Raw genomic sequence first — 144,179 nt, 5'->3', positions numbered from 1 at the left:
AGCCGTTGGTTACCAAGGATAAGCCATGGACGGTGTTTCCCTTCTCAACACGAAGCTGTTTCACTTTGATGGGCTTTCTGGGAGCTCAGGCGTCAGATGCAAAACAGGGCCAATTAATCTTAAACCACTCATGACTTGTACCAGGAACCCATGACTCGACAACAGGATTCAAGTCAAATCAAGAAGACGGGCCTATTTAATTATGCAGGGCTACGATAGGATCTCACGTGTGGATTTGTAAAAGAAATTAGGTCAATTCTTCATGTTAGGGGGTGACAAGACCTTCCCAGACATTTTTAATCCAGAGTTGTGAGGAGCATTCAGTGGCCAAAACACAGGATAAATTTGCCATCCTGGTTTCAAATCCCTAATCTAAAGCAGTGGGGGTTGTTTTGTATGTAGGTTAATCTCTTGACCATATTTGCAACAGAGATAAAAGTCAAAGCTACTGGTGTCCCACCGGTTTCATAGTGCCATCGACCAACTTTCGCATTTCAGTATTTAAAGACTGTTTAGCATGCCTTTGTGTTCACACCAAACCTCACTCGCTGTTCTGAATCGTCCTCATTCCAGAATTTTCTCACGTTTTCAGTGAAGATCTCTAGACAAATGCTTGATGGATTTGACAGCGGTGACTTCTCTCTGAAATTTCAGCTTCAAGCTAACAACATGCAGGCACATTTACTAAAAAACACATCATGCTGATATTTAATATATTTGACTCTTGTAGATTAGTCTAATTCAATTTATTTTAAAGAATCATTGCTCTGATAAAATTCTGTTGCTTTGACAAACGTTTGACATACAAATGACATACTTCAACTGATACCATACAATGCATATTATATTTGACATTGACTCATCTTACACATTACAAGCCGATTGATGTCAAGGTTTCAACAACAACCTGTCCTGTGACAAATTTCCACCAACTACCGTAACATAATCGTACAGAGAGAGAGAAGAGACAAACGGAGAGAGATATAAAGAACCAACACAAATCTTATTGAAGCATGGCTAACCATTAAACTCCACATTTCAACAAAGACCCTTATGTCCACTGGTACAGTCAGCACTGAAAACTCACAGACAGTAAAGTCTTATCTGTTATTCTCGGTGTCACCCTGCCCCACGCTCAGCTCTCCTACACGGCTCTAATCTCTACTCCATGCCCACCTCCTAATGTGCTCCATGACTGATAAGCTATGAAGTCTTTAAGAAAAAAGCAAACCCCAAGACAAATAATTTACCAAATACCGATTTCATAAATACTTCATTAATAATTGTTTCAGAATTGAGAAAAAAAGGAATGAACAATAGTTTGAAAACAATACGTAACTATTCTAGCCAATCCACCATTGCGACGCACCGTTCTAAGAACGTTCTGATACGGTTACAGTTATGTTTCCACGTCAGCCCGGTTCGACACGGCACCATTACAAACTGTTCACGGCTCAGAATCTTCGGCACGGATATCGATTCTGATGTTGCGGTTCGATTCCGATTCACACGTGCTCGATTCGTTTCGAGTCAATGAATATAGATGTAATACAGATCCTATAGATATTACAAAAAAGATCATAAATATCACATTACAATGGTGAATTAAAAAACGAAATGAAGAGCCACAAACCTGTATATTAAACTTTAAACGCACTTATGTATATTGAAACAGAACAGGTTATTTTACATTTAAGATACAGTATAACAAACTTAATTGCACAAAATTAAAGGGTAAAGAGGGGCTGCAATCATATGAACCGCCGCCTTTCATGTGAAGGTGATGTTAAATTCGACGACAAACCAACATCTGCTATGTTAATGAAGCGATATGACCCCTGTGGTAACATCCGCCTGTTGTAAAAAGTGATGAATCGATTTTAAAACCTTGTACTTACCTTACACCAATTCACAATGGTAAGATTATAGTAATGATTTGTAATTTGAGTGGTCGAGTGTCATTTGACTTCAACCCAAGTTTATAAAATAACTCTCTAAGTAACCTGCAACTTGATGGTTCAAACAGAGACGGCGATAGAGAAGCAAAATGATGAATTGAAGAATTATTCATTCTTCTCATGGTTACATCCATGTCTGTGTTTGGTAGACACGTTCATTCAAAGCACCTTACAGAAGATTAAAGCTATACAGTACAGTTTAACAATGTTTGTGACGATCGCATGAACTGATTCTAAAATAATCCAGAAAATTATTGAATTGTTTCAATAAAAAAGAAAAAAAACATTACTGCTCCATCTGAATCAGTTCAAGAACAGAGACATTCCACAATCATAAACATAAGTTAAAAAGTTTCATTAGTTTTCTGAATACAAACAGGTTCTACTAATGAAACAAGAAAGAGTAACCGGACCTTCAAAGACAGTCGGAACTGAGCTCATTTAAAGCCCCATCCTCAAAGCGACCATGAAAAGAACTCTTTATTAAAATAACCAACTGATGACAACACTGAGCATCTCATATCTAAAGAGATCTGGAGTACAGCTGTACCTCACATGCATTAAAATGCCTGAAAAAGCCACAAAAACGACACAGAATGGCTAAACATAGACTGGAATTTCACAATGAACGATTTCAAACGCAAATCTCTGTAACGGCATTTTGGTTTTCTCAGAGGGCCTCGTGCACAACTATTTTCCCATACAACACTAATGGAACAAAATCAAGTTTTCATTGTCAAATAATAAACTCATATCATAACAGACAGTACACCATATAAAATAGACCCTATTATCCTAAACACTCCCAGATTGACATGAAGTATGACTCCGTGTGATGAGAGTCGGTGACACATTCTTAACAGCTAATAAGTTAAATATATAACCTCAAAGCTGCTCGGAAATGCTGTGAAAAGGTTTGACAAACTCATTCTCACCTTCTACTGCTCAACCGAGAATACGGTGATTCATTGAGAGTGAAAGATTTATGAAACAGAACACTGGAAATGCAGACGTGACTTAAACGGAAAACGCTTCCATGACTCATTTTTAGGAAACATAAAATCAGCTATGCTGACACTAATTTGCATCACCTTCATACAAATACAGCAGCAATGCTGAGAATTCTCAGAAACACGGCATGAATGAACACTGTGCTTCCCAGAACTAATTGGACACATCTGAAACCTTCTCGGGATCATGCGGGTCGTCATTCCGTTGTTTGAAGGTTGACGTTCACAGGGCAAACGGCGTGGGTCACCGGCCTCCGAAATCGCCTCACAATGGGGGCCAGAAAATCACTTTTAGCCGATCAGAAGAAGCCCCCCCATGCACGGCAGGTCGGAGCACAATGTGGTGCCGCTGGAGTTGAAGGGGGTTCTAATCCCACTGATAGACTCTGGCCGCACCCCACGGCGAGGGCAGCCTGGACCCTCCACAAACTCCACAGTTTTCAGAGTCCGTCTCATTTGATTGGAAATTAATTTTGGTTTATAATTTTATTATTATTTATATTAATAAATGTATGTGTAATAAATGTTTTGATAGCATATTACATTTAAAAACATGGTTAACCCATTTACATATTATGGTGAAAATGTGAATGGTGCTTGCCTAAGCAAAACGGCCATGAGGCTAGGGCATCCGCAAGTGGAATCCTTGGGGTTAAATGAGCATTACATCAAACAATAGTAAAAGTGATACTTGCCATTCTAGTATGCACTACCAATTATGTAATTCCTCCAATGCAAAGCACACAAACATCCTATTCTCACAGATTCTGTAACCATAGCATGTGTTAAACATATATATATATATGACTAACATGTCCAGTCATATTGGACCACTGTACCAGGACAGTAGAAATGACAATGGTTTCTCTTGGTCTTTTTGTCCAAAGTGTCCAACATCCAGCAACTGTTGATCTAAGGCACTAAAGCAACAAGTGAGCGTTTGTTCTGGAGGAATGCAGGGTATGTGGGGGGGGATGGGAGAGGAGAGAACTGCTTTTCCCACCCCATCAAAATGATGAGCAGAGACTGAGCAGAGCCAGAAAGGGTCAATATTGATTTAATAGTTAAAAATACACCCAGGTCGGTCTGCTCAAGGCTGCTCGATGCTTGTAACAATCAGGAAACTGGAAAAAGAATCCGAGTGTTATTGGGGTTATGATATATAACAAGGGGCATCCAAAACAGGTGCCATTTGTGTCCACGAATATGAATGTGTGACTTCTGTATTCAGCAAGTTAGAAAATGCAATGCATTAACCATCTCGTGTGATGGACAGGACCACCCAGACAATTTGAAATATGAGGGAAATGTTACAAATGACGATGTGATTATTTACCCATCCTGCACTTTACTGTCCCACAGGAAATCTCCACTCGCCCAGAGTTCACACAGACTTTGGGGATGACCGAAGCAGTAAGCGGACCGATAAACACAAACGCGGCTGTGAACTTCAGAAACGGCAGCAGGTTTTACCAGTCAGCTGATAGGAGTTCGAGTTTTGATTCGGGTGTTTGAGAGGGCGGTTATGTCAATTTCTCAATACGCCTGACATTTGTGTATGATTTCAACAAAGGTGACGTGTGCTTTGAACCGGTGAGTGGCTAACATGAATGCAGCGTCTCCAAAACATCATAAAGAGAGCAGTGAAGCTTGCACACTTTATTTCCCTCGGTGAATAGGGCCAGTATTCATTACAGGCCGTTTTGTTTTTCATTTTCGAAATGGCTGACACATGCCAACCATCCTGTTGCTTCAACACCTGACCAGCTTGACAAATCAAAGACATAGTGGGGACCGAGCGCCTTAAACTACTTTGTAAATCTGAAGATCTTTTTCATTGGACTTGAAATAAAACTTTGAAAAAGTAATTGAGGAAGTTATACGAAATGATAAGTGATCAAATACAAAATCATTTTAAACATGGATAGCTTTCCTGTAGATTAGTGGTTAGAGAATGGCGCTAGCAACGCCAAGGTCATGGGTTCGATCTCAGGGATTGCACATACTCAAATACAAATTTATAGTATCATGCAATGTAAATGTAATATCGCTTTGGATAAAAGCGTCTGCCAAATGCATAAATGTAAATAGATTTCCATTTTCATTTGAGTACACAAGATGCTCAGGATGTGTGGCATTGTGAGGTCATAAAATCCCAAGAAATATATAATTGCAAAAGTATTTTGTTTTAACTTTTCTCTCAATTAGTAATAAAAAGGATAATAAAAATAACATAGAAAGTAGAAGGGGCTTAACAAAAGCTTTTGGCTAAACTTTTTTCACTTAAATTAATATACAATATGCAAATACATTTTAATACATTCTCACACTTTTGGACCACATTCCAAGTCAAGGTAAAGTTAAACCTAACAACAGAAGCTCTGTAATGACACCTGTCATGCCGGCATGATGAACACAGAACACAGAGTTGTTTTAAAGCCAAGTAAAAACCTCATATGGTCACAAAAAACATCCAACAGTAAACATGTACAGTCCAGTTTGCTTTGTTATTTAACAAGATAAAGAATATGTAACTCTCTACCCCAAAACTGAAATACATACTGACCTCAGAGTTCAGGGCCCAAATTGTCAGTTACATCCCAAGCCGGCAGAGACCCCAAAATAATCCAATCCAATTACCAACATGTCCATCAAGTGCGGCCCCTGGGTGAGGTCACGACCTTTAAAGATATTCAAAAATCCCTCTCATTGTGAAGACATCTTTATGGCAGCCGTCTGACTTCACAACTGTGAACCGAGTAAAAAAGCTCTTTTTGTGTAATTAAATCTTTAAAAACTGGATAATGAAATACAATGGTCCACCTCAACATCTCAAGCGGTCTATCTATGCCGTCTAATAATTGCCATTTAAGGTGACATGCTTGACTTCTGCTTTAAAAGAAGAAAACACTAAATTCCTACTATAGCAGACCGCTATTCTCTAAGGACGAGTCTCAAGGTCCCTGCTATTCTTGCATGGGAAAGTCAACTTATGGCCAGAAGCAACCAGCTTGCTCTAAGAACAAATCGAGAAAGAGACAAGACAAAAATAAAGTCACTATCGCATCGGCGCATGTGAATGAACCAGCTGTTTCTAACAAAGCAAAGTAAACTCTCAGCCTGCAGCTGTAAAACAGCGCCTGAGGTTTTCCCGAAGCAAAGGGTTGTTCACTTCCGCGACTTACTACCGACACAACACAGCCATAAACCAAAGGGGTTTAAATACTTTGAATCACGGCAGGGCCGCCGATTCCTAACAACCTCTTTTATGCTTGGGTTCAGCAACGCCCAGTTCGCTACTAACAACTTTGAACTTTGAAGATGTGCACCGATCCAAAACACTTATCGCCAAGATGCTGGCCACATAATGTTCATTTCCTACACAATCTGAAATAAACAGCGTACATGAGCCCTGCAAAAATAAACTGAAGAGTTTTTCTTAATTTAAATGGAAATGTTTATCTAAGGCACAAAAATGACAAATCATGATCTGATTTGCAAGTAATGGTAAATTCATTTAGTCTAATCCGATGCTTTGTCATCAAAGAAAATCGGGCTGGGCAATATACAGAATATTTACAGTATAACAAATATGATTTAGTTGGTGATATTAAATGCATCAACATTGTGATTGTTCTTTAATAGCAAATACACAGTTATATAGATTGGTTTTATGAAGTTATTTATTTTATTATATTTTGTATCTATCAATATTTTATATTTTTGGACCTATCTGAACACAAATCTGAAATTACTACTTAAACTTTATCTGCCCTTCCATTCTCTCCAATCCAGCTTCCTAGAGACCAATTAGCCATCGTTTCTAAAATGACCCTTTCCTGCATTTAGCTAACTTCCAACAGATTCCAGAAAAGCCCTTCGCTGTGAATCAAATGTCCGCGTGTTACTCTGCCTTTCCTCATAATTCCTGCTAATACATGCCACCAAGGCAGAGACACAAAGAGATCTTTTCAAAAATATTTAACCTTTCCTCTTCAAAAGTGCAACCGTTTTGGCATCCTTCTTTCAGATATTTAATAAGGTCACTCTGCGGAAACATTCCACGCCAAAGACTGCCCACCACACTTTGAAAATCACGCCAACAATGTAAGATTGACACAAAGTTTGGAAGGGATCTAAGACAATGCAACACCGGGTCAGCTCTGGTATTCTTACTGTTCACCATCCGTAGCTGCATGCGGAGAAGAGCTGGAAGCCAAAACCAGCGGTCACACACTGCTGGCTCTCAGAGTTACTCTACTACCCAGTTGGGGTCAAGGACCCTCCATCACCCAGGCAAACAAAAGGAGATTCCTACAGACCCTGGACGACACGCCACAGACACAATAGGAGGCTGGAAACACCCCACATCACAAACGCACCCCCTGTCCTTATTAAGGAATACTGAAGTTAGTGCCTGGATCCCATCCAAACGGCGCAGCCTTTAGAATGCGCTAATCGAGCATGCAAGAGCGATCATCCTGTTAATCTGCATTCACTCTTCTCTTATAAAAACATTTCTCGCCGTTATAAATACGCTTCTCTTAGGATTACAGAGTGCTGAGGACAGGTCCTTTAATTACTGTGGAGTTAACAAACGATTAAGGATTTCACATTTCGATTTCTGGATCGGGTGGTTTCGTATCGCTTCGCACAGGCGGCTGTATAAAGTGCCACTGGATAACGGATGAACTCCAGGGTCGATAGAAAACGTTTTCCTATCTCAGCTAAAATAAAGAGATAAGCAAGACGTACGCCATAAACACTGACACTGATCTGCTGTTGCTCTGTCAGCAACATTGGCTCACCCAATGAGTGAGCGATTCCATACGGACAACACTTTATCTCCAAAATGCATGTTAAAAATGCAGACTAGCAACAAACTTTGTTTTGCATTTTGGAGTTGCTGAACGAATATGGTTTATACCCGAAAAAACTTTCCCCAGTTGTTTTCCAAACTGATAAGACATGGAGGTTAATGACCGTGTAACCAAGGACAAACGCTGCACTCCAACAGCAACTCTTACCTTTGGCGTTGAAAGCTTCCTTCAGGTGAAGCAGCACATCTGCAAACCTCCGCACGTCACTGACCAGCTGCATTATGTAGTCAGGATCGGCACCTGCCGTCTCCACACTTTCCGAGCCGGAACTGATGGAGCTCAACGATCCGCTCTTCGCCGTTCGCCCCAAACCCCATGAGCTTGAACCAGTGGACAGGGGGGAAAATTGGGAGTTGGGCAGGCGTGCGATTCCCGGCGGGCGTTTGTTCAATCCTCCACTGCTTTGCTGCAGCATCCCGGCACCGAACATCTCAAATGCATTTATTTTGAAAGGAACCCTGTGCACCGTTCCCTGGAGATTCTCAAATTCCCAGAGCTTCCTCACCACGGACAGCAGGGCCTGTATGCACAACGGTGTAAGGGTATATTTAAACCTCTAATGTTTAAAGACAAGGCCACTTTTGCCCGATTATGCCGAACCTCTTCTATTCACTGGAATGTATTCACATACACAGGGGAGAAATCTAAGCTGCACTTTACAAGCCAAATTTATTTATCCTTCAACGAGCCACAAAAATGATTTACAAAATAAATAATAAAGGAAAATTATAAAGGTCTAACACCGGGCACACTAGTACATGACAATGGTAAATCTTATAAAGAAAACAGATGCAGTACATGCAAACTGTACTGTACTTCAAACTATAAAGAGCATATTAAATAATGACAAAGAAAAAACAACGTTGGAGCGTTTTACAGCTGTAAAAAAGGACATTTATAATAGTCATTTTAATTGCTCTATGGGGATTCCTATAGTCATGGTTTTAATGGAAACTATAATGGTCTCTGGCGGTAATGTGTTCCATTATGTACTGGATGGGAACCAACAGGACATCATAACATCCTACTGGAATAAAACACAATGCATAAAAACTAATGGTTTTAATGGTATTTGTAATGAAAACCATCAGAATATTGCTTTCTCAGCAGTTATGCTCTTGTCTCCTTTGGGATGTGGTGCTGTGTAGATGTAATCCAAAAATAAAACCCCATGTATTTAATACTATTATAATACTAAATGTATTATACAATAAAAACACTCAAATACGTAAATAATACCAACAACACCTGCGGCATGTTAGAAGAGAAAGTTTATCAAACTAACTAAACTCAAGTTGAAAATCTAATGCTGACATCGCACACCGAGACAAGTTGCGTAACCGCATAGCGTCCACGTTATTTAGCGAAGTCTCGGAATTCACTCACGAAATCACAAGAAACGTACAATTACAATGCACACTTACCAAGGAGGCATATGTTGATCATTGCACAGAAATGTATGTACATTAGAAACCCAAACATGTAAAACACCATCACATCCCCGTCCGTCTACCGTAACAGTCCCGTAAACCAAAGTACTGCATTCCAGTCGCGTCTAACGTTCCGCTTGCCATGGCCCCGCCCTCTCGCTTCTGATTGGTTGATTTAAGTGATTGGGAGGGGCCTTTGTCTCCACCCTGTAGCGACAGGTGCCTGCGAGTTCCTCTGATGCACAAAAACTTTGGAAAACTTTGAGTTGATCCGCGAAGAGATTTGATCCATCTAGTGGCTGCTTCTGTCATTTTCTGGGAAGGGGACCTGCAATTATTTTCTTTCCACTTCGTCTTGAAAGTCCCACTTTAACATAAATGACCTTATGCCTGCGTGTTAAATGATTTGCTGATTTTAGAACAATATGAGACTTTTCAATGTTCGGTGATGATGCGGGATATATTGTGCATGTGTCACAGTAATATTGAGGCATATCAAAAAACTACTTAAAACCCAGTGAATACTTGACAGACAAATGAGAGACATGTCTCTCTCTCTCTCTCTCTCTCTCTCTCTCTCTCTCTCTCTCTCTCTCTCTCTCTCTCTCTCTCTCTGTCTCTCTCTTTCTCTCTCTCTGGAGTAAGACTTTTAACATGAAAGAAATGTATTATTGTTATCTGAAATTGAATTTGAATGGAAGTCTATTGTGAGTGATTGAGTAATTGTTGATTGAATTCTTGATATCAATAATTATAACTGTTACCAGTAAAAATGTAATTGTTGATATAAAAAATTCATATCCTGAGAATGATTAAAAGCTAATTCGCCATACTTGTATGACATATCGCTTATTGCTCCTTGAACTCTCTATAAAGCGTCTGCTAAATGACTAACTGTAAATGTACAGTTGCACATTGCATAAGTATTCATACCCTTAACCCTGTAGTTGGTTAATGCACCTTTACAGACTCAAATCTTTTTGGGTGTGATGTGACAAGCTTTACACATCCGCATGTGGCAATTTTCTGCCATTCTTCCCCCAGATCCTCTCAAACTCAGGTTAAATTGGAGATCATCAGTAGACTTTCAGGTTTCTACACGGATGTTCAGTTGAGTTCAAGCCCAAGCACTAGCTGGGCCACTCAAGGACCTTGAGACAGTTGTCCATAAGACACTCCAGTGCTCGAATTGAATCGAGTCTTATGGGGGTCTCCACCATAACGCCGGGTCCACACAAACTCTGTAGTCAGTCACATGCGGTGTAGTCAGTCCGTAGCAGATGCGGTGCGTTGCATCAGTGCACTGATTGTTTACTTATCGAGTTTAACTTTGATGTACAGCATGGACTGTTTTAAATTGACACGTACCATTCTCAAAATAAACACGAATTGACACAGAAATGCAGTAATTTTCCTATAATAAATGCATATAAATGAATTTTGCTGCCTTTTTTATTGATGTTATTTGTTTAATTAAGCAATATTAAAAAGGTTGTGTTGTACAGTGTTTATATTGCGTGAGGAAGGTGCTTGGTGAACAGAAATGACTTTAGTAACAGTAACAGAATAATTCTAGCATTTTTAACCAATGTATTATTTATTATTTTCCCTAAAAACAACTGGATGATTGAAACTTTGTGATAATAATGTTTGTTCCAAAATACTTTTAAATGCAAGAAACTAGTCTATCATATATCAAAAATATAAATTTGGAAAAGACCGGCTGTCTGTGTGCGGCAAGGGACTGAGTGAGTCTATCAGTCAGCAGACTTTTCAACCATTTCAGTCCAAAAGTCTGCTTTATTCAGGAACTAACTATGGATATGTCAATCATAGCTATTTCAAGAGCGAATCCCGCATTTATATGCTGATGTAATTCCTGTGCCAATAGGGCCGTTGGTCTTTAGCAGCACGGAAAACAAGTTTTATCACATTCTGAATGGATTGTATATAATGTAGGCACAGAAACCACACAACGAGCACTCCTTTTATAATAACTATAAAGTTGTAACTCATCTTCATCGAGATCTCTGGCACCCCACAACCCGGCCTAACATGGAGATGATAAATATAGTGGAAAGAGAGAGAAAAAGGTCTTCCCCAGATCTGTGTCTTGATACAGTTCTGTCTCAGAGCTCTACTGGCAGTTCTTGACCTCATGTCTTGGTTTTTACTGTGATATGAATTTTGAGCTGTTGCCGCTCCAAATTAAACTCCAAAATTTAAACTAAATTATCCACAAGTGAACTCCTTGAAGTGTAGAAACATCAACAAGCAAAACCAATGCTCCTGAGCTCAAGTGTCTAAGTGTCCTAGATAAGGGTATGAATACTCAGTTTTACATTTTTAATACATTTGCAAAGTTGTCACAAACCTATTTTTTCATTATTGTGTGTAGATTAATGTCATTTGTATTGATTTAAAGTAGTTAAAGATAAGGCAGCGACATAACAAAATGTGAATCAAATGAAGGGGGATGAACATTTTTGCAAGGCATAATACGTTGCTCAAATAAGTTTGCTTCAAACCCCCTCAATACCCCCCTCTGCCCGGTTTGAAATATCTAGTATTGCTGAAAATAAATGTAATTGTATATTGTTAAACGTTATTAAATAATAACTCAATATTATGTAGGCTAACTAGTCCAACATAACACTCCAGGTTTAATAATAATTGATAATATTAATAATCAATACCAGAGCACTTAGTAGGGAACTCCAGCTACCGTTCTTTTAAGAAACAGATCGAAGGCTTTTTACATAATCCACAAATATAAACCAATAGAAAGAGAAATTAAACACTTTATTATTTTTTCGTCTTTTGGTTAATATTTAATGCTTTGCCAATATTGTAAGTACACACAATCATGCCAATAAAGTCCTTTGAAAACCGAGAAAGGACATTATCTTTGGTTCCCCCTAGCGGCTTTCCTTGAAACAGCTCGCTCCCTCCGCCTTGCATACGTAATACGTCAACTGCGAGGTCCTTAAAGACGCGTAAACCATAAAAACGATACAGTAGCGTATTTACCCTTCACAAGGTATTATCGACGATGCGTGTATAACTGTGATTTATACATACAACGCTTTAAATAGACGACGGTTTTAAACTCGTACACTTTCACAAAATAGCTCAAATCGCGTTCGGTTAATACGTTCCGTACAGGATCTTTACGATAGTCACATAGCTTAGATTTGAGCCATTTGGCCGCAACTGCAATAACACGGCGAAATGCGTCAGCCGAACGCGCTTTACCGGGTCTCGGCGGGGTTCTGACCCGTTTCGATTTCCATGGTGTCGAATCCGGCCGTGCGTTTTTAAAAACGGTTGGTTAAGCGGAGGAGTTTGACATGTCTGGCGCGGCCGGTGGAGGGGTGCAGTCTGCAGGGCTGGGCGCTGCCGCCGCCGCGAGCTCCTGCTCCTCATCGTCGGGATCCGGTTCTTTCGCATTACTAGGCGGGTTGGGCATCGCGGGCCGGTTACCCAGCCGGGTACTCGAGCATATATTCTCCTATCTGGAACTGCCGGATCTGATGCAGTGCTCGCTGGTGTGCTGGCATTGGTATAGCTGCCTGTCGGATGAAAACAGTGAGGTGTGGCGGAGTCTGTGCTCCCGGGTGCTCAGTGATGAAGCGATGCGCACGGATATACTCTGCAACATTTCCAATTATAAAAGCAAAGTAAGAGTAATGTCGTGATATTAATGTTGTGCTCTTAGTGGAGCGTGAACCATAACCGCGACGCGAAACGACACGCTTGGCTTTTTCAAATCGAATTGTCGCGCCGCATCCAGTGTGGACACAATTTGAAATGATTTGTATTACATGTAGTGTTTTATTGTGTACTGTGTGGATATTCAACATTGCATTACGTTAGGTTTGTATTATTTAGTTATATGCATGAATATTTAATTGAACATCTAGGTAGACTAGTGGGCGACTGAGGATGGTTTGGATGACGTCATTTGTAAATATTGGACAAGTGTACTTGGTCAATTAGGTTGACTGCAGTGGACGCTGCTTCTAATGCAAGATCTTTTATATGGTTTCGTTATTTCCGTATCGTGAATGCAATTTTACGTATTTAAGCATATTGAGGTCAGTGGGCTATTCGACAATCTAATTGTGATGCAATAGTCACAGTACAAATACAATCAATAAAAAACTTGTCATTTTGTGTGTGTATGAACACAGTTATTAAATACAGATTGTCCTTTTTGTCCGTCCTCAGCTAAAGTCCTTTCAGCACGCCTTGAGTACTCACGACTGCTCCAGGAACGTATACATCAAGAAAAACGGGTTCACCTTGCATCGTAATCCTATCGCCCAAAGCACCGATGGTGCCCGTGGGAAGATCGGCTTTTCGGAGGGCCGGCATGCCTGGGAGATATGGTGGGAAGGACCTCTTGGCACGGTGGCGGTGATTGGCATTGCGACCAAGAGGGCTCCTTTGCAGTGCCAGGGTTATGTGGCACTTCTAGGCAGCGATGACCAGAGCTGGGGGTGGAATTTAGTAGACAATAATCTGCTTCATAACGGAGAGGTCAATGGTAACTTCCCCCAATGCAACAACGCACCAAAGTACCAGGTAACAGCTTGAGTTGTGTGACTTTAGAGTCGAGCTGTTCTCACGTAATTCACCTGAAATCTGTACGTGTCTGTGGAACACAAAAGATGATATTTAGAGGAATGTCTCCGTGGTTTTGTGTCTGTACAGTGGTCAACGGGACCGATGTTGTGTGGTTACCAACGTCTTTCTCCTGAGACTAGAAATTAGAATAAGAATAACTGAATCTAATTTTGAATTTGTAAAACGGTGAAAGATTATTGTCATTAATTTGTGTCATATTTCGATATTTTTGTTTTACAGATCGGCGAGAGAATACGTGTGATCTTAGACATGGATGATAAGACACTAGCTTTCGAGCGAGGTTTCGAGTTCCTCGGCGTGGCGTTCCGAGGGTTGCCCAAAGCCTGTCTCTTTCCTGCTGTCTCAGCCGTGTATGGAAACACTGAAGTGACAATGGTGTATCTAGGAAGACCCCTAGATGGATAAAGTGGATCCTAGTGCCACTCTTCAAACCAGAGGGGAGCGCTGCTTGGCACAGATATGACTCTTTTTTTTCACATCTGGACTAAGAAATGAGTCGTCCTGGGAGAATTCAGTAGTTGTTGGGCAGGGCTTGTTGAAGGTGAGGATCTCAAACATACATCTGCGGAATTCAGTCTATTTACGTTAAGTCCTTTCGATGACCGGGGACGGATTTTTAACCTGATTTTAATCTCATTTAAGAACTGCACAGGGGGCAGCTGTTCTATTTTATGAAATAGGTTGAGACGCCAAATTAGAGCTGGAAACTGGCAACGTTTTATATTACTTGATATTTTACACATGCGTGGGTCAAGAACCTACCGTGAAGAGGACTGCGTTAGCTACAGACCAGGAGGGGTCAGACTTCCACAACAGTACAAACTTACATGTAGGTAAATGACACAGAGTACACATGCCAAAACGCTGTACCAATATCTTACTGTTTTTTTTTCCTCCGAGCAGTTATCTGCATGCAGTATAAGCGTCTCTTCCTCTTGTTTTAATTTTTTAAGGAAAAGCAAAGGTAGTATGTTGTTCTATTTGTTACTGTACATCTTACCTGTGATGTAGAAGTGTATAGTATTTATTTATTAAGGTCTATCTTTGCTATATCTGAGGTTATGGAGACTACAAATAAACTCTAAATTGTGCCAGTCTGTGAATGTATCTTGGCGTGTTCTATTGCTTTCTTGGATGTGTCTGTGGATTCGTTTTACTGGGTGCATTAATAGTCTCTTGATCATGTTTTGAATAAAACGTGGCTGTACGCCTCTTAACCACAAGGGGGTGTCCGTCTACAAGAACCAATGACATAGTTGTATTTTGCTTATTATTCAGTTAACAAGGATTAATTTATGATTTATTTATTATATACAGTATTCACATTACTACAATACAATACAACATTCTTTTTTAAATCCTTTTTTATTCTGTTATTTAAATAACTTTTGTGAAGCATCCCATGCACAGAAGGACAACACGAGCATCTAACAATAATTCTCTTCAACATTATTTGGAGTGAACGGAGATTTAAGTTTAAAATATCAAAGTTTGAGACCAATCGTGCTCTCCTCTCTGGTATTCGCAATTTAAGCATAAATGTGCAATTCACTCATGCAACTTTCTGTTATTGCTTTATATTTCATAAACGAGATATGAATATGTGTGAAAGTCGTGTTCTGAAATAAATACGAGGAGCACAAGTCTTCACAGCTCTACATCCGATCTAAGAACAACTTTAAAAAGCAAAAACTATGGACGAGCATCTCTCTGACAGGAAGGGTGTGAGCTCTCTGTGGTTTCCTCTTCACTGGTATCTGATAAGTGAAACCAACAGTGGGTGCTTTGGGCGTGTTCTCTTGGTAGGGTTTGTGGTCTACTGAACAAGACTGAAATACAATTACAAAGTTTGTGCATTATCGTTTTGATGGCGTGGTTTTCATCTCGCGGCCCGCGATGATACATGTTGATATTGAACAGATAATCCGCGGAGCGCTCCTAACGCGCGCATGTGTTGCGCCGCGCACGCTGATCTCCTTATACAAATATACGTTTGCTGTCGTGGGATGTTTTTTTCGTCAGATATAACGTGCATATATTTCTGACCCTGCAGTGGGTGTGTGAAAATATGGCTTCATGTGACTGCGTTTCCGTTGCATGCTTGCTTCCGCAATTACTAAAGACAAGTGCAGAGATGCAGATGTGAGGCACTTGCAGCTCCGAAGAGACCGAGCCAGAAGAACCTTCCCACAAACCGATGTAATGATCTAATGTGAACTTCAGGAGCGGAGGGCGATCCTGGCTGCTGGGGTAAGAGCGCGCGCGTAATACGCACGTGTGTGTGTGTGTGTGTGTGTGTGCATGGTCTAAAACAACATATTTTATATACTAAAATATATGCGAATTACTTTAATTCAAAGCTTTGATGTCGAGCGCACAAGAGTGTATGCACGTTTTAAATGCACAAATCTTTAACCACATGCAGGTTTTGGAAAATATTCATTGAAATGCTACTGGCGCATTGTATTCTGATTCTGAAATTCTTATTTAGACATTCGAGCAATGCTTAATATGTCTAAAGTCACAATGGGTTGGATAAGCTAATAAAATATCAAACCATGTGATATGCGTTAACTATTATTGCCCATTCAGATGCCCATTTAGACAAGTTTCAACTGGTTTTCATAAAGTATGGTAATGCAGGTATTTGTCATTATCTAAATGGACGCACTTGACTCATTCTTATATCTAGAAAGTGAAGAAAGAACTCTCAGTACTCTATAGTTTGGGTAAAAAGACGTTCTTGTGCTTTTTTACTGTATAATAAAAGGAGCTTGTTTTTTAAGTAGGCCTACGTTTTTATATTCCACATTCACCTAGCATTCAGGATCACTGTACATATTTATCTATGACGACTGTGATGCTTTGCCTCAATCTGATTTAGCACCTCAAATTCTAAAATCAAAAGGATCACCTTTGGCTTTTTGTCGATGACATTGCAGCCACAAGTTGACGCTGCTTGTGCCACACGTAGACCGCTACTGTAGGTGTCAAAGTTCGTTCTTTGTTTAATAGTGTGGAATGTAAAAGCTCATAGTTTTTGTAAAGATTCGACATGACAACTTTTAGCAATCTCAAGCATCTACGGAAGAATGATACCGTACACGCTTATTGTTCGTGGTAGTAATAATAATTTGTGTATTATCACTACAATGTTGACCACACACGTGTATACATTTGACATTCTTGGGGACACATCGCTCTAATGCTCTCATCCACTTTCATTGCAGCGATCATGTTAAGATGCTGGTCTTTGGTGGTCCGTCCGTTCTGCTCTGTCACGCTGTGGTGTCGATACTGGTGGTCCTGCTTTTAGTTTCTGGACATCCACAGGCCTTTTCCTGCAGACTCGTATGTAATCAGTTATCAGTCTTGTTTTATTTTTAACTAACGGTATATTTACTCCCTTTAGTGAAAACCAACATTTGGAATTTATTACAAAACTGTGATGTCATTTAAAAATAAACCAGTGGAAGTGAATATGCATCCAGAATAACTTTTTTTGCCGTTTCATAGTCTGCTCGACTGTCATTTAGGTTTCAGATAAACGTCTGTATTAATGTGTTATGAGAAATAAAAAGGAAACACATTCTGAAATAAATAGCTTAATAAAAATATATTTGATTACTGATATTTTGGCAAATTATAGGAAAATGTTGAGCAGCTTTTTCTACAATACATTATAAAATGTATGTGCCGAGGTTGATTTAAAACGAATAACATTTTTTACCTCAATTATCCTTAACTTACAGGATCCCTTTTTTTGCCTTGACCGAATAAAACATTTCATGTATATTAACTCGAGCAATTGTTGTATATGTAAGTGTTGTAAATCTATTTTTTTGTCCGCTACACATAAACAGTTTCCTTTTGAAAATGAACCCTGGTTTAAGCACAAACAAAACGAAGCAACTATTGTTATCAATATTTACCACAAATTTACCATGGACTTGTTATAGTAACCACAGTTAAAACCACAGGGTTCAAAAACGTGGTTTTACAAAAGTAATCAATGTGGGGAAAACATGGTTACTAATTTTACTATAATAAAATCCACGGTAAATTTTTGTAAGAGCCTGGCAGCAAGTTAATAAAATTAGCCGACTGAACTCTTTTGGAAATGATCTGTCATCACGATACTATTTAAATCTCTATTTTCATAATGTGTAGAAATACGCTCTTCTTGTCTTAAATATCCTCTTTTCTCTCTTTCTTTCTATCTAGATTCAAAGCACAGCTTTGTGCAACAACGGTCAGCTCTCCACAGTACCAACCCATTTACCACAGCAAACCAAGGAGATCTTTTTAGACAAGAACCTTCTTTTAATTTTACAGGATGGTTGCCTCTCGAGGTATCCTACTCTTCGGACCTTCAGTTGCGCAAAGAATCATATCAGAACAGTTGAGGAGAACGTATTCTCAGAAACGCCTCTTATAGAAAACCTCAACTTTGCAGACAATGAGCTTCAATATGAACACACGCAGGTGGCCCAGTCTTTATGTTCTCTGACCCAACTAAAGACTCTTGATCTTTCCGGAAATGGCCTCACAGAGGACATGGTGTGCTTGCTCGTACAGAATCTGTCCTCTCTTGAGACACTTTACTTGTCGAGGAATGCCATGTTGAGATTGGACGAGTCGACGTTTAAAGGCCTTCATCAGCTTAAAGAGCTGAGTTTAGAGAGGAACTTGCTGTTTGAGATCGATGGTGCTTTTGATCACATGAGAAAACTCGAGAGGTTGAACTTGGCGTTTAACTGCTTGCCATGTTTGGTCAATTTTGAGATGACTCGGTTACAGGTCTTAAACGCAAGCCACAATTCCATTGAATGGTTCATAACCAATCAGAATATAAATGAGACATTTCAACTGGAGACGCTGGATTTGTCCGATAACCATTTGCTCTTCTTTCCGTTCCTCCCGACACGAAACCACATCCGGACTTTGATTTTGTCCAATAATTTAATAGACTTCTACCAAGGCTTATCAAATGACTCCTCTTTAAACTGGACCACCAGTGTTGAATACTACAATCTTGGACAGAATGTGGGCAACGTAACGGCGGATCTCTGGAGCGAAAGCCTCCACGGAGATCTCTCCCACGTGAAGCTCCTGGACTTGAGCGAGAACAAGGTGAACTACTTTCCTGAGGGATTTATTCACCAGATGCCACATCTGTACTGGCTGAAGCTGAGAAGCAACTGCTTACAGTCATTCAGTCTGACATCTGAAGATCTACCGGTCACCATATATGAACTAGACGTTAGCAAAAACAGGCTTACCGAGCTCAGAACAAGCAAACACTCCGTCAGCGAGTTAAACAACCTCACACATCTGAATCTGAGTGCCAATGACCTACAAACCCTTGTACCCGGGATATTTTCCAGTCTACCAAAACTGACCACAGTTGACCTCAGTCATAACCCGGTGGGCCTATGTTATTCTGAGGGATCAGAATACACAAGCTCTTCAGAATGTGTTGTGTGGTCCAACATGGTTTCATTGAAACATCTCTACCTTTCAGACTGTAGCATTGAAAAGATCTCATCTTCAGCATTTAAGGGTTCGGCCCTCACGCACCTTGAACTCTCCAATAATCCTTATCTCCAGATAAAACAGGAATTTTTGGCATGTCTCAGTAGCACTTTACAGCATTTGGGACTTGGCAACACAGGTCTCCGAGACTTTGACTTCTCTCCGTACAGCCATTTGAAGTCTTTAAACATCTCCAAAAACTCAATATCAGAGCTTCCTGCATCTCTGATGTCATTAAACCTAAATCTTCTGGACCTGAGGGATAACAGGTTGACTACTATTCCGGAAGAACACGCTGCCATGTTGGCTCAGAGACTGCAAGCCGTTTATATGAACGGAAATGCCTTTAATTGCTGCCATTTGGACTGGTTTAAGACGTTCAATGAGTATAAAGACATCAGTGTTGTTGATCTCTCCGAAGTTACATGTTTGGATTTAAACCACATGTGGCATAAAGTCGTGCTCTTTGACGCAGTTCAGTGTGGGAACTTTAACTATGAGGAATCAATCGTGTGGTACATTCTCCTCTTCGCATCAGTCAGCCTTTCCATTGTGGGCATCTCTGTTATTTACCTGCTTACTTTCAAGCCTAAAATTTTGCCTCGTGTTATTAAGAAGAGGTGCTGGAGGCCCACTTCCTATTGAGAAACATGCAGTTGTAAAGCTAATGTAATATGACTGTTTAAATTTGCTACTTATAAACTCACGGAACAGGAATTAAACGCTGTATTGACCTCAGAATTAGGCCACATTGGTCTGTGAATGTGTATATAATTTTATGCTCATTAAAGTTTGTGTTTATTAGTCGTTACATTTTTCTGCAAATGTTCATTTGTTTCCTTGTTTTAAAACAAAATTCTTAAAGTCAAGGTTGAACTTTTAATCATTTACATTTATTTGTTTGGCAAGTGGTTTAATACAAAGCACCCTACAGTGCATTTGGGGTATACGTTTTATCAGTTTGTTATCAGTTATTTTTGTTCGAAACCATAACCTTGTCATTGGTTGGTTGAAAGTTTATTTTTAGCAAAAACACTTTTTGACAAACAAGCTCGGAAATGATACTATATTTAAAATACATATGCAATAACATTTCCCTTAAATAGGGCCTTTAAATAAAACATCTGCTGATATGAAGCAGATTCTCTAAATACTCACATATTTGCGTTGCAAAGCAGATTTTTTTAGAACAAACTATGATGAAAAGACATAAGAAAAAACTATAAAAAGGGAGGAAAGAAATCAAACGACTCGAAAAATATAGAAAACATGGAATTAGATTTTTTTCATGATTTGTTCTAACTGAAAATGTACTGTTTCATTCATAGTGCCTTTTAGAGAGTATCATTAATAAAAAGCTATTTAGGTCACCCGATATTACAAATTCTGTCATAATGTATGCACCGTCATTCATGTTGTTAAGAACCTATAGGACTGTTTCTTTTTAATATTTTTGTAGTTTTGAATCCATACAATGGAAGTCAATGGGAACCAATAATATTTAGGTAATATAGTAATTTGGTTCAAACATTCTTCGAAATGTCTTATACTGTGTTCTGCAGAAGAAAACGTCATTTGAGATACACTGTAAAGAATTTTCACTTTTATGTGAACTATACCTTTTTGGTTATTTACTTACTTTTCTGTTTAGCAGTACTGTGATTGAATTATCTCTGGAAACACAATGAAGGATATTGTATAAGAAAACATACAATATAAGATACAAAGCAAAAATATAAGATAATTAATACACATATTCACATATACTTCCGTCCATTCATAAGCAAAAAATACATGAATCTGTCATTTTCAATTTACTTTCAATTTGTTTGCGTCACGCAGTAAAAAAGTGGTCTTAGATTTGTGCATTTCTGCATTTTTGCAGGTTCGCAGAAGTTGTGCGTTACGAGCAGATGCTAAAAGTAACAAAGGAAACACGAAATTTCCTGTTTTGCTTAGACCTGTAGAAACTGCCCAGCTCTCGTTCTCATAGGGGGTGGTGTGGTTTTGCTCCATGCTGAGGTCTCGGAGGCAGTTGAAGCAGGACGTAAGGGATCTCATTGCGCAAACTGTGCATATTCGTTTACATTTTGTTTTTTGAAGATCGAAAGAGAGATAAGCTTCTAATGCAGCTGAGGTTAACATTCATGACCAATGGTATTACGTAGCTTGTGCAAGTCAAGTGCAAACAACATTGGATACGTACAGCAATATAGTATAAAACAGGAACACACAATGTCCCAACTGTGTGTCTTACAAGAAAATCATGTGGCCAAAGTGAGTATCCACACTGACCAAAGCATGGGTTTATATTTTTATCTCATTCATCATAGAGAGCATCAAAGTTGGACCACTAAACCTTAGTCTGCCTCAGACCTACACGTCAGCCTACAAGGAACCTTCTTCACATGATTTTGTGGGCGAAGTCGAGCGGTAAACGTGAAAGTTAGGGCAAATGTCAGTGAGCATGGGAACCTGGTAGCGCGTGGCTGTGTGTATACGTGTATTCAGTGCACCGAGAGCAATGTGTGCATGTAAAACCAGAGTGTAACCAGAATACCGCTGTGGTGATTCACTAGGTCATGGCGGTTTGAACAGAGAAAAAGAGAAACTAGGGAGTGTGTTCACAGACGTGGGCTCACAGCGGATGCCCTGCTTTGGATTTAGTCAATTTCAACTTTTTTAAGAATAAAACAGGATTTTCGAATAAGAAATACTTGATGATTTTTCATTGGATTGTGAAGAAATTGTAGCTGAGGGTGGGGGGATGTAAAAACATTGGATTTATGAAGTTGTTACAAGTTACAGATGAGAACTTTGTGTCTTATGCAGTGTGCAGTGATGTTAATACCAAGAATCACCAAGTCATTTTTTGTGAAATGCATGCATAACTTTGTTATGACATGAGAGGAAAACTTTAGTCATGTTTTATGTAGTATAGGCTAATTTCTTACATTTTGTCAGCATACTGGCAAGGTTTTTCCGTTACATATTAATCAAATCATTATATTAAAATTAGAGATGCACAGATATATCGGCCAGGTATTGGTTGATAAAATGTATCACACTATAGGCCGATTATCAGGGCCCATATATCCTGTCAATCAAAAGAGGACAGGACAATGCAAAGGATTTGTGCCCTAGAACTTTACGAGTTTGCAGTTTAACATATATCGTTACATGAATTAATAACAATTAGAAAGTTAAGAAATATTAATATAATCTTCAGAATTTAGTTAATACGGGGTAATATAACCACCAAATTATCGGCATCGCCAGATTGTACTCGGAATAATCGGCTGATGGTATCGCTGGATAAATATAGTATTGGTGCATCTCTAATTGACCCTTCATAAGCAGTTTGATTGACAGGTGATCTTAACGCCGATATTATGTCGGACAATAAAACCAGTCCTACAAAAGACTGGCGTAGTAGAGCTTTGGTGATAAATATGAAATAAAATATTTTAATAATTGTAACAGAAAGAGAGATATATACCCAGCTTTAATGGACGTTCACTCCATAATGATAAACGATAACTAAGCTATAACTTTAAAAATCATTCTAAATGATGGAGAATAGTGGATCCACATCACAACTGTACATATATGAGACACAATATTGTCGGAATTACTAATGTACAAATTACAGACGGAAGCGTTCAGGAAGTTGTGTTAACAGGCAGAACATAATACTTTAGGATGGGACTTGCATAGCCTATTATTACATGTATGAGCAAGCTGCCAAGTTATACGTTTTGCGAAGGGTCAATTGAAATCCATTGGCGTTGTGTCATATTAAAGGAAGTCTACAATCTCTTGCGATATTTGATATAGTCATGTGAGAAGATGAGAGAAGTTTAGGAGCAAACAAAAACTATTTTGTTTTGTCACCAAGATGAACAGATAGTCTCACTGTCAGCAAAAGTACTTCTGTTTAGATTTACCAACCAAAACGTGCTGTGGTTTGGCATCACTATCATATGATAACAAGTCAGACATGCAGGTGTTATTACAAGATCAGGTCGCAAGTGGGCAGCTGATTCGTCTGTTGCACAAGCTGTGAGCACGCTGAAGCTACGTGATGTCATTGGATCACCATGCACAGGAAGACAGGGTCTTGGGACTTCACATTTCCAACAGTGGAGAAAGGCAGGAACCAGTGAAAGAAGAGCCATGATTCAAGAGGAGGTACGGAACCTGGAAGAGGAAGGACGTAGATCAAGGGCTTCACAAGGGGCCTGGACCAGATGTGATCTTCCTACGAGGAAGCTGCAATTCCCACAATTTGTCCAGACAACCCTGAGGCCGGATGTGGTACTGTGGTCTGAAGAGGGAAAAAAGATCATTCTCATAGAACTTACAGTCCCATGGGAAGAGGGGTGTGAACAGGCCTTTGAAAGAAAGAGCGCCAAATACCAAGAACTGCTGCATGACTGTAGGGGGGAAAGGATGGCAGGCTTGGCTGTTCCCGGTCGAGGTCGGCTGTAGAGGATTCCACGCTCAGTCAGTGTGGAGATTGCTCACAGCAATTGGGATAACAGGGAAGGAGAGGAAGGCAGCGGCTCGCAGGATGGGGGAGGCAGCAGAAAGAGCCTCTTGCTGGTTATGGAGCAGGAGTTGAGCTGGAAGCCAGGGGGGGGGAAGATGGGCAGTGACTTGGCCACCACTGCCGACCCACCATCGGGAGGGTGTTGCGGACAAGGGTCGAAACACCCAATGAACGATGGGTACCGCCTGATGACATCAACCCCCCCTGGCCAAGGCTACATTCACTTAAGGTGAATGAAGGGGAGAAGCATTTTCGGATGTATTTGTAATTAAAAAAATATATATATATGTCTTACTGGATATTCCCATTGTAATTAAGTCTGTTACTGTTTTTAGCAGGCCCTGGATTTGAGGAGGACATGAAGCTAAAGTCCCCCTGCCAGTTATTAGGCATAACACAAGTTTAATGTAGAAGCAGAAAGAAGCATTTCTCACAAGGAACTGACCGTGCCCTCTTGGCTTGTGAGGCTGGGTAACGGACGGCAACGTGAACACGCATGAAGAAAATCAGCACAGGAAGTCAACAGCCCGATGGCCAATCGCTTCCCCTTCACCCTTCCGGCACGGAGCATGTATTTACACAAGAGTTAACAAGAATAGGCCACTAATCCACCACGACCTGCCATCTTATAACTGTGCCTTAAGAAATTAACGTGATATAATAACGAGATATGAGTAGCTAAAGTACACTTATGGCAAGCCATTTTGTCATTTAATCCTTTACGTTTACTAGTATCTGTTTTTAGGCTTCTAGTACTTAATTTTAAGTTACTAGTTACTTTAGAACTTATTCATTATTATTAGATACTAGTAATTAATCATCACTAGTATAAAATGAGCAAAAACCCAGTAATAATAAGTTCTAGCATTTAATGAATACATTCTAGTAGTATTAAAAAGATACTAGTCATTATTGTAATACGTTCTATTCAGAAATTAGTAACTGATATCAGAAACAGAATAACTACTAGTACCTATTCATTTGAAGATATCTTCCGCCTCAAAAGGAACTAGTAAGAATGTGTTTGGAGATATCTTGAGTCAAACGCATTATTGCATAAACATGAGTACCCCTCAGTCATACAATCAGAGTTTACATATACTAATGAAACATATCCTTGGGTACAGAAGACGTGACTTCCACCATGCTTGTCGCCATATTTATGTCCGACATGGCAGTAAACAACACATCTAAACGAGACTAAAATAAATCGATATTTGGGTAAAACATATATTAGGTAACATTAGTAACTGTTACTCTTGTCTACATCGAAGCTAACCAACGTTAGACTTAATGTAAGTTGAGTTTAATTGTTTTAGAACCAGGTGTGTGACGTTTCATATCGATTGTGTTTATATTCAACCAGGGGCCTAATATAAGTATAGGAATGATTTAAAACTAGGACTTGCACTCCAAAATATTTAAAATAAAATGTCTATCTTTTGTGTTGTTTTAATCAGATGGGGTCTAAAAAATTAGGACACTGCCAGAGGGTCATACCTGAGGGTACTGCATGAGTCTGTTTCTTTGCACATTAAACTCTTGAAAGTAAAGGTGTAGGAATATAGAATATTGATGTTTAATAAATCATAACATCACCTTATCTTACATTAAGACATTTATTAAAGGGACAGTTCACCCCCAAACAATCTGTCATCATTTACTCACCCTAGAGTTGGTCCAGATCTATATAGGCTACATATATTTTGTATTATTTTATTTCATTTATACACAGACTAAGATATTTGTTAGAATGCTTGTAAGCAAACAGTTCTTGACTTAAGAGATTGTAAATTATGACAGAATAAAGTTTCTTTTAGACCATCAATGATCGAGTGAAAAGTCTGACCCCTACTGTCTGCTGAGAGGACAGTTAGGAATGGTTAAAGGGATGTTTAGTGTGCACTTTGCAGTGTCAAATGACACGCTGTTTGCAAAATTGGTATTATTTTTAACCCAGTTTGTGTAAAAATGCATTTAAAACAAATGCGTACACTGTCATATACAAGTATGAAGTCGTATATAAGTATGGTGGCTAAAATGAAACAACAATTCAGCAACTGATAAAAGTACAGTGTATAAAGTCAACACCTTGTCTTTATTATTGGTTGAAAACATTACTTAAAGTAATATATTATGTAGTTCAAATAGAAAGATACAGTACTTGTACTTTTGCCGTTTTAAACCGAGTAGACTACCAAGTAGGGTGGAACACCGACATGATGTGTAAAAGCGGCACTCTTAACATGACTGTAAGGCACATAATGTGGGTGAAAAATGTATAGTTCCCAAACACATTTAGATTTGATCACGAAACAAACACAAAGCTGTATTTTAAACAACTGTCTATTCTTAATTATATAGAAAACATCAAACTTATCAATATGCTTTTTAAAGGTAACATCACTGTTTTTAACAATATAAAAAAAGAAACTGTTTTATAATGTTTTATAACAAGAAAGGCTGTGGTTGTGCAAAAAAGCATTTTCTTTTTGTGCTCAAACAAAGAATAGAAAAAAAGTAAACTGCAGAGATTTCAATATAAAAATTGAGGCACATTTTAGTTACAATGGGTCTGTATGACCCTGATATAAATAATGGCATATTCGGTTTCCATACCACTCTGTTAAGTCATTCCTTTGAAATATTCCAAAAGTTAATATACATAACGGAAACCACTTTAAAATTCACAAAACTGTGCTAATGATATCTTAATACTTCTTTTTGTAAACATGTAAATACTCAAATTAGTCACTCCTGCAGTTTTTGTATAAAAAGCAAAGTTGGCAGTTATTGCGTCACATAATAAATTGCATTATTTCATCTGTAAACAGTCTTCTGGTTACAACCTCATGGTCAAATCCAATGAAATACTGTTGCATGTGATTGCATATATGGCATGTCTTAAATATGTACACAGCACAGCTGGGTTACACGTTTCTGTATATTTAGATTCGCATCCAATGCTGCTTATTTCTATTAATTTAGCAGCTCCAGATAGGTACTAGGCACTTTTCCTTTCTGAGTCCCACGCTCTCCCATCAACCAATCAGAATCCATGCCGGGAACGCAACTCACCATGATCACCTAACAAAAACCCCACAAATAAAATTTAAGACATTGATAACTATTTTCGAGAATGTTTTAACATGTATGCAAAATTAGAAATTACTAAGAAAAGGAACGGCCACCTCATCAGCCAATAAGGAGAGTTCACTACTGCTCGCGGCGTCGTAATCATAGAGCACCCGGGCTTTACGGCTCCCGCTGAAGTTCTCCAGCTCTGTGAACCCTGAAGAGGCATTGCATACATTGGAAGGAAGAGGGCCTGATAGAGGCAGGATGGGGACTAAGACACTCGCCGACCCGCTGGCTGCTGATTGGTTGTTGTTGGAAGAGAAAGCCGAAGGAAAGCTGGAGGTGGTAAAAAATTTTATGAATATGGAATTATTGAATAACGTTGGTGAAGGACAGACTTTTGAATCTAAAAACACACATTTTAAACATTATAAATGTAGTTATTTTGTTATCTAATTCAAATTTATATGAACATTTTATTCAATTTGGAATAGCTGTTGTGAGCAGATTGAAAATGAGTGCACTGACCTAATTCGATCATTTTATTTCCTAACCAAACAAACGCAAGTCTTATTTGTGTACAGGATAGAAACTGAGTTAAAAGGAAATCCGTCCAATGATCTAGTTCTCGAGGTTAATTCACTGCTGACTCAGTGATTTAGTCACGGTTGTTTCTGGTACAGCATTTCTTTAATCATACAACAAATCCATATGGCATACTTTCCCAACTGCTTCTGGAGATCTACCATGTACTGGTAACACTGTGCGTAATATGTCATCTGCGCCTCCACAAAGTCATGCAGACAGCGAAGATGATGTGCCTGGATAGACAAAACAATGAAATAAGTAACATGGTTTGTGCTGACGGAGTGAAACTGAAATGAGATCTGGATTGGCAAGTTGGTGTTCAAACACGTGCTCACATGTGTACTGCTGATCCCATCTAGAAGAAGCCTGGTGATCTCTGCCTGTCTGTCAAACTCACTCTGTGTCATCTTTAGATCTTGTTCTGCCTGAGAGAGAGCCAGCACTGGGTTCAGTAAGTGGGTTTTTAAATAAATCGAATTCAGTTTAATGACAAGCAATCTTCCTTTTCTAAAGGGAACAAACTCTTGGTAATAGAACAAATAAACCACTGGATTTGGTATCAATGTTATTTTGTTTCCATAAAAAACAAAAAAATCTTCACAAGCATCAGAAGCAGAAACACCAGAAGACAGTAGCTATTTACAGTGTTTTTATGTTGTCTGTGAAACAGACGCCAGATTGGAGATTTTACAATTCGCACTAAATGCAGAATGTTCTTTTTACCTTTGACAGTTCCTCTGCGCTCATCTGAACAGCATTTAAAAATAGTGATAATTTATTTAGTGAGAGAGAGGGCTGTCTGGACACACCAAAACATTAAGACAACGCTCATAATAGACTATAAACACAAAACTAGCTGCTAAAATACAACCCGAATTCCGGAAAAGTTGGGAAGTTTGAATAAAATGAAAACTAAAGGAATTTCAAATCACATGAGCCAATATTTTATTCATATATTTATTCATACAGATAACATAGCAAATGTTTAAACTGAGAAATTTTACACTTTTATCCACCCAATCCGGCAATTTGGGTTGTACCTACAATTTACCATGGTATGCACTTTTTTTAATGAAATGCATGCATTCAAGTACACTGAAGATGATCATTAGATGTAAATTACCTGGGAAACGCACCCATGAACATTTTACTCTTCCATAGTCACTACAGTTCTAGTTACTACAGTAACATAGTAAATGAATATTCAATTTGAGTAGAACCCATGATAACCATGTACATTTTCAGAATGTATGAATCTCCGCTGCTATGGAAAACACAGACTATTTAAAACAATTCACTTAGGAATTACTTGCTCACTGGAAATCAAACTAAAACAAGCACTTCCCGTTTTGGTGTAGGCAGCTGTTTGTGTGTGTATTATTGTGTATGTATGTTGAGCTTAGGTCATGAGGAGATCATCTTTAAGCATTGCTCTACTTCTCTTGTGAAACCGGGCACAAGGACAGTTTTGAAATGCCATCATGAGGTTGAGCAAACGTGGAGATCCTCTTTACAAGCTCTATATGTACGCCAAAGAAGGAACATGGGAACACATGCGCTGCTAATATCCGCAACAAAAAGCTTAATCAACAGCTTAAAGAGGAACTTGAAAAGTTGGCTCGCCCAAAGCAAAAGAGTCCACGTATTGCGTTCACTTGTAAGCACAAATGTTGCGAGATCTGTTAGTGATTAGAACTATTAATAATTGAATAACTAAAAAGTATATGCTACATTTTGCTCGCAATGCTGTTACTACACCAATTCCCTACGGTGCAAAATGTTCTTTCTTAAAATAGAAAACAGATTCATAAAAATAAGCAAAAAACTGCATCTTTTACCTATTATAGTTTATGTTTTTGTTTCATTTTTATAGTTGTGGGTCCTATTTTATATGCAATTTGGAGAAACCGCATGTGGACCAGTGAGGCATGACCAACCTTCAACCACTTCACATGAAGAAAGTTCAACATGTAAGAGAAATTAGCAACATAGCCAGCGTCCCCTGGTGGAGGGACCGTTCTCAGCAGCTGCCATGTGCCAGCACAAGGACAAAGAGACAGCAGTGTCATGGAACAAATCTTTGCTTAAGGAAGTTTGTGTCATTTTTGCATACATTGATTACATTTAAGGTGTTTAGGCTGTAATGTATGTGAAAAACTTCCTGTTGGAGAAATCATCATGTGATATGACATACTGAAAAACCTTACAATTCTAAATTAGAAATAGAAACGATGCAAGCTTACCAGAGCTCTGGCATCAGTCATTTTGGCTTTTTTTAGCTTGGTCTTGGCAGCATCAAGATCCAGCCGTTTGTTTTGAAGAAGTTTGCGTTCTTTCTGTAGATGAGAAAGAAATTGTGAAATAAGTTGTTAAATATAAAATTACTATATTATTGAAAAATGTATTGTTAACGTTACATCAAATCAGTACTTTGCTTAGGATAAGCAAGAAATGAACTAAAAGTTGGAAGACATACAAAATTGGCCATCTGTGTAAATCAGTGCTAAGAATTTCCAGAAGTGATGTGGTTTGGTGGCCATTGTGGCAATGTCTTGGTTTGGTTAGGGTTGCCTGATCTCACCAATATAGTCTTGAAGTCGCCCTCTAGAAAGTTGCGGAAAGGCGTGAGGAAATTTATAGCAGAGCTGTGAATAAACTCTCGCTCGGCTCCTCCGATCTGCTTCTCTGTTTCGCCGCACTTCATCAGAGCGTTTCCTGTGAACAGAGAAAAAAAAACAGAGGAATCAACACAATTTTTTAAATCCTTACAAAAAGCGTTTTCTACCATCTTCAGTCTGTTGCTTACCATAGGCTGTTGCAGGTCCAAATTCATTCCCAGAGTCCATCATGGATTGACCCAGAAGTTCATGATTGTTCATTCGTGTCGGGGCTTTCTTCTCCAGTTTTTCATAAAAGAACTCTTCTATTCGGACATCTGCAGATTATAAATTAAATCATAATATGCTAAAACCTCGGTTACACACTAGCTTTATAATACTACAAAACAAAGCCCCATTTGTTTTATTGTTTTTCGACAAATAAAAATAACTGAATTTTAAGGCAAAGAATTCATGACATGAAGTAACACTGTGATTTTTGTTTAAGCAGACATCTTTGTGTTTTAATCAGCTGTTCATTCCATTCAGTTGTGTGAGTTTTTCTCTCGTCTTCTGATAATGGAAGTAGTGTGGCTTCGTGGGTGAGACTCTCAACAGGGTAAACAGCTGTGCTGACATCTTCATAGACTTCTTGACATTTGTGCCATGAAATAACAATAAACACAAACAGTTTCAAAGGATGTGGATCTTAAAAGAATGTACCAATTCAATTGTGTAGGAGGATGTATAGGTCCGAGCTTAAGTTAAAAAGAGGAAACGCATCCTCCAACAGGCTTCAGTATAATAACAAGGATTCTCCAGCATCCATATTTGGCTACAACAGGTTTATGGAGGTATATATATCAAATTTCCATCAAGGAGATACTGTCCTGATGAAATGCTGGATGCTCTTACTTGGGTTTGGCTGCAGTAACACTTCAGTCTGCCTTAAAATCTTCTCCGTCCAATGTTTGGTGCATTCGGCTCTGGTGAGAAGATTCTCAAAATGTGCATCTAACTCGGTCTTCTCAGCTTGGCCAAGTTTTTCTTCTGTAAACTGTTTGTAAGGACAAAAGAGAATTTGTATGAATACGATCAGCAAAGTGGTAAGAGCATTGCATTAACAACGCAAGGTTGTGGGTTGGATCCCAGGGTGTTGCAGATACCTGTGTAAAAATGTATAGGATCATGCAATGTAAGTCGCTTTGGATAAAAGCGTCTGCCAAATGCTTAAATGTAAATGCAACTTTTTAACATTCTGATCTAATTTAACCCTTACAGGCATTTAAAGGAAAAGTTACGCGCTTAAATGACACGTTTTATGCTTAAATCCACGGCTTTATTATAGTAAAAGTATAGTAGGTAACCACGTCTGTTGGTTACCATTTGAATGACCTTAGTGTATAATATGGATTTAATTCAAATGCCATTGTTAAAACAGCATGGTGAACTTTTAGCAAATGAAAGTTGTCACTCTAATGTAATGTCATTTATATATTTTCAATATTGTATATCAGAGAACGGCAGCATACTACATCAAAAAATACTGTAGCATATAGTATCTAGTACCCAATGTCAAGCATGTTCATATTAAAACAGGTAGATTCTATAAGGTTTTTCAACCTAAACATATTCAACCCTATTTACAGTATTGACAACAATTATCGGAACAATCAATTCACTTTTGATAATATACTACAGAGTACAGTAGTATATAAAGAAGAGTAGTAATTATTATTGTACACTAAAGTATAATACAATTTACTCTCGTTTACTGTGGACAATGGCAGCAGGGTGGGTTAAGGGGAGATACATATTCTTATTGATGCTGACATTTCTGATGTGTTATAAACCAGTTTTTTAAATACTTTTTGAACAGAGTTTATGTGGTGAGTTCCACTCCTGTGCTGCTCTGACTGAAAAAGCACTCGGACCAAATGTGACCCTGGACAACAAAACCAGTCTTATGGGTCGATTTTTCGAAATTGAGATTTTTACATCAACTGAAAGCTGAATAGTTCAGCTTTTTATTGATATATGGGTTGTTAAGATGGGACAAAAGCTGGTGGAGATACAAGAGTGTAAAACTCTGGAAGTAAAGGGTGCCAAAAATCTAAATATTGAGAAAAATGCCTTTGAAGTTGTTAGTCCGAGGCACTGTAGCAGGCCATCCACTCACAAAAATAAAGTTTTTATATATTTTGGGTTGAAAACTTACAAAATATCTTCATGAAACATGATCTTTACTTAACATCCTAATGATTTTTGGCATAAAAGAAAAATCTATAATTTTGACCCACACAATGTATTTTTGGCTTTTACTACAAATGTTCCCGAGCTACTTAAGACTGGTTTTGTGGTCCAGGGTCACAAATGTGCATTTCCTCGGAGGAACAACACAGTCTCATCGGGTCGACCCTCGTGTGGAGGAGATGACAGATGATGATTTTGTCAAACAGACAGAGGTTTGAATACTTAATGACATTTTCCCAATTTAGAAGCTTATGCGTTTGTAAAATGGCACAATGATGATATATTAATGTTTTTTATCCACAATTTGAATCGTCTGTTTATAAACTGACCCTAAAGAGAGTGTCGATTTATTTGCCTGTGACCAAGTTGTAAGACAATAAGTGATGTGGGACAGAACCATACTGTACATGAACATTTTAGCTGCCTGAAGTGACAAGTTTGATCTTATGAACCGGAAATTGGCAATATTGAATTTGACTCTTTTTTTATCCGTGATTTTAAAGTTAGTTTAGAGTCTATTATAAAGTATTTGAATTCTCATACAACTTTAATTTTTTTCCCTGTCACATAAACATCTGCCCGTTTGATTTAGAAGAACATTGAAACGGTTGTATGTACATTAAGTTTTTAGCACGATTGATTTAGCCATTCGGAGACATTGGCCATAGACTGTGTACATTTTTGAGCAACTTGTTTTGTATTTTTTACCATGGGTATAAATGACTGTGTCATCTGCATACACCTGAATATAGACATCTGGTGTGAGGTTTAAATTCAGCACTACTTTAGGTCGTTATAATGATGTGGACCCGTGTTGTCTTGGTAGGCTGCTCGCTAGGTGTTTGAGACGCGGCCCGTGTGTTAGCCTGCGTTGGCCCGTTAGCTTTAGCCTGACTAGCGGAATCTGCTCAAAAAGTGAAAACGTCAGCGTTTACCTCAGGGATCAAATATATGAATCGATTTAATCGACACAGCCGAGCCTTTAAAGCTCCATATCGCGGTAAAACATTTAACATCACAATAACAATGAAGTCGAAGGACGAAGAAGTGTTGCAGCATGAGAGGCCTTGACCAGAAAGTAAAAATAACAACAATAGTGAAACACCTCCTGAAGTGTTCCGCTGTTTTATGCAGTTTATTGTTATTATCTACCATACGTCTTCTGACGAAAACACGTTTCGCATATTTACAGCGAGTCTGAACCGTTCACTTACTTGCACCGCCCGGCTGAATAAAGTACCAGCGTCCGCAGCGAATCTCTTCACGTTGAAATCCATCTTTTTTCTTTCTTTCTATATCTAGTTCCTAAAAGCGAGTGGGTGATGTTAACGTGATGGCATAAATGAATCCTTTATTACTGTACACAGCCGTTTGGTGAAAGTATGACTGAAGCAACAGTGTGGAAGAGGAAGAACCACCCACAGATCTGATTACTGAGAGCTCAAAGCTGGTACAGACCAGCATATGGATCCAGTTGTTCACATTACCATCATTATTTGCTAAAAGTGACTTTAAATGAAGCAGTAAGTTGGGTTTCATAGGCCAGAGGTTAATTTGTTGGTTTGTTTTCTTTCAATAGACTGCTTTAGAGCATCAAGTTTGGTTTGTCTTTGCATTTGTTTACGTAACTATAGCGCCCCCTGTAGGAACCATTGAAGTAAACGCTTTAATTTAAGCATTTTCGTTTCACTAGATGGCAGCAACGATAGTCTTCTATAAAGCCTCCACGTGGAAACATTGCGCACCCCATTTTAGATCTAGGTTTTATTTGTTAATATTAGTTACACAATTAACAATGCACAATACGTCTACGGCTTTTATCAATCTTAGTATGCAAACTACGCATTTTATAAAGTAAAAGTTGTAACTGTTAGTTATGCGACGTGTCTTGCATTGGATTTTAACATAAGCGAGGATTAATCAATAAATCGTTTGGTTATTCTTAAGAATGTTGAATGTGCTTTAAGGATGCTTGCATTCAGATCTGCTCACCGCAGCATCTTTGCCTGTATCCATAGTAATTGAATACGCGTTCTGACCCCGCCTCCTGCACGTCTCGTCCTTTGACTGACAGGAGGATGCGGCGCGGTTTTTATATCTATCGTGCGTGTGATTCTTCTTACACGGGAGCGAACCGGAGGGCATCGCTTTACCCTGAAGCGCGTTCACGTTTTTGACACAGAGCGTGCAAGTGTGTTCCCAAGAGACGGAAAAAGACGACGAGTTATTTTCGCTTGATACGTTGATGCATTTAAATAATGTTTGTTTTAATAATTGTTGAAGATAATTTCGACTGTTGCGCCTTCGCTTACGTGGACGATGGGGTTTATCTTTGTTGCCAGCATTGAATAAGCCGTGGCAAAAATAAAAAATAATACAAATATAAAGTTTGGGTGGAATGGGCAGCACTGCAATGGATCCTAAAAATAAAGACGAGAAGAACATTTCAAGAAAAAAGAGAACGCTGAGGATAAATATGCCGGTAAGTTTATTTTGCTGATCATTTTTCTTTTCTTCCAAAATTATAGAGACGAGAACACTACAACATAATGAAGTATTCTACAGGTTCAGTTATCTTCGCAGTGATTTGTTATTTCGCTAACACTTTACGTTATAAAGCATTTATAAATGTGTTCATTAATGATTAATAACTCATTTACAAATGCATTATGAAGAAGTTATAACTGCATGAATACAATTTCTAATGAAATAATAGGGAGCCATTTTATCTCACGTTATAAATGCTTAATAAATGTATTTATTCGTTATTTATTTGACTACAAAGCAGATTCATTATTATCTTGATGTTGTGCAATATAGGCTGTCAGACTGGTTTTTCTTATATCTGCTCACTATTTGGCAGGTATTTTGTTAGGAGACTCCTTTTTATTCATGCAGTTATAACTGCTTTATAATGCATTTGTAAATGACTTATTAATCATTAATTAACACATTAATAAAGGCTTCATAAAGGATACCTTAATGTAAAGTGTTACCGTTATTTTCTTGCTTTGGAAACGAATTTGTTGTTATTATATGTTTACACCACCCAACAATTGATTTCAAAGAATAAATCTTTAAGTCAAGCACCATACCACGTTGAGCTTCTAACCAAATGAGCACCCAATTGGCCACACCTGACTGTGAGAAACAGTCTTTCCCACAGCTTACAGAACCACACACTTTGCTCATTAACTGAGGTTGGCCTAAACACTTATGTTGATATAAAAACAAAGAAAAGCTTTTTTATAAACTGGCATCTGCTAATACAAATCAGTGCTTATCCTCTTGAGAATGAGACATGAATGCAGAATGCAGTGTGTTAAAATGTCATCTTAATGTTCTGTGAAGATAGAAAAAAATATAAAAAATTATACAATTAAAAGTAATTCTCTGCAGAGTAATTAGTGTTTTGTCGCAGTCAGCTCAAGCTGCTTCATTTCTGTTTCTTCCTGTGCTGGAGCCACAGAGCTATTACCTGCTTATCATCTGTTTAGTCAGTGTCATTATGAGATCAGCGTCATTATCGAGTAATCTATGCGGCTGGAATGCATAAACAATACTTGTTTTGTGGGAAGCACAGATTTTGCCGTTGCTAAAATCGACACGCATGTGTAATTTGTTGCATGTGGCAGTTTCGGCGGCTGACATTGTAGCGTGCACATGTGAAATATGCTGTGGTTCACAAAGGAAATCATGGTACAAGATTTCCTGTGCAGTGGTATAATATACTAAGGATAGTTTAGCCACAAATACAACTATATTTTATTACTCTTCTTCATGTCATCTTAAAACACAAACGAAGATCGAAGATATTTTGAAGAATGTTGGTAACCGAACAACATTGGCCCCCATTAACTTCCACTGTGAGCACAGAGATATTTCTCAGAATACAGAGTTTGAACGATACGAGGGTCGATGAATGATGCTGTATTTTCTGTTTTGGGTGAACTATCCCTTTAAAAGCTGCATGGTGTATACATGTGGACAGTTAATTCACATTTATTTTATGTCAAAATACACTTACACAAGTATCTTCTTGATTTTCTGTTTGCTTAGTCGAGATGATCCAAGTTCTTGATATCTTCCAAAAAAAGTCTTAATATCCTCCAAAACTTTCAAACAGTGCTGCATTTTAGTCACTTTGTTTAGTCACAGTCAGCATGTCTACTTCTGCGATTATTGTTATTATTATATTATTATTGTGTCATTTGGTTGAATTATGATCAGTTGCTTTGCCCTTTGACTTTTGCCGGGCCGTAGTGCTCACCGATCACAAAAAAGCAAAAATGACATTTAAAAAAAACAGCAAAGATATTCAGCATCAAAGTCATTTTAATTTCTAGATGAATAAATTCTGCTGTTGTGATTCATGGCACCAAAGAAACACGAATGGACTGGTAGGCCTGAAGACATTTCTACAGTGTGTGAATCAGGTTTGTCATGCTTCGCAAAAAATTATTTGCAAACCCCCACCGCGCTGAAAATCTTTCCCTGTTTTATATTTTGATCGCTTTTTCCATACACAAACAGATTGAGTTGCAAGGCAGCCTTGCTACCTTCCTGCATTTAAGTTTATTTAGGTATAAACACACGTTTGCAGACCGACTGAACTTTATGTTCCTGAGGGGAGGTGTCACGTTGTATTATACTTGCTCTTTGGAGTAATCTTGGGTTTGTCAAATGGGATTTCAGAGGTTGAATTGACTCATCTCAATACTCCAGCTTCTCCATGACTTAACTCTGAGGGGGTGTTTTTTATTTGTTTGCCGGCCTGTCTTCAATTGGCGAGGTAATATTTTGTACTGATCTCTAACCTGGATTTGTAATCACGTTTTGAGCTCCAAGGGAATGGAGGCGGGGTGCCCTGAGCTCCCCGTCCACCGGACAGATGGCTTTGCTAAATTGGCTGTGGTCCTTTTTCTAGATAAGAAAACAAACTGGTGCGGATTTCTGTGTTTCAGTGTTGATCAGTCTGTACGATGGGAGATAAGGTAAACTGTTGTGTTGGTAGTAGACCATACAGACGGCTAGCTTGATCACACCTGAAAATGTTGCTTTTTATCAAAAGGAAACAAATGTTGATTTAAGACATAAATGTGGTTTTCTTGGGTTTCACTCAGATTTCTGTCAGCTGCGAGTGGAACTGCTGTCTGAGGCTTTGAAAGTCAATCCTGTTACCATGGTTATGACTGACCTGTTGTGAGACAAGAGAAGATTTGCATGTCGAGGAGCAAACATGAGACAGTCAGAATGAACTGTCAGAATGAAGAAACCAAGATGTTAAGTGTGATTTTCCAGTAACTCACTAAACGAAATTTATTGACGGATAAAAAATATAAAATGAGTTTAAAAAAAAACCAAAACATCCTTTTGGTTTGTAGGTATCATTGTTTGAGGTCGTCCTTTGCTGTCTTATTGTGTATTCATTTTATTGATCTGATATTGAATAATTATCATTTTAATCAAAGCCTGTGGGTAATCCTTGAGACTGATTTGAAACATTATGGGGTGGTTTTCCTTAACAAAAGGAAGGGCATACTTCACAAAACTACTTGAGACAAAACTATCGGAGTGATATATTTTAAGATATGTCAGTGCAAGTTGTATTCGATCAAGGCAGCTCTCACATTTAAGTCCTGTCGTAAATCGCCCCTATATGTTTTATTATTTTGGATTGTACTTAGATATGGGCAATTCCTTGCTAATGTCAACCTTGATGAAAAATCTAGTATTCTGAAAAATGTTGTTAACTGGACCCCATTCACTTGCATTGGTTTTGGTTTTACATTGGGGCCAGTGCTGTCCGGTTACCAACTTACTTTAAAATATCTTATTTTGTGTTCTGCGGAAAAAGAAAGTCATGCAGGTTTGACATGACAAGAGGGTGAGTAAATGATGACAGAATGTTCATTTTTGGGCGAACTATCATTTACATTTTTTTATGTTTAGATCATAGATGGCAATAAAGAGGCAAAAGTTATGGATTGCACACAGGAATTTATAACTATTTTATGAGGTGCTTAATTCGTATTAATTCATTCAATCTCACTTTAACATTTAAGGGTGATTTGCTTTTGCACGAGTGACGGTTAGGTTTAGGGGCTTCAGTATTTCTTTTTTTCGAATAATCGTTCACGATTCACATCATACGAATTCATACAAATTAGCCACCTTTTTAAAATAGCTATGAATTCCTGTTTTAGGTTGGTAATTCAGTTTGTAGTGGGAATCAGGTCATGGTGCACAAGGTATTTAAGCTGCATGGGACATAATCACATTTACCATAAATGCATTGCCTTCTGAACAATTGCGTCTTCTGTGTAGCTACAATAGAGGCTTGTGTAATGAGATGAAAGTTAATGCACTTCAAAGACTGTGGTTTATGTAAGTGTGGGCCTCAGCTGTTTCTTAAATGTCACTAGCCTCGTCACATTTACAGATTCTGACGATTGTCAGAAGTTTTTGCTCACTGACAGAGTGAGTTTATATCTTGGTGTTTCCACAAATCCCGAGATTCTGTGTTTGGAAATAGGAGAAGAATGGACGAGGATTTGAAGAACAACCTCTGTGTATGTTTCATTTTGTTATGTTTTTTTAGTGCACATAATTTAAGTTTGGATTTTGAGATACTATAAATGTTATAGACTGACCACAATTCGTTCACACGTTTGTTTCAAAGAGGCACCAACCTCTTTTATATATAGCTGGTTGGTTAAAATGACACAAACACAAATTGTGGCCTCATTGGAGTTTAGGGAAACATTCTTAGATCTCTCCATCTGGTCGATGATAGGGCCTGATATAGTCCACGCTTTTACAGGTTACGGTACAAATTCACATGGGTCTGGAAAAAAATGCAGGGCGGTCTCATGAGATCATGTTTCCATAAAACCGGTGGAAAGACAGAAGTCGTGCAGATGTTTTCCGCTGCTGTCACTGTGTGATGGTGTTGGAGTCTGTGGGAGGAGACGTCTTGGAAACGCTGTGAGGTGAACTTAGACATTTCTCAGGATTGTATCGTATTGCTGGGTGGACATCTCAGCTTGCGCACAGGTCCGACTGAGCGTCCATCTGTCTGATCTGATGTGCTTCAATTAAACCATCTTGGTTGTTTGTGTTTTGGTTCTCAGCCTGCTATACTTATGTTTAATAGGTTTAGATTCAAGTTTGGGCTGTTTTACTGGAAGAATCGTGTGCCATTACAGTTTGGATGCTCTATAGTTTCAGCTCAAATTAAGCTGTAATTCGCTTTCATGTTTTGGTGCAAATGAGAGATGCCTCATCATATACTGTACGTGCTTCATTATGAGCCATATCATTATGTCGCTTCTTTTTGCCAAACAGGACTTGAGCTCCTTCGCAATGCCGTTCCTGGAAGGAAATGCAGAACTTTCAAACAAGGACAGTATGCACAAGGTAACCCAACTGAAAAACATAAAATGAATCAATGGTGTCAGAGCATAACAGGTTTTATTTGGTGTGTTTTTAATTTCTGGTATAACTTATAAATGCTTCGGTTTCACAAGTATTACACTTTTTGATGGTGAGATTTATAATGGGCACCATAGTTTTTTTCTATGTCTGTTAGCATCTCAATCATGCTTTAGGGTTTTATGACCTTTTAACCATGTTAACTCTCCAAATATATATATATATATATATATATATATATATATATATATATATATATATATATAGGTTTGTGCAGTCATGGTGATGACATGTCTGGCCGCTCTGTGATTTGTATTGAACAGCTGTGTGTGGTCTGGTAATTCAAAGCCAGAGTTGGGAGAAATTTGAATGCCCAGTTTGTGAAGAAAATAATGCAGAATCATTCCATTTGTGTCCGAAGCTGTGATATTCAATGCAATACATGAAATAATTTGATACTGGAAATAGGAAATCATCCATTGGCGATCATGCATTTTAGATATCTGCATTGGCACAACTGAATTGTTGTCAAGGTTAAACTCGGACAACATAACTGAATGACTTACGGTCTGCCTCACATTTATCAACAGTAAAGTCCCAAGGGATTCTGGGAAATCATCATATCTTACAATCAGCCATCGAGGGCCAGCGAGTCAAGGCCAGAGAGGAGATTTATCAGCCGATATGTCAGGGTTGTGTTTTGTGTTCCTTTCATCCTCTCTTGGTTGCAGAAGGCTAGATGGAGGCAAATATTTAAGGACCTTTTTAGTGCTATAGGTGGTTTTGCATATTTAGATGTTGGGGACTCTTAATGTTATGATCAGATATAATTCGCTCTGCATCACTGCTGAGGCAATGATCTTTTGCTCTGAGTCTTAATATATTAGCTAATATAGTGTACAATACAATACAATAATATACAATACAATGTTTGATAAACAAGGTCAACGCAAAATCGCTTGTGCGAACGAAAAAGATTTGGGTGCAAATGAAATAGTGTTGTTTAAATGTTTGTTCTGGAGCAGGGCCAAAATAAGGGCAGCTTGGATAAAATCTGCAGCGTCAGTGCGTTTCTCCTCACTCGTGACCAGCAGTTCAGGAACGTGAAGAGTCGACGTCAGTCAACGTTTTTCCATCAACAGAAACAATTATAGGTTTTCATGACAACCTATGAAAAACGTTTCATGAAAAACAATTTGCTTTGTTTAGCGTGTAGTGTGCTTTGTTTAGTGAGTCCCACTTTGTTGTATTCTGCTAAAATGAGAGAAGGTTAGTTATTCTGGTGTGTGTACAGTACAGTGAGGTATTGATGTCACTGTGTGAGCCTCTCTGAATTAACAAAGGGCTCCTGGCAAAACAAGGCCACCTTTTTTGGGCTGTCTCAACAGTTTTCTATGGCTTTCCCATGTGAATGAACTTTGGAAACATCAAGGTCTGTCCGGATGGTATCTGAATGTTATGACGTCTCTTCAATCAGTATCTTAACGTCTGTCCTTCAAACGTGCCCTCAGGGGTCAACACACATGCACAGTGTAATGACATAAAACATCAATATGAGTGCACATCTCCTATAAATAAATATTTTGTCATTTCACCGAGAAATCCCAGGATGTTTTTTAAAATACAATTGATATTTTTAAAATATGTAACACACAATATGATCTGATTTCTATAGATATTGATAATTCATAAAATATTTATATAAAATATATAGTTTTTAATAATATATTTATAAAGTAAATCTAGTTTGATTCAGTTGTTATATTAATATCGTTTTATAGCGTATACATTTTTACTCTACAGGGAGAGCTCAGCTGTCGATCAGCGAGCCCGACCAAAAGCTTCTTCAGCCGGAGTCCTTTTAGCCGACCTTCTAGCCCCATGTCTGCCCCGGCCCGGACCAGAAACAGCCCCGGATCACCTAAAACCACCTTCCCCTACCCTTCCAACCACGACGCCTCTCCCAAATGTTCACATCGCCGCAGCTTCACCGGAATGTTCCGTTCCTCATCCAAGGACTCCCCGAATCCGTCCACCTCTCCTGTCAGTATCAAACTCTTCTCACGCGCCAGGAAAGGTAAGACATCATCCATATACTCGCCTAACTAAAACATTTATCTAATACATATTACCTCATGGTAAGAGTGAGTCAGACTGTAACATACAGTATTCAGTGAAACCTTTGACAGTCAGGTTGTTTGGGTTCGGACCAGCCCGGGGTGTTTAGTCATCTTGGATAATGGTGCTGTGTGCTGATTTAATGACAGCTTGGGGGTTTCTTAATGCAAAAGACCCTGGTAATGAATTTAGATGTCACATGTGTAATTCTCATTTAATGTTTAGAACCTGAACAGAAGTCTATAAGGACATATCTAGGGGAGGAAAATATATTTTATGAGTTTTTATTTGGCTCCCAGCTACAGTAGTGTCTCATATTCTAAAAGTTTACTTAAATATTTGATCTTTCCTTTAGCCATTCAAATATTTATTATACCATGGTCTGTTAGAATACTTGATCGGCTGGAAGGTGTGCATTAAGTAAGGGGTAATACGGTTAGCCGTGCATTAAAGGGTTTTAAGGCACGACTCGGAGGCCAAGAACCACTCGACGCGAAGCAGAGTTGCAAATAAAATCCTTTAATCCTCAACTAGCCATGCATTATAGGATTTAAATGCATGGCTAGCCGTGGATTACCGCTTACATATCTGATAGGGATATCTATTGAGAGACAATATAATATTGGATATACAGAATACAATTTCATACATTTTGTAAGAAAAAAAATACAAAATTATTAATGTGTTGTTCAGTATCAGGCATGTTAATATTTTTTAACGTTATCGACTAATAGAACACTTATTCGAATACTTATCCTAGCACCTTCGCTAACGCAAAAAGAAAGCAAGACGCTTACCTTCATAATCAATTATCTAGCTTTTCATCTTGTTAGCGACTTGTCCTCTAGCTGTATTTGTGGCCTAGCGGATGTAACGATACACTGCTTCGTGGCAGAACGTAAGATGCATGACGTCGTGTGTTAAAGGGCCCATCTCTCATTGAAAGCGTAATCAATAATTATAAAATTTAAGCCAGTCTTGGAAAATGGAAGCGAATGGAGTGGCCTGTAATTAGATTGGAGTGTTTGGTTACGTTTACGGGTGTGTAGGTTGTAGTCTGCAGTACAGTGGTGGGAAGAAATTGTTTTATCTTCAAAATGTTCTTTAATAAGTAAGAGTTAAGAGTCAAGAGTTCTTGGTAGTAGTGTTGGGTCACTGATAAATATTTTAATATACTTTTTATAAATGCAATAATGTATTGTGTTGTATGTGTGTGTTTTTATCAGCAAGTGACATCCGGCCAATATAAGTTCATATGTTAATGTAGAGAAACAATTTCGTACATTGTATTTGAAATGTGTGGTTTTATGAGAGCGTGGGCGAGTACATGTAGGTGAACCACAGCTTCACAGTGAGAAATATTCTTTATACACACACTTACATAACAGCGCTACAATAAACCTTAAGTTTCTCTAGCTGGCAGACTCTCTCAGTTAACCACAATATTGATTTTGTAGTACCGAGTAAAGCCTCTGTGGTCAGAAAACAGCCCAGGGAGACATGGGGATGACATTTCCCCCAAAAATGAAGATTGCTGTATATATGCTTCAATAGAGTGATTTGTATCATTTATATTTTAGGTGCATGTAGCAAATGTCAGATTTGGCTACATTATGAAGCATTGTGATACAACCGAGTCCCATTATGTAGCTGAAACAAACACAAACTTGCTCTCTGGAGGTGTGTCTACATTGACCCTTTTTATTCGATTACACTCATGGATTGGCTTGAATTTTGTTTTGATGGATTCAGATGTGAAGATACTGAGATGCACACTGGACATTTGTCTTGCCCTCACAAAGCACAAATAGGCTAATTTGATTTTGGTTGCTATCTTACAAATTCTGTTAACTGTAATTAGACATGCTCTCCTAACAGGGCAACAGAGGAACAGGGGGGTGATGATTTTACGTGGTAATGATTCAGAAAGAAGAATGAGAAAATGGTTGAAGAAGAACTGTTGCTGTGTCATCCTCATAACTCACCTGCTTGTGCCACAATCTAGTTCTTTGGTTGCACTGCCACCTACTGGTCTAAATTAAGTTGTGCTCTTGATCAGTCATAAACTTAATTAAGGTTAAATTGATGATGTTTTTTGGAAGCCTGATGCTTTAATAAGAGAAAAGCACTGTCCCAGTGCGAAATTACAGTGCAAACTAAAACATGTGGCACATTAGTTTAATGCTGTAACTTTATATATCACAACTTAAACATCATATCAACTTAAACATATCATTTATTTTTATAGTTCAACGTTCTTATTTATATTTTTTTATACACAATTTGTTTTAAATGTGATTCCGAATCACATGAACTGTGATTGGTTGCTTCACATGTCAGTCACATGGCTTCTTGGGCGGTCCTGGGACAATAAAAACTGCTGTGGAATACACTTTAAAAATGTTGGTTTAAACACAACACTATCCTTACCTGATCTGTGTTTTACACATTTTTTACTTTTAACAACCTTGTGTTGACCCTTTAATTTTTTTAACACAAAACGACTCAAAGTGTGTTTTAATTCCATAATGTATAAAAATGTTTTAACGGAAAATATGTGAAATTAAAGTGATAGTTCACCCAAAAATGAAAATTTACTCACCCTCTTGTCATTTCAAACCTGTAAAACTTTGTTCTGCAGAACACAAAAGAAGATATTTTGAAGAATGTTTGAAACCGAACAACAGTTTACATTAGTTTTGTGTCCATACAATAGAAGTGAACGGGTACCACCATTACGGGTACCACACAGAGACAGTACGGGGCGGTATGAACCGTCACAACATTCTTCAAAATATCTTTATTTTTGTTCTGCAGTCACAGCGTCTACCAGCAGGGGCTGACTTTTCCCTATCCACTAGCCAAACCTAATCTTCGTCTTACTTGGATATCAACCCTTCCGCTCTCTAAATGTTCCTGACCTCTGTAAATGGCACTTTCTTGCCATCTGTTCTCTGCTAACGTGTGACAGTCGGCCATGTTTGTAGGAGTGTGATAAAAAGAGTCGTGCCATGAGATATAGCGAGCATCTGACCATATGTGAGAAGGACAATGTCGGTGGGCTGTGTTCTACTTTGACACGTTCTCACTTCTCTCAGGAGCTCTGGCCCCTGGTGTTCTTATACACAAAGGCCCTGCAGCTCTTGTCTCCGGGCAACGGCTAAATAAACAGCATGAGGCTCAGAGTTCAAGCAGCGAGCGATGTATGTATGTGATTGGGATGGCGTCTGGGGCCACAGCAGTCTTATCTGAGAAGAGTGGGTGTCACATACTTGTCTGTATTCATCTGTGTTGCATTAGCTTCTATGTGGTGACCAAATAAGGTTTTTTTCAGCTTTACCTCCATCTATGGGTAGAAGGAGGCACAACGTGTTATAATTGTGAGACTCTGCTTTGCACTGTTTAATTGTGTCTGGACTGGCTATTAAATCTATTTTGACTTTCTTAACCAATTTTAAAACACTGGTGTGAAGTGCAGGTTTTGTCACTTTAGCATAGAATAAGTGAGAAGGACCCTGTAGGAATAATCTCGACCTGCTAAAATATGCATGCTCTTGCCTTTGTGTTTCTTTTTTCCTTCTGCACATATACAAAATCTCCTTGGGAAAATGTATGCTTGTTTGAAATTAAATAAACTTCATTTAATCGTACATTGTAATACATTACAGTCATAATTTATATTTTGGATTATTGTATATTATTTACACTCACAAATTTGCCCCCATTCACTTTTCATAGGCATTTATATTCCGACTATGGAAAGTCAATGGGTGCAAATTCTGAAGTGAACTACTCCTTTTTAAAGTGAAAGTTTACCCAAAAATGAGAATTCTGTCATCATTTACCTGTATGATTTTCTTCTACGGATCCCAAAACAAGATATTCTGAAGGATATAGTTAACAGGCATCCACTTGCATTGGTTTTACAATAGAAGTGAACGGGTATCGGTGCTGTTCGGTTATCAATTTTCTTCAAAATATCTTCTTTTGTGTTCTGGGGAAGAAAAACAGTCATACATATTTTGGTGAGTAAATAATGACAGAAAGTTCATTTTTTGGGGGGGGAACTATGCCTTTAAATTGTAACTGGACAATATGTCTTCGTTGTTTTGCCGGAGTTACAATATTTTAGTTGTCACTTCAGCGTCCATACCGTTTTCAGCTTCCAAGCATCCTTGGGAATAGAGCGATGTATGGCTTAATATATGGGCAAAGGCATTCACTTTATAATTGTGAAATAAAAAATTATGTAACTGTCACAGTATTTATAAACTTAAAAAATATATTTTTACTCGGAGGCCACCATTTCTTTTGTATCCAAATCCGTGATGTCAAATGGTTGGAACCTAAACGCGTTCTCTTTCGTAACAGCAAAGCACACACGTTTTCCATATATAACAGTAAAATATGACACGTACAATACAAGATCAGATATACAGTATAAACACACAGAGACAGTACGGGGCGGTATGTCCTCTTGACACAAGCCAGCCGACCTGTCATAAAAGAAGAACGCGTTCAGTATCAGTAAGCCTCTGTTTAAGGTAAGCGTGCATTAAATCATCGCTTAAACTTCCGCCTTTAAGACAATTAAGACTATTAAAGACATCAGCATCCACCATAAATGTATCATTTCTACATTATGAGAATTTACTGATAAACACAATAATAATATGCTTGCGGTTTGGTTGACACATGAATATTAGCCTCCGTCAGCTAATGACCAAGGGAGAGAAGACAATAACGTTATGGCTACTGACGTTAATAAATAGACATCAAAAGTCAAAATCTGGATAAAATGCATTGTATAATGGCTAAAACACAGGGTATATAATACATTTGAAATTATTTTGGTTATTAATATACATGTTTGTATTGTTTCTGACAAACAATATTAAAATGTATGAAAATATACCAAATAGTGTCTTTATTTTCTTTCTTTATATTTAAGCATTATATATATACTGTATATATTATCCTACAGAACCTTATATTTACTGAAGAACTGATTAGTGTGCCTGTGTTTAGTTTGGCTGCCTAGCTGTGCGTGCAACCAGTTTACGTCATCGAAAAAAAACATGGCTGCCTCCATAGGTTAAAAGGAGTATTACATTTAGGTTTTTTTAAGAATTGAAAATATTTGTGTTCCTAACTTAACAAATGTAAGGCTATTACAAAGATATTAAGCCATACGTCTCACTATACACCGGGTTCCTTTTAAACCAAACATCTGGGTAATGGTGAGATAATGTTGGATAATGTCTGGCATCATGCCAGTGCATTGCTCTCTCTCATTCAGACCTTATCTAGGAATACCGTTCATCACTGACACTGAGACTTTACAACCCCTTTTGTATGTACAGCAAACTGACCTGTTTACACATCCCTTCCTGTCAAAAGATATCATTATTAGGGAAGACTGCGTCTTTTCTGTGTGCCAATCTTTTCTCATGCCAGAGCCATCAAAAAGCATAGTTCACCTAAACATGGAAACGCACTCATGATTTTCTTACATGTTGTTCCAAAAGTGACCTCATTCACACTTTTACATATTCAAACTTGGCATACTTAGAAGCATTGGCATCACACCTGCTGCAATATATTGTGCAGTGTTAAGTTTGAATATGCGTCTGACGTGCAAATGAGTCACAAAACACTGCTTCACACTACCCAGCTGTAAGTTCTACAAAACAAAGCCATACTGTATGGTGGTTGGCATGTGCTGCGCTGATCTCATCTCTGAGGTGGATACGTCTTGTTCACTAACTAGAAAAGAAGCCAGCACTGGCTTTATTCCAGTAGTACAAGGTGACCCACAGTATAGCATACAGCCCCATTCTAAGATTTCCATGGTCTTGGCATCATGCACACTTGCATGAAAGCTTTATAAAATCACAAAGATAAAGGGGAATAATAAAACTGCTGAGTTTATTACACAATGAACCCGCTCTATTTCAAAACCTGTGCACTAAAGTACACTTAATGTACTTAAGGTGCTCTATTTCCTTGCACTAATTCTTTACGTAATATACAAAAATGTTGAGATATCATTAAGTACAAAAAAATATATGTTTAGTATATTAATGTGTGACAAAGCGCACTTTAAGTATGGAAGTGTACTTAAATAAAGTATAAAAAGTTCACTTTTTGTCGTGAGCTGTCTTTCTGTCAATGGTCATATAGGCAGCTGTCTTGTAATGATATATATATATATATATATATATATATATATATATATATATATATATATATATATATATACACAGTATATGCACACGTGTGTGAGTGAGTGTAAATAGATAAATGTATATATATATATATATATATATATATATATATATATAATTATATATTGCATATTAATTTATACATACTATACATGCATTACTTTTATATATAGTAATGATTATTATATATTATTATATTTTATACATATAAATATATAGATACAATAAAAGTGAAAAATAATACAAAAGTTTTAGAATAAATATCAAAATTAATTTATATATTGTAATGAATTTTATAAATTAAACGGTTTTATCCCGTTTATTTTTATACCAAGCCTTTGCTTGTGCGATTGCTTTATCCAAAAATTATTTATACAATGCTTCCCAATGATTTGGCCAAAACGAGGATTGAGTAACTTTTACTTCCTTCATTTTGTTGCTTAAGTTGCTGTCTAGGAAGTTTTCTATATTTTGGAACAGATCTACTGTCTGTGGTAGCTCAAAACACCTGATATTATTTGAGTATTTAAGGATTTATCTGTATTTGACGATAAAAGAACATTTCTGGATGTAGCTGTGTACTGTGATTCTTGCCGCTTATATCTTGAACACCAGCATCTTGTTCCTAACACTGTCCTGTTGACCCTTCTTCTTTAAAATGTCTGGAGCACTGTGGATTTTAGAGGGATTAACTGCTTCCCTCACACTTTGTGAGCTCAAAAGAACATGTTTAGGAAAGTTTAGCGGCAGGGTTTGTAAAATGAGGTGATTAGTGAAAGCCCATCCAAGTCTGCTTACGTAAGTTTCTGTGTGGTTGTGTGACTTTACCCACTATAAGATGATTAAATTGGTGCGCTGGGTGCTTTGTGAGGGGTAAGGATTTGTTTTTAATGGCACAGGAATCACGGGGTGTTTAGACGGGGATGGCAATTATCACTCGGGACATAGATTCATTAGCAAAAGTGATTGTCGCTGGGATTGTTTTACCATCGTGAATGGAACAAACCATCATGAGACAGATATCAGATTTCATGAGGGTTAAAAGCATGAGGATGACTTGTTGTTATTTTGGTGGTCCGTTCTAAGTAAAAGTCAGTTTGCATTGCACTACGGGATCACACGGTGAAACAGACTAAAGTACAGCACAAGTAGAGCCGATAAATTATAAAAGAAGCTTAACGTTTAAAGCTTCATTCCTACAAGTGTTTGACAATGTAGAGCCTCACATCTGAGCCAATTCTGTCTTCCTTTACACTTGTTCAAAGTCTGTATGTTTAAGGAGCACAAAAGAAGATATTGTCATGAATCTGCCTTCTCTTGTCTTGACTTTCTGGTCTAGGGGCAGAATCATGACAGACCCACGTGTTTTATAATGACATAATATGCGTTCTCTCCTGTCTCGTCATTTGGCCCCGCCCCTCTCGTTTCTAGTATAGCTTTCCTCCTGTGTCTCATTACCCACACCTGCCCATCGTTATCTCCTTTGTTAGTCTCCCTATATAATACCCTCTTGTCTATTGTCTTGTGCTTGTTGGTTGTACATGGTTCATGCCCTGTATGCATATTGCAAAGGGCATTGTTTGGCTTCCTGATTGTTTATTTTTGGCCCCATGTGGGAAGTATTTGTTTTCTTATCTATTATTAAAGTCTGTTACCCCGTATTGCTGCCTGCGCTTGGGTTCTTCACTATAAGTTTCGTGACAGACATTTTGACAAAATCTTTGTGTCCATACACTGGAATTCAACGGGTGTCAGTGTTGTTTGGTTACCAACATTCTTCAAAATATCTTCTTTTGTGTTCTAAAGTCATAAAGGTTTGGAATGTTTACATATTTTCATATTTACATGAATATGTGTATTATATGTATATAGGTTTTTATTTTCCATCCACCCTACAAGCAATAATAATTGTGAAGCCCCAATAACATGTGAACATTAATAAGATTGCATTGTGCGTTCAACAGGAATGTTCACCCATGGTGCGTTATTAATTTTTATTTGGCAAGACATTAATAAATCGTTAAATCCCATTTCATGATCCTCTGATCATTTTTTGGCCTTACCTTAATAAGCAAATGCTTTGTCAAAATTTAAAAACTCCAGATGAGGAACTTCACATGAAAAAAAATCACATGTTTTCATTTTGACATTTTATTTAATTTAAATTATTTACACTGGCTGTTTTTATTTCTCTTATGCTTAAGAACATTATAACATGTAACATTTATGACGCACAAAGCTTTAAGACATACTGAACTTAATGTATGTGAATGGACATAATGCATGAGTGGGTAGGGTTTACTTCTGTTAGCCAATCATTAGCAATGCCTCACCAGGCATGGCTCGGTTTCCTTTTACAGTTTCTCTGTCACACAAGCGGTTTTGAAGGCACACACACATTTCTTCTCTCACACTCTCATATTCACAGCTTCACCTGACAGTCTGAGGATGTTGAGGGGTTGCTTCTGAATCTGAGCTCTGAAACCCATACAAAATCCTGTGGGAATGACAAGAAGAAGAGAAAGAAGTTGAGGAATTTCTTGATTTTTGGTGAAGAGTTCCACTGTGCTTCATCTTTCATGTAGTTTTTCGAGCTGCATTCGGAATCACATGTTGGTCGTGTGACTCGTGGCTAGGTAATGGACCGGGAAAGAGACCCATAGGATAAACACATACCAGTCTTTCCATACTATGGGAACAGCATAACCACCCATGAAACGATTTAGTAGCCTCCGAGGGAACAAAAATCGCAAGGACCAGGAGGGGAGAACAGGGAGGCGTCAGTCAGAGCCCCACGGCCTTCTGGGAAACAGTAAGATGGAAGTCCAATCATATTTTTCAGCATTTAAATGATAGGAATCTCATTGCATTAGATAACTAAATGTCAAACCTGGGTATATGTTTCTACCTTTAATCTTACATTGACACTCTTGTCAATGTATCACCTGTAGCCAAATGCGTTTAGATAACTGATGTACATATCTTTCTTTTGTCTGCTCAACCAAAGCTCTTAAACCATCAGAAATCGCATTTTCAAGACCATTAAAACAAGAATTACAGACCATTATAACCCTCTTCTGGTAATTTCTATTAGATGTAAATCTTTAGTAACTGAGGCTTCCCATCTCAATAGCCCATTTCTTGTAAGCTCGGTCTGACACTGCCTGCAAAACGATTACAGGAAACCTCAAGACCAGATGGTCTCCTGTATTCATCATACAGTAGATATAGGAAAAGCTGACTTTCTCATGTGAAGACCTTTCACCCTGGATCTTGGATTTATTCCAGACTGTGAATGGAATTTGCCCACTTACAAAAATGTCTGAAATGTGCAGCACCAAATATGTAAATCCGCTGTGTGGGCTGTTTATAAGTCGGATGTTTTGTTTCCTATTAGTGTTTAGTTTAAAGCATGTGAAAGGTTGGTCCTGTGATACTGATAACGGCATTTGTTATTTATAGTCTGCCAAGAGCGAGTTTCAGTGGGACTCATTAAAATATAAAAATGATCTTTCAGTGCTGGCAAAGTGCTAACAAGGGTTTGTTACTGCAAATTGGGACTTATGCACAAGACATACGCGGCCTTTAAATCACATATGGTTTTTATCTTAAAAGTTCACACAAAAATGTTATGTTTTGTCATCATTAACTCATCTTCATGTCAGTTCAAACCAGTCACTATGTCTTTCTGTGGAAGACAAGTCTATTTTAAAGTGTGTGTTGTTGATTATTTCAGACAATGAAAGTCACGCTTCTTGTGTTCAGATTCATGTCCTATTGTAGAAAGATACAGAAGAAAGAAACCTCACACAGTTTTGGAACAACATGCGCGTGAGTTAATGATGGCAGAATAGTTTTTTTAACCAGGTGGTTCACACAGATAAGAGGTGTTCGTGATGTCAGTGTTAGAAGCACCCGCTTGAAAATGACATGTATTTCTTTCTGTATTTCATGAGCAATAATGGTCTTTTAAACCGTCTTTGCTTCAAAACAATTAATATCCAAATCATAATATTTGCACATATAATTGTTTATACATAGTTGTCTATATTTAGTGAAATTGAATGACAAATGTTTTGCATGTTAATCAATTGAGCTAATTTAAACACAAATGCTATCAGAAAGCATTTTGGTGGCATTGCCATTCAGTCGCCCGATTTCTCACCATATGCAGCTTCCCTCTTTTTCACAGATGCAGAACTGCCCATGGAATTTCAATAGGACCCACATCTCTATCTGTGTGATATCTTTTATAAAAAATCCTAAAACTTTCCTGGTTCTCGTGAATGTCTGATGATATCTACCGCGGGCTGAAACAATTTGATTGATATGAATTGCACAGTAAAAATATTTTTGAGAAAATCTGAAATGAACTCTTGTTTTTTATTGTATGTTTTTACAGCTGACCGTCTGACACGGGGTCAGGGGTCATCAGTCACTGAGGATGAAGTTTGTTAACCATTATGTACATGCTAAACATCAATGGAGGTCATGGTGGCTGCATTGTTTATCATTCTCTTTTTAAACATATATTACTATTCTTCATTCTTTATATTTAAAGCATTTAATGCAATTTTCTCAAATTTGAAACAAAATCAAATTTTTTGGAGGATGATGAGTGAGTCTGGGTTAAGCTAGCGGAGCTAAACGGCAGTCAGAGATTTCTGTGGCCTCGTCTCCCATTTCTCAAAATGAATTTGACTCCTCAATTCAGCCACTAAATCGACCTCAGAGGTTTTAAATTTGATTCACAGTCCTGGCGGTTTATAAAAACCCACAACAAAATAATCGAACAATAAAGAATGCCACAAGCAATCACGTTTGAGAAAAATCTCTTATTATTTACCTGGCTAAAAAATACGTTTGAATTAAACATAATAAGGTTTTGCTTATCACATCCCTAATGCCGTATTATGGAAGATGAGTCGCAGCGGGCCTGTTTCTAGCTGTGTTTTGATGTGATTATATTCTATAATTGTGTAAAAATAATTTGAATAGTGATATGGCTTCATAATGTCGCACTTGTATTCCTCAGGAGGATAGTTTAATTCGATAATCCCTGTTTGTGTGGCATGTGGGTGGGTTCTGTTCAGCTGGGCAGGGACTGCACACAAATCTTGATTTCTGTCTGGTACCTGTAAAAACAACACCTGTCATTCAGTAAATAATGAGAATTGTATATTCTATACACTGAAAGTAATAGTTTGTTTCAAACGGCATGAATGATGCAGTTTTCAGGGCAAATAAATGAAATAAATACATATAAATAAAAAGGAATAAATTTAATAAAGTGAAGCATTCTAAAATCCTTAATAAAAATCATTTACTTTTGTTTTGCATTAATGGGGAAAAATGATATGTAAAATGTTCAAATACAGCCCAACAGTGGTTCTTTGCTTTGGAAAGATAAATATTTTTGAGCCTCACACCATTTCATCTCATTCTGAAGCCTTAGAAAAGATTATGTTGTTCGGTAGGCATGATGTCATCCACACCACTCACATTATGTTTGCCACAGCGATCATGTGTTTCTGTGGTCCTGATGGTGCATGAACTCTGTGTATATGTGAGTTAGATGAGAATTAAGGCTCCCTGTGGATGCCGGGAGAGAAGGAGAGATGTATTTGGAAGGGGAGGAGCCGTCATCTCGATGACATCATCACGCAGACTTGTTATTTCGGCTCTCTTCATGTTTCTCCTCCCATTCTTTGTATTACTTTTATGTAGCGTGTTTACTGGACCGATGCCTGACTGCAATAAAATCAGCTTTTTACTCATTCAGCAGCCATGTGTTCTCGGCTGGGAGAAGATAATGGCTTGTGCAGCGGCTTGCGGGAGTCGGGGTTGCTTGTTTATCATTTCTAATTGCATATCTGTAATGGATTTTCTGATCGTTCTTTCAGGCTTGTCAAACGCTTACGATTCTTTTAATAAGTCGCCAGATGCTCATTAATCAATCCACTGGCATAGATAGACAGACAGACAGACAGACAGACAGACAGATATAATTTTCTGTGAGCTGACTGCACTATAGAGGGCAAGGCCTGCAGGAAACACAGCATGAAATCTGCTGCCTGCAATAGCAGATGAAGTGTGAAATGAGGTAATAAAATTCTGCTCTCCACACTGCCTGCGGTTCAGGCCTTATGGCCCCTTCTATTTCTGCAGGTGGGATCAGAGTTACGACAGGTATTTATTTTCTTTAAGTGACGTTTGGATGTAAATTATCCTTACGGAGCAAACAACACGATCAAACCACTCTACCCCCATCTGCTATTGTGTAAAAAGAAAGAATATTTCATGAAACATTTAAGTGTAGAGCAGAACTAATCTTATTCAAGAACTTTATAAAATACGGGCTTAACATACCAGAATGCAGTAAGTTTCAGAGGAGTGGATTCAAAAAAGAAAGAGAGAGTCGCGACATCAGCCAAAAAGGATTGTTTCGGAGTAAGTCGATCCTAAAAATAGGGATCAGAAACATGCATTAGTTATGTGTAATGGATGCATTAGTTCAAAAGTTTAAAGTTGAATTACATTAAAATAAATGTACAGAAATGTTCTAGGATTGAGAAATCAGGATAAATGTTAAACTCTTGAATTGATCAGATCTTTTTGTTTGTGCAGCCTCTGGGATCTCTTCATCACCCACCACTCCAACACAACTGACCAAGCAGACTCCGTCATTTCTTGTGGAAGTCGGTCGACATGACACAGTGCAGCGTTCCTTATCCTCGCCCCTTGATACCAGACAGCACCGGAGCCTGCCTTTGGCAAAACCACCGCCCAGTCCTTGCTCGGCACCTTTATCTACCTCACGTGCGGTGAGTGAATCCTGCTCTTTAGAGAGAGATCTACAGATCTCATTGTCAGATGTGCTGGTTTGGATCAGGTTTATATATACAGTTGGATTATTGTCTTCATCCAAAGTGATACAAAGAGATTTATTCGCACAAATGATATAGTGTAGCTAAGAGCTTCATAGAACATAGCGGCTTAAATCTGTTTTCTGTTCTGTGATGACTTATTTCTTCCTGAATGTAAATGAGTCATAAAAATGTTTGCTCTGTTGTCCAGAAAGATTATTAAGCATTTAGCAGACATGAAAGAATTTTATAGAATTTCACAGATACTTTTATACTTTAATGCTTTTAAAATGTATTTTCTTTATATTTGTCCAATAACTGAACCACTAGCTTTTTTATACTAAAAGGGAACCATTTAGCGTGTTATTTTGCTCAGTGAGGGGTTAATTAAAAATGCAATTAAAAAGCAACTTTTGTTTGTATTAGTAGTGCATTGCATTATTCGAAGAAATTAGAATCATACGAAATGTCTTCCTTATTTTCTTCCTTTAACATTCCTAAAAAAAGTCCTTACAATGGCTGCACCTTGATATACTCACCCTGTTGATAGGTCTGATTCCTGCAGCTCAAACCCACTGACCGTTTATCACATGCCAAAATCAATACAGCAGTCACCATCTGCAGTGCTGTTGTCCTTGCCTCCTGCCCGCTAATCTAAGAACCGGTCCACTCTCAGCAGATGTGTTATCAACTACTCATGCTCTTCATCTCCTTGCGTACACTTTCAACCCCTCTGACACATTTACTTTTTAAATACTGCTGACATCACTGACCGGACTGCTCCAGGTTTGCTGCATCACGATTCTGTAGTCACCACAGATTTTCCTCAATCATGGTTTTGTAAAATGGAGGCCACAATCCCTCCATCCCCCAAACAATGATCTATGTATTCCAGTCTTCTCTAAGATTAAGCGGGTTACGCACAAAACAGTGTAGTCATTTCTATCTTTAACAACCTGTGAAAACCTCTTGCCTCACAGTAATTCTGCTCTCACATCCCATCGATTGGTTACCGAGCGGATCTCTCAGTCAATACGGATGAACAGAGTTACTGTTGAGTGTTAAATAAACTTCACGTCGCTCGCTCTCTGGCAAGGTTCATCACTTCCACGAGTTACCGTTTATTAAAGATGACCCTGTTACTTGGATGTTGGGCACGGATTTGAATCTTATTCTCTCTGTCACCCGTTATGAGTTTGTTTTCTTCTGATGCGTGTTAGGGGTGGATTGTCCTTCTCACGAGGGCTCTTGTTGAACAGCCACGCCCAATGATTCAACAAGCAGGAATTTGAACACAGTTCTACACCAAATACCCTCCACACCAGATGCTGCCCTGAAAAAGAGCTACAAGGCATTTGTATAACACATATGTCACAGCATTTTGGCTAGCGTATCTGTGGGTATTGAAGTCTTTAGAACAATCTTTTACAACAGCTACTGTATATCTGATTGGTTATACTGTCTTTATAAGTTTAGGGTTGTTTTACAGGCCAGAGGGACAAAGATGCACGATACATGCACATTCTGGAACAATCATCCGTACATTTATTTTAACAGTAAGGGGATTTGTGGAGAAATGAATGTGCAAAGATCATTTAAAAATAACAAGGAAGAACACCTTGAAAGATCTTTTCAAAGGTCTTTCACACAAGTCAGAAAAAACATTGAAATGCTACTTATCAGGTTAATAATATCAATAATGTAACCCCCCACATTTATTATTGTTGTTTCCCCCACATATATTATTGAATTTTGAGGTTCAAATACTTGTATGCTCTAACTTTAACATTGTTTATGTGAATGCCCAACTCTCTATACAAATGGTTAAATGTGTAATCGGAGAACCACTAGAAATCCAGCTGCTCATTACAAATACTAAGAAGAACTCCTTGTTCTTTGTTAAGGGTCCATTTGGTAAGTTTCCAACACCCCCCATGATCCTAATTGTTGGCAGTTATTTAAAAGGACACATTTTCATTAAAAAATTTAACAAAAAATCCTGACTTAAATTCTGGCCCTTTGACAGTGAGGGATGCTTTTCTGGACCTTTGACAGAGAGTGGTGCTTTTCTGGACCTTTGACAGAGAGGGCTGCTTTTCTGGCCCTTTGACAGTGAGGGATGCTTTTCTGGACCTTTGACAGAGAGTGGTGCTTTTCTGGACCTTTGACAGAGAGGGGTGCTTTTCTGGACCTTTGACAGCGAGGGGTGCTTTTCTGGACCTTTGACAGAGAGGGATGCTTTTCTGGACCTTTGACAGAGAGGGGTGCTTTTCTGGACCTTTGACAGTCAGGGATGCTTTTCTGGACCTTTGACAGAGAGGGGGGCTTTTCTGGACCTTTGACAGAGAGGGGTGCTTTTCTGGACCTTTGACAGCGAGGGATGCTTTTCCCTCAGAACTGCGTTGTCTGTAGCTCATAATAAGAAGCGAGTACGCGAATCGTTTGATTTAAATTCTCAATCAGACCGGTGACAGCTCGCGACTGCAGCAAAACTGGAACAGTCCATTTGTAAAGGAGCGAAGGGGGTGGGTCTCCCATGACTGACTGACTTTACATTGGATTTACGGATACACACAAGCGGAGCACGCCTGCGAACATTGAATCGACGATGAGTCTCGGATAAGATCATGTGCATTTAAAATTTGCCTTTGGTTTGAGTCGGCACCGCGCAGAACAGAGACTGATAAAGTGGTGAATATCAAAGGAAACGCGCGTAGAACGATTCGCGGATGACACATTGTAACACTTTGATTTGTAGTGCGTGATATATTGTAACAGTTTGTTTACGCGGAATACATTGTAACAGTTCGGATTCGGAACTTTAGCGGCTGCGCGTATTCTCTACTGTACACCTAAAACAACTCACAATCAATCACCCGGCGTGCAGCCAACTTCCGATCTAACCGGTCTGTCTCCTCACCGTCTGCCGTGCCTGTGTGTGTGTGCGCACGCGTTTGAGGGTGTGTGGACGGCGCGAGAGGAGGGCAGCTTGAGACCGCTTCGTCCATTCTTGATTCTGTCCCCTGCCTCTGTTTCACAGGTTCGCGGTTTATCTGAAGACATGCTGGAGAAACTCGATCTCGAGGATGAAGGTAAGAGAAATCTGTTCGGCCTCGTTTTCTGAACCGGTTGGGTTTGTTGTGTTGTCACTGTGCTGTTTCTACTGACTTCACCTGTGCCATTGCTTATTCCCTCTGATAGTGTCAAAACATCGCGTATTGAGTTGAAATCCCATTCGTAATTTTAGATGCTGATTTTGTGTTTGCGAGCTTGTTGTTTCTGGGACACAGTGCTGTGTCATTCTCATTTGATGCGCTTGATTCATTGAACCGCACAGCGGGACTCCTAATAATGATTCGGGATCCCCAGTCGTCATTTCTAACCTGTCGGGTGTAGATGCGTCATATGATGCTATTGGCTGCAGACATCGCACCCACGCTAAGGAGGATTCCCTGAGTGGTGAGGGTAAAGCCCAACTGTGTTTACAGGTTAAATATTACGAGATATGAATCCTTCTTATTGAAGCTCCTTCGCGAGAAGGGTTGACCTTTGCCACAACTTGCAAAAAACACATCCATTTCAATGTTCAGTGAAGATTTTGAGATTAATAAGTAATTTGATATTTGTTAACCCCTCATGTCTTTAGCTGAGCTAGGATACTAGCAAAATACCCCTTGACAGTGATATATAAAACTTGTTAGAGAATCTTGTTTTTTGCATCTCAGCCAATGGACGGATTTGGTCAACAGTACAAAACGATATCAGGCTATTCATATTTTGTGCAGTTCCATTTTATGACCCTAGTGGCGTAGAAAAAGCATACAGCAGATATTTTTAGATATGAAGGTAACCATTTAATTTTTTATAGCAGTCGGTCTGCGTAAGAGTTAAGCACATATTAAGGACTAAACCAAACAAGGAATGCCACACGACAGGGTACAGATCAGCCCCAAAACTGTTTTCAGAGCAGACATTTAGCCTCCGGCAAGGTTTTTCCAGCAATATAAAGCAAAAATGTCATTCTGCGAGCTGGCACTGCTGGGCTTACTGTTATTTATAAAGGCTTTTTGCGGCTGTGCTGTAGCTATTGTACCTTTTTAGGAAAGCATTAGACACATTAGAGCAGAGACCGTCCAGAGCTCAACATTAGAGCAGGTTCAGCCTGCAGAACTGCACTTTCACACAGAGGTTGGGGTCATATATGTGTACTGTAAAGCCGCAGCCAGGCGTTTGGAGGGTATGCTGAGGGCGGCTAGTTTGGAGACGCCTTAAAAAGCGTATTCATTATTTACCTCAGCACAACAGTTTTTAGCTGTTGATGAAGGCTTTTTACTGCAGGCAAGCGAAGCGTTAGCAGACTAAGGCCATCCACAGAGCGGTGTACTTTTTGAAGTATTAATAGCATGTGCTAGTTTTTGAAGCGCAGTCATTGGGATGTCTGAAGGCGTTGGTTTGGAATATGTGGTCGAAGAGCATTCCGGCGCGTCGTTTTAATAGCATGTGAATGTGTTTTCTACAACAAAAGATTCATTCTGCAGTCATTCAGATCTTTGAATAGCCACGGTGGACGTTGGCCAAAGTGTCATGCCTCCGTTCGTGGTAAATCCAAACGCTCAGGCTTTCTAAATAGCTTTCTTTTGCTGTTGTTTGGGCTGATTTGAGGATGATTTTACCAAATAACGATTAGCCTAAATAGGGTGGTAGGGTAAGGCTGTTTTGTTGTATTGTTTAAGCATTTTTTTCCAAATCCCCTTCAGGAAAGTTCCTCATGAGCCGCAGGTCAACTGCTTTCATTCTGAGTGTTTCCATGAGCTAATGCTAGACGTACTGTCTAGCTCACTAACAATAGTGAAGAAGAGCGTTAAACTCCATGACGGTCCAAAATACGTTGAACCCCAAGCTTTTTTCAACTGTGGGTGAGTCAACAGGCTTCGCTATAGTGGAAGAATTGTTTGGGTCGGTAAAGTACAGAAAATCTATTTTCAGAGCTGTGAGTCAAATGTAAACTTTCATCAAAAGCATTCATTGCTTCTCATTGGACCTGAAGTGGGTGGAAACTTGTCGGTCAAGATGCACTGAGCATGAACACACGGCTGTGGACATTACTATCAATGAAGGCTTGTTTCTTCACTTGACTCCAAGATTGATGTTTGTTGAAGTGAGCTGGCGAGGTGGATAGACTCTGGAGGAAGACGCATCATGTTTGCTACTAAACTACATCTAAAGCAGCATAGCAAAATATTTCACTATTGTTTTTTGTCTAGACTGCTTCAAAGGAAACAGTTCAGTGTCTAATAATACAACTGTAAGAATTACCATGGCAACTGGCGACATTAGGTTGGATGCCGCTGAAAGGCACAATGTAAGAGATATCAACAGTTCAGTGGGTTCAGGTCATCCATTTGTATCAAGCTTGTCAGACCCCAAAAAAGACTAAATTGCTATTAGTGATGATTATGGTTAGAGCTAAATCTATACTAATTTATGCATGCCAGAAAGATACATCTTGTAAGAGGATCCCAGGCTTTTTCTAGCAACCATAATACATGGGCTAGGATAGGAAATTCGGATAAACAATAGCAATGTTTAAATATGAAGGCATTATTTGCTTAACCCTTTCACAGTCTGTAAGCACACACACACCTTACATTTACAGATGCATTTAAATTGACTGTTGTTCTTTTTTCTTGGTGTATCTACAGCTGTTGAAAAGTCAGAGAGTGACATTTACATGCGTTTTATGAAGTCACACAAGTGCTATGACATCGTTCCTACCAGCTCCAAGCTCGTGGTCTTTGACACAACGTTGCAGGTAAGAGTTCTTCATGTTACATGCATTAGAGATGTATGACTTACAAAATGCACATTTCACAAAGTTAGGTTATAAAGTTGTGTTTTCTAGGAAATGGATAGGATATACAATTGTATTATTATTATTATTAGTTGTTTGCTAAGAAACTTGCGTAATATTGCTTATACTTGATTTGAACAGACGTCTAACTCTCCTATCAGTGAGACATCTACATTAGACATGAATTTTACTTAAAGTCATGAGGGTCTGTTATTGCTTCTTTAATTGGACTAGGCAATACAACATTTTTCTATGAAGTCAAATGTGGGGGAAAACAGACCCCAAACTCTTTATTTAGTGGGTGTCTTCCAATCTCACTTTGCAAGCATGAATTATTTCAAAGTCAACCACACACTGTTATCCTCAGCTCATCCTTTCTGAAAGGCATGTCAAAGATCACCAGCCAAAAAAGTACAATATACAAAGTACAGTAAACAAAAGCCATTTTATCTGTGATTCTGCTTTAATCCTGTTTGTGTTCTCTCTGCCTCTTTTTGTGGTGTGTTTTGTCACATCTTTTTTCGTCATTCACCACTCCATTGCAGTTCACACATCGCTTCATCCTATAACACATCAGCGCCTTTCTAGTCTCACATTCTGTCAGAAACTCATCCGTCAGTAGGAGTTTATGACAGGTCCCCCCGAAAAGGTTTACAAAGGTGCACCACTGCCTCATCACACTACTCTTGATGTCACTCGCTGTTAATATTTGATAAAACCGAGATGAATGGTCTTTTCTGTTTCTGTGGCAGTGGAATTGTTTTGGACGGAAGTTAGCTTCTGTTCTTGATCAGCGACGTATATTGCGGTGATATGCTAGACCCCAGACCCTTCGACCCATTCATAACTGTTTCCATACATCAGAGTAGTCCACCCTGGGGACAGTTTCATTATGTTTCTAGCCATGGCTCGATTAATGTTTAATAATCTCAGATTGAGCAGGAACATCACATCACTTATTAATTTAAGAACGCCTTTGAGAAGCAACGATTAATGCTTTGTTTAGCTCCATGGCAATATCGGCAGTATTTGAATGGAACGACCCAAACTATTTAGGGAGGAATGTAAGATGTATAATTTTTAACTTGGTGGCCTTAGGCTATGTTATAACTTCAGTGTTTTTTCATACCATGCAATATATGGTACATGATATTTAAGATAAGGGAAGAATTAATTCATTGAAATATGGATGGCTCTGTATAATATGTTGCGCAGGTATAAGCTTGTATTTGGCTGAAAGACAAAGGGTATTGAACGGGGGAACTGGGGAGGGTATTGAACGGTTAAATTATTTTTAGAGAAGATGATTTTATTAACGGTTTAATGTTAAATTGTGTGTGTGTGAGCATACTCGTGTAAAGACATATATGAGATATACATATTTGCATATACTGCATGTTCCATTCAATCTCAGATGTTTGGAGTAAACAGCGCCCTACCTGTTACTTTCTACCTGTCGTTTTTGTATTCTTGTATACTGTTGCAAAAACAAGAACTAAAATAATATATAAAGTTACAAATGTTTTTTTCTGTTTTCAGGTTAAAAAGGCATTTTTTGCCTTGGTGGCCAATGGAGTACGGGCCGCCCCCCTGTGGGAGACCAAAAAACAGAGTTTTGTTGGTACGTATATTATATCGAGAAATTCTCAAATAAAGTATTCATCTCAGTGAGAAGGGGTGTTTTTGTAAGAAGGAGAATCCGATGTGATAAATCTCAAGTAAAGAGCTATCTTGGCTACTGAAATTCTCAGTACCCATCGGTTACTTTCATCTTATCAGTCTCCAAACCCGGTTGATTCTTAAACCGAGGCTTGTAAGTGGAGCTGGTCCCTGGCGGTCTCTCTAAGGGGGTGAAACATATACATCGAGATCTCTGTGGCCTAGAAGAGATTCCGACAGGGGATGATCCTCCTTGTCACCCTTCACAGTACCCAGCAGTCCACTGATACAGAGTCTTATCTGTTACCATGACAAAACCTGCCCAAAATAGCAGCGTTTGCTGACCAGAGTGGCAGCGTTTTCCCTCAGATAATGATCTCAGTCTGTGTGAAGCCAAATTAGCAGGTAAAACATTCAGCGTTTTCTATGTAAGAATTTGATGGAAATGACACAGCTTATCGTTGAAATCATAGGAAATAGACAACATGAATTCGCTGTCATAATGTGGTGTTACAAAGGGAAAATATATTTAGTTGAAAATATTATAGTCTGTATTTTTATTTCATTGAATTGTGGATATTATTAGGTAATAATTTTCCTTGCCAACACATTGTTACTTGTTAGAACATAATGATTTTAAACGGAAAAAAATAAAATAAATCTTTAAAATATTGTCTATTGTGGAATCATGCACAGTAAAACACACGAAAATACATATATATATATCGCGCTTTTTATGAGGGCTGTGCAATATCTGTAAGTTATAAGTTGCTCAATAATGTGATGCGCGATACAATAATACTTCAAGTCTGTAAAATCAGTTTAAACTTTATCAAGATATATTTAAAAACTTAAAATTACATGTTTCGCATTCATTCTAAATATGAATAATCTTCCACAAACCAGGTACAGTCACTCCATAAGTATTTAGCTATCGCAAACCGATATATTGTGCAACCCTACTTTTTTACAGTACATCTAGTTTTTCAAATGCATGTTTCTACATTGCATTACATTTCTACATGACTGTTAATATGTCCAAAAAATATTTTGTTGAAGTAAAAGTTTTATGGTTATTGCTTTTTTCAATTTTAGAATACTTAAAATTGTATTAAAAGTATATTAAATGCCGTTATTTATTCACCATTATGTCATTCCAACGGCACAATGTTCTTTTATTCATGGAAAATATGAGATGTTTTGTAAAATTATGTTGTTCAAGAAAACGTTTTGAAGTAATTTGCTACTTCTCCACCATAACGTAAATCTGAAATCTCTTTTTACTCAAAAGCCAGTAAATAACATAAGAATTTCCTCGATGAGATCATCACGACTAAATCATTTACTGTAGCCCTGATCTCCAAATCTCCATAACCCATAAGTCTTGATCTATTAATATTGTGCTTTCATTATTAAAAAGTCATGCTGGCAGACCCTTTCAACACCAACCACAGGGATCGAATGAGTCATCGAGGACACACAAATGTCTCACTCAACCAATCCCGAGTGCCAAACCCAGCATCTCTTTCCATTGAATATCAAATATCTGACTGTAAATAGACATCCTCTGATGCTTTAAGGGACTGTATCTGTCCTCTCTAGAGGGACAATAGAACAGGCAAACTATAGGATACAGCTCTCCAAAACATACACCATCAAAAGGCCGCTATTAAACACTGTGTCCCATATCTTTTAAAGATAATGCATTTCAAAATCGAATCTCCGCCTCATAAAGACTCCTGCTTGGTGTAGCCGGCTCTGCTGTTTAAATTGAGTGTTTTGCTCGATTTGTTTGTGTTCCGGAGGCTACTGATCTGTTCTGGTCTACTGTGGTCTCTGTAAGCCTCTCAGTGTGGGTAAACAGGGCATTTAAGTGCACTTAAGTGCTGAGTCACTCACTGCAGATCCAGGACGGAATACAGCACTGTTTTTTGTGTATTAATAGTTAAGGCGGAAACTGTTCAGAGAGAGAGAGAGAGAGAGAGAGAGAGGTGCAGGTGGAGGCGTGGGCGCTGATGGTAATTAACAGATTGTGAAAACCCACCCTTTGAAATCTCCTTAGTGGTCTCTGTCTGCTTAACTCAACCAGAGAGACTCTGATGAGTCCAGCACCTGCTCATGAACACCTGTGATGTCACCAGATGAAGCATCTTGACTCTGGTCAGGGGTGCTTCCCTTTCAAGATTTGATGAACTTGTGCTGGTTTGTGAATCGCAGAATGAATCATTCTGTTTAAAGGTAAAGTTCGGCCCCCCAAATAATTATATTCACCCTCATGTCGTTCGAAACACACACGCCTTTTTCTTCCGCGGAACACAATAGAAGATGTGAAATGTCTCTGTGGTTTTGTGTCCATACAGTTGAAGTCAACGGGGGTGAATGTTGTTTGGTTACCAAAGTTCTTCAAAATATCTTCTTTTGTGTTCTGCAGAAGTCATACAGGTTTGAAATGACAAGACGATGAGTAAATGATGAAAGAACAGATGCTTTTGGAGAAGCACAACCCTTCCCTCTCATCTCTCTTTTCTCGGCTCTTGTGGGTCAGCTTGACAGTAACAGATATAAATACACCTGCACACTTCATGACCTTTAATGAAGAGAGTGATTGCATCGTAACTGTATGAGGGCCTCTCTCAAATACTCTCCTATCCAAAACTGATTTAACCACAATGTCTATATTTAGTCTGCCGGATCTGTCTGTTGATGTCTTGTTATTACAAATCCCACCCTCTTGTATTGAAGTCATCATTGATATGTGTATATGGTGTTATGATGCTTTATTGCACAGCTCGTTGGAATGCTTGATTCTGATTGGCCAGCCGCGACATTTGCAGGGTCTGTATTCCCAGATAACAACCTCTCAAAACTAATAACACACGGAAACCGGATGCAGCGAATCATTTTGACAGGTTTTTTCGATAAATGTAATATAAATATGTATTTAAATAAGATATATGCCATTATATTTACAAATGATTAAAACAAACTGCCTGTTCGTGAAATTTGATGTAAATGTATTCACAAGAAGATATGCTAGGCTTTAATGGACTAGTTTTGATGCACTTTGTTATTTTGTTGCCTATGTTGTTATAATTGCTTCCAATGTTTCCTCATCTGTAAGTCGCTTTGGATAAAAGCGTCTGCTATATGACTAAATATAAATGTAAATTTTCCTCGCAGAAAGTCCGCATTCGGAAAGAATGTGTTCATACAATTTCACATTTCATGTCCAGTTTTTTTCTAATGTGGCAAGTAGACGTGTAATAACTGGGATAATGTACAAGCAGCCGGCTGTTATCACGAAAAGAGCCCCTTAAGTGTGATAAAGACCCTCCGCCTCGCATCGGATCCTGATCACACTGTCAGGGCATATTTCTGCGATAATAGCCGGCTGCCTGTAGATTATGTCTTACATAAAGTATGACAGTGTATTCGTCGCAAAAAATCTTCTTTTTTGTTCTGCAGAAGAAAGAAAGTCACACATGTTAAGAATGACATGAGGTTGAGAAAATGATTATAGGATTTTCATTTTTGGGTGAACTGTCTCTTTAAGTACCGCTTTGCCTCTGGGTTAAAATCTGGGTTTGTGTCATACCTCCCCTCCACACTCCGCTTTAGTTCACAGCTGGCACAGCGCCACCCCTGTAGGGAACTATTCCAAGCTCAAAGAACACCACTGTACTCTGAGAAGGCAAACTGTAACCGGAGGCCCCAAGTTCTCCCTCTCAACTCCTTTCAATGTGTACAAATATCGTCTTGTGTTTACGGATGCTCCGAATGGATTCCATTCACACCAAAATCGTAATATTTCCTTCTCTTCTTTTTGCAGGCATGTTAACCATCACAGACTTCATCAATATACTTCACAGATACTACAAATCACCCGTGGTACGTCTTGCTATCTTTATTATGGTTTTTGACAGAACATACTTCGTATGTAAATTGTGCACAAGTTCACCAAGCATCTGGTGTTGCATACTTGAGTTTGCTTCTGACCTTACAATGGTCTTTTGCCATCATATAGAAAATGTACATTAACCACTGCTATTGAACTGTTTGTAGCTCTCAGCCTCAGGTCATCAAAGTAACCTGCAACATCCCAACATGTCTACATTCTGGATCACTCTCAGAGCTCCAAAATTAAGCAGACAACTTTTCAGAAACACCAAACACTGTCTGCTTTTGTGTCGGTGATGGCACAAAGACTGAAGAGTTTAAATATAAACAACTAGGAAATGAAGTTAGTCTGCTGTACTTTAATTTTCATTCATTTATGATGAGTTCACAGTCTCAGATTCATCATAACTCTTCCAGCTCATGAGTATTCATGAGTTCTTGAATCTTGTTTAGGGTTTTGTTCTCAGATATAGACTTGTGATGAGTAAGAGCGGAGAAACACAGTATGCAGCATCAGATGTTTTCCGCAGAGACAGTTGAAGATGCTGTAGTCTCACTGTACGGCGTCTTTCTGCACAGCTGTGGCTTTATTACTTCATCTTCATATGCTGCATATGCAATATTATATAACTGTCATCCTCATTTACCCAGACGTGACATGAAAATTGGCTTGATTTAATTCCTTGAGAATTGTTTTGGTTAATAAAAAAAGGTTTCCTGAAAGTGGTTATGTGTAATTTTTCAGAGGATCTATTGACAGAAATGCAATATAATATACGTGACTATGTCTTCAGAGGTGTATACATCTTTTACATAATGAAGCATTATGTTTTTATTACCCTTTAATGAGCTATTTCTATCTACATATCCCACGGGTCCCCTTCTATGAAATTCGCCATTTTGTTTCTACAGTAGCCCTAAACGGACACATTTCCTAAATACACGACCTACTTTACACAATGGTCTTTTAAAATTAAAATGATCATGTTCCAGGCACTTTATCTTGAGAAACTTCCAACCTTTTAACGTTTTTTAGTAAAATCACTTTAAGGCTCATTAAAGGCGCCATACTACTATAGAAGCACAAAAAGTATTTTCAGCATTCCTCTCCAAAGCCTATAACAAATCAGCATTAACCCAGTTTCTTCTCCCATTGGCCTTCTACACGAACTGATCACGCTCACACCTGCAGTCATCATTAGTTAACATATGGAAGCATGCACCAGTGTGTACTCTGTTCATGCCTCCCTCGGTGATTGGTCATGTGGGTTTAGACATTATACCTGCATCAGCAGCACGATATCTCTTGTTAATTGGAGCTCTGGTGGGACGCCTGCCGCTGTCTCTATCTTATTTCATCAGCATTCTTACTTCGAGGTTCATGGCTCCACTTTTATTAAAGCAATACGTTTAAAAGGTTGTGCTTTATAATAAATGTTATAAAAAATTTGAGGTTATTGTATTTTTTTAAACGGCAACAGCACTACAAATAACACACTGTTTTGTAAAGCCTAATTCATTATTAATCATTTTCTAGAATAAACGAAACAGTTCTCGCAACAAGTTCATTAGGTTGTATTTAAAATAAGTCTCTTGTTTTGGTTCAGGTACAAATTTATGAGCTTGAGGAGCACAAGATTGAGACGTGGAGAGGTGAGAACCTATCAGATGATTCTTTTCAATTAGGGCTTTTCAACGATTAATCACGATTAATCGCATCCAGAATAAAAGTTTTTTTTACACAATATATATGTGCATGTTTATTTTGTATTTATAAACACGCAAACAAACATGGATATATTTATATACAGTATATATATATATATATATGTCTATCATTTAAATTGTATATAAGCATATGTAAGCACAAACCTTTATTCTGGATGCGAATAATCGCGATTAATAATTGAACAGTCCTAATTTAAATGTCTCCTGTATAATTTATTTTTTATTTCTTGTGACAGAGCTTTATCTACAAGAAACATTTAAACCTTTAGTGAACATATTTCCGGATGCAAGGTAAGCAAGTTTATTTACTTGATCACTTCAATTGTAATGATTTATTTCCTGTTTTAAGAATTTCCATAGTTTTAAAGTATGTGGAAGAGGATCTTTACGTCTTCCCAGTTGATGTTTATCTAGTGCTGTCTGTGTTGGGCTGTTTGCTTATAATTTTAATGCACTAAATAATTTCTGGCACATCTTCTCGAAAGTCTGCAAGGGCAGAACGCAGCAGGAAGGCTCCAGGTTCTTCTGAAGTCCTCTTTGTGCTGCTCGAGTCACTGCAGTGTTATTGACTTTCTCTGGGTTTGTTTATCTTGTGTGTTTCAGCATATTTGATGCTGTGTATTCACTGATGAAAAACAAGATCCACCGGCTGCCCGTCATCGACCCTGTCAGTGGGAATGCACTTTATATTTTGACACACAAGAGGATCCTTAAATTCCTTCAGCTGTTTGTAAGTTCAGTTTCAAAGGTCGAATTTTAATGTTTTTTGTCATTTCATCGACTGGGTAAATAATTGCTTGTTCAAATTTTTTTTAAAGTATTTAGCTAAGAACACATTTATAACTTGAAACAAAAATAATCATTGTTAAATGTCTCAAGTTTATTCACTGGTTTGTGTTTGTCTTTCTCAGGTGTGTGAGATGCCAAAGCCCGCTTTTATGAAGCAGACACTGGAAGAGCTGAGCATCGGGACCTACAGCAACATTGCCTTTATTCACCCTGACACGCCAATCATCAAAGCGCTCAACATCTTTGTGGAACGAAGGGTATCCGCTCTGCCCGTGGTGGATGAATCAGGTAAGATTTGAGACCAGAACCTATTTTGCAATCCGCACAGAGAGTGAGCCAAAGGACCTGTGTATCAAATCAGTATGTACACCTGGAAAATGCCTTTCTTATGAAAACTTTCCTTTTTTTCAGGAAAAGTTGTAGATATTTATTCCAAATTCGATGTCATTGTAAGTATATTGTGTATTTATTTTTGTTTACTAGTTTTAATAATTTTACTTCATTGGCTAGTTTTTTCACACTCAATGGTGTGTGTGTGTGTTTAGAATCTTGCTGCTGAAAAGACGTACAACAATCTGGACATCAGTGTGACCCAGGCGCTCATGCACAGGTCGCAGTATTTTGAAGGGGTCATGAAGTGCAACAGATTTGAAACACTGGAGACCATAGTAGATCGTATAGTCAAGGCAGAGGTGAGCCCTGCTTTAAAGGTCCAGTGTGTAATTCTTTGGAGCATCTATTGAAAGAAATGCAATAAAATATACATAACTATATATAAAGATCTTACATATTGAAGCATTATGTTTTTATTACATTAGAATGAGCTATTTCTATCTACATACACCACGGGTCCCCTTTCATGGAATTCCGCCATGTTGTTTCTACAGTAGCCCTAAAAGGACAAACTGCTCTAAAGGACGTGTTCCATAAATATGTTATATCCTTAAGCAAAGAAGCGAAAACGTGACAACATTTAGTCCCATGTCAGCCACCATATTGCTTCAAAAGAGAGGCGGGAGTGGTGGAGTGTCCCGTTAGTTGCAATTCTCACTAGATGCCGCTAAATTTCATAAACTGGACCTTTAGTACACACACACACACAGAATATCTTTGAAATACATCTAGAACTACTTTAGGACACGTGTGCTTTTCTAGAGCTTCAAATTAAAATTTCTAAATCCTTGTTCAAGATCCTTAAGCTGCTGCTGCTGCTGCTATCTGTCTGTCGTCCCTCAGGTGCACAGACTGGTGGTGGTGGATGAGAACGGCAGCATTGTGGGAATCGTCTCTTTGTCGGATATCCTCCAGGCACTTGTGCTCAACCCTGCAGGTATAAATGCCCAGCATCCTTAAAGGATTCTTCACCTTCCACCCTTCTCGCCTGTACTATAGGTACTGCGTTGCATGCTGCTCGGGGGGATGAGACGGCGCATGACCCCTACCGGTCTGCCGTGCATATCAATGCTCCGCAGAGCCAGACGTATGTTTGGTATCAAAAGGGTAATAGATATAAATTGGCCTGTGTGCCTGCACGCCCACATTTCAGCGCCTGTGATTTTGATGAATGGGACAGACTTGCCGAGCATTAGAGCCCCTCCCGCTACAGGACTGTGTCTGGCATGCATGGTGTCCTTCAGCTACACACATGGTGTCCTCTCAATACATTAGCACACACACATATAAATATGCAGACCCAAGCACATCACAGAGGAGTTCTGCTTTAGAGTTGATAATACAGTATGATGACATTTACATTATGTTTATGCATTTGGCAGATGCTTTTATCCACAGTGATACTGAGATAAACGTTTCCCCGGGAGTTGAACCCATGACCATTGCACTAACCATTTGCTGGCATGTATTAATGCATCTAAAGGTATGACAGATCTCCAAACCATAGTCAGATAACTGGATATGAAACACTTTCTTATCTTTTTTCAGTAAGAACTTTTGAGAGGTCACTTTGTGCTGTGTCTGGCTGGGAATTTATGACACCGATTATGAATCTCTTCTGAGAAATTGTATTATGATTTTAAGTAGGAGATGTGATGTTACTGCTATTATTGCAAATAGTATGCATGGATTTAAAGACATTGGGCACTGGAACTTTAAAGGTTTAATGCAAGGGGCTGTTTTGTAGGTCTTGCTTAATGCAAAAAGTTCTAATGTACAGTTTGGAAATTGTTTTTGGGCAATTCATGTTTATGTCTTATCATTCTTCAAAGGTAGTTTTTATAAAACTTCAGGTTAACACACCTACTTGTGGCTTTAAGCAGTACTGGGTTCCAAAAGTGACCACACCTCTTTTATCTTTGCACATTGGCAGGTATGAACAGGAAGGACGGTGAAGCAGAGACCGAGTGATGTTTGCCAGGATGTTCGGGTCATGTTACGTCGCTGTCGGAGACTGGTGTTGGAGGCACATTGGAAGTCTTTGGACATGTGTGGGCCACATTTACAGATGAAAGAGTGGAACCAGAAAGCAGGGGAATGACCTAAATGTGTGCTGTTGGAGGGCAAGAGAAGGGCTGATAGTTAGAGATTATAGACAGACACAGTGACAGTGTAAGGTGGTGGATCATCTCTCGTTCAGAAGGATACTGTGAATTCTGCCTCGTGTATCACAATAAGCTTCTGCACGCACAGTATGATGAAGTACACTTTAGCTAGACCTAAAACAACGCCATCTGGTGTCTGAATGGGGCATGAGGATGAGCTGGACCACATCAGACTATGGGCTGTACCATAATTACCTCTATGGGTAGGGGGATGTGTTGCGGGTCATTAAGTAATAATTGCAGTATTCGGTGCATGTTACGACTGTTTATTCCTCGTGTATATACAAATATCGTCCTGTGGGTCATAAGCCCAGCTTTCCTGTATATTTATGTTTGAACATCACACCCCCCTTCTAAATGCAGACAAAATGGTTTGATATCTGTCTATGGTGCCTTCTGTCTACCAGTTATCGCCCACTACTGGTTGCCAATAGAACAAGAGGAATAATTGAATGTTTTAAACATGTCAAAATGAACGTTGGAGTTGTTCAAAACCAAATGACCCTTCCCTCTTGGCTATTTTCGTGAGTTTGATCTATTTATTGCAGAGTGCAAAGTTCCTTCACTTGGATTTAAGTTTGGGTGTTCATAATTCTTGGTGTAATGGAAATGATGCTGTAAATGATAAATTCAACCTTTATTTATTTATAGTCAACACTTTTGTAATTTTAAAAGGAATATTTATGAGTGAGATGGAAATAACTTTTGAGCCCCTATGCAGTGAAACAATGTGCTGATCAATGACTTGATGTTCAATGCAATTCAACTTTAAAATCCCACTTTTCTTTCTGTCTCACAGACCTCTTTTTCATTGAAGCGATTGTTCTGTGCACACACGTGAAAATGTGTTCGAGGAAACTATAAGTGTCAGAGAAAGGTCTGTTTTCTGTGTAGTCACGTTGTTTGTAATACGTGTGATTTTATTTTGGTTCTTGTCGTTTGTTTTGCAGATTTGTTGTTGACAGATAGATAAATGCACAACACTGGCATAAGAATGCTAATAGATAACCATGCTCAAGTTTTTTAATTTTATTTTACAGTTAAATAAAAATAAAACAGAGTATGAAGACGTGTCTTGTATGCAGCTTGGCAAATTCGTCGCCTTGAAACTTGGAGACAGACAGTTGGAGTCTATTCGTACTGTAAATGATTAAATAAAAATCAAACAAGAAGTGGTGGCAGCAGGAACCAACAGATGATGTCAGTTGCAGGTCACGTGACCCGCCCAACACCTGTCAAGTAAACGCGTAACTCTTTCATAGCAACGATACTGTATTGAAGTATTAAACTGAACGCATCTTTTGGATGAGAATGCACCTTATATGAATTATTGTTAGGTTACAAATGGGATAATTCACCGGATGTAACTTTTGAAATGACAGTGAAGTGGTAGCCATGTTGAAAGGTCGTTTCAGGCCGATGGTGTTCAAAGTGACCCTTCGGTAGGTTCTTCTGAATTGGCTCGGCAACAATACGCAGAAGTGCGCTGCAAGGGTGCTTGGTCCACCACTAATGTATTCAAAGCCCTCACTCTGGAAGTGACTTATTATAGGCATCGATGCGCTCTTGAGGGCGTAAAGCAAGGTATATAGCCTACGATAAAACACACGACACAAATATTTTTGACATAATTCTTTTTTAGGTATCCCAGTTTTTACTAGTTTAGTACTATGCTTAGGCTGCTGACACGGACGCACCAATGGTTCAAGCTTAAATCTCTATATTAATAAATGCAATTAAGTCATTTATTTGTATTCGTCCTCGACTGTTCACTGCAGAACACACAGCATAAAGCAGAAGTACCATTTGGCTGGAGCAGGAAGGATATGTGCAGACTAGTAAAACCTTTCAGACTCAAATGTTCAACTTCCTTCTGTACGGTTATTTCGATTTGACAATTTATGACATAATGTGGGCTGCATGGCATATAACCGTCTTCTGTTCGAATCAGAAGATCTGAAAAGTGTCAGTAGGATCTCTGAAGATCATGACACAGACGCACACCAGCACGGAGCGCGCATTGCGCGCCTGTGGTGAGGCTGGTTCCTGGAACGCGCTCATTGGTTCATTCGGATGATAGCGATGGACACCTGACTCAATTTACAGTACAAGTTTCTAGTTGATCCATGAAAGTGCACGTAGACACATTTCTGTCGACACGCTCAGAGCTTCACTTATTAAGGTAATTCATGTTCTTTGTACTTAAAATATGGGAACATCAAAAATGAAGAGATGAAATGATGTATTGCAACTATTGTTGTTTTTTCAGACGTGACTAATGATGAGATTTACTCTGCACTTTTGTTTTCTCATGGATGAGGGTGAAATGAATGCATGCCTTTAAATATGCCTACTTGTGAAAATAATATTTAGGAAATGACTCGTTTTACAGGTTTTTCGATGTGTAGTCTTTCTGAAATAGCTATTTACATTGTTTTGAATTGAAACCGTTAAAGCTGATAAACGCAATAGTGTGCGTGCATGCAACATAAATCGTTAAAACAATATTTATTGCATATAATGTGCAGCGAAACTTTGAAGGAATATCTTGTGATGACTTTATATTTAGACTTGTATTGTTTTACTTTGTCATGCATCTGCGCATGATATCACGCCCCCTTCTGAGTCATTTTACATGTTGCCGAATATGCCACTATACTACGTGACAGAGAGCACATAGTCAAAGTCGCCACCCCTTGCTGCATACCTGATTGTTATTTATAAAAAAGCAATATGTGTCAGGTGCATGCATATGAAACATTTATAATATTTCCACAATCATAAGCACGTCGGCCCCCCACATAATCTAAGAGGGACTGGATGGCATAGGTCACCTCATTTTTTCTATTTGCATTTATTAAACTTGCAGACGGGTTCACAGAAAAAACAACACGCGCAAGGTCGTTGACTGTGGCTCGAGAGAGCTCCCTATTTAGGATATTTGGGAATGACGACGCACTCCCAACAAGCGCGCCCCCCGGTGCGTAACTAAAGAGTTGCCATTTCAGTTAAATCGCAACTTATATGGGTATGTGGTAACCGTAGTTTGTAGAACCAAGATTGTTTTTAAACAGCTTTTAAAATAAAATAAAGAAAACTTATACAAATAAATGTACGAGGGGTTTTGGACATGGGCCATGGTGATACCATGGCAGTCTTTGAAATATCAAGGAGAGATGCAAATAGCTTAGCACTATAAATTAATACATAATTCGGTGCCATGGTCTATATAGACATAGTATTAGAAGGGCTGGAAAGGGGGGATTCAATCCAGAAACAGATTTTTAAGGTGGGACACATCAGTTTCAAATCAAATTTAAAATGTTTAATTCACATATAGCTCAAAAAGCCATGTAAGTGTAATTGCAAGTTTTGCATATTTTCTGCTTCTATGGTTAAAAAGAAATGATCCCATGTATATTTATTATGGGCATTTATTTTGACCAAAATTGGTGACCTGTTGGTCTGTTATATATCTGCATTGTTTTTAGATGCTGTCTACTCGTGCACTGGTGCGGGGGCTGCAGTGTGGGTTGTGGCGGAGGGTTTCTACATCATCTGGCGCATGGGCTGCTCACTCGCGTGGTAACAGAACACTTTTGAGAAGATTAGAAACCTTTCAGCTGTCATTAACACACCGTCTCTCTCATGTCAAACTCTCTCCATCTATCCAATCATGTAATTTTTTGCTGTTTGTTTCTCAGATGTTGATATGATTGACTGCTCCATACCTCAGTACAACAACCGTCTGGATACTCCACTGCCTGATGTTCCATTTGTCAGAAACTTCAATCCAGAACAGAAAAAGCTTAAGGAGAAAGAGAAGGGGCCATGGACCCAGCTCACCAAGGAGGAAAAACTAGCTAGTAAATCTGCATGGCTATCTTGACCTTGTTTCACCTTTTTAAATCTTCAGTCAGTCAATAAGATCAGGCAATGCTGCTTTCAACAAACAGCTTATATTCAAGTGTGAAATCCCCTTGTTATTGTTACAAGTGCTGTAGTAGGCTAGACTTTGACCGTGGGTGTGGCAAACACAAAGATATTTTATACACTTCCCAGGGTTCAACTTTCGCTTTTTGATACATATTAACCTGTAGATATAAACAGGATGGTTGGTTTAGCTAAACATTAAAGAAATGTGTAGTTAAAGAAAATCACTATGTACAGTCTTAATTTTAATTATTTGATAATTAATATTTTATGAATATTTTGATATTAGATTACCAAAAATGCCTTTCTGCTGACTAATACACCCGGTGTTGATCTTAGCGACCCATCCATAGATAAACTTGTGGTCCATTGACATGCCACTAAGGTTGCATCCCTAGAGAACACATGAACGGATCAAATGTATACAGTCACTTTGGGGTTAAAAGTGTCTTTTTAAATGCATACATGTAAATTGGTAGGTTCGGTTGGAGCTAAATTTGTAATACGGTAAATGGGTCATGAGTTCTGGGAATAATTTTGATAATGACACCAAATCAGCCCCTGTAATGAAATATTTTAAACACTAGATGGCACTGTGTTCAACTTAAAAAACAACTCGTTTGGCAAACGTGACCTCTCTTCCAAGTGTGCATAGGCAACCTACTAAATATCTGTATTTGTCTTTGCAGTATACAGACTGACACACGAGTTGTCATATCCAGAGATGAGGAAAGGCTCCAAGGAGTGGATGACGGTTCTTGGGGGCATTTTCTTTTTCCTGGGCTTTACGGGGCTGTTGGTGTGGTGGCAACGTGTCTATGGTGGGTTTAAATGTGTGTATAACTTCACATAGATGTCCTGAATTCCCAAATCATGCTATCATTTTGATGCTTAATGTTCTTTGATTATCCGAATCATTACAAGACAGCTTTAAATACTTCAAGCGTTTCATCATGCGACGTGTTCACCCCCCCCCCCCCCCCCCCACTGGCTTTGATGTGAGAGATTCATCCGGATTTATTTGTGCTGATGGTTTATTCATCCCTCCAATCTGAAATCAGTGACATTTATTGAATCCCGGGTCAATACCGTCTGACACAACATCAATTTGGCTTCCGCTAAATTAAGGCTCTCCGCCTGGATTTGGTTTTTCATGACTTTTCTATCCTTTCTTTCGAACGTACCCAGCCCCATCAGACAGTTAAGGCGGATTTCCCCGATAACGTCTGTCAGGTGGAGGAGTCAGCTTTGCTTTTTAACCTGCAGCACACGCTCCCTCAACATTCCCCTGAAATAATTGGACTGGGTCGTGTTTTGCAGTCAACGGTTTAAGGAGCAGAAAAATGGAAGACGGGCGGAAAGATTTACTGGCTTGAGCCCTGGATTCAGTTCAGGAATCCCTTTAGACTCAGTAGAACTTATTCACTTGCAAAATGATAAAAGCTTTTCAATAGTCTTTATGTATGCGCGCTTGTGTGGATGCTTAAAATGCGGAAAGCAGCAGACAAGAGTATGAGTGTGCATTGCATACTCATGTGTGTCTGTTTGAATAAGCGTGTGTGAGAAATTCTCGTACAAAGTCTCCATCTGTCTCAGAGGCAGACTCTGTAGGGAAGGAAGTCAATGCTACATCACCTCGGGAGAGACAATTGCATGGGAGGGGGTGGGAAACAGATAAAAAGGAGAACAGAGGTTTGGTAAGGATCCTGGGAGGGGTGCGAAAGGTATCCGAAGTCCAAAAGTCAGTTGAGGGCTGGGTATTTCCCACACTGTCTGGGTCATGTTGTAACTTGAAACACTCTGAATGCTGCTCCGGGCAACTGTTCTTCTAACTCATTAGAGTTGAGTACTAAGGCTCGTCTGAGGTTGACTTCAGCGATTGTAAGTCTTTTAAAGTGGGAGATAAAAAAGGCGATTTTTTGGGGGAACATCTGAGCCATCCGGAATACGATCACGCACTCGGGGACACCCCAGACACCCTCCATTGCATAAAACTGAACAGAGTATTTTATTCGTACCTCAGGGCAGGAGCATTGGCTCCACCTGGCAAAAGTATGTCTTTGACTTTTTTGATGTGACTGTGTGGCAAACTATCTACTGTCTGAGGGGTTTCAAATAAGCAATGCTCTCGGAATAAACAAAAACTTGTTATATACCAAGATTTGCATGCATCATTCTTCTGAATTTAGTTACCTTGCACAGAGTGCATTATGTGCGGTTATTAACCCCCTTTTTACACACCAGGTCTGTAATTTAGCAGTCGGGCTAGTGCATGGTGTGCAGACACAATGTCTTGAATTTGTTTATTTTTTTCCAGTCCCTTGCCTGCAGGAATACACCCAGCAAAACACTCTTAACTGTCAGGTGCTGCCTTTTGTTTGGACAGTTAATTGCTTGCTGTTTTTTATATTATTTTGGCTGACATGTCTACAGGAGTAATAAAGGAGGAGGGTTTAGGGGATTTTGCACAATTAACTGTATCGTTCACACCTCTTCATTTATTTGACATTTTATAACAAGATTGCCTCGAATGCCCTTTGAGCACTTGCTACAGAAAAGCCCTTTCTTTGTTTTCTATGATCACCTAATTTATCTCACGTCTCCAACACTCCAATAAAAATGACAGTGCTACAGAATTGTCTAATGATTTTAAGTGAAGTCATGGGATTGTTGTTATAAGAACATTCTGGGTTAAAAAACTATCAACGGCATCTTGAGCAGGCAGAAAAAGAAACGATTGCGTGTAGAAAAGCATTTACAATATAAGTTCCCTATAGACTTCAATAAGTGCCAGTTTTGCCAGCATAACTTTCCTCATGTTTTCCTCTTTTACAGTGTACGGTGATGTTCCACACACTTTATCTCCCGAGTGGGTCGAGCAGCAGACACAGAGGATGATAGATATGAGGGTGAACCCTGTCCATGGCTTCTCTCATAAGTGGGACTATGAAACGAAGCAGTGGAAATAAAAAAACGACACTTTGATGACCTTGAATGTAGCAACTTCATAAAAAAATGATCCAAATGGGTAATGCTGTGCAACCTGCAGCCTTAATACTTCAATAAACACACTGAAACAAACACAACTGCTTCAGTATTATGGCTTTGTGTCTACAGTTTACTGAAAACAAAGCACACTCTTAAAAAAGGTTCTTCACAGCAATGCCATGGAAGATCTATTTTTGGTTCCACGTGATGTACTAGAAGGTTCTCACATTTCTTTCTTGCGTTTTTATAATCTTAAGTACCTTTTTAGGAACCATTTGTGACACGGAAATGTTCTTCGTGTTAAAGGTTCTTTATGGAACCATTCAACCAAAAATTGCATTGTGAAGCATCTTTTTAAAGAATGCACATTTCTTGGTATACTGTTGCCTGACTGCTGTATGTGCTAACGTGATTGGCTGGCTGAAAATGCGAGAGAGCGTGTGATTGGCTGAGATAATAAACTCCAAATGCTTTGAAATCATTACATTTATTTTGGTATATCTATCCTACAGCTTTGATAAATCCGACTTCATGTAACAATTCTCATTCAGTGACAGTACAACAGGGAATATAGCCTCAATGACTTTAATAAAGAACTACTTTATTGAATGCTCGACCATATTCATCCGTGAAATAAATAAAATACAACAGCATTAGAAATGTGATTATGTATTATTTTTAAAGATTATTTTCAAATATTCTAAGTACAATTATCATTACGCAAATGGTTAATTTCCGCAAGGAGCAAATAGCAGAGCATTTTTTTTCTTTTAGTGCATTAAAAAAAATTTAAGCTGTGAAACCTTTCTTTTTTTAATAAGCACAGTTGCGCATCACGTAGGACGTTACATTGAGAAAATATAACAACAAAAACACGCTTTACTCAAGAACATAGTTGAGGTTTGCAGTTCTGAGAGAGGAATGAAAACAAGCTCCAAAAGAATGAAAGAATGAAAAAAAAGGTTTGACAAAATGCACTTCAACGACCACACAATAAACCCCTGCAATGCTCCGCATACCCTGTGCTGGAGTATCCCAGCGCCACAGAAAGCAATGAATGGTGTGACGTAAGGAAACTCCGCCCCCTCTGCAGAGGGTACCTTCAAACAGTGTCGCACAGTTTCAACAGTTCGAGCACAGCTTCAATGAACGCGCAAGTCTCCGCGTCACGCGTCTTAAATCCCGCAGAATTGCACCGTTATCCGTGGCGTTGCCACGCATGAGAAAAACCGCATCTCACCAAAGAGGAAACGCAGGCGCGCATTGAACACAGAGACGCGCGTTGACTTGGTTGCTATTTTCTCTTCCGTCTTTTCTGGGACCTCGAATGTCAGTGGAATATTAAGCTGGAAAATATAAAGCAACTGTTTTTAACTCCGTTTTGAAGGGGTTCGTGACGTGAAGGACGTTTCGCGACCGGCTGTGCGTTTGCTTTCCGCGGCTGACCGGAATATAAGCGAGTTTCAGGAGCGAAGGCGGGACGCAGCATTCAATGAGCGGACATTCCTTCCTCGCGCATACGGTCGGATCTCCTTTGAAGTTTGTTGCGCGCGCGCTGCAGTAGCGAACTGAGGCGCGGGCAGTTCAGATAAGTTCATAAATACACCCTGTGTTTGATTTATTTTCAATGAATGTACCATTCCTTTATATCGTTTTATTGAAATATTGCGTTATGGTGAGAGAAACCGCGTCTTATATTTGCCGAATATGAGATTTTAATTAAGCGTTTCTCCTCAACGTTTCTGTCAGAATGTACTTTTACTAAACACGTTTTCAAATTGCGTTAAATAACGATGGCTAACGAAATTCGCTACGACAGTCGCCTTATTGTGGAGAAATACATTAATCATAAACTTTTAAAGAGGGGCTACGTGTGGAAATGTCAACCGTCTGACGAGGAAGATGATGCCCAGAACGGCGTGGAGGACTCTGACAGGAGACTCCAGGCTCCCTCGGCGGGCGGGGGTAACGATGAGTGCCTGCTAGCCCACCGGGTCACTCGCTCCGACCCTCATTTGAGACTCCACCGGGCGTTACGCGAGGCTGGAGATCAAATAGAAAGGCTCCACCAGCGGGATTTTGAAGAGATGTCCAACCAGATGATATTGAGCCTTAATGGAGCCCAGCGGAGCTTCATCGCGGTGACCGAAGAGCTCTTCAGGAATGGAGTGAACTGGGGTCGGATTGTGGCTTTCTTTGAGTTTGGAGGGACCTTGTGCGTGGAGAGCGTTAACCGGGAGATGGCGTCACAGGTAGACAATATTGCACCCTGGATGACGGACTACCTGAACGGGCCTCTGGAAAACTGGATCCAGGAAAATGGTGGTTGGGTAGGTTTATGATCGTACAGTCGTGATATATGCACACCGAATTTAAAAGCTAAAATGATATGCATAGATGAAGCTAGACAGGAGCCACACAGTTTTGGTCTTTATTATTTATAGTGAATTTGAATTCAAAGTCAAAGTCTGCTTTATTGTCAATTCTGCCACATGTACAAGTACATACATATAGAGGATCGAATTTGCGTTACTCTCAGACCCATGGTGCATACAAATAACACCAACACAGAAGAATAACACACACACACACACACACACACGTCTATATGAATACGGATAAATACAGAATATACATATTTGTCAAAGTGATCTGCAAAAAGGCTGACTAATAATGGCATACTCAAAATTCAAGCTAAGTTCAAACAACAGAATGTCATTTTGGTATGCCAGAATACTCGTCAATAAAACACCTTGCTAATAAAGAAAACACTTTGTAGGTTAGGTCAGTCAGCTTGTCTTTTTTGACAGTTCAATCAAGGTTAGCCCCGCCTCTCCCTTCCATGTATAAGAGCAAGTTCATTTTCAAAGTTGCAAACACACGCTAAGTTTCAAGGATGTGGTCTGTCTTCGGTTTAGTTGGGTTATTATAAATTCTTAAAGATGGTCAGATTGTAAATAATTCCAGCACAAACGTGTCTCATGGTCAAATGAACGTCATACTTGGATACTTGGAGATTCTGCCTTTGCTCGAGGTCAAAGAACGTGCTCCATTTGAACCTATGATATAAAAGGCTGAAGGCACTTTGTGGGTTTTCTCTGAGGATAGGAAAACTGCTTCTGGTTTAAAAAGTAGCAATATGAACAAACACTCTTAACTCGCTTTTTATTCCTTTTCTTGCTCTCCCCTTTTTCCCACAGAGCCCTTGTTTCAGAACTACCCTTCACTTTTGCTGCATTGCTTCTGTGCTGAATTATTTACGGTATAAATTGGAGCAGCTCATCATGGTTGCATTGCTACTGTATAGTCGGACTCCACCCTGCTCATGTACAGCACAGAATCTCATTGCTACCCCGGTCTAAAGAGATCGAACAAATAATTCCCCTTTTCAATAACTAAAACTAAACGATTATTGTCTGATGTATAAAAGTGTTTTGGGAATCTTTTCTGTTTCTTCTAGGGATGCACAGATATGTAAGTTTTGGCCGATAACCGTTAATTCTTTAACATTGGAAGCCCATAGCCGATATATTGGCCGATAAATATGAGACTGAAACAAAAGGCAAAAAGGACTTTTTTTAAAACATTGACTGATGAAAAAAAGGTAACCATTAGTTCCTCGCTAAAAATCGTGTACTAAGCCTACTTTACACGATTCTTTCAACTTTGTCTGGTATCATTTTGATTTAATAAACAAATCATAGATGTTCTTCCAGAGCAACCAAGAAAAAAGTTCTATCCACAGCTCTCAAGACAGAAAGCATTCAAAATGACCATTTTCGTCCGATACCGATATGGCCGATAATTTATCGTGCATCCCTAGTTGATTCTATTTTAAACAGCCTTTAGATAATTTTGATGTTATTATGTGAAATGGTACAGTCTTCTTCGTACAGCAGACTAGATGTCAGCCTAGTTTATGCTGTCCGGTACAGCTGTGCAGGTGGCCCAGCAGAGCCATTATTCCTGTCTGGACGAAAGGTGTGCTGTGGCTGAATTAATGATGGTCATTACTCACCACATCTGCTGCGGGTTAGACAGGTTCAAATGGCCTCTGATAAAGCATGGTGTACAGAGAGCTTTTTTATGGCAAATATACAACCACTCTCTAGCCTTCAACCCATTATTATTTTTATATTTTTTGTATGAAGTTAATTTAAAAGGTCAGGTTTTATTTGTTTAGGATAATGAATGGATGGCTGACTGTTTTTATTATAGCTGCCCGTGCCCGAGGTCTGTGTGTTTGTGTATAGGATATTGACTATGTATCAATTGTGTCATTCCTTCAAGGTGAAACAAAGCAGTGCAATTAGGACACAATTAGCAGAGAAGCATTTTAATAAGCTTTTAACACGGGCCTGCATTATTCACAAAGCTCAGCACTTTTGTCCAGAGGCAATGAACAATTTATTTATTTAATTTTGTCATGAAAAGCACATCTACAGTTTGTGTTAAGACTGTTATTGCTGGGAGAATTGGTTGGCTCATGAGAGTTATATATTACAGAGTGTGTCATTAAGAGCTTCTTTAAATGTAGGATTTGTTTTGAAGTGCTGAGATCTTTTGACGGTGATAAATATGGTCGCAGGGGATGTGTCCCGTAGTTAGTTATTTTAGAGGAATCTTTATTACGTTACGGAGGAAGTCCCATTAGCTTAGGGAAGTTTGGAATTTAAAAAGATTTATATTTTCCTTTTGTAGAGGCTTTTATAATAATAATAATAATAATACATTTATTTCGTATAGAGCAATTAAAAGTTGCTTTCTCAAAGCGCTTCACAGTAGACATCACATCAGGTAATACAACACAATTTGTAAGAAATAATGGAGGAGGCAGGTGAGTAATTTTGCAGACCAACTTACATTTACATTTAGGCATTTGGCAGATGCTTTTATGGGGTGGTTCAGGATAGGTAATATGCTGTAGTTAAAAGTAATTGACCTATCGGTAAGCCCCTCCCCTCAAACACCGATGAGGCAATAGAAGTTGAAAATGAGTTGCACAGGGACAGAACTCTGACAACTTTAAGTTGCAGCGCCGTCAAGAAACATTGTAAGATCCGAAGCTTTCATCAGTTTTATGCTACAATAAATGATAAAACGATGTGCCTGGGGTACTCGAAACACTAATTCCAGGTGTCCTGGGAGGATGAGGAATGGAATTTATTTGACTCAATTTCCTAAACCGACACAAAAAGAGCAAAATGTGGGTGCATTAACCCGATTCAACATCCCAGTGAAGACAATTTTTTTTCTTTTTTGGTACTGTCATTAAGTTATAGTTTCCAACTGCATGTCATCTTGTGCTTTAGTATCGTATCTCTGGCTAAAACTAGTGAAGTTAGTGAGTCCATGCTAACCTGCAAACCTCGATAGCTAACTGTTCTCATAGCATGTACATTGTAGGTCATAAACAATGTTTCTACATTTCAGTGTTTAACCATATTAAAGTGGAATTATATTGAATAACTTCAGTGTTCCTTTGGAACTGTGACATTTAGTAGCATTTAATAATTGTAATGCTCATTCTTGTCATAAAATAATAAATTACTACTCCTACATAATTAATTTTTGTTGTGAACACTGGTCAAATAGGTATTTGAGAGTCTTAGACTTTTCCAATGATATATAGTTTGCTATGATAGGATTAGATTTTAGTTGTAAAATATTAAAGTAAACCTGGGTGTTTCAATATTGGACCAGTGAAAGTTAAAGCATAGTGGTTAAATGTAAATTAATTTAATCTTACCCTGAGGTACATGAACAGTTGATCCTAGATGTTGTCATCTGCTACCGTGTCGTCACGTAACACGAGGCTTCCGCTTCTTGCATTGTGATTTGTGAGGGTTCTGCCACAAATTTTCAGGAGGCATTCATATAAAGTTCAAACATTGGCTTATATTCACCGCCAACTAACACACTATTCACAGGTGTATACTAAAACAGAACAAAATAAAATTGGAAAGACAAACTATAACAGTAGAACCATCCGCATGGACTCTGGACTCAGATGTTTCTCACAGGAGCCCTCACCAGAACTAACTCCCCACAGGAAATTCAACCCTATTTGAACACATGGGCTAAACCATTTACTAATTACAGGGGTCTCAGTTCAGTAAATAAACTCAATACAAATATATAATATACACAAACCAAACCCCACATACATGGAATCACATGCAACAAAGCAAATAGTTACAATAAACACAAGAATGACCTCTAACAGAGAAGTTTAAATGAACAATCCCCCCATAGGGTAGTACCAACTACATTTCCCACAATGCCTGACCCAGGATACCAGGTTTTTACACTGACCGCTGCCATTGAAAGACATTAGGAACTATGGTGGCTTGTCCGAGTTAGCAACAGTAACTAAGGGGGGCGGGGCTTACCGATAGGTCAACACCTGCTCTATTACTCTCTACAAAATATAAGTGATTCAGCTACTGGAAGAACAGCCCTGCTTTACCTTAGTGTATCACTTCACTTGACAATCAAAAATGTCAGTAGTTTGTGGTATCCATTAGACGGTCCTCCAATGTCTACAAAGACTTCTGACATTACCAGATTGGTCAGATGGCTTTACTTTTGTGGCAGAAAGACACGTCCTCTTTACTGACTGTTAATCTTAATTTATTATCCTGCTTTTGAATTAATGTAACTCATTAATTCTTGGATAAAGCCTGTCTGTGGAGAATACATGATTCAGCTGTACCACAGTGCTGTTTCTTATTGCTGTTTTCCACCCGCCCCCCACAGGGATACCCGATTTACCAGGCATGCCTCCGAGACCTTCATCTTACTCCAGTTCCTCTTACTGACTGAATTAGCTTTAAGGTTCTAAAGAATTGTAATAGATGCATTGTTTTCCTGCATATGGCCCGTTAATTCTTTACATTGACACGATTGCAGATCCTTCTAGATGTTACAGAAAAAGTGTAATTAAATTTTTAATGATAGCAGTTAAACATGCAGCCTTGTGGCTTGAAAATGCTTGCCATTCGTGATGTAAAATAATTATTATTTCAGATTTGTTTGGAAAAAGCTGATATGGGACTGGAAACTATGCTTGGGAAGTTTTCCATAATCTTTTTCTTTCCTGTGACACAAATAGCCATGTCATTTTGACCCCAAAATCAATTTAGAGGTGAACGCAGCAATGCGTATTGATTAAAATCCATTTTTATCTTTTGGTTTTCCAGACCTTTTCCAAAAGGCATTTTCTTTCGATTTTTGGACATCTTCTTAGTGGGGGTAACCAACATTATTCAAAATCATCATTTGATTTGGACCTGTTTTTTAGACAAAGCGTTTGTTCCTTTTCCCAATAAAAAGCTTGCTCTGGATTTTAAAAGTTCACCTTTGTTTTAACGAGTGTGAGCTTTTTTTGTCATAACAGCTAAAAATGTCATAAACCTTGTGTGAGGAGCACTTTTGAAATGACAGTTTTAAGCTGTTTAATGACCAAAGCTGTTGGAGTGTATAGTAGGTTCATTGTCTCCTTTCAAAATTTGACAGCACCACACATGGCGAACAAGAGCAGATGCTCAGACTTTTAGGACTTCTGGTTTGCAAAATGCTTAATGAGCTTTCTCATTACTGTAGTAACCGCTTTGAGCTAGCCCGTTTAGCATCCTCTTTTTTCCCTTGCCTCAACAAATTGACATTTGCTGTTTTCATAATTGCCATGTTTCTTAATTGTTGAGATATGTAAAGAGGGAGTTTTGTTGGTTTGGCGAATCAAGTGTAATGCTTTTGTAAGTGATTAAATGGCAACAGTAATGCTTGTAGACACATTACCTAGCCTCCCTATACACAACATCTGCTTAATTATCTCTTAACTACAAGATAAAGCCAATAAGACTGAATTTAACACATTCAGAGACCTTTATTTAGCCAGCAGTTCGTTTTGTTCAGTGTTATCCTTCAAGTTTAATTGTAGGTAGGTCAGCTTCGCGACGTGTATGGTGCGCATTGTGTGCCTTGTTTATATCCGGCCCCCACTGATAATGAAATCTGTCCACCTGTATTTAAGTTTGTTTAGACAGGCTACAATTGCGCAGGTGATCACCCACACACTACATACGTCTTTGATTGATTACAGGTTTTTGGCTGTGTACATGTACACTGGTGATTCTGGTGCCTTAGAGGGACGGATGACCCCACCTGGGTCTTTTGTTTGTTAGTGTTGCTTTTTGAGCTTTTACAGGCAGGAGTAAAAGAACTTGTAAAGTTCAGCCATCGCTCACTATTCGGTTTTATTGAACATGTGCCGCATAGAGCCCTTTCAAGTGACATTGTTTACGCGATATAGACACAAAAGGTAGTGTCTCTTTTTTGACATTCTACTGATAATGGCTTCAAACAACCTGTCATGCTTTTTACTGATCCCACATCTGTGCCTGTGAATCGGCCAGGAAAGTTTGCAGAAGCGATGTGTGATTAAAAGAAAAGGAAATGGAGGAGGCAGACTAAGACAATTAACAAAGCAGGAAGAATAAAGGATTGTAAAAAAGGTTACAAGGGTTAAATATGAAGGATGGTGACTGGGTAAAGAATATGTTTGTTATTGCAGCTTCCTGCCCTAGCTGCTGTCAGGTGGGTAAGGTTGTGTCTTGCTCCTGGGGGGCAAGTAAAGGCTCAAAGGGATGTTTTGATTGGCTGTCAGAGTGCTGCATAGTGCCTTTGACCTCAAGGCAAATCCTCTGCTGGGCGGGCCTGTGTTAATGGTAGGGTTTTGTAGTGATGGGAAAATAAGGATTCCCTCGCAGGTGTGGTCTCTTCTCCTTCATGATGTCTTAGTCGGATTTTGAACACTGTCATTTAATTGTATAAATGATGTACATAATATGAACATTACTAATGACAGCTGACAATTATTGATATTAAAACTATAAAATATAGTTGATCTGTTTTCTTCCCGTCTGAGGATTACAGATGAGAAGAAATATAATGTGAAAGGTCAGTGAGACAGAACATAATGGGTAATCACCTAGAGGAATTTTATTTAAAATAACAAGGGCAAGACATTATCAGTTATTCCTCATCGATCTTTAATTTTTGTTCTGTGAAACTCACAGCGGGTGTTTTGATGAAAATCTCAAAGTTGATATGTCTCAGACGTGTGTTTTTAGTCAGTGGTTTCCCTGAAGAGGTGTGAGACTACCAGAGAAAGTTATAGGGACACCCCCTGTCTAGTCCTTTGGTTTACTCCATGCACACAGTTTACTGGATGTTCTTCTACTATACTGTAAAAATGTAATATGTATAGTGTCCCTTTATCTTGGCAGAAAGCTTGTGGGCTTGATTCCTAATAATCAACATATACCTTGAATCAGAGTATTCGATTTGGATAAATGCGTCAGGCAGATACATAAGTACAATATTTAACACATCTAAGTTTACACGGGTTAGTTTAAGACAGGAATTTGCCCTAGTTTAATTAAGATATTTAAACTGTCTTGCTCTTTTCCTGACGGTAGATGCACTCTGACACTGACTGTTTGCGGATGCTTACTATAGTTGTTTAAATAAGTTTGTGATTGATCAAAGATCAGACATGCCTTGTATTGGTTTTGACTGCCTTTGATGCTGCAGTTTTGATGTTGACTTTCCTTACACTTTGATATGCACCTTGGACTATAATTTCAAATCTGCTTTTCTTCCTGTTTTATTTGTGCAGATCTTTGAGGTGTAAAGGAGATGAGCCTAAAATGCCCATGGACCTGTGCCAACATATATGGTCCTGATGCCTGGTGGAATCAGTGGGGGACTGCCCATCACATTACCTTAATTACAGATTATTATATCCTCAGAGAGCTATTTTTATTTACAAAAACAAGTTTACATTGTACGATAAGCCCTGTGCCAATCTGCTTCAAATTGCTCAAGTATATTGAAAAATAAAAACTGTTGATTTTTCACAAAGACACCTATTTAGTTTGTAAAAATGATGATGTGAATCCATTTTCAGCATTTAAAAACCACAGTCCAGACCTTTGCTGCCTTCTCTGGCTGTAATATTGAGGATGCACATTCTGTCAATTGGAGGAGCATCCTTTTTCTGTAAATATGCAGGCGTCTGTCGGGCACACAAAAGGAATTCCGAATTATTTTTAGGGAAAAAAACAACTTTGGCAAAATAGTGCTTGTCTTCCAATTGCAACTGATTTGACCACCCACACAAAAGTTGTCAGCCTCGACAGTTGGCACAAAGGAACCCTTTGCAGTAAATCCGTCAGTGTGTCTGTGCACTGAAATTAAGAATCACACAAACATATGACATACAAAGTGCATTAAAACACAGACCCTCTGATCATGATGTTACAATGCAAACACACATGGTAGTTCTGGGGACGAGACAAAGACACACTGGTTTCTACCGGGCTAAACCAAGCTGTTTTTGCTGCTGGGGTCTTATGAGTTTGTGTGGGCAGGTTTTGTTAATGGAATTAAAATGAGAGCAGGGTACGGTAAGGATTTCTTTATTTCGTTTGTCATGCTCCGCTGGCACAGTTTAGCATGTCTCTGATGCTCATTGCTTAATCAGGCTCTATAATTTGTTTTCTCAACTTGTCTTTAGGGGCACTCCACATCTGACATTTAATGTTTTAAACCGAAGCTTTTCTTTATTTAGCAATTTAGTTTGATTCATCCTCTCCTCAGGCCTCGATAGTCAGAGCATTAAAGAACCATCCTTATATTTGCTGAGCTGCATGAGTTTGTTGCCTGAGAACTTTGCATTGGACTGAAGACTTTGCTGGAGTTCTCTTTTGTCTCCCAGTGTTTGTTTGGCATAAGCGTGGCTCAGCATGTCCAACAATACACTTCTCTGGTCTCCCCTTTTGTCTGGAGGGAACGTGACTCTTGGTGGCTTTTAAGCAGTTCAGAGATGAAGCCAAGAATTACCCCCTTTTGGTTCCTCAGGGTCTGCCCCGTTTGTCGCCTGCCATCTGCTTCTTGGTTTGCTCCGGGCTCTACAAGCCCTGTTGATCCCTGTAAGCTTTCCTACCAACCGTCCAGAACAGGCCAACATAAGTTCCTAGAAATATTCTGGCCCTCTTTTTATATTCTTGCTATGTAGCCCTCCAAGGCCGTTAAACTGCTCAAATGGCAACTAGCAGCTTGTCATCTCACCAATATGGTTACTGCATTATCTCTCTGTAAACTCGTTTCCAAAAACTATGACATGCGTATTATGCGCAATGTCTTAAGCAATGTTGACCAGCAAAAACTACTGTATAAACGCCAAAGTGTATTAAAAGCGCTTTTAGTTTAAAAAGGATATGCAAATGTTTCTATACAACGCAACATTGTATCCACTGGCCTGGCATTCATAATAAAGCGTTTTTATTAGTTTTCCCGGACTTACGTCAATGCAGATGATTTAAATAACGCTATCAAGTGTACGTGAAACTTTTCGACGCAAATGAAGAACTAAATGTACTATTAGTCTCTCTCAGTGCCTGTTTTTATCTGTACTGTGTGATATCCCAGCCTGATCTTTTATTGTCCTCTCGTTTATAGAAGAGGGAGTCGTTCGTGCAATTCATAAGGAACCTCTGCTGAAGGCTAATAATAGGTTATTTTAAGATAGCACAAAGTTTAAGCTGTGCTGGGTCCAGATATGGCAGAATCAAAGCTAAGATAAGTCGAACAGTAATTATGTATTTTAGGTTCATATGATGTGGCTTGAATTATTCATGAAAGCAGGGATTGAGGCAGTCTCTGCCTGGTAATGTTGTACATAGTCGGTTTTTAAGTTTAAGACTCTCATTAAGGAATGTTGAGCTGGATCCAGCTTGGTAAATGCATAGAATTCTCAGTCAAGAGTCCAAGACATCATGTGTTGTTAATGTGCCTCATAAAGCTCTCCCTCTGTACTGTCGGCAGAAGATTTGCGCTCATTCATATTTGTAAGTAATGACTGTAACCTCGTCCTCAACACTAAATGTTCTTACCTCACGATATGTCCTAATAGATTAATTGTCTTTCAGTCAGATCCAAGGAAAATGACAGAGTACGCATCCTGGGAAATAGATATGCAGAAACATAAACACACATGAGAACACAAACAAGTGGGCCTGTTCAAATTGTCTAGCTGATGAATTTCAACTTATTTTTTATTCTTTTAAATACATTTTCAAAAAGGTACATATAATTGATTATGTAACTGCGTCGAAAAGTATACAAATGAGTAAATAGTCATTTAATACACTTAAGTATTTTCCTCCTTCGCTTTCACACTCTTTCTACTGTCCCATCTGTTCCAGCGACTCCGATAATCCAAGACAGTGCTGCTGTTGCCGGGGGGATTTCCTATTGATGGTGTGGTTATTGCTTCATGGGATTAGAAAGCTGATACAAAGATCACCAGTTTAGCTCTTTGTCTTTCACGCACACACAGAACACAACCATTTTTAAACGTCTGGAAGTGGCAGAGGCATTAAGAACAGAACAGGAAGTGTGGGACACCATGGATGGGCGGTGTGGGTTAAGGGTAGGCAAAAAAACATTCCCACCAGGCCGAACACAGCTGGGTACACTGAATGCCTGAACAGCAGAGCTTTGAGAGCCAACCAGCCATCAGGCACATGTTGTCGTTCATGTCCTGTGCTTTTGCTGCACATAGAGCAGTTGCGACTACATTTTATGAATGACATCACTGAAATAATTACTGGAACTGTTGCGTGTTCTAAATGGCTCATTGTGTTATTTTCAGCAGCAGTGCACAAATTACTCTACATTAATAGAAATAGAACATCTTTCTGGTCAAGGTTGGGAAGAAAGTTTTTTCCGAGTCATTCTGGAACAAATAACAAGAATTCATGAACTGGAAGTCATTCAATCTGACAGTGAGAGTTGTGAGATGAGAACGGCTTTTTTACTGTTTTACTCACTCTTCTCAAGTGGAAGTACAGGCTGTTAAAGCATGTTGCACTTGAAGCATATGTTTGCATGGCCATATCAGGCAAATGAGCAGTTCAATTCACATTTAAGGTGTCAAGTAGATGCCGCTGATGATGCTAGAGGCAGAGGCAGCTTAGGTTTAAGGGCGGAGGCTGATTATTTGCTTCCCTCGTGGGTTGGCTCAGTCCTTTGATGATGGCAGGTGGGGACTGAAGCGTGCAGGAGGGAGGCTCACCTTTGTGATGGGGTAGATGAAAGCGATGCGCTCTCACCTTCCAATGTATGGATGTAAGTCATGTGAAAAACTCACAGGCAGCATGTAGACTCTCATGCTGTTCCCACGCTTTTCTGTCCAATTGGAAACATGTGCACACATGTACCTCATACACAGGTTTATTGTACTAGGCCTGTTGAACTTATGAAGCATTCCAAGTATGAATACAACCACAAATATTTAATTGTAATAATTTTGATCACAGTTACTCTTTACCAAAATGTCATAATTGTGACCATACAGTTTTACATTTATACATTTGGCAGATTCTTTTATCTTATGCGACTTACATTAATTCTTATATTTTGATTTGTATACGTGTATTCCTTGGGAATCAAACTCATAACTGCAATACGCTACAGATTGAGCTACAGGAACACTTTCAAATTTCAGCGCTCTTACGTTGTCATAACACTTACACTACTGGTCTCCCAATGTATATTTTTAACTTTATGACGGGCCAAGCATTCCAAGAACTTAACTGTGCCAGATTTAATGGTACCATTGTGTTGAAATGTGTTTGCAGCTCAGTCAATACTAAGGCAATTTCCCCCATTTTCTCACTGATCGGAGAAATAAGATGTCTAGACATGGTTCATTTCTGCAATAACCAACTTGCGCAAACAGTGCAGGAAATCCTACAACAAGTAATGGCTTTTAACCCTCTGCTGAAGCTAAACGGTTTTATATGCTTGTGCGATTTTATAAAAGTTTTACAGTAACAAGTATAAACGAAACAGTATATGGTAGGGGCAGAGCGTCATAATAATAATTATAATAATAATTCATTACATTTATATTGCGCTTGATATCTAAGCAGGGAATCTCATCAACCACCCCCAATGTTGATGATGTGACGGCAGCCATATTGCGCCGGGATGCCCACCACACACCAGCTTATTGGTGGAGAGGAGACAGAGTTACGAAGCCAATAAGTATATATGGGGATGATTAGGAGGCCATGATGTATAGAGGCGAATACTCTTAAAAGGAATCAGAGGCCTTTATGTGGCTAGATGTCAGGGATTTTGGCGACACCATGTGCTTCACAACTAAGATGGGCAGAAATGTAAAGACTACTGGTGCATCATATCAAAGAGGCGTCTTAAAGACCACACACATAAACAGACCTTCAAGTCTATCACACACAAACAGTTCTCCAATAGAAGAATGGGGGTGGGCATCAGGGACATTAGTGGCAGATGGGTGATTTAAAATGCAGGCAGCCTGCAGGGGGACCTTCAGTCTCTCCCCTTCTCCAAGCCTCTATCCCCAGACTGCATACCGAGCAGGATGAGAGTTGGGTACAGTGGGAAAGAAAAAACGACGCATAGCAACACACTCAAGCTCATGTGCTTTTCCTCAATATGAATATTTGTCTGCTAGCTCTGTCTCTCTTCAATTACTCTTCTTGGAGACATGAACTGTTGTCGGCTTTCTCACACAGCCGTTTGATATTTAGGGTTGAGACCCGGTAGGCCTTATTTGTCGCAGTGCTCTGCTCAACTCTAGTATACTATTTGTTCTCTTTGGTTTCTTTAGCGACAGTTTTAACAGAGATGGCTAATTGATGACAGAAGTTAAGTTCTTTATTGTGCGTTTTATATGCCTGGGTGCTATGACTAATGAACTTGTGCCCTGTGACCAGTGGTGTGCTTCAGTCTGGCTAGACAAAAGAATGAGGCTCACTTACTAACTGGGTATCCATGACGAGCCTTCTCGAGTGTGCGTTTGTAACTCCGTGAAGTGGAAACCACAGAGTTCAGACTTCGCCTCGGAATCTTGACCTCCGTCATGTGGTTTCCATTTTCAGGATTCCCACTCCCAACCGGCTTATGCTGTATTTCCTTCCATTCATCTCTATAGTGCGCTCATTGTCATGGTAGTGGGACTTTTGCCAGCCGATTCAGTTTGGGCTCCGTCACGTTTTTTAGCACAATGCCCTGGACATATCTGAGACCTCGAATTATGCTATGAATAGCTCTCATATGATGTAATGCACGCACAAGGGCCAATCTAATACTGGTTCATGGTGGGAAGGGAAGTTAATACGACTGATGTAATAATTAAAGGTACGCCGTTTTAATGTGGCAAGTTTGTTAATGTTAACCTGAATGGAATGCTTCTCCTTTTTATCATTAACCAGAAAAAGTTGTTGTGATCGATATTTTTTAAATGTTTTTTCTTCCATTTGAAATCTTGTGGCGCTCACTCATTACGAAACCACAGCGTCTTTTCGCCAACTTCAATGCACATTTCAGCACTTTCAAAACGACATTTTTAGCCAAATGAAAAAGGCACCAAAAACTGTTTTGACGCGAATGTAAATTAATGCAAAGGTAAAAATCCCCCTTTCTGCGAAGCTCTATCTCTGTTCTGTTTACCAACTAGCTGAACGTAGAGATTTGAAAGTCCCCTTTTGGTATTCCCCTGCAAAAGGAGAACAAAATCAGATATCCAAACTAACTGTAAGGGTCTCAGTGGGCCACATTTGAGCACTGAACAATTGCTTCTAGAAAAACAGTAAATAAATGCTTTGAGTCACATTAAGTCCTCAACTACTTGTTGTGTGCTAAAATGTTATTTAAATTATTAGGTTTTGGCTCAATTGACTGTATATTGTCACTGATAAATAGTGACCATGTACTAACTGCAACGTTTTGTGTTTTTAGTAATGACTAAATGACTAAATAAATGTTAACTGAACAACACTAGTTTTTATTAATAAACCACACCGTAGAGAGCGTTTAACCTGTTAGATTTGGCTGTTTGTGAGAGGTGTTTTCTCAGAGGTGTTGTCTCAGATCATAGCAGTGTGGAAAAAGATTGTCTGTATAAATAAGGCCGAGCTTGTTAGGGAAAATTGTTTGTTCCATACCTTTTTCTTTGATGCGGTCACCAGCGATAAAACGTCTTTATCAGGGATCACACTCACAACCCCAACTTTGTGTAAAACAGTGTCGTAAACAACTTCTTATTCAGGCTTGGACAGATACGTTGTTGGTAGGAAAGCAACCTTTCTTGCTAATTGGCCTTTCTGGCACCTGGATGCATCATGATAGCCTCTAGATAATTGTATCTAAGCAACGGATGTTGACACAGTTTTGTCAGTGTTTTGATACAATCCACAGGTGGGCCATGGCTGTAGGAATCTCTGGTTCCCAAACTTCAGTGTCCTTGTTAGACACATTTATTTAGGGTCAGACTAGTGTCACTCCAGTGACCTCAAAGTGAACTTTTAAAAGAGTGAATTTTGTTACGTAGTCTTCAATATATGCAGTCACAACGTGTTGCAGTCTGTTTTGCAAGAGGCTTTTCAAACCCCAAAATGTTTCCCCCCACAGATCCCACAATAACAAAGCCAGATTGTCTTTACACCCACATCAATGCATTCTTCTCATTCTTCTGCTGAAGACCAGGCAGAGATCAGCTGATAGACGGCGAGAGACGGAAAGTGCGGGAGGAAAAAAGCAAGGTCGTTGAACCCTTCCTACAGAGGGTGAGGGGGGAAAAGAACAGGGTGGGAGGCGCGCGTGTGTGTGGGTGGTAGATCTGTGTTGGAGGGGGCGTGGGTGTCGAGGGAAGCGGGTGGCGGAGGAAGAGAGAGCTGATTAGAGAGCAGTTGGGGTAGAAGAAAGGGGGAGATGGAAAAGCACTTCCAGAAGGCATCCAGCCCATGAGCTAATGCTGCAGAAATGCTTTATTTTTTTCTACTTTTTGCAGGACTGAGTCGAGGCAATCTGAACCTCCTATGGTCATCACCCACACTGTCTGTGGGCTGAGCTTAAGCTTTTTACCATTGTTTTATGTACTCCCGTTCTTGATTGGGTCTCAAATGCAAACGTTTTTGCTCAAAGGTTGCTCTGTTAAAGCGCGGGAGACTTTACCTTATTAGGAATTACATAGGGATGGGAATTCTAGTCATTTTGTCTACTCAAATAATCGTTTTTAATATTGATCTGTGTACCTTTGCATCCACATTTTGTGTATCGTGTGTCTAACATATTATAGGCCCTGTTATAAAGTATAAAGAAAAAGCTAAACATAAGGCATCACGTTTAGTAATTTGCTATGAAAAATGCATTATGATGAATTACTATTTGCTCTGCACATCTCTTGTGTTAACAGTAATCTTGAAGAGCTTGTGTAATCTGCCTTTTGATTACACACTTGGGTGTCTTGGCTTGAACAGTTTAGAATATTGGTAGGATCTCTCTAGAGGTGACATGTAAGAAGCAAGAGATCTGAATGAAGATATTTCTTCGTTTTCCTCCAGTCATTTCTTCTGTGATTTTCTTATTACACTATCCTTTACGTAGTGGATTTGTGTCTATGTTTGCCATTTTTGGCGATTACGTCCATGGAACAGTCCGACGGTCTCGCTTTCTTCCTGTGCGCTTTCCTCTGGAAATGCGATGGTGAGCTCATATGAAAGAATGTAACCCTGCCGGAGCGGCTGGTGGGGGGGGGGAGTGGATACAGCAGAGTCCTGCACTCTCTCTGAACTTTCTCCTGATTTACATGTGGAGGCTAGAGCTAGCACCCTTTGTGACAGCGGGCATCGGTTTTGTTCTCGTGTTGCGTTTTAGCTTATCTTCAGTTCGTCCCGCGGCCAGTTTTCTGTTCAAACAATGATTACCATGGCTGTTGCTGAGCAGAATTCAAATTAAGCCCGCACATTAATGTACCAACCAGATGCTAACATGCTGCAGACTTTGAGATTTGCTCTTTTTGAGTCGCTGTGAAGTATTACCTCTTCCAGTTAGACCTTCGAACAAAGCTGAATGGCTTTGGCTTACAAGCTCTGCTCATCTGTCTGTCTGCCCATCAGTTCATATCAAATCCATTTGTGTAATCTGCTTTTTTCAGACACAAAAGGTTGAATTGCATTGGTTAACCAGAGGGCATGGAGGTCATTGCACTTATATAAATCTCTAGGAAATGAAAATGCCCACCTAAAACGTATTAAGCTTTGTAGGACACGCTAGCATTATGTAATCCATGTTTGAAGCAGGTATGTGTAAAGACTGCACTTGCTTATTGTATGGCAACTATAGCATGAGTAAAGAATAAGATTTGCATCAAACCTTCAGATGACCTAATCTACGGGGATTTCAGAGAAGGAAGTTACCTGAAACGGGGATGAAAGCGTTTAACATTTTTTAAATGCATGACCGATGATTCATTTGTACTACGAAAATAAACACGAGACTTTAAATAAGGTGTCCCTCTGCCGCGAGGCCCTATAGGGACGTTTCCCTCAGCCTGACTCACACAGATGTGGGGGGCCTAACCAGGGGCCTTTTGATGCTTTGTTTTAACAGAGACAGAAAAACAGATGTTTTGCGTTCACCACGAGCCTGTGTTTTGTTGTGTGGTCGTAGGGTATGCGCTCTAAGGTATCTGAATTACTCACTTCTGTAAACATTATGATGTACCTATACTTCACAATGTTTTGGTCTGTGCCTACATGCTGATGTTGGGAGAATCAGTTTCCCTTCACTGCGTAATGTTACTCGTAGATTTAAATATGAAGCATGAATGCAGAGGCGGTTCTGATGATATCAAAAGCAGAAGTGCAGACAATGCTCGGCTTCTGGAAATGCAGATGCTGCGGAAAAAATAATTGAGTTTGATGTCATCAGGTGTCATTCCATTTGATCACATTTTATCTAAATGTCTTAATTCTAGTTAATACAAAAACTTAACTAAGAAATGTTTTATTTGATCATTTAACTGGCCAGTGCACATCCAAAATAGTTTATTCATTTCTCCATACATATTGTATAGATCTATATTATACTCTCACTGTATGCAAACATTCTCACTAATGTCTTTTTGAATTACTCTATTGAAAAGTTTATTATAATTACTTTAATTATGAGTCAAAGTAAGATTTTAAAATATAACAGAAGAAACATAATATAATAAATATATGAACATAATAATGCAGTGTTTATATTGTCACATTGTGTAACACCGTTACAAGTCATATAAAGATGCAATAATGACGTATATCGGTACATCACATACTCTATAGAGGTATTTATGTCAGGCATGGTTTTGCTTTCGTTCTTTTTTGGGTTTAGTGGTTCAGCATCCCTTTTGTCTGGCATTTAATTAGAATTGCATGCTGCTCTACGTAGAAAAGCCTTTCCAAGTACTAACTGAGGTCGGCTTCCTGCTCGAGTCAGCTGATTCGAGATGTCTCTTTAAACATTTGGTCACTTTTCTTACCGTGCCGAAGAGAAGCAGTTCTTTAGAAACTCAAATATAAACATTTGTTTTATGACAGGAAATCGTTACCTCGGATGTGTGATTCAGTTTTGCTCATCGAGTAAGAAAACATGCCTTTTTCATAAGACATGTGACTTTTGAATTGGAATGAAATGCCCTTCCATTGATGAGTTTTAAGCATGCATAAGAAATAATTTAGCTTAGTGACAACAACATCGGGCCATGGAGAATTTGTGGGTGGTTGTGTGTGTGTGAGTGGGAGAGAATGAGGTTTAGCTGAGATGTGAGTAATGAATACAAATTTGTATTTATTCTTTTTTGGTGTGTCTGTTCGGCTAGCGTATGCATACATGTGATGATGTCTTGTATTGATACAGTATTAAACCAAACCCCAAAGACTCATCAGAGGTTCTTCAGAAATGATTAAACCACACCACGAAAGTTCTCATATGGCTGGTTTCATGAAGAGCAACTCCATGTCTTCTGGGGCTGATTGGGCAATATTGAAGAAATGTACGTTTGTTTGATTAATTGTCACTATTTCTATTCAGAGCACAAGTTAGATGTTACATACGTTATTCACTTTAGTATTTCTAAAATATACAATGTTTACCACATAGTCAGTTAAAAACTTGTTCTCAAATGCAACTGGTTTGGCAAACTGACATAAAGCGGAGTGTGATAAAGTCGTTTTTAGAGGGAATATTTCATACAACCCTGACATGGGCCTTTGACTCTAAGAATACCGGTTGTGGTGAGACACGTTCTAAGAACTAGGCTGAGGTTTAAGTACATTTCAGTAGATTAAAAAGAAATCAAAAGCAGGCAAAGAGCATGTGCTCATAGCATAGCCAATGAGAAGCCAACATAACAATCAAGCCCAGAAGCTTAAAAAGACCTAAGGATTGAGAAGTGAATGTGATGAATTGTGCATTGTTAATTGTTTGTGTTTACACCAGTTGCATTTATGAATTTAATAATACAATTTATTTTTAAACCGTTGCAGTTGTATTTTTTTTGTAGCTCAGGGAAAGCATTTTGAACGTGTAGAAAGCAGTGGTTTAGTATTTCCTCTCAGGGTTGGTTGTAATCTCAGGTGTGTAGTGTGGTAATGCTCTATCCGATTTCGGGGCTACATCACTGATGGGAGAATGGGTGCCTTTCTCTGCCCACGTGCGACCTTGTTTTGTTCTGTCTACTTATAATTATTGCAACATCGAAGCACATAATAATATAGCACTTTCACAAGTCCACTGGGAAATAGATGATAATGCCTTTGGTTGAAGGCTCGCAGCTTTCTTTGGAGTAGTAAGGGTCATGTTTGTATGAGGAATGCAATGGTTAATTTGCATATTTATAAATTAATATGTCGCAAACATCACATCCTTTATATTTATTTCAACTTTATGATGTAAGATGACATTTTTAAAAGCAGCACTCAAGGAATGTCTTTGCTGTAGTGGGGATATCTTCCAGAATAGATCCACCTCTGTTTTCAAATTGGTTAATATTTAAAAAAAAAAAAGTGGTGTGCTGCGGATTTATACTACAAGAAAAGAGAGGATCCATGCAAAATGGAATGCGGCACAGTAATCGCTTCACCTCGATTATTTTGTTTTCGTAATTGTTGAAGGCCAAAATTGCCGATTACGATAAATTTTCGATTGATTGCACAGCCCTTCCACAGTGTTGTATATTAACTTTCCAACATCTTAGGCTTTTAGCAATGGTAAAAAACCTACAGCAACTCATTTGTAGCATTTATGGAGATGAAAGACTGCACCACCCTTGGTGGTGCTGAACGGAAGCTGTATCTGTGTAACTGAATTTATATGGTTTAAGGTCTTTTCTGTTGCACTTTTCACCCATTGAGACTTAGAAATGGCTTAAATGTTCGGTATTACATTAAGACTCATTATGCTGATTCCTTCGAATAGAATTGGAAAGATGTAATAAATTGTACTGTAGATATAATGAAAGGTCGTCTGCATGCACATTTATATTACAAAAGGAACAGTTCCGACAGGTTAACTAATGCCAGTGCTAACTAGAGCACTAGCCGCTAGCCCGCACAGCAAGTGGCAGGATACTAACAAGCTCTTTCTGAAGAAATAGCTCTGATGAAAACGTTTGATCTATGTGTGGGTCGGTACCTTATTCTGCCCATGAGATCTTTTAATGTGGAACAGAATGGAATGGAGCATGAGATCAGTGTGCTGGCCATTAGCCATGAAGTCATTAGCCAGTTCGACATGTGTCGTAGGCACTTTGATTTGAAAGTTTTTGGTAGGAATAGAAATCTTTACTCCAGTAAGGTTGATTGAATGTGTGCATTTGTAGTTAATAGCTGAAAATGTAACCGCTTAAGGAAGCAGACTTGTCAAATCAAAGGATGCATTGAACTTTCCAAAGCTTAAATCGGAAAACAGAGGTCAGATACCCACCCAATCCCAGCATGGCCACAGGGCAAGCTCCATTTGCTATTTCCACAGCTGCAGGAACATCTTAACAAAGAGGCCCAGAATGGGATGCCAACCAGCCCTCTCTACGCTTGTAAGGAAAAAGAACCGATTCCCGTCAGCTTAGCCCAGAGGGACGTTCTGAAGAAACACCAATAGCACTTTGTAAAACATTCAGTTGCTCTCTTGTTCCTCCCCACCACATAATATCCTTAGGGCCTGTGATACTTGGCATCTTGTTCACCCGCAGCAATGATTCGCAACCGTGGTGCAATGGTTCACTCCCTTTCGAATTTTTTTTGCTGTTCTTTCTCACAATGTAATTCATTAGATTTGGAATCACCGGCTGTCCTTTTGGCATGGTGATATGAGTGTGGTGGCCATGACCAGATAGATAAGGCCCCACTCCATCACACCAAGACAAGCAACTAAACTTTTGCATTGTAGACACTGCACAACAAGAATGTCTAAATTGAAATTTCATAACAATGACAGAATGCACTCAGGCGTAGTGACTCATCCATGATCCCGTTGAGGGGATGTATGTGGTTGACAGGGTGCGTAGTGTGTCTGTCGTGGGAAGCAAGCTCTTTGATGCCTAAATGTAAGATCTGTATTGGGGCCAATCCTATTCTCCGTCCCTGCACCACCTCAGCCAAGCTCGCCCCCTCTCTCTTTGAGCTGTCTATAGCGTCAACATTTCCTCCTTCCACACACCCTTGTCCAAAAACACACGCCGTGAATGCCATTCTTGAGGTGTCCCACTGTTGTCCGCAACCCCAGGAATGGAGCCACGGCTTACCAATGCTGTAAATACTTTACTGTTATTCTGCTCTTGGCTTTCTTTTGATGGCTTGTCTGAATTCAACAGAGGCAGTTTGTCGGATTATGTACCCGGTTGAACGGCAGATGTGTCACATGAAACACAAGCACAGGACAATATGGATATCGGCAGAGCAGACTACATCAATCACTAGATGACTTTCAGTAGACGCCCAAAACTCATCTGTGAGAACTAGTGAAAAGAGCAGTGTGATATTGACTTGGAATGACAGGAATTTACCATGGATTGCACAACCACAAATTGGGAAAACAACTTAAAATATACCCACATTACAGTATTTTTCTGAAAAACAGCACCAGCACTGCCGGTCTGTTACAGGGTTGTGTTTCATATTCTCCAGCTGCTGCTGTTTTTCTCTGTGTGTGTGTGTGTGTATTTGTAAGAAAGAGAAAGAGCGAGAGAGAGGTCAATGATGGGCAATAGGCCACTGTGAAGTGATCAACATGTTGAGTGTGTGTGTGTGTGTGATTTCCAGTAAGGAACATTCAGACCCACCTACCTTCAATTTCTGGGCAGTCTACAAAATGCTGTCATGATTATGATCACACTGAATCATTAGCGTGGACACTGAATACATAGTCCCATAATCTGCATCCCGTTTTATCTAATTTAGGTCGGTCTGATAACAATCAGGGTAAATAACTAATTACGTTTCTTTTCATACATTTAGTACAACAAAAGAAAATCAACGTCAGTATGGATATTAGCGAGAAATTAGACAATCAATTATGAGTATGAAGTACTATCTATTTTGTTACTTTTATAAGTTGCATAATATCTCTGTCCCTCTGCAAAAAACAGCAGCGATATGAATAATCCTGTGTATATGCATTGGGCGATTTGTGCTTTATTTAGGTGAATTAAGAGCCGTGACTTGCAGTATGTCTTTTCAAGCAAGATTTGTTATTCACCATCCATCATTTGTTCAGTAGTCTTGTAGATTGAATATAGAGCTGATGTCTGTTATTGGCTGTTAATGTAATTTCCTCTTTGCCTTGTGCAGGTTGATCGAGCCAGATCTTAAGGTTTAGTACCATTGACTTTCTGGGCTGGGAACTGATGACTTCTCTGGAACTCGTCTGAATAACTCTGAATTCGTTATCCTCCCTGATATATATTGATGCATAGTACTGCACAGTACGGCGCGGTACAGCTCACTTTTGGGGGGTTTACCACTGGGTACAGTACCTAATACTCTTTTTAGTACCACCTCAGTTGAGGTTCCAAGCGTACTATACCGGTACAAATATGTGACGTGTTTACACCCAGATCACTGATTGGGCAGAGAGAATCATTACCAGCGTCATTGGATTTGCAACACATGAATACGCATTTTAATGCGTAATATTGGCATTTCGTTATATGCTTAGTGACAGTAAAATAAAGATTGAGACCCTTAACGCATTGTTAAATGCTATGTTAGCTTACCCTAATGCCGATCAAACCAAATGATCGTTGTCTGCTGTAAGTTTCCCAAAACAAATTAAGCAGTATTTTGTTTTGCTGCCATCCGCCCTCGATATGCTCCATTACTCCTGTGCTGTGCATGTGTTTGTCACGTTCACAATGATGCTATGGCAGTAGAGGCGGTGCAACCATGACGATAAGTTTATAATACCCACTTTGAAGCGTTACTAAACTGCTGTGGAAAAGCTAAGGCCTGTGACACACTGGATGCGTGGCGTGAGCGTGGCGTTTCTGTTGCGTGTCAGCTGCGTGGCGGCTGCGTCGCGTTTTCTGTGTCTTTGCACAGCACCGTGCCTGACGCGGCGCTGGCGCGCTGCTGCTGCTATAGGTGACGTAGAGGGAGGCCGCCGACAGACAAGGGTCTTGTATTCACGACAAGTTTCAACTTTTTTGACATAACCTACACCTTCCAAAATCCGAAAAATGGGTGAGTGGGCTGTCTGTTTATTTAAATAACATTTCCAAATGTTTTGTAGCTTTATTACCTGATGTTGGACCGTCACTCAGATGACACACTAGACTACGTTGTTATTGTAGTGTGTCATTTTTTAAGAGCATAAAAAAGTAAAATAATTCAGTCACCAATACATTTTGGGGTTTAATACGAACCACAATTCTTATTAAGATGATATGATTCTCAGATATGTTATTAAAGATGTAACGTATTTAATTGATGCACGATTTTACTTTATGCAATATGAGTTTAAGATGGACATAAATTAATATTCCCATTCAATGCAATGGATCTTTTCATTGGATATAATAAGCATTTTCTTGGAGGAAGATTTAATGGTGAAATATTTGAAAATCGATAATTATTATTATATATATATTTTTTTAAATTAAATTTTTATCTGAATTTATATCAACCTTGATCTTCAAACATCAAAATGGCATTTATTAATATGTATTCGTGTACAAAATGACATATAAACATCTTTTCCTATTCTATTTTGCCTGGAAACGCTTCCAACACGCTTGCGTGTCGCGTGAAAAATAGGCGTCGGTTCTATTCCTAGCATGCACGCGTTTTCCGCGCGGCTCGAGCCGCGCCTGAGACGCGCGTCTCACGCAGGCAGTGTGCAAGCTCTAACCTGTTAACATGGGAGCCGATTTAAAAACGGACACGCCACGCTTCTGAGACGCTCACGCCACGCATCCAGTGTGTCACAGGCCTAACTGAGCCGAAGTGAAATGAGCTGTACCAAGCCGAGTTGTACTCAACCTGTTGGTACCATGAAGGGGAAAAGCGGCAAAAGAAACGCTCCACCCATTCAGACAGGAGTCTGTGTAGCTAATTATAACCAGACTGGTATTGTGCTGGATGAGTTTGAGGTGACCATGGAAATCAGTTCAACCTCACGGTGGTTATGCGCTGAATATTGCGTCCATTTTTTGGGAATCAGATTTGAATTTTTTAACTCTTCTCATGTTCTAAAGCATCCTGCATTTAGGAAGTATATACTCCGTTTACAGGAAGCATGGACCCTGAGGTGGTCAGTGTAGACACATCTGATCTATTGTATGTAACACCATCTTAATCCCTCACTAGATGAATAATTAATGTCCTGGTATTCGAAATAACAGAGGATGTATTTACAACAGTCATCAGGCTAATAAATTATGCATGGTTGCCACTGATAAACATCAGTTTTTTGCCCCTGAGTGTATTAGAAACGTAAAATTGTTTCTAATACAAAATAATAAAATTAATTAAAAAAAAAGTTAAAGTGTCAGAGAAAAAGATGCATTCTTTCTAAATGCGAATGCTCACATAGACCTGCCTGAAATGCCTCTTGTAACCACACCCCCACAAATCTACATCAGTTAGTGGTATAATTTGACTAAGACGTTTACCCAAGTAAGGTGGGTGTACCTGTCAGTACAATTGCTTTGGAACCCGATGTTCGGCCGTTACATTTCCATCGCACACTTGCAGTATTCGACAAATCACTACGCACTGGTTAACTGGCCAATCATAGCACACCTCGCTTTTCAGAGCAATGAGCTTTGTAAACAATCTGAGCCTTTCTGAGAGGCAGGGCAAGGAGGAGATACAAGCATGCATGGTATGTGGAAAATACAGTGTTTTTAACCTTAAATTGTGTATACACAATGCATTACATCAAACACAGTCAATAAACTACATTTTATTTGTTTTCATAGGCCGATTTGCTATGCATATTAGCCTCATGAGGCAGTTTTTATGATTTCCTACTAGAGCTTGCTTTTGTTGTGCAACTGCTCTCTGGACTTTTAGTTAATGAACTTTGTTGGTGCGGGTAACAGGATAATGGAAACTTAGAAAAAAAAGAAGAATCAATAAATGGCACAAAGCAGGATATTGAATAATTGAGTCGTTCAATCGTGTTATAAAAGGCCTCAATACAAAAGCCTGAATAGGTATTTGATTTCAAAGGGTCCATTATAGCAGTATTAGGAAGTGCGCACTGGTGATCCCTCACGCATTTACACAACTTATGACCAAATACACTTATGTAAAAGTAACCAATAATTCAGTGTTTGTCCAGACAGAGATTGCATGTGAACATTTAGACTTTATTGTTTTTGCTGCTTTTTTATGTCAGAAAGTTGTTCTTTGTTTCAATCTCTAGTTGGTCCATTCTAAAGATGTAAATGCGTTGTTTCTCGACCATTTCTCGGTTTCCCTCCTTGTGTTCAGGTTTATGGAACCCGAGTTTGGCTGCTGGGAATGAAACCAGCGAGGCGTAGGCTCACGAAACTCCAAAATTCCCCTTCTGACTTTACAGTGACGTTCAGCCTCAGCTATTTGACCAGCCATTGTGCAGTCTGCTTTCTGAGAGCATACTGAAAATATTTCTATCCTGTTCAGTTTCTTTCCCCTTTCTTTCCCACTGTTTCTGCCTTGGGGGAGGGATTTAGTTGCCAACCTCTTGGGCTTGGAACTTGAGAGGTGCTGGTAATTCTGAGTTGGTGTAATGCCAAGACCCAGAATCTGTGGTTCAGACTTCAAACAAGACTCCGCACTATTGTGTCTACCCCTACCCCTTTCTTACCAGCCAGCCCTCCCCTCGGTGTTCCTGTTGCACAGAAAGATGACACCAAATACGCCTCTTTTCAAAACCCAGCTGCATGCATGCGACCAACACGGAAGGCAGGAAGAGAAAAGGACAGGTGAAGAGTGGATCATAGGTATTGCATGGCATAAACTCCATAAAGCGCAGAGGTAGCATCTTGTTTCAAAAACACTGGCGTGTGAGATGTTAGTTGGGAATTCTTTGTTTTTTAAAGCTGGGCAAGCTTGAGCAGAAAAATTGTTCATGCATCTGACAATTTTTTGCTGCTCTCGACAGATGAGGCCAAGCGTGGGCTAGCTTCATTAGGACGGGCAGACGGTTCAGGAATGCATTTCGGCTGTCAGCGTTTAACACCTCGCTCTGATGAGCACCGTCAGCCCGTCTGCTCCCTTGCAGGGTTCTGCCGGAATGCAGCGCTTCGGTGCGAAGTCGTCTGTGAACATGCTCTCCACGCTGCAGCTGCATCTGTCAGCACATCGCTGCCTGCTCAGGGATTTCACCTCATGCAAATGAAGGGCCCGTCCACGGCATGACTCAGAGTCTCCATTTCAAACCCCCACACCCAAAAACACACACATAAACCTCTACAGAAAGCCCTTGATTCGCACATTTCAAACCACCGACTTGTTGCTTACGTAAACGCCAGTCCCGGCTGTACAATGGCATGCTTTGCTGGTTACAGTTAAACTCTTCACATGACTTGTTAAAACATGTAAAAGTGATATAACCTTTTTACAGTTTCTGTAAATAATTTCTGTGCTGGTTCATGAGTGATGGCTGTTGTAGTCAGGGTTATTTCATCTCACCTGTAGTATGCAAAAAACAAGCCCTTAACTTGAAATGGTGTCAGGTTTTGCATCGCTGTTAATGTAGAACTTGAACAAGGACGTAACGCTTTTTGGATTTCATGCTTAATGTGATTTCCTCAAGTTGTTGTTTGTCCAGTTATCCACAACTGAAATAAATTTTTGGGGCCTGAATTTCTTGGACACAATAATCGTTTTATTATAGTTTAGTGATTACATTATTGTCAGATGAAAATTGTGTCATTTACTCACCGTCAAGTTGTTCCAAACCTGTATACATCTCTTTTTTCTGATGAACAGAGAGAATCGTATTTGAAAGAATTTTCAGTTCTGGGACATCATTGACCAAAATAGTAGGAAAAATGTAAAGGGTATTCAAAGGTTCCCCAGAAATGTTTGCTTTCCTAAATGCATCAAAATATCTTTCTTCGTGTTCAACAGAACAAAGAAATGTATACAGGTTTGGAACAACTTGAGGGAGAGTAAATGGTTTACAGAATTTTCATTTTTGGGTAAACTATTCCTTTAATATCAGCAATTTCTAAAATGATGTACATTTTAATGACCCAAGTTTAACTGATAAAAGGTTTTTATTTACTTTTTTAGAGTAATAGGTAGGAATAGATTAAGATTTAGCTATGATTGTTTGACAGTAATGGGAACGGGAACATGTTCTACTCCTAAATCAACAAACGTGAATTGAGATTTGTTGAACAATTCCCAGTTTGCAATATATATTACCTAATAATGAGTCAATAATTCCATTAATCGGAGTGGATTTTCCAAATTAAATAAGATTCAATTATGTGATGACAATTACTTCATCAGAGTGGGTATTTATCAGGGGAATTTCCTCTGTTCAGTCCTGGGTCAGCAAAACACAAAACACTGGACCAGATGTCTGTATTAACATAACTCTGTTCATCTTTATCTCCTCTCCTCCCTCATCTCATTTCACCCCTTTTCTATCATTCTGTTCTTTTCTCTTTGTGCTCTTTCATCCAGGATCCTCCTGCAGTCGTATCGCTTTCCTGTTGGAGTCTGTATCTTTGTCTGATGATTTGTTTCTGCTATCTGAATGCCAGATCTTTAGCATGGCCTAACCAGCACCTTCCTGCTTGATTTATTACCTGCTTCTTTGTGTTTACAAAACACTTGGAATTCCCCCGTCCGTAACCATTTCGCCACAGTGAGGGTAACAGTTTTGATGGTAAACTAATCATGTTTGGCCTTGTGTTTACATATTTGGCGTATCAAGGCATCACCTTTATCATCATCTGATTTTTCCATACTGTCATAAATGCCTTTTGGTTGATGTTTCAGTCCAGTGCAGTCTGTGAATAGCTCAACTGTGTGCAATAATTAAACTGTGTGTTTCTGAAAAGAGTGCGATAGTATAATAATACAGATAAGACCAGAATTTTTTATTTTTTTAAACCAGTGTGCATGTGTAACGGCTACCGTAGACTCTGCAATCGTGAGTTGTGATTGGATGCTGGCAACAGACAAAACCACTAAATGTTTAAGAAGAAATTGACCCACTTGTGTTTGGGTGGGTGTAGGAGGAAGCTATGGAGTGGGCGAGGAAGGAGGCACACCTGTCACATGTTGGCATGCGTTGTGCCGGTCCTAATCTGTGGTTTGCCCCCATATCCCCCCAACACGCACAAACATAACTGTTTTTCTAACTGAACATGGAAACGTAAACCATTTTTGTATATAAAAAGGTGTTGTTGTAAGAGATAAGAGTCTTAGAGAAACAAAGTACTACTACTTTAAAATCTTTTTAAAAAGATTTTACCCACCATATTGAAGAGCGTGTGAGCAAATTTACAGCATCTCTTTCACATAGCTTTTATACTCTTTTTGATCAAATAGAATAGGTCGGCCCTATTACATTTGAATATTGCATTTTCCAAAGGCATTGTTAACCCTTTCATGAATGAATTCTTACAACCTCATTGATTGTTTCCTAAGTGTTTTTTATTTCTTGTGTGTTTTTGTTTCGCTTTTTAAATGAAAATATGACACTTTATACACAAAGCTTGACATCGGATGAGTTATCAAGAGTTCAAATATGAAAACAGCATGGGAAAATGAAGATTAGTCAGTTCACACAGGGAGTTGCGAAAACTGATGTTTATGGTAGAGGAATGCCAGAGAACACCACACAGCTAAATAAGGCAAATTATTGTGAGGAATCATGCATGGATTATACAGTATGTGCTACATGGAACATTACAGACTTATCTGACGCTATATAAGAACTTCTATATGACGCTACATAAGAACTTATATCTGATGCTATATAAGAACTTGACGCTATATAAGAACTTATATATGACGCTATATAAGAGCTTATATCTGACGCTATATAAGAACTTATATATGCCACTTTAAGCAAACCTATTAGGATCACATTTATCTAATGCGTCAGATTTTCTTTAAGCTATCGAATGTATTGTTTAAACATTTAGATTTTGGACACACTTTTTATTTCATTCATGCTCTTTGATTCAATCCGTATGTTGGTCCTTTGGGAATCAAAATCTACCAATAAATTAGGCAACATTTTTAAATGATTAAATACAGTTTACCCTATTGTTTTTATTTACATGTGCAAGATATGAAGGAACTACAGAGCATGTGCCAAAATCAAAAGGCAGTCATTAGAGGAATGATGAGTAGGCATCATCACTACTCCACACAGTTGGGTTGGCCCATCCGTGACTCCAGGGGCCCCTGCGGTCGTTTTCAGTACTAGTGTTCTCAGGGTGCCACATCACAGAGGAGAATTAGGGAACGCCGACCTGTGTGTAGACCGGAGGCTTGACTTTGATGTGGAAGCCGTGGGGCCTGCGTTCTGTATCCCAGTGTACCTCACTCTTCATAAACCCCTCAGTTCTGTTGCTGTATTGGAAAGGAAGGAAATGTTTTGTCCTGGAAAAGCAGTTTGAAACCGGATAAAGCGTGTTTTCTGTTGCACCGGGGCTACATGTGGAAAGCATCTTTGCGGAGAGGAACTTGCAATTACTTTTATCCCTATAATTGCAAAAATAGCACTCTATAGCACTTTATTAATGAAAATCAATAAAGGCGAAACTTTTACTACCCAAAGTATATGTAGTTATGAAAGGATCTAAGCATTTACTCTAAACATATCTTTTAAAAAGAACTGTGCAGGTTTTGCTATAGACCTACTTAAAAGAAATGTATAAACAGCCGGATGTTGGATTTATAATCCGCTCTCCAGAGATCTCTTTGTGACATGCAGGTATCTTCTGATTGCTCGTTCATGCATATTCATACTCATTCTTTAAACATGTTGTCTATCTTTAATTCAAATACTTTATACATAATATGTAGACTAGAACATTAATCTTAGTCGTTGTTAAATTGTACCCTGTTGACATATTTTTTCTTGAAGTGTACCATTTTATGAGTAACATTTGTAACGTTTATTGCTGTTTTATATTATTTCATTAACATTTTGTTAGGTTTTATATCAAAGATTGTATTCGACACCATCTGGCTGCACCGTATGCACCCAAAAAACAAAAGAAAAAATCAATATTCTCTTTTTTGTTGCAGTAGATTTATCAAGATACGATTTAGAAAGTGAATGATGAAACTTGCTTCAGGCACCGTATATGAAATAATTTGATGTTGAATGGCTGGTAGACAGAAAATGTGTCAACGAGAAAAAAGAGTGAAAGACTGAAAGAAAATGCATGAAGGGGTTTTATATCAGCATGAATAATGCTGTTAAATACAGAAGGCCCAGAGCCTGTAGATGTTGCCATGCCTGTTTCACTGCAATGTCATGCGTTTAATGGATTGCTGTTACCTATTTTCATGTGCATCAGATTACAAGGTTAAGGTGCAATCTTCCTCCGCAGCTCCACATCTTTGTCACCGCCCATATCTCAGACTTGATGGCTTTGACCTGGTGACCCCTGGAGATTGGCCACACAGCGGGATGTGGGATTTGGATACCCAGAGGAATGTTTTATTGCTCGGAGGTTGCACTTTCAAAACTCGAGAGGCTTTTAGTTGTTTATCCTAAAGTTATTGAGAAAAAAGTGACGGATGTTTCCATTCATTTAAGGAATTGTTCACATTCAACATACAATTTCATGATAATTTACTCACCCCTGTTGTCATCCAACATGATGAATAAGGGTCTTATCTAGCGAAACGATGAGTCATTTTCTAAAAATACTAAATGTATATGCTTTATAAACACAAATTGCTTTATAAACAAAAACTCACGACTTCACGTAATACATAATTAGGTCACGTTTGACGTAGGCGGAAGTGTTTACGAGTTGAACGTGCAAATACTAAGTCGAACGCCATTTTCTAAAAAAGGGAGTCTTTTCGCCCTGCCCTACCAACGTCAAGCGTGACCTTTTCAATGTAATTACATAAAATAATCCTGGAATGTTTTCATCAAAAACCTTAATTTCTTTTCGACTAAAGAAAAAAGTACATGAACATCTTGGATGACAACAGAGGTGAGTAAATTATCATGAAAATGTATGTTGAAAGTGAACAATTCCTTTAAGAATACAGAACTGCAATGCAGATAGCATAGCTCAGATAATTTCATTTTGGAAGCATTTAAAAGTTAAATATTTACTTTAGATGGCAAGACATGCTGTCTGAGCAAATATGGACATACCCCAGTAATCTCAGGAATATGTTACGTAGGAGAAATATCTGAGAGGACGAAAATTTCTATTCTAATCCAATTGCTTTATGGGACAAACAATTGAGATTAAAGAGATCCGGTTTGTGATTTGTCTTTCCTCTGGGACAGGACGTGTGGTTGGGGTGTGGACTGTTAAGGGTCAAATGCCATTTTACTGTAGCACGGACCACCCTGTATGCATTAAGGATTTGGCCTTGGCATAGAGCTCCAGCCGTGTCCAATCTGTCTCTCCTCTAGGTTTCATGGCAGTTGGGTTTTTCTTCCTCTTATTGCTAAGCTCCGCTATTTCTGTTGCTCATGGGGTTTTGATCCTGTTATACTGCTGAACATAAAACAGCCAGTCTGTTTGGTTGGGATGTGATACTCTTTGGGCAGTAGTGTTCATATCCACAGTCTCATTTATAATGAATATGATGATCCGTGAATCTGTTCGCCATCTGTGGCAGACGCCAGGTTCATCCCTGTGGTTACGCAGCCGAAAAAGATTTGTTTTCTAGGCTGATGATTTATTAAGTCGGTACTGTTGTGATTGAAAAGTCTCACAAACATGGCTGATTCACAATCACGGGTCAGTTCCCATCTGTGTGTTTAATATGCATTTTAATTAAAATGATTCCGTTCGCATTACATGTGTGCGTGTGAGTGGTACTACAGTCGATTCCTGTGTCAGATAATTCCTGTTTGTCAAAGATTCCTCATGCCAGATATATTTGGTAAAGGGAAAAACTGTTAGACATAAATTACATATACACATTTACACCATTATACGTGCCAAGATTAATATCTTGTTTTCCAATAAATACATACAGAATATTGAAGTTATTAAATCAGGTTTCAAAATTATTTGACTTTAGGCTAGGAACAATAAACCAAATGTTTTACTCTATTGACAGTTTTGTTTGATTGTTAAGCACAATATTTCTTTGGTTAGATTCCTTTAAAAATACAACTTAATGTATTTAGTGGATAACAAGACACGAGTACTAATAATGAAACAAACAAAAAACTTGAAAATCCTTTTTTTGGAGCGTTTACACGTTGGTGTTGATTTCTAAGAATCTCTACCTTGAATACAAAGCAGATGCATCAAATGTGTTGTGGATTGTCATTCCGCTGTCTGGGAACTTGCTGCTGGTATCACTCTCATGATCTTCAATTGTCCTGTGGTTTGCAGCTTTTCCATCATGACAGCTACAAACACTTGTCTTTTTGAATGATGTATGAGGAAGGAAGCATGGGTGCTTTCCCGAGCAAAGAGGCTCCTATCGAAAATTCATGAGATCAGATGTTTTTCGTGATGACAGAAGTCATAGCGAACTTGTTCCTCAGCGACACCGGACACGAGAAACCAGGAAGAACTCTTTTTGTGCTCGCTTGCTATCTTCAAAGGAGAAGTATGAGTAATTCTGTAGTTTCCTTCTCCGTGCATCTTGGTCAGCTGGCACTGCATTAGGTCATGTTTCGGGCTCACGCTCAAGAATGTGATGACATTATCTAACTTGACATGAAGTAGGCCTTTCAAAGCTGTATTGTGTTGTGTCCTTATTGTTCATGTTTTCTTACACAAATCGTCTTTCAATTGCGGCTGCGCCCATCCTGAAATTGCAACACACTACTCTAAACCCCTTACCACAGGAAGTCTTGTGGGGTTCTGTTAGACTATTGTGCCCTATGTTGACACCCACCGTAAAAGCGTCATTTGTTAGTACTGTTGCTTCTGGACTATTCTCCACAGGAAGGACAGAAATAGAGGTGAAGGAAGCGGTGGGCTTGTATATCTGTGAGTGAGTACTGCGTATCACAGCCCCAGATGTTGGAAGATGTGAGCCGTTAGACATCTAACGGACGTCAGTAACAGACTTTGTGAATGAGCTGCAGAAATCAGCAAGCTGCTCACAAAGCAACCAATGTGACCGTTGGGTGCTGTGTTGGTCACACTCGCCTGCATGTTTACACAGTTTCTGAAAGGGTTTATGCATTCAATTCTTTTTTTAAACTGGAGGTGAACATTACAATATACAATATTGATGACTGTTGTACTATTAGCCACCATGTGTCAAAATACAATTATTATCCTTATAGTTCATACTACATGTATTGTTTTATTTTATTTATTTTGTGGTCCATCATGCCATTAAGATACTTTAGTTAAGAGTTTGTCAGAAGTCCAGATGTTTTGCATTTAGCTTTGAAATGGCTCTAAATGTATCGATAACATATCATAAGTTGTTGATTATTGCTAAATAATCAAAATTTGACCGGGAACATCTATAATGATGCAAACAGCCAAATGCGCTGAGCTTTTGTGTTCATTTGTTGGTCACTTGACCGTATGCTTTCCAAGTCACACACAATACGATAAACATGATAATCATTTATCATCTGCTTGTTTTTCTACCTGTCTACCAGTACCTGTGTGTGTGCTGTTTGGGGGACATGGCTGTTTTTGGAGACCATTAGAGGCCCTGGGCAAACACAGAGAGTCTGTTTAAACACAGGGCGGAAGCTGCCCTAATGAGGATGTTTACCAATGCAGGAAAAAAATCTGTGCAAACAGGGACGTGGACACGTGGCCGTCAACACCTCCCTGCTTGGCCTGTCACCTCCGCTGCTGATGGGGCAGCCAGGGCTCTCGTTTGTGCCCTTGTTTCTGCGGCAGCGACGCCCTGTCCCTAGCAGGCTGCCTGGACTTGACATCTCCACCAGCACTAATTTGTGTAGCTCTTATTAGGATGAATTGCGAGCTCATTTCCAGCTATTGTTACAGTGCTCTTTTTGTCATTATTCGTCAAATCCAACCCTCTGCGTCCACCCCCCCTGCCTCGTGGCTCCGTGCCAGGTGTTCTTATATCCTGCACGGACAGACAGACAGCCCATAGAGAGAGAGAGAGAGAGAGAGAGAGAGAGAGAGAGAGAGAGAGAGAGAGAGAGAAATGGTAGATGGATAAATATAGAGGACAGCAGAATTGTGTTTAGACATGGTAAGGAGCTTTTCTCTTGTTGGCAGTCATTGTTAGTGTTACAAACAAATGGTGCGCCTGGCGCTTGTGTCATGGTTAAATATATAGCTTGTTACATGGCGTAAGTGGAATTAACCATGAGTGACCTCAATGTGGCACAGGACGTTGCTTTGTAATGTGCATGAATGAAGGCTCTTTTCATTTCAAACCAGTATGACTGCAGAAAACAAAAGAAGATATTTTAAAGAATGTTGGTAACCTGACAATGGTGGTCGCTTCTATTGTATGGACACAAAATCAAAGAATTTTAGGAGAAGCATCTGATGTACTAACCAAGACCCAAATAAAATCTCATGAGCTATAAAATACCTCTTGGAGATGTCATGGATTGACATAAATTATTTTATAAAATTGCTTTTGTTATTGGCTTATTGAATGTTGCTCTGTTACCTCCTTTGTAAAAGCAGATGGCATCAGGTTTGATTGCTTTGGTCCGAACCCAAGTTAGATTAATTCTCTCTCTATTCTCGCAGTACTATCTCATAACTCATATTAATGGCTTTGAACACGTTATTAGCTGCTTTGTTTCATCGCCATGTTTTAATTTTAATACTAAGTCTGAGAATACTTTTAAACAAGTCTCTATTCCCAAATACCTGTCAGCTCACTGTCGCCTTTACTTTATCTGATGTTTTTGGATTCAGATGCTCTGGGTCTCAGCACATGGCAGAAATTCACCTTGCTGCTTATTCTCTGTATTTCCAACAGAAATGGTGTTTCCTGTGAAACACAGAATAATGTAATTCAAACAGTAGGGCGGCCCCCTCGCTGGGCCAACCCGGGCCCAAGCAGCGCCTTCAGGATGATCATCCTTCGCTGTCAGCCACGATAAAACCAAGGCTTTTACTTATTGAGTCGGTACACTGGGATCTGGAGATCAAGAGCTGGGGAGAGAGACACGCTCATGTTTTAGCGAACATTTTCTCTCGTGGAGGAGTGTACGAGAGAATGCTGGGACGCACACACACGTAAATGCAAATACACGTTCACACATCAGCGCCCACAAACACCTACTTGTTTACACAGTGGGCCGATACCTCACGCAGCTTTGCCAACAACCTCCATATCAATAGTATCACAGGGTTGCATCAGAAATATCTTGTCGCAAACGTGACCCAGGGTAGTGAATCCTCCTGGAAATGTTTCGATACGGTGCTGTCCCTCGTTTTATCTGCGCTATTCATTTACGCAGCCTGCTCTAGGGGAAAGAACCTAATTATTTCCTTATAAATGGCCCCGTAAACATGAGCGGTTTCTGGTGCCAAATGCAGAAGAGTCAAGTCGTATTGGAGAGAAGGCAGACTTTCAGAAGGCTGCACAGACTCGCGAAATATGCTTTGGTCGGTCCGCAGCGAGTCTGGCTGCGTTTTACATACACAGCTGGAGAAAGAAACAGCAGACTTGGTTGTGCGTAGGAGTTGATGCCCTGGCACAGAAGCACTTTCTTTCTTCCACTGTTTCCTCTCTCTCTCTATCTCTCTATGAGTGGGCTCACAGGGAATCTGGCTCAATGTTATGGATTCGAGGATTCTTCTTTTGTTTGTCTGTGCTCTCGATCTCTCGACGTGTCTCTCTCTCCGGGCTGGACGGTGTCCCGGAGGAATTTGGCTGCACAGATGTGGAGTGTCTGTGTGGAGGAGGAGGGACGCGCTTGTCTCCCCTGAGGAAAAAGCATCTTTTTGAATATACGTGGCAATTAGACACAGCGAACATTATAGACCTCCTTTGGCATGCTTTAGATCTTAAGACACTTATTTGATTTATAATTTTGTATGGTTTATAGCAATTGATATTGGTCAGATTTTAGGCTGCTAGGTTTGTTTCCATCATACCGATGGTCATGTTTAATGCATTTTCTTTTGCTGCATTGCAAGAAACAGAGGATGTGACTTCTAAAAATGATTAATAATTTCCCTATTCTGAAATATTTTTGATCCTAATGCTCTGCTTTCTTTCCTCTATCTTAGGATGCCTTTGTGGAGTTGTACAGTCAATCGAGAGACTCTGCTTTTCACCCCTTTTCATACCTAACCAAAGTGCTTGGACTGGCAGCGCTGGGTTTGGCAGGCATGACGATCGGAGCCTTCTTCGCCCAGAAGTGACGATGACTCAAGACTCCTATTTATCTCTTTCTCATTCCGTTTCTCTTCTCCAGCTTATTAAAGCGTCTCTCAGGGCTCAGCTCAGCACCAGTGCCCTTCAAAGGTCCGAACCGATGCCCCTCAAGCCACAAGCGCTCAGGCGGCGACGACGATAAAGCTTTACGAATAAAGAACGAAGACGCACTGGGATGTTCCTTCACTTTGATTAAAATGCTTGTCACTGCCATGTACAGTCACACTCGCACAAAGAGACAAAAACACACACGCTTCATATGGACACAGGCATACGATAAGAAACTTTTTTGTCTTGAAAGCTTCTTTCGTTTGTAGTACAAAGTACAGAGAGATTTTTTAAACTGCTTTTCTACTTTTTGATATCGTTTTTTGGACATTTTGTAGCATGAATCAAAAAGAAGAGGAGAAAAACGTTTGCCGGAGTGAATGTAAATAAGTTCTCCGCTGTCTGCATGCGTGGAGAAAGAAACTCCTTTCAGCTCGAGTAGTTTTGCATGACGTCGTCTCGGAGTAGGCCGCCTCCCTGGAATCAGGGTGTTTTTCTGTCTATCTCTCTGTTGGACGGACCTCTTGAGATATCCCTACAAACCATCAGATGTTGAGCATTTCTCATTAAAAAGATGCTCTTTGATTTGCTCTGTCTTTCTGTGTTTCTCAAGAACAAACAACAACCGAGAAATGAACGGTGGAATGCAGACAAATGGTCAAATGGTCTTGGCATGGGACGGAATGTGGACATAGATCGGCCCGTTGAATGTAATTACTGGAATTCTGAAAGTTTTCTTTTTTGTATGTATTTGTTGGCTTTTCCAGAATATTTAATGGGATAGTTCACCCAAAATAAATATTATGTCATCATCTGCTCAAGCATAACTGTCCTCTTTGATGAAGCTCCTGTCCCCATTAAATTCAATATCATGGAAAATCAAGTGGTGATTCAGCGATTGGGTAAATTATGACATGGTTTTTATTTTTGGGTGCAATATTCCTTTGAAAATGCTATCATGAGGATAAATTCAAGTTGGTTATCCATCCTATATTCGGTAATAACAGAGAGTATTGTGTACATGTACATCTGTAAATAGGTTTTGTTGAGAGAGCTGGGCTAGGCTGTGTTGTGGAAGAGATAAAGCAGGCGGGTCTTCAGCTACATCCAGCCAGGTGTGTGTGCATATCTGCAGATGAGACGGACAGGTGGGGGGCGGCCGCAGCTGGGAACAGAAGTTCATTCAGCCTGGCATGATAGGCATGCAGGTCGCCACACAACAGACACTATAACACACAGCCCAGGTGTCTTTCCCTTCTCCCCATTTTTGGATGCCCCATCAATCACAGAAAACTGATCCATTTGCTTTTACTTCTGCCTGGAGAGCCATCTTTTCCATCTCCGTGTGTACCACATGGGAGGGTTGATTTCTCATTCACAGGAACATATGGAGACATCCGCATGTCTTAATGTTATTTTTGTTCTTCAAGCCTTCTTCAAAAATTGCGGGTGTAGATTCTAGTGTTAGACCTTTCTGTCAAGCTGCGTTCAATGATATTTCAATTTATTTTGTGTTCAGCTAATTTTGTTTTAACGTATGAGCCGTTGCTTAAATCTGTCTTCAATTCAATCCACTGTTATTGTTTTACAGTCGCTGTAGATATCAGCGAATATAACACAAATTCATATCAGCCGTCTACTTTAAGAAATCAAAATCAGGGTAATTTACATTTAGCAGACGCTTTGATCCAAAGCGACTAACATTTATCATATACACTTGTTTCTAAGTATGTACAATCCCCTGGGATCAAACCCACGACTTTGGGGTTGTTAACACCATGCTCTTACCACTGAGCTATGGGAAACTGTGTTGGATTACTCATGGAGTGGCTTTATCTACACAGCTCTCTCAATTGTTTTCAATTTAACAGTGCATATCTATTAGTGTACTATTTCTGCACCCTGTGTTTGGGCTGTGGAGGACTGTATCTGAATATTGAAGAGAGTTTGATGACTCGAACTGTAAGATCGTTCACTTTAGCTGCTAAAGATCAATGTAAGACCACAGGGGTTGTAGTCCCCGTTGCCTCACCATTTGAAGCTGCTTGTGGATGAACCAGCGTATAACTGCCACAGCTGGAGCGGAAGAAGTCCCTCCACTCCTGAAGTCTCACTTTTCCTCTGGTTAAGAGAAAAAGAGACGACTGTCACAATCAGGCAAGCACCTACTTGAGTCTAAGAGGCCTTGCACATCAATCTTTTTATAACCAATGGATTGGATTGATGGACTGCACCTTTTAATAAGGAAATTCACGTTCAGTCTTGCAGTTGGATGTGTGATTTTTATGTACAAATTCATTCCCATTGTTATTTTTATTCTGGTGCATTGCACAGTACTTTTAATCAGTGTGAAAACAGACATATTTACACTGGAGCTACCATGCAAGTGAAGACAGATAGTAAACTAAAAATGGTCTAGCTCCTGCATAAATATAATATTTGATTTAACAGGCACATGTAGCTTTTTCAATTTAAAATTCTCTTTTATGCCTTCACAGAACAGAAAAAAAAATCTGAATGTAAAAAGTTTATAGTTACCCACAATGTGTTCTCAGCTATTGCTCACTTTTAAAGTGTCTGATGGATTGTACAATAAGAAAAAAAACTCCATCTGTCTGTTCTTTCATTCATTTTTACCATTTGAATGGAAAGAGGATGTGCACGTGCCTCGCATTCAGACTTATAAATATGGAAGTGATATTTAAACTGCAGAATGAGGGGTTTTCCATCTGGACGGTCATGTTCTGCTGATCTGTTTAGAGTAAAACTGCAGTCACTGTCTCCATGGTAGCACTGGTTTGGTGTTTAACCATGTTATTTACATTCTGCATGAGCGGATTCTTTCATCTCAAGCCATACAGCTTCATTTTTCTTGTGTTTCAGCACGATTTACACGTTGTTTTTAATATACATGACTCATTGTGATATCTATTCTGAAATAATCCCCCCCCCCACCCATCACATCAAATAGAAAAGATTATCACAAGCAAAACGTGTATTTTTTCGTCGGCAGCTACTTCAACGCATACCACTTTCAGAGAGCAACGGGAAAAAAAGAAATCGATTTTCTGCCCTGATTTCTTTGCTTTTTAATGACTTTGCTGCCATACCTACCCCTCATATATCACATTACCAATAATATGTGGCAAAATATCCGGGGGAATTTTAATATAGAGACTGAATATTTCCAGTTTCTATTTGATTTTCAAATTTTCATTTTTCATCTATTATCCTGTTTGTCTTTCTGTTACGAACACTCTGTTTCGTATGCCCTCAGCAACACAAGCTATTGCGCACCATTGTCTTTCTTTGTTTTTGTGACTTTTTTGTTTAATTTATCATAGCACTTCTGAGTTTTAAACGTGTTGATATTTGTACCCATGTCATAAGCTAAGAGTTATGTGTCTTAATTAAAAAAATCAAGACTAATCATCTGAGAAGAGCTGTCACGGACTGCATCATTGGGTCGGAAACTCCAATATGCCGTTGCGCAGTCTGTCACGTTCTACTGTACTCCGAATCGAATTCAGCAAGGGAATAATTTTATCAGGCTGGCTGTATAACAGGGTGTCTTTAAGGCAAGAATAGGAAAAGATTGGCAACTGTATCTCAGGAGAGTTGTGGATTAAACCAGTCTACACATCCTTCTGTTTAACCTGAAGGTCTTCGTGAGACAAAGTCCTTTTGTGTACTGTGCGGTTAAGGAGTAGACACAAAATTCATTGGCAAATTATACAATATCTTACCAAAAATGCGTTATTACATTTATTTTAAAGGTTTTTATTTGGCATGCAAAATAAAAGCTTAAATGATACCTTAGGGTCAGGGTCAAAATAGTTACAACAACAAAAAAGATTTTGAAGAATATTGGTATACAACATCCACCATTGACTTCCATTGTATGGCCACAAAACCACAAAGGCATCAAAATATCTTCTATTGAGTTCCCAAGAAGAGTCACGAGAAAGATGAATAAATTAATTTTAATTCAAGAATAACTCATTTAATTTAAGAATTTATAATTGTTTAGGTTAAATTGGTTCAAACATAACTGTCTGTCAAATCAAGTAGACATGGTTTGTTTTGGAGTAGGCTAAACTTCATGTGCATTGAATAATCAGCTCTGAAATCTCAAACACAAGGACAGACGTGCAGAAACTCTAAAATAGCAGCACCTCCAACTTAAAATTCTCAAGGGTTGCCATTACCCTCCAAAATCTTCCATAGAAAGGGATCACTTGCACAGAAGTGCAGGATGAGCAAATCTGTCGGTCCTGATGAGGAGGTCGCAACTGATGTGGGATTCAAAAGACAACCTCTGCTGCTAGCAAGGTGGATCTGATCGATGAAGTAAACCTTGATGACGATGATGCATTTGATAAATGATGTGATTATACTGCTTACAAAAATGCACACTTGACTATAGTCTGGCGCTTATGGGTATTTTGCTCCAGCGAGCGCGCGTGTGTCTACTGCCACGGGGTGTAAACATTACACCATTTCCCTCTGAGATTTCACTCATCTGATATTAGATTAACCTCCTACAGCATCTCGTGCCACACAGCCACATCGTCGTTTCCTCCACCCTCACAAAACTACAAGACATGCGGAGGAAAAGAGAAGCATCCGAGGGCTGCACCCGGGGGAAGGTTAAATTAACTTGAGCCCAGAGTTCTTTGTGCGAAACGTCTCTCAGCGGATGAAATATTCCAGATGCACAGAAGAAGAAGAATTTTAAATGATATCAGTTTTAGTGCAGAAGGGATTTTTTATTAAACACTTGTGCTGGAGCTTGAGCACGTTCAGAGTTCGAGTAATTGCCGGCGATTGAGGTGTAACCTCGGGGGATGCGAACCTGATGATGACGGCAAATTTTAACCAGCGTATGAACGTATGCACGATACATCAAAGTTGCCACTTCCGTCCAAGGGGACGCGTATTAACATCTGAGGCTGGAATAATGGCCAATTACATCCCTTATTTATGATGAAACTATGACACACTTTAAGTGTGTAGTAGTAAAGTAAGTTTATAACAATGGTTGCTCAGTGTTTTGGTTTTAGTGAGATATTAAAACTTTCAACATGAAACAATCTTCCAGAAAAATGCGTTTTCAGTGCGCACCTCGGTTTGTGTCATGTCAAGGTAAATGTATACATTTAAATACGTGTTGATTAATTGTTTTGCTCTAAGTAAAATAAAGGCAAAATAAATGTTGCTATATTTATATGCACGTATTAATATTTCTTATGCAGACTTTTAATATAGCAAGGAAACACACAAAAAATGCAAGAAAAAAGAAACATAGGTAATGTTCACCGCCTCAATTAATATTTATATAAACGTATTAATTATTTAAAAAATACATGTTCAAAGTGATAATTATTTCGAATTTTTTAATAAATTTGGAGTTAAAGAACTCATTCTCAGCCTTGGACCTTCGGGTTGGTCTGATTCTCTCGGTTTTAAGATCCCTGACACACATCACTCACTGTCTGTCCTCCACTGGGCCTGTCTTTCTGTGCTTTGGACTGAAACTCTTGACATGAAAGTCTGGCATCTCAAACAGAATTTTGATACGCTCCGACATACATCTCATAGGCGCCTTTGTGCTCTTATTTTTGACCTTATTATGGTTTCTTTACCAAAGAGTCTTACTGTAAATACTATTGGGCCTGAAGTCTTCCTTAGTGAGAGTGTCATTAAAAGTTGTCTTTGTAATCGCAAATTAAATGTGAATCATGCGATAAAATCTTAGAAACTAACAAACTGTGTGCAAATAACGGCACCACTACGGCTTTGTGGGAGGTTGCCAGGGAGTTGCTAAGGTGTTCTGAGTGGCTTATTTTGTTGTCTTGTTGTGGTTGCTGGAGTGCATGTTGAAATCATAAGTTACTAAGAAATGTTCAAAAAGCTTCACAAATAGGAACTTTCATTCATGTTGCATTCAGAGAAAAGCTGATAGTTGACTCAATAATTAAATTCTGTCATCATTTACTCAACCTCTTGTCCTTTCCTTCTGCCGCAGAACACAAAAGAAGATTTTTACCAACATTTTTCTAAATATCTTTTGCGTTCTGTAGAAGAAAGAAAGTCATAAAAATTGAAATGACGGGAGGGTGAGTAAATGATGACAGAATTTCATTATTGAGTGAACAGTCAGCTTTTCTCTGAATGCGACATGAATGAAAGTTCCTATTTGTGAAGCTTTTTGAACATTTCTTAGTTAATCAGCTTCAAGTTGAATGGAATCTAACCTATACAGTAACTTTGACCAATGGTGGGTGTCATACTGCCAGTGTGTGCCAAAAATCAACAGTAAAAATGAAACACAAATACTCTATATGGTGAAAACCTTCTATAGCTTAGAGCTCAGTCTTGGGTTTGAGCCTTTCCTTCGACCAGCAGGTAAACTCGTGAAATGCTAAATTACGTTCAAATAAGATTTACGCTGTTTTCTTTCAGAATCTGAATTCCCTGCAAGTTTGTTTCACTTTGACAATTGTTAATTGGTCTTTAGCAACGAACTTTGTATCCAACAATAAACTGTTTTTTTGTTTCACAAATTTATGACATTTCCGTGCCCGCAAGCTCATCAATTAAGATTGGAAAAGGGTGTCAACCAATGGTGTTGGATGGGGGTTGTGAAACAGTAAAAGGAATAATGCTGAAGACAAAGACGACCGTTCTTGGTGTACAATGAGCTCTGTCTGATGAGAGTAAGCGTGAGTGTTAGCAGACGACAACAGTAGCTGTGGGCCCCTTTTGCAAATCTGACACAATGAGCACAAGCTGGCCGGCTGTTAGTTTTACTAGGTCACCAACAGACACATTGCTCCAGAGGTGCTCCAGAGAGGCCAGAAACAATGCCGATCATGTGAATCTGGAAAAATGTAAGATGTGGGAATCTTTGGGGTACACCTCAGAATGTCTACAAAGCAGATGGACTTCAACAAACCTGCTGCTGCAACACATAGGGTTCCAGCTTAAAGATTTGTTGCTGTTTGTATATTTAGAGTATTTTTTTCAGACTTCATTTGTTCAATTTGATTGATTAGGTGTGTGATGTTGCTATTCAAAGGCACCCTGTGATGGGCTATAAAATAGTCATTATGATGATTGACAATAAAGAAAGAAAGAAAAGTTTTCAAATTAAAGCAGCTTGTGGTAACCAAGGCAGGAATATTTAAAATGTAACACGAGATTTTATATAAATATCCAAGCAGAACATGATGTTATAAAATGCATTTTCATTCAAATATATTGTTGTAGTTTTGACGTCCACACACCGCCCTCTAGTGGACAGTCAATTCACTCAAACTTTGACAAATAAAATACATTTTAAATATTTTAAAGCAATAACATATATATGCATTTGGGGAAATGTCCTGCTGCACTGTATAACGTATAAAACCTATTTTGTGCTGGTTTGTACAACTATTTTTTATCACACAAACACACAACTTATCACTCCACCCACTGGAGGACCATTTCTTTGTCTGCTGGCAATGGTGAAACAAAGAAACAGATGGCTTTATGTTATCTGTTCCGTTATTACTTGGATACTTGAAGATATTCAATTAAAGATCGAACTGGATTTATAGCAGAAAGAGAAGCAATTGCGTGTGAATGAACGAGAGTGTGTCAACAAATAACTATTCTTTAACAATAAACAGAAGCTGTTCGAACCATATTTATCATTAGGCTGGAATGGGCATGTGACAGCACATTAGCTCGGCTTCATCCATCATGTTCAGATAGCCAGAACTGAAGGTGCACAGGTATAATAGAGAAGCTCAGTGATGTAGCATGTGTAGCAGAGCTGATTAAAATGCAGGTGTTGGTCCCACCTTTGCATATTTAGAGTGGCAGTACTGAACGAGACTTCTATGACCCTGTCAAGGACACACACGTGTATGTGTAAACGGGTTTGAAAGAGACCAACAACAAGTCATCTGTCTCGCCTTCAAGCATTAAAGAGAAATGTATTAACAACAATAAAACCAACAAATGAACATCAACAACGACCTTGACATGTCACCCTTTGTCTTGCTAAAGCACAATACATCTTACAAATCTTAAACAATTGATGTATTGCAATGGTGGCTACTTGCACATCTTCATGTGTGCCGAAACTCTTTCTTTTTTATGTCTTCCCAGCTGAAAAAAACAATGTTTTTCATTACAAAATTCATTATGAATCATGTTTACCATTAAAACCCTTACAACATAGTTTATGTGTTGTGGCCCCATTCCAGTAGGATTTAATGGTGCTCTATTGGTTCCCATCTGTCAGATAAATCTACCACCAATAAAATCCAACACATCTCCAGTAGCCTACCCACCACAGTCGTCATTATAGTGTCCATTAAAATAAAAAATATGCTCATTATAGTCATTAAATGCATTATATTTTTTTTATTTTCAGCAGGGTTATGTAACACGGTTCACAACAACACATTGTGAATGTGAACATTGCACATTGACTAAATGCTTGTAAATACAACAGATATCGTTTAACATCATTATATTAAACGAACAACCCACCTGATCCGAGGTTGCAGATTCTGACCCCCGGAAGTCACTTACAGGTGTCGTGGAAATTACAAGCGTGAGCTACATCCACCCTGGTAAGTTATGGTTCGTTTGATCCGCTCTTTATGTAAGGTATACATTTGGGTAAGTACTGACTTAGAATCACTTGAAACTGTTTTCATTCATGAACGAATGAAGCTCTGATCTGATGCAAACAAACTCTTCTATAACATTGGCTGCGCTGGCAGTCAATATGGTGGTTAAACGAAGAAAATACACCAGAAAATATTTGATGTGTGCCCCTCCGTGAAAGCCAAAAAAACTCATTACTGTTTCTAACGGACTAAGGCGGTCCATTTTAATATTAATGTGTAATTTCAATGTTTTCTCAGTTGATGGCGCTGTTGCATCTGGTTCACCACTCGCTATTGAGTCGAGTGCTGACATGGTTGTTAATAAGAAATTATCTTCTAGTTTTTCTTGACTTTATTACCACCCATGTTTTGGTTGTTCAAGGCATTATAATGTAGGGATGGATTTACAAATACTGCTTGAAAGTGTTAAATAGCGTCTCTAGCGGCGGAGGCTTTCTCATGCTGGGTTCACACCAAACGCGAACAATCGCGTTCCACGCTCGTTTTTTTACTTTAAACTAATTTATTTAATAATTAATTGTATATGTAACAATTAATTCATTTTATGTGATACGTGTTTTGCACAAAATTATCCGACTGCAATACTGGAGGTCGCAATTCCAGGACATGCAATTCTGGGACCACACTTCTAGGACCCGCAGTCCCAAGGACCCTATTCTTTTTACAAGAAATCATTGTCTGTTTATCATTGAATGTATTAAGATACATGGCTGCATTTTAAACACTGTTGCGTACTTTGTGTTTATCTGCTTTCCTGTTAATGTATTAGAGAAAGTTGAGCTAGTTATTTGTGTAATGACTTTCTTGGGGCTTGGTTTTTCAATGGCCTTTCATCTGTTTAATAAAATACAAAGCATTTTAGTGGCTTGATTTGCATAGATAAGCCAAGCTAAGCTCACTACTGATGACACTGATTGGTTTAAGTAGGCTACCAACACCACTGGTTTCCAAACGTTTCTCATCAAACAAATTTGCGCTAAAACAAATGCACACAAATGCACCCAGGCATATTTTATAACCGATAAAAGCAGTCTTGATGTGTTCAAGGTTATCTCTAGCTTTCTGAAACACTATCATGAAATACATCAGAGCTCTGTGCCTTTTAATCTCTATGGTGGTCTTGCATCTTTTTTCAAAGATCGCTCATGAAGGTCTAGACCTCCAGCTGCTGCATGTTAATCTAAAAATTCATTGTGTTTAAAGATTAGTGGTACAGAAATGTAATGTGACTGTTGTAAATGAAGAAAGCCCTGTACACCCGTCCTTCCCAGAATGCCTCAGTATTGATCATCCTCAGGTTGGGTTGGCAATATTTTATGCAATAAATTATAATATGGTTCACAATTACACACCTTGCTAGCAGTTTCCTGTTTTTTCCTTTAATGTTGGATTTCTTTTCCAAATTAGTTTTTTACTCCAATGTTATAATGTAAAGCTGCTTTCGCAAGGATGTCAAATTATATAATTTGTGTTGAATAATCTTGTCTTGCTTACAATTTAGAAAAACATTTTTTACTGATTTTTTACCCCCGAGAACAGTGAATGGATAATAAAGGGCTGTAAAAGGTCCTGTCCTTGTGAACATTGGTTTGATGCTTTTGATAGTATTGTGGAAGCAGTAAATGTCACACAAAAACCTTTGATAGATGTCATCTAAAGTTGTCAGATGACAATGGAACCATTTAGGCTTTTTATTTTTTATGTGTTAAAGCGCATAGAGTATTTTAAGAATGACAATCTGCTTTTTCGCATCTGTATAAATCTGCAAATCACAGTCAATACTGTAAGATGACAACAGCATGAAAAGAGAAATGCTTTAGCTCCTGAACTCTAATCTCTTTAAATCTTAACTGCATCTTAATTTAAAGCCAACAGTTTATTGAATGCTTGGTATAAATATAACTTTGTTTGATGGTCTGCGATAAAATCACAAGAGGATGATAATATAGGAATAGTTCTTCCAAAATGAAAATTCTGACATCATTTACTCTCAATCTCCTCAATTCAAACCTGTATGAAATTCTTAAAGGTATTTGAACATCCATTATCTCAGGAAATCATTCTTTGTTTTGTTCCCCTTGCATTTTAAAAGCTCCCTCATTGACATTGAACAGGAAGAGACCAGACGTCTGGGATCAATGCTTTCTGCTTAGCTTGCAATACTGGCTCGAAATTTGATGTGCTACATTAGACAATGGTGTTGCATAGCTCCCCTAGGGGTTCCTGTAAGGACATGAAAAGAATTCAGAAGATCTCACATACATTTTTTCCATTGTTTTTTCTTTTTTTGGAGGTCTTCTAGCCGTCTCTCAAACCTCCAGATCAAGCTCCCATAGTGAGGTATAAAGGCCATGGCACAATGAGTCTGGAATTTGCGTCTGAAATTTCTGCGTTTTTCGCATCAGTAGCAAGCATTTTGAGAGGCGTTTCAGAGATAATTCAGAGACACTGTACAAACAAGCGCAACATACGAAAAAACGCATACGAAACTTTCGGACTGTATGTGAAAAGACCTTAACACTAGTTAGAGGCACTTTCATATCATCCATCTCTTTACCCCATTAAGAATTTCTCTTTTATTGTAGCAGAAAAGTTGTGCATGTGTGTTTTATTTCACAGAACCATAGAAAGTCTTGATCACATCCTCAAAGTGATTGGCAGGAAAGTGGCATCTGTGTTTCTTCTCTGATAGTCAGCTGAAAATGGACATGTCCAGACCTTCTAACCAAGGAAGAGCCCTCGACATAAAGATCACAGTGAGTTTTGCCTGTAAGTAACCATCCAGAACACTTTAGAAACCACATAGTAAAATCTCATTAGCAAGCCAACATCCTAGCTTCACGGATACAACATTTACAGAAGACTCGTGGCCGAGCTGTGGTCTATTAATCTATTAAATCTATTAAATGGCAGAAAGACCATTAAAGTGGAGGCAGGACATTCAGAGCGCTGCTGAGATAATGAAGGTTGACATATTCTGAAAAGTTACATAGCAGGAAGTATAATAAATAATTGGTTTGTTAAAACTGACTTTTGTCTGATAAACCTTTGCAAACACTCGTATCAGCCCATGGCTGCTTCGGGTTATAAAACTGTTAAGTGGGGTGGAGACCAAATGCAAGCTACAGCTCTTGACTGTTTGTAGTGATGTACAATACTTAATGAATAATTCAAACCGCTCTGTTTTGTCCATTAACTGAGTTTGTCCCTTTCCAATACAGGCATGAATATTTAATGTGTCTTAGTTTTAGGTCTATATACTCCTCATGATAAGGCCAGGCTGAGTAATGTTATGTCTAGACTTCGGATGTGCTGTGATGTAGTGGTTGTTTACAGTACAGAGAAGTTAAGCAGAAGACGCCAAAAGCATTAGTGAAAATAAATAAAGGGCCTGAGAAAGTGAGATTATGGAAAAAAGTTTGCTTTGATTTGTGTTCTGTCATATGGGCCTGATGGGGTGATCAGGATGGGTACTGTTTATTTAGCATTTATCACTGTCTTGATGCACGTTATCCTGCTTTTAATGTGGCTATTTACCAAATCAATAAATACACAGATATGAAGTATTGAATTTTTATTTTATTATTTGGAGATTCCTCTAGAAAACATTACAACTTGTTAGCTGTTGTTCTTTTTAAACCACAACCCAAGTTACTTTTCTCTAAGGTAGCGTGGCAACTCTACAAAATTATAAATGATAATATTAAATCTATAATTTTTTTATTTTGTCTTGTTGTGGAAGCACTGTCGAGCTTGTGCAGAGGCTGCAGCTTTTGCCAGAGGGGAACTGGAATCCCCTGGTCAGGGTTTTTTTTTCTCCTCAAATGGAGTTTTGGGTTCCTCGCCACCGTTTGCATACTGTTTCGCCCTCTTTGCCTGGCCGGGGGGGGCTGCTAGAATTTTTTAGCTTTATGTAATTTCATTTCATTTATTTAATTTCATTTTTTCCCTATCAAAATGTGTATTCTCTTATAATTACTATTATAAGAAAATAAAACTTTTGATAGGGAAAAAATTAAATGCTCCAAAAAATAGTTTTCAGAAAGAGACAAACAGGTCAATTACAAAGAATTTTAAATGTAATTTATTATTATTATTAATATTAATAATAAAAACAACAATCCTATTATTGTCATTATTGGTATTGACATTTCTGTAGCTCCACTTGTAAAGCATGGGATGCTGCATACATGCATGTTCATAATAACATTGCACAATTTCTACATTTGATCAAAATGCGTCATTAACTCCACATTACCAACAGCTGACATATGGAAAGCATGCTGTAAGTAATGAAGTGAATGTGATTGCATGGCTTTATAATATAAATCACAGTCTGTACTCATCGGGGAATCAGGCTTTGGCCTGTTAGTCTTTACATTTATCAAAGCTGGTCCATTATGCCATGCTTCTCCCTTGATTTTCCTGCAATCATCATAAAAATCCCATTAGAAGATGTTTCACCAGTAGCTGTTTTTGGAGTGCCCTTAACAGCCTGAAACTGACCGTTTCTCCCTGCTGCAAAAAGTTCTAACGTGTCTGAGTGATAAATCACATGACATTTATAGCTCAAGTGATCGGCTGAAAACACGACTGTTTTACAGCTATTCAGTCTTGTGTAGCATCTTTAATTCATGCTGGAAGTCAGTTACATATTGATCAGAGTTTAGTGAGGAAGCAGTAAATAACTCATTTTAACAATCAGGAAGAGGTCATCTTTAAAGATCTGAAAGCATGCGAAGGGCCTGATAAGATGTTTATCCAGTTATCCCAAAATCTATCATTAACCTCCGTCTCATTGAGCGATTCTCGGTGTCTAGCGATTCATTTCCATTTTTATTTAGCCTGTAGATTTAACAGGATGAGAAGAATGAATGACAGAACCCCAGGTCGCAGATGACTGATGTCAATGAGCGTTGGTTAGATATGAGCTCCGCAGACGTACTGTTAAAAAATGTGGTTTGATGCTCTGCATGGGGCTGTTTCTTAGACCAAAAGCAACGGAAGTGAGCACTGACACCATAGCAGGCCTGTTTTGAATGTGGATGATCAATAAGAGTCTGACATGACAGCAAGTGGCTTTCCTGCTGTTCCTCATGCTTTAAATCTGTCTGCTCTCTATTGCCACCTGCTGCTGTCTGAGTTGATCCTTGATGTTGTCTACAAAGACTTGAACGATTGTCTCTTCACTGATGGGCGAAGAACATGGTTCATTTTTGTACAGAAGCTGTATAAAGTTGAGCTGCACTGTTTGGTACTTGGGACACAAAACTACAGTATTAAAAATGGGAACTCTGGGATATACTTTTATTTGAAGACGGTACAAGCTGACTAAGAAGCATACGATGCAGTTTTTAGAGGGCCATCTGAAACCTGTACAGCTGCCTGCAAATCTCTAGGACGTTTTCCAAAACCTGTACACACGTACATGAAAACTGAGATTGATGTAATTAAATATCAGGTTAATCCATCTCAACTGATGTGTGTGTGTGGTTTTGCTTTTGATTTCCTCACAGGAAATAATATTACCATAAAGCTTTGTTATATTCAGGTCAAATATATTTACAGGAAATGTGGAGGTTCAATATATAATGAGAACTAGTGTATGAAATGTAGCGGCATCTAGTGGTGTGGTTGCGAATTGCAGACAGAATGACATAATCTTTATTTTTGGGGTAAACTATCCCTTTAATAAGGAAACAACGTTCATGTGAGAGAGTTGTTCTTTTGGTGACGAGTGGTTTTGAGATGTGAATGATTTATGAACAACTTGAAATTAAATTATATTCGCCGATTTGACATTAGCGTCTGGTCTTTTTTAGAAGCTGCATGTCGAGAGTCGAGACAAATGATTAAAATCTCAGTAATTGGTAGAACTGAGATATGCTGACATCACAGCACTTCAATCTTGAGGTGTATATTACCGTGTCTTTTCACTTCCTGACAGTTAAAACATGCAGGTGTTATTCTGCAGCACAGTTCAGTGCTATTTTGAAGACCAAAATAAATATCTTAGAAACCCCATAGCAATGCACTGAAATAATTTTGAACACCTTAATGCCACGAGCATTGCATAAAATATTATGTTGTTCATGTTTCTTGTTTCATTCAGTTATATTGATTATATGGATTTTATACACAGAGATGATATTGCCCTAGGTGATTAAAAGCTGCAGATTATTTTTCCTCATCTATTCAGCCATTCCAAGCTCATTCACAAAGGATGAATCGGTATTGGCTGGTTCAAACCGCCTCACATGTATTTCCAGGGCTCAATATTTCACAAATCCATCATCATGAATCCGTCTGCATTATTTCAGAAGCTTCTCTGGCTTGATCTCCCGCCCGGGTCCTGTGCCGAATCGACCCTCGCCGGACCCTTAGATTCCATTGCAAAGCGTTATCGCAAACGGCCCACACCTGCTAAACCTGATTCTCATCCCAATAACGTTCCGCTGCTTTTCCATCCGTGTGATATATTAATCTCTCTCTGCTGAAAACTGTTGTTATCAGCACAGCTGAAAAACAGCAACACTCTTCAAGTCCCGGTGGCTGGATTTGCATGAGGTCCCATGAGAACGTCTTTCTTTCCCTGGCTCTGTTAATTCCGTGCTACTGAAAAATGGGAATGGATGAGGTCGTTGGCCGTGCATCATACAGCTTTCGTTTTTTTTCTGGCTGTGGTCCTGGGTGTTCTCATCTGGAGATGGCAAACAATGGAATGTGCAGAAACCTCTGTGGTGAACTATAGGTCAGTAAAGACAGCTGATTAATCCCAGAACAGAAATCCAGAGCTCAGGGTCACGCTGGGTCTCGCATGATGGATGTGACCCTCACACCGCGTGATAGTGTACAGTGAGAGGTGATCTGTAATGCTTGCTAGACCACAAAGCCAGAAGGGAGATACTGGGCAAATGGAAACCAATAGTTTCATGAGAGTGAACAGCATGTAGCGCAGTCAGAGACCTATAGGGGGCACTGTAAGACTTTTGTCTTATGTGTGAATCAAACCGTAGGGTTGGGTGGTGATTGTTGTTAGAAACTTTATCGTTTCTAAAAGTCTAAGAGTGTATGCATACTACAGTAGTAGTTAATAATAAATAAATAATAATGAAATTAATATATGTTTACTATACATTTCCACTCAAATTTCCACTTGACCAAACTGTGTGTGTGTGTGTGTGTGTGTGTATACAGTAAATGTGTGACTCTGTGTATTCTGCAGTCTGTCCCTTCCCAGAATGCCAATGGCAGTGAAGTGGGCGCATCCGTGCTCATTAAAACACCCATTCATCTCCATCGGCTCCCGCTCGCACCTAGTCCTGCCTCGCCTGCCGTTTAAGTGGCTCGCTGTGCATGTGCGATTGTGTGCAACCAAACTACCGAATATACTTTAAGATGTCTTGGTGAAAAGTCAAAAGTGACACATGTCATTGTTCTGAATGTTAAAATTCATCTTTGAATCAGAAACAAGAAATTAGTTTGACTTTGAGTTTTTGTTGAAATATGGAAAACAGACCCCAGCCCAACCTTAAGTACAAAGTCCTCGATATATGCCAGATGAGATTTATTTACCTTGTGTTTTATGTAAATTTCATTGGGAGTTTTACAACACTGATTTGTAAATGGCTGAAGAAAGATAGGACCGATTAGCTGTTTGATCTTAAAGTAATCAGAGTTATTATATGAGAACATCTTATTCCCTGTGTATTATTCTGCCTGTGTGTTTATTGAGAAATCTGGGTCATGTTATGTTAGAGAATGGGATGCAATACATTGTTCTGAGAAGTTTGGTGGCATGATTTCAAAAAGGTCAATGTAGATGTGAAGAGTTCAAATACAAAAGACTTTTCGTTTAAAAAAGCATTTTTCATTAGGCTCATACATTTATTCTCAGCCAGACCAGATATTTCCGACTGGGCAGAGTGGGGAATTTAACGGGTTTTCAAGCTAATTTCTTTTACTATGTGTGGAGAGCATTCACTCAACATCAAAATCTAATATTTGTCTGAGTTGTTTTTTAGATTGTTTTGCATCTCAACTCATGTCTAAACCATTGTGAAATGTATTGTGTCTGCTTTTAAAAATTGTTACTTGACTATTGTACAGTATATTCGAAAGTAATAGATGTGCCACTGCCATTACAATGAATGGGGATGAATGCAACACTCCCGTTCAATATGGTCCATCTTCCATTACAAAATCCAATCGTCGGTTCATAAAGACTGACAATTCTCTGGGGCAGATCTTTTGTGAGGTGAAGTAATGGTACAGTCCATAAGAGGTTTAATTATTGATCGGAAAAAGCTATTTAATTGTGTTTTTTGTCAGCAATTTTAGAAATATCCGCCTTCAAGGAGAGGGGGCTGTTGACTTGCTTTGACGTAAATATCTGCCCAGAGGCGTTGCAAACATGGCCGCCGAGTGGCACGACTTCCGTAAACAGACTTTGGCATATAAAATACAGTACATCAGGGCTATTGAATTGTTCTCTACTGAGGTGGCAGTTTGTAATTATTTGATTTGTCGAGTAACACATTGCATCAGATTTACACTTCATGGAAATAACACATTACTGTTCAGCCAGCGGCATGGTGAATCAAAACTACATTATAATCATAAAATATGTCTACATATTTGGCTGAACAAATAACAATCATTATTTTCTGTATGTAAAGATTGCACAAATAATATTTCTTAAGGAGGCATTCTTTGAGGTTCACTCAGGTTGAGGTTCCATTGTATTTAACAATATTCAAAGGCCATTTTCACACTCACATAAACTCAATCCTTCTACCCAAAAGAATATTAAAGCGCTTGACATTAACTGGAATTTTAGCCAAATAATACGAAATGTCATTTTGTCACATTTCTAAATATTAGTCATCTTAAGGCCCATTGGAAGTCAATGGGGGCCCCTTTTGGGCCATGACAGCCCCCATGGAATACCGCTGTTTTTGACCCACTTGTTATATACTCACACCTGTCTGGAGTGTTATGCTTTGTTCGCCGGGAAAAATCTGGTTTTTGGGGTTGGATTAATTTACTGTAGTTAGTACAGTAGGATGAACAGCAGAAACATGTCAAATCGGTTTCTACAAACCATATCCATATTTTAACAAAATATTTGTATAACCTTATACATTTGTATTTGAGTGTGGGTATCTGTCAAAACAGCCTATATTTAAATCAATTTAAATAATAAAAATGGCTCTTTATACTAATGGCAGCAGTCTGCTATGCAAGTTCTACATTCAAATCTGTCAACCCATATTAAAAATCATTATTTTCCTTTTACTATTTATCGAGCCTCCTTAAATAAGAATCAAATCTTTTCTTCCGTCGTGATATTCATGGTCTGTTGTGGCTTACAGTTTATCCCGTCTTTCAGGATCCTTTCCTATCTCTCAATACATCTGCTGGCTGATCTCATTTGTTTGTTTGTTGAAAAACAACATGACAATACAGAAGATAAATATGTGCCAAAGAGTTGTGCTTATTTGAATAAGAATAATTGTGGGTTGAATTCAGTTAAACTAATGTGGAAATGAGCTCTGAGATTTCTTTCTCACTATATCGCTTTTTAAGAAACAGAGGGACCGGTTTCAAATGCACGTTCATTAAAATTTCATAACATCTCGAAAGCTCCTGGGAGATCTGTAAAAGTGAGCTTTGTAATCGCATCTGTTTTTGCTAAATTGTATTTTTTAAACTTAAGCATGTCTAATTTTTTTCTTCTCAGGCTCTCTGAAGCAGATGGGCATCAGTGCAGGAAATGTTCACCCCGCTCGGATGCTGCCTGCTCCTGATGAGCTGTCTGTGGAAATCTGCCTGTACCCGATTACCAAGACTGCCCGCCACTCAAAGTCAGTCAAGCCCCAGATGTAATTTGAGGAGGAGCCTGTACCCCAAATAACAGAGATGACACCCAAAGCGGACACGTCGCAGACACTTTGGCTTACGAGGGTGAGCTCTTTTTAATGAGTTGCTGTATGATTTTGTTTGGAAGGTTTGTCCCGGGAGGGATCATCTAACTGTCAGAAATGCTGCCACATAGGAGCATCTGACTCAGAAGCACGCTCTCTTTATTTCTTATTTTTCTCTCTCGACTTTGCAAACAAATGTACATTGCTGATGTCCCGAATGGATGATGTGATCGGTCTAAAAGTTTTTTTTTATACGATGGTAGATGACTGCTGTTTAGAGAAGTGTGACGCTCAGCAAATGGAAATCAAAGCGCTTATTACTCTCATGCTGTTAAGAGCAACATTTTTGCTGACTTAAACTCAAATTTTTATCAAAAGAGAACGGTAATTTCATGTCCCGTTTTGTCAAGGAGTTTTTGTTCTTTTCAAAATGCTGCTCTGAAAACACATGCAAGGTTGGTTTGATATAAACCCGTAGATTTGTCTCCTTTCTCCACTATTGATTCCTGAATAATGAGATGCCTAACAATGGCCAGATGCTCAGAGCTCAGCGTTTAGCAGATCCATTAAAACTTGCTGGCACAGATCTTTGGCATGTGGGTGGAGGGGTTTTTCTCATTGAAAATGATGCTGCGTGTTCTGTCCCTTCATTTCTTGCTCGTCTTTTAACATTTCTCAAAAAGAAGTTGGTAAAGGCTAGTCGAATCCTCAGACCTTTGTTGTGACGCCCATGGACCGTTGGTTAAACGTCTGATGTATAAGGCCAAAGCACTTTTAAAATGAAAGCATGCAATTATTAGGCAAAAAAGCGTAACGGCTAATTCTAACGCACTGGCGGAAAGGAGACCGGATGCTAGTTTTTTGAATGGATGTCAATGGGTTTTGTTGCAATTGGAAATATTACAGACCCTGCCATCTCTATAATAAGAGTATCTCTGATATGGCACACTTTTCTGGAAGCACTTCAGCACGTTTGAAGTCAGCATTTGATTGGTTGAATTTCACAGGATTTCTGGGAGACGTGTCACGCTCTTTATCGGTCTGCATGGAAACAACACAAAGCCATGTGATCTAAGAAGCTGTTGTGTTTACAACGGTTACGATAAGAATTCATCACGATGGACTGCACACTTAATTCTTACTTTGGACACTTTCGTTAATATATACCGATCTGTTACTGCGGGGAAATTTCCACGCCTCTAAACATGATTCGGCACAAAACGAAAACGTGATTGGCTGCTGTACCTATCAGTCATCTGTCCTCTCGGGCGGGCCTTGGTCAAAGAAAGCGGTGAAAGTTCCCAGACCTTCAGCATGAAGCGTAGACTCGGATGAGTTAATAAAATACTGCGGGGCTCTAATGTCTGAGTTCACATTCAAAATCTGTGATTCGAAACTTATTTTTAAATTATTTTTTTTCGAAATATATTTTTTTATTTAAGGGGTGAGTATGGTGTAAAATTAGTGGAGTTTGATGCGAGCGCTAATCCAGAATGTCCTATGGGACGTGATCTTCGCTCTGCAGGTTATCAGACGCTCGGTCCTGCAGCAGGAGATAAAACCGCAATTAGAGAGAGCGAATGTCCTGTCCACACATCTCATTGTGTGTGTGCACATCCCATTCACTGACAGCCATGTGTGTGTTTACATTTGCCTGAGATTATGGGTTTGGGCCTGCCTGCAGGATATCGAGGGTTTCTTGTATGTTCTGAGCTGTACTTAATGGGCTCTATACATGCGTGACTTCTGCCTTTCACAGGAAGAACCCTAGGCTGTTTCCGGTTGGGGAAACTTAAAGCAGAGAGAAAATAGTTACATTTATTATATGGGCTTTCATATAGGGTTGTGATATTTTGAACACTGAACACTGGCCCCCATTGACTTCCATATGAACACAAAACCGCTGAGAAATGTTTGTGTTCTACAAAGACACGTATACAGTTTTTGAACCACATGAGGTTTGACAAATGACGACAGATATTTTATTTTTGCCTAAATTGGTGATTTTTTTCCGATTTTTACCGCTCAGACTTGATGCAGATGGCCTGGCTACAGAACAACATTATAATTTCCGTCATTGCAGTTCACATTTGTTTGGTACTTGACGTGATCGTGAAATGATATTTGGAATGCCTTCTTATATCACTTCCCAATTATCGTGATGTATTTGTAGTTCATAACAGCAGTGTGTGTGTGTGTGTGTGTTTGTGTTGATGTGCCATCAGACAGGTGTCAGGCTTTTCATCAGGGAGATGCTCCGGCGCCATGTGATGCCACCGCCTCGGCTTACTGTGCCGCTTGTAAGAAAAGAACAGGATAACAAGGTCCCTGAAGCCCTATTATTTGGGCTGATATTTGAAACATTTGTGTGTGTTTACATGCACATTTGTGCGCGTGTCTGCGGCTACATGGGCGCTGCATGTGAAATTTACGTTTGTCGCTGTCTACTCACTTAAGCTCAACAGATGAGTTCTGTTTTTATCTCGACAAGTAAACAATCTGGTTCTCCGTGCACTTCCTTGCTGTAATTATCACCCCGTCATTTAGTACACTTCACAAACAGCAAGTATAGTACAGTAAGGCTCTTACAAAAAAGATTGTTCATGTAAACTACTTTAAAAAATCTTTCTATATGATAGTATTAAAGTTCAGTGTAAAAAATAATACCAATAAAAAGAAAACGGTTCTTAAAGTGCAAAAATAATATAATAATATAATAGTAAACTAGAAATGTAGAAATACACTTGCATTATAAATGCATAGTTAACAACTATTGACTCTCAGTTTAGTTTAAAGTGTATTTTCATAAACTAAATGTGTGGATACTAGTCAAATATCAGCATGTCTGTATAGTTGCATTTCAAAGGAAAACATTTGTTTACCACTGTTACAATTAAAGTATACTTAAAATATACTTTTATAAACTAAAAACTGGGCCAATGTAGTCCCAAGTAGTGATGAAATAATACACATACTTCCTATACTGCTAGCACATTGATTTACTTACTACATAAAGAGCACTTAAAAGACAACTTTAGTAAAGTAAGAACTAGGAGTACCAGTTGTTCTTTTATGCTACGATTAAAGCTTTCAAGGTATAGAAACATAAAAGATCATTGAGCAGTATATATTATGATATAATTTCTTTATGACTGTAAAATCAGTTCTTTAGGACCGTGCTTTTATTGCTTTAACACTAATAAAAATGTAGACCGTAGAGTATGTGTGCATTTTCAAGGCTCTGTCCTTTCAGATGTCACCGCAATGTGTCTGAGGAACCCCCACAAGAGGCTTTGTGAATATAATAAGTGACAAAGTAACACTGAAACTGTATTTGTACATTCTTTTAAAGGTTCAAACTGGTGACAAAAGGAGATCCCAGCTCAATTTTTTGTGAGCTTTGATCTCGTTCGCCGACAGGTCATTTGGATTTAAGCGTTACACATTTATATCAGAGCACAATTATGTTGTTAGGTAAGATTACTGAACCGATATCAAAGTTTCTGTAAACAGGATCTGTTTTGTTCTTAAGTATCTGTTTTTTCAACATTCTTACAATTTGGTGATTTAATGACTAATGTAAGATTGTAAATTAAACCTCCTAGTGTCCTTTAGAAAAGCTCACGTACTGTCTTCTAAAATCAACAACTCTTACAATAATGACAGTTATCGGACCCTCAACATGATGTTAGAAGACCTCTGGCTGCCCCCACAGTGCAGTACATGTCTTTCGACATGGTTTTCCTGTTTAAACACAGCTTCCCCATCCCAGGAGTAAACAGAGAAAGGTCAACAGCTTACAGGCAACCTGTGATTCCTACATTCAGGTTGTGTCGGCACAGTCGTACGCAGAAGCTTTTGACCTTTTCTGTTTGATGCAAGAAGTTTGACATAGAGCGTAACTCTGAGAACTGTTCCCGGAGAGCATTTTTAACACCACACCCTCCATATTTTTCCTTTTAGTGCATCTGTCTCTTCCTACATCATAATTTGTCTGCTTTCAATTTTAGGACCGTGTTCTTGTGTAAAACAGAAAAACAAATACAGTGCATGGTTTGTGTTAAAAGTCGTTCTTGGAACCTTTGAAACTATTTGTGGTATTTAAATTAAGAAGTGACACTGTAACATTTACAGCACTTTTTCAAATATATTGTGGCAGGCACTTTTATCCAAAGCGAATGTATCGAATACAGTAAAATTCAGTATAACAGTATAAGCACATGATCTTCATAATTCATCTCGTGGTTTGGTCATTCTTACAAAAGACCTTCAAATGTCTTAAAGCACACTTTCTGATATTATGTCAGAGCTGGTAGCCTAAGGGAGCATATCATGCGCCAGGGCTATTAAGCAATAAAGAGGATTAGACATTGAAGACAAATGGATTATAAATATTTTGTCGTATTTTGTTTTGAAAGGAAGAAATTACAGCGATTATGACAAGAGTGTTCATTTATATCCTACCCGACACGAGAATGAAGTGGTGACCTTCGGATGCAGATACTTTCTTCGTGAGTAATCCTTGCATGCATTGTTTTGACATTTTGCTTAAATTGCAACACATTCTGAAGAAAGTGGCGAGCGGGGAAGGAACACTTTGTGATAAAAGCATTTGTGATAAAAGGGTGATGTCAGTGAGGAAAACATATATTTGCAAAACAACAAATAACAGCGAGCCTATTAATACTTTTTTATCTGTGCTCATTTACTTTTCTGACTTGCTGTGGTTCAGTCAGTTTATTTTAAGATTATGATGCGGAAAATGAAACTGTTGACATTTGCCATAAAGTCTTTTGTATGATTTCAAACAGACGACGTCTTTATCACTCCAGATTGTTGTCAGGGCGCTGGGTGTCAACCTCCTTGTTTGAAGCATTCGGTACCATTTGTGCTTTTAATCACTGAGATTTCACCTCGCTTGTATGCAGATGTTTTCAATCTTTTCGTTCTTCGTCTATTTTCACATCTTTACTTGGAGGTTTACGTCAGGCCTAGGTTCAGAGCCACATTATTTAATGATGTTCTTTATTTCTCACAGGACGTCCTGATGCCACAAAATCATGCTTCACCCCAAGATGATTTTGTTTTTCATTATTTTCTTGTCATTACAAACCTGTATGGCTTGCTTTCTTCTGCAAAAAACACAAAATATATTAAGAATAAAGTTGGCGAGCGAACCACGGCGGTGCCCACTTGCATTGGTTTTGTGTCTAAACAATAGACCGGGTGGCGCCATTGTTTCGCTTACCAACATTTTTTTAAATATCTGCTTTTGTGTTCTGGAGAATGCATTTGAGATACAATTGAGACATGAATCTAAGATCTGGTTTGCAAATTTGGACATGGCCCACTTTAAACACTTTAAACATGTTTTCACATATTGTTTGCATCCACTATGTAGTGAGACACGGCTTAATAAAGGATTAAAATAAGCATTTTTCCAAGAACGATTGACATTAGTGTAGGGGTTTCGCAATCCAAGAAATAAAGAAGCTTTGTGTGCGTTTTGTCAATAGCAGCTTACGAGCCCCATCTCAATGTCTTTATATGATGTTTTCTAGGTAAACACCACAATCCTGAAACACATTAGAGAGGAATGAACGCTTTGACTAAATCACAGTCATTATCCCCCATCAGAGAACAACCTCACAATCTCCATCAGCAAAAACGCTTTATCACAGCAATCTAGAAAATACGAGCGGTCTTCTCCTTTCTATCTGTATTTGCTGACTGTTTCAATGTTACTGCCCGTGTGTGTGACCTCTATTACCCACTCCATTGCTGCTGGATAATCGATGAGCCAAAAGCCATCTGAGGGTGGCCGAGTGAGGACACAACTGCGTACAATGTACCACATATTTATCTGCCTGGTTTTGTGTCATTGCTGTGGGTCTGAAGGTTATTGACTGGCTGGCTCTGGGACAAAGGGCTGATGTACAACAGTCCCAGGAATCACAATATACAAATCCAAAAGTTATCTTCACGTTGTTGTGGTCTTGTACTTGATATAAAACCCCCGTACATTTTTGTTAGTGGCATATGGATGCATTACACGTTAAAGAACGTCTCGATGGGGTTCATCCGCCATCTTGTGGATTAGTCTTTAATCCCTTCGACAGCCTAAAAACAAACAAAATCTCCTGGCCTGTGTTTTAAGAACTAATGCGAGTTGACCAGCAGAAAATGCAGATCCCTGCTGCACCTGTTTACCTCACTGTTTTCCTCACGCATTTGAAAGTCGCTTTGGATAAAAGCATCTGCACAATGACTAAATGTAGATGAAAGACATCAGTCTCTATTATCCAAACGCTCTGCAGGCACAGGGTTCCAAAAAAGCTTGAACTCAGCCAACACATAGCCTAAAGAACTACCTCAAGCTGCTGGAGGACAGCGATGGATCAAAGCAGATTGATTTCAAGTTATAGGTTTCCCAATGAAGACGAGAACGTACGGCAGATGCTGCGGAGCATGTTTTCTTTGGCTGCGTCGACGTAGGCTGTCAATCTGTCTGTCAGAAATGTGGATCTGTTTACAAGACGCTTCCCACATCGTTGCGAGAAAGCTGTCTCTCTCTGTAGCCTTCAGACAGTCATTCATCTTGTCTTTCTCTCTGCCCATCTATCTTTCAGAGAGTTACGAAATAGTGTCATATTATGTGTCATACATTTATTATATAAATAAGTCATATTATCGGAGAGCGGCAGAACAGACAGCTTGCGATACATGACGCTTGTTAAATGCAGCCAATGCGAATGCATTTACGTTGAAACGCATACTGTACATATGTAGTTATTAGATGAGACTCTGAATGAAAATCTCATTGGCTGGCTCTGGGACAAAGGGCTGATGTACAACATTCCCAGGAATAACAATATACAATAAGTCTTATTTCTTATTGGATGCAGGGAGAAAGTGGGAGGGGCCAAATAATGGAAATCATGCTTTTAATGATAGATTTTAGATGTTCGGGACTAAGGAGTTTTAGTTATATTTTGGATGTGCAATAAAGAGTAACATTTTGTATAATTTTATATATTCTTGTCTACACGCATAACCCATTCGTAGTATGTTATTGCACAAATATTCCTTATTTTTTCAGTACATTATGTTCCCACCGTACATGGCATGCAATAAAATGACCATCTCAATTAGCCGGTCCAACAACAGTTTGTGTCTTTGAAGCATTTTAAATCATTCTGCATGTAATTACCTTGTGCAGTTCTGCGTTTATATATTTGCTCAGAATTTTGGGAATCTATTAAAAGGAATGAATTATGGAGTGGCTAATGGAAAATCATCATGCAATTCGGTCCCCAGCGGTGCAACTCAATTAGAGGATTAACAAATGAAGGTAAATTATTTTGCTAATTATGTCATGGAATTGAATCCTCTGAAGTCTTATTATCAGCTTGCCGTTTGAGTAACCTTGCTTGATGAAAACCTAATATCAGTATAGCTACATGTGCAAAAAGAGCCCAATCCTATCCTCAAAGCAACTGAAAATATTTACTAAATAATGCCTTTCATCAAAATGCAAAATCAATAGACAAAATCAATGAAATACCACTTGGGTACAAAACAAAAACTCGAAACTTAAAGTGCAAGAGTGAATTTGTGAACTTGGGAGAATATTGGTGTTTCGTAGTGTTTATTTAAAAGTTTTTTGTCTGTTTATATTTATTTAAGCTAATAGAATAATTTTGTCATAAGACAGTAAACAACCTGATCTCACGGGAATTCATAACTATTTTATAAGGTGCCTAATTCGTATAAATGGGAATCGTACAAAGTTTATTATTATCAAAAAATAAATAATGAAGCCCCTCCCCTAACTCCACCCCTAAACCTAATGCCACTGGCGTGAAAGCATATCATACTAAAACGTGCAAATAAGATTGTATGGAATTCATACAAATTAGCCATTTATGTAAAATAGTTACATATTCCTGTGAGATTGGTTGTTAAAGCTATTATTGAAATGTTAATCATCTCTTGTAATTCTTAAAAACGAAACATTTTTTTAATTTCTATCTTTTTTTTTTTTTTTGAGTATTTTATTAGTTACCCTGATATTTAAAAAGTCTTCCATTAACCATTAAAATATTAATTATTATATTGTTAAACTGTATTGATGTAAAGAAAAAACTAAACCCACATGCACCATTTGAATATTTCATTTTTGGAAATGATATATACTTTTTATTGTAGTGCTTGGTTACCAAGGAGACAAAAAGTGTCTTAAACACGACAGCATTCCCCGTGGGAGCATGTAAATCCACTGCTGGATAGATACACTTGTAAATTTGACAAGTAACTTTAAGGAAGTTTAATTTCTGAAATCCAGAGGTCCAAAAGTGTTCATATTAAAGAAACACTGACACTCTGTATATTAGTGGAAGACATCCAATGTACAGTGAAGCAGATCTTGTGGGAGGAATTAATGTAATCTCTCTGCTCTCTCGCCTTCTCTCTCGCTCTCTCTCTCTCACACACACACACACACAGAGAGAGAGAGAGAGAGAGAGAGAACATTAACCTTGAAAAGGCTTTTGTAACACCCATCCTAATGCAACCTCCGATCACATCACTCTTTCCTTGTTGGCTGTTGCTTTCTGATTTGTTATGAATCCGAAAATAAAACCAAATTCAAATTTATTTAGGCACGTAAAGGCAGACCACAACACTGGAAAAAGAAATGCAGGAAGGTACTGACGCACGCCTGCGTTTTTTTGCGTTTTGTGTGCTCGGGTGGCGTGTGCGAGAACAAGGATGATATCGATGAGATAAATAAAGTCTTATTTACATTCTCCCCGTGCAGTTTGTTTTGCAGAAGATGGATCCCAAACGCAATAGTTTTGTGTACCCACACCACATTGGGACGCGGCTGTCAGAGAAGAATGCTGTAGAGGGTGGCAAAGGAAGCCAAAAGACACTCTGTGGGGACTCGCAGATGAATAAAACATAACCTTCACTCCACCTGAGAGTAAAACGAAACCTTGCACGTGCATCCATGATGACACAACAAAGGCGCA

The 144,179-nt window shown here is 38.9% G+C and overlaps 7 protein-coding genes across 16 annotated transcripts in view; 5 read left to right on the top strand and 2 right to left on the bottom strand.

Annotated features, from left to right (window-relative positions):
- The window catches only part of arhgap29a (Rho GTPase activating protein 29a), a 32,421-nt gene extending 23,008 nt beyond the window's left edge, over window positions 1-9,413 (bottom strand). For both annotated transcript variants that reach the window (XM_079488315.1, XM_079488316.1), the window contains exons 1-2: window positions 9,273-9,413; window positions 7,996-8,368 (exon numbers count right to left, since the gene is read on the bottom strand). In XM_079488315.1, coding sequence (XP_079344441.1) covers window positions 7,996-8,278 — 283 coding nt within the window. In that variant the 5' untranslated portion in view covers window positions 8,279-8,368; window positions 9,273-9,413. The remainder of the gene's footprint in view (window positions 1-7,995; window positions 8,369-9,272) is intronic.
- Window positions 9,414-12,292: 2,879 nt separating this feature from the next.
- Window positions 12,293-15,179, top strand: fbxo45 (F-box protein 45). 3 transcript variants are annotated; one of them, XR_013788332.1, is made up of 5 exons: window positions 12,312-12,958; window positions 13,509-13,865; window positions 14,148-14,469; window positions 14,571-14,757; window positions 14,832-15,034. XR_013788332.1 is itself a non-coding variant. In XM_079488346.1 (3 exons), exons 1-3 carry the CDS (start codon window positions 12,629-12,631, stop codon window positions 14,331-14,333), a joined length of 873 nt encoding a protein of 290 aa, XP_079344472.1. In that variant the 5' UTR covers window positions 12,293-12,628; the 3' UTR covers window positions 14,334-15,179. The 3 variants fall into 3 exon arrangements, 1 of the variants encoding a protein (XP_079344472.1); XR_013788331.1 differs by having other exon boundaries at window positions 12,293-12,958; window positions 14,148-14,757; window positions 14,832-15,149; XM_079488346.1 differs by having other exon boundaries at window positions 12,293-12,958; window positions 14,148-15,179.
- A 459-nt stretch (window positions 15,180-15,638) lies between these two features.
- Window positions 15,639-20,274, top strand: nrros (negative regulator of reactive oxygen species). Its single transcript, XM_079488345.1, has 3 exons — window positions 15,639-16,178; window positions 17,159-17,279; window positions 18,153-20,274. The coding sequence occupies exons 2-3, from the start codon at window positions 17,172-17,174 to the stop codon at window positions 20,106-20,108; spliced, it is 2,064 nt and encodes a 687-aa protein (XP_079344471.1). The 5' UTR covers window positions 15,639-16,178; window positions 17,159-17,171; the 3' UTR covers window positions 20,109-20,274.
- A 5,811-nt stretch (window positions 20,275-26,085) lies between these two features.
- On the bottom strand, window positions 26,086-34,178 carry sh3glb1a (SH3-domain GRB2-like endophilin B1a). Its single transcript, XM_079487551.1, has 9 exons — window positions 33,746-34,178; window positions 31,194-31,335; window positions 30,488-30,616; window positions 30,263-30,396; window positions 29,925-30,017; window positions 28,017-28,106; window positions 27,814-27,914; window positions 27,207-27,429; window positions 26,086-27,102 (listed from the first exon to the last, which is right to left on the bottom strand). Exons 1-9 carry the CDS (start codon window positions 33,806-33,808, stop codon window positions 26,995-26,997), a joined length of 1,083 nt encoding a protein of 360 aa, XP_079343677.1. The 5' UTR covers window positions 33,809-34,178; the 3' UTR covers window positions 26,086-26,994.
- Window positions 34,179-34,616: 438 nt separating this feature from the next.
- prkag2a (protein kinase, AMP-activated, gamma 2 non-catalytic subunit a) lies at window positions 34,617-72,731 on the top strand. 4 transcript variants are annotated; one of them, XM_079487544.1, is made up of 16 exons: window positions 34,617-35,013; window positions 39,879-39,950; window positions 41,769-42,042; window positions 54,938-55,134; window positions 58,217-58,268; window positions 60,879-60,988; window positions 62,567-62,648; window positions 66,516-66,574; window positions 68,191-68,236; window positions 68,548-68,602; window positions 68,915-69,041; window positions 69,223-69,388; window positions 69,512-69,549; window positions 69,646-69,792; window positions 70,337-70,430; window positions 71,427-72,723. In XM_079487544.1, the coding sequence occupies exons 1-16, from the start codon at window positions 34,930-34,932 to the stop codon at window positions 71,462-71,464; spliced, it is 1,641 nt and encodes a 546-aa protein (XP_079343670.1). In that variant the 5' UTR covers window positions 34,617-34,929; the 3' UTR covers window positions 71,465-72,723. The 4 variants fall into 4 exon arrangements, with proteins under 4 accessions (XP_079343670.1, XP_079343671.1, XP_079343673.1 ...); XM_079487545.1 differs by lacking the exons at window positions 34,617-35,013; window positions 39,879-39,950; window positions 41,769-42,042 and adding an exon at window positions 50,678-51,122 and having other exon boundaries at window positions 71,427-72,731; XM_079487547.1 differs by lacking the exons at window positions 34,617-35,013; window positions 39,879-39,950; window positions 41,769-42,042; window positions 54,938-55,134 and adding an exon at window positions 57,715-58,136.
- A 1,006-nt stretch (window positions 72,732-73,737) lies between these two features.
- Window positions 73,738-79,210, top strand: cox4i1l (cytochrome c oxidase subunit 4I1, like). Of its 2 annotated transcripts, none has more exons than XM_079487543.1 (5): window positions 73,738-73,840; window positions 75,150-75,243; window positions 75,363-75,524; window positions 76,281-76,412; window positions 78,427-79,210. In XM_079487543.1, the coding sequence occupies exons 2-5, from the start codon at window positions 75,150-75,152 to the stop codon at window positions 78,558-78,560; spliced, it is 522 nt and encodes a 173-aa protein (XP_079343669.1). In that variant the 5' UTR covers window positions 73,738-73,840; the 3' UTR covers window positions 78,561-79,210. The 2 variants fall into 2 exon arrangements, with proteins under 2 accessions (XP_079343669.1, XP_079343668.1); XM_079487542.1 differs by lacking the exon at window positions 73,738-73,840 and adding an exon at window positions 74,492-74,638 and having other exon boundaries at window positions 78,427-79,059.
- A 429-nt stretch (window positions 79,211-79,639) lies between these two features.
- Window positions 79,640-122,401, top strand: bcl2a (BCL2 apoptosis regulator a). Of its 3 annotated transcripts, XR_013786166.1 has the most exons (3): window positions 79,640-80,909; window positions 116,336-117,241; window positions 117,571-122,401. XR_013786166.1 is itself a non-coding variant. In XM_079447790.1 (2 exons), exons 1-2 carry the CDS (start codon window positions 80,373-80,375, stop codon window positions 116,468-116,470), a joined length of 672 nt encoding a protein of 223 aa, XP_079303916.1. In that variant the 5' UTR covers window positions 79,640-80,372; the 3' UTR covers window positions 116,471-122,401. The 3 variants fall into 3 exon arrangements, 2 of the variants coding, with proteins under 2 accessions (XP_079303916.1, XP_079303917.1); XM_079447790.1 differs by having other exon boundaries at window positions 116,336-122,401; XM_079447791.1 differs by lacking the exons at window positions 116,336-117,241; window positions 117,571-122,401 and adding an exon at window positions 88,262-88,503 and having other exon boundaries at window positions 79,709-80,909.
- Window positions 122,402-144,179: the final 21,778 nt, after the last annotated feature.

The sequence above is a fragment of the Barbatula barbatula genome (assembly GCF_947034865.1).
Source record: "Barbatula barbatula genome assembly, chromosome: 23".
NCBI lineage: Eukaryota > Metazoa > Chordata > Actinopteri > Cypriniformes > Nemacheilidae > Barbatula > Barbatula barbatula.
This window is presented reverse-complemented; position numbering and strand designations above follow the sequence as displayed.

What these genes read in the sequence shown, in the direction of transcription:
- fbxo45 (XM_079488346.1), top strand. Translation starts at nt 12,629, where the DNA reads ATGTCTGGCGCGGCCGGTGGAGGGGTGCAGTCTGCAGGGCTGGGCGCT. An exon ending in TTTCCAATTATAAAAGCAAA is followed by an intron (nt 12,959 to 13,508) that starts GTAAGAGTAATG and finishes GTCCGTCCTCAG; the next exon opens with CTAAAGTCCTTTCAGCACGC. An exon ending in ACAACGCACCAAAGTACCAG is followed by an intron (nt 13,866 to 14,147) that starts GTAACAGCTTGA and finishes TTTGTTTTACAG; the next exon opens with ATCGGCGAGAGAATACGTGT.
- nrros (XM_079488345.1), top strand. Translation starts at nt 17,172, where the DNA reads ATGCTGGTCTTTGGTGGTCCGTCCGTTCTGCTCTGTCACGCTGTGGTG. An exon ending in AGGCCTTTTCCTGCAGACTC is followed by an intron (nt 17,280 to 18,152) that starts GTATGTAATCAG and finishes CTTTCTATCTAG; the next exon opens with ATTCAAAGCACAGCTTTGTG.
- sh3glb1a (XM_079487551.1), bottom strand. Translation starts at nt 33,808, where the DNA reads ATGGATTTCAACGTGAAGAGATTCGCTGCGGACGCTGGTACTTTATTC. An exon ending in TATTCAGCCGGGCGGTGCAA is followed by an intron (nt 31,336 to 33,745) that starts GTAAGTGAACGG and finishes CCTTACAAACAG; the next exon opens with TTTACAGAAGAAAAACTTGG. An exon ending in TGGACCTGCAACAGCCTATG is followed by an intron (nt 30,397 to 30,487) that starts GTAAGCAACAGA and finishes CTCTGTTCACAG; the next exon opens with GAAACGCTCTGATGAAGTGC.
- prkag2a (XM_079487544.1), top strand. Translation starts at nt 34,930, where the DNA reads ATGGGCAGCACTGCAATGGATCCTAAAAATAAAGACGAGAAGAACATT. An exon ending in GATACTACAAATCACCCGTG is followed by an intron (nt 66,575 to 68,190) that starts GTACGTCTTGCT and finishes GTTTTGGTTCAG; the next exon opens with GTACAAATTTATGAGCTTGA. An exon ending in ATCGTATAGTCAAGGCAGAG is followed by an intron (nt 69,793 to 70,336) that starts GTGAGCCCTGCT and finishes GTCGTCCCTCAG; the next exon opens with GTGCACAGACTGGTGGTGGT.
- cox4i1l (XM_079487542.1), top strand. Translation starts at nt 74,606, where the DNA reads ATGACGACGCACTCCCAACAAGCGCGCCCCCCG. An exon ending in ATGGGCTGCTCACTCGCGTG is followed by an intron (nt 75,244 to 75,362) that starts GTAACAGAACAC and finishes TTTGTTTCTCAG; the next exon opens with ATGTTGATATGATTGACTGC. An exon ending in CAAGGAGGAAAAACTAGCTA is followed by an intron (nt 75,525 to 76,280) that starts GTAAATCTGCAT and finishes TTGTCTTTGCAG; the next exon opens with TATACAGACTGACACACGAG.
- bcl2a (XM_079447790.1), top strand. Translation starts at nt 80,373, where the DNA reads ATGGCTAACGAAATTCGCTACGACAGTCGCCTTATTGTGGAGAAATAC. An exon ending in TCCAGGAAAATGGTGGTTGG is followed by an intron (nt 80,910 to 116,335) that starts GTAGGTTTATGA and finishes CCTCTATCTTAG; the next exon opens with GATGCCTTTGTGGAGTTGTA.